The 144,179-nt window shown below is 30.9% G+C and overlaps 1 protein-coding gene, 1 long non-coding RNA gene and 3 pseudogenes across 5 annotated transcripts; 2 read left to right on the top strand and 3 right to left on the bottom strand.

The window, feature by feature from the left end:
- Positions 1–23,412: 23,412 nt before the first annotated feature.
- LOC111308121 (GDSL esterase/lipase At5g08460-like) lies at positions 23,413–33,816 on the top strand (annotated as a pseudogene).
- Positions 33,817–48,589: 14,773 nt separating this feature from the next.
- LOC111308120 (pentatricopeptide repeat-containing protein At4g16835, mitochondrial-like) lies at positions 48,590–50,898 on the bottom strand (annotated as a pseudogene).
- A 2,369-nt stretch (positions 50,899–53,267) lies between these two features.
- LOC149519980 (pentatricopeptide repeat-containing protein At3g22690-like) lies at positions 53,268–53,810 on the bottom strand (annotated as a pseudogene).
- Positions 53,811–60,791: 6,981 nt separating this feature from the next.
- LOC111309257 (transcription factor MYB41-like) lies at positions 60,792–62,369 on the top strand. The gene is made up of 3 exons (XM_089742730.1): positions 60,792–61,127; positions 61,227–61,356; positions 61,464–62,369. The coding sequence occupies exons 1-3, from the start codon at positions 60,995–60,997 to the stop codon at positions 62,260–62,262; spliced, it is 1,062 nt and encodes a 353-aa protein (XP_089598856.1). The 5' UTR covers positions 60,792–60,994; the 3' UTR covers positions 62,263–62,369.
- A 12,362-nt stretch (positions 62,370–74,731) lies between these two features.
- LOC111309258 (uncharacterized) lies at positions 74,732–87,026 on the bottom strand. Of its 4 annotated transcripts, none has more exons than XR_016331050.1 (6): positions 86,346–87,025; positions 86,200–86,250; positions 85,978–86,042; positions 85,224–85,560; positions 84,472–84,677; positions 74,732–74,921 (listed from the first exon to the last, which is right to left on the bottom strand). It is a non-coding gene; the product is annotated as an uncharacterized LOC111309258 (long non-coding RNA). The 4 variants fall into 4 exon arrangements; XR_016331053.1 differs by lacking the exon at positions 74,732–74,921 and adding an exon at positions 75,503–75,779 and having other exon boundaries at positions 86,346–87,026; XR_016331049.1 differs by lacking the exon at positions 74,732–74,921 and having other exon boundaries at positions 84,337–84,677.
- Between the last annotated feature and the right edge of the window lie 57,153 nt (positions 87,027–144,179).

Here is a 144,179-nt window from a genome sequence, read left to right as displayed (position 1 = left end):
ATTTTCAAAGGAAATTATTAAAGGCCTTTTTCCTTAAAAAATGCCTTTGATAATTTTGAACAAATATTATTGAAGGCATTTCAATAAAAAATCGGTTTCAATAATTATGTACAAAAATTAAAAAGAATTAGTAAAGGAGTTTTTCAAAAATAAATGCCCTTACTAACTATCTTAGAATTTGAGTAGTGGATTACTGAAGGTGTTTTTATTAGAAGATGCCTTTAATAATCTCAAATTTTTAAAAAAAATTATTGAATGTGTTTTTTCTCAAAAAACACATTCAATAATTTTGTACGTAAATTAAAAGAAATTAGTGAAGGCATTTTTCTAGAATAAATGCCTCACTAACTATCTTAAAATCTAAGTATTAGAATATTTAAGGCATTTTTTCACTGAAAGATGTCTTTAATAATCTAAAAAATTTTAAGAGAAAATTATTGAAGATGTTTTCTCTCAAAAAATACCTTCAATAATTTTGTACATAAATTAAAAGAAATTAGTGAAGGTGTTTTTCTAGAATAAATGCCTTAACTAACTATATTAAAATCTGAGTACTAGAATATTAAAGGTATTTTTTCGTTGGAAGATGCTTTAATAATCTAAAAAATTTTAAGAAAAAATTATTGAAGGTATTTTCTCCCAAAAAAACCTAGAATAATTACGTAAAAAATTATTGAAGGTGTATTATGCAAAAAAAAAAAAAAGAACACCTTTAATAAATACACCATAAAAATTAGATGAAAGTTTTAAATATGTTTTTAAGACATAACCGTCATTAATAATTCAAAACAATTCTACTACGACTCTGTTGATGGTACCTATATATATTCAAAAAATATTTATGAGAAAATTATTGAAAGTGTTTTTCTTAGTAAACGCCTTCAATAATTTTGTATGTAAATTAAAAGGAATTAGTGAAGGAGTTTTTCTAAAATAAATGCCTTCACTAACCATCTTAAAATATGAGTACTAAAATATTAAAGGCATTTTTTCACTAGAATACATTTTTAATAATCTTAAAAAATTTAAGAGGAAATTATTGAAGGCATTTTCTCTCAAATTAGGTTCATAAATGATTAATGACATCATTAAGTTAGATTATTATGGCAAGTGAAAAGTTGTCTTATTTTGGTGTGATTAGGCTAATGTGAATAGTACGAAGGGTATTAAAAAAGATCAGTATGGATTTACACTTGTGAATTCTTTTCGATTAATTCACACTGGACAATAACTCATCGATGAACCTTATGTTTTTCATCTCAAGTTAAACAAGTTTTTTATTTTAAAGATCCTAAAGAATTAGGTTGATTTGTTGTTATTCGAAACACATCTAGAGATTTATTTGATATAGGGTTAGATACAAGAGATGATGTTGAACTGAAACTGAATGTTATCTTTTTACTGAATAAAATGTAGATGAAAATATCTCCAATACCTATGCTCAGTGGGTCTGTGAAGATATTAATGAAGACATTTATGAACCATGATGGATCATCTATATTTTGTAATTCGAGTGTTTAAGACATAATGTGGTAAATGATTGTATGTAATTAATGTCGATCACTATTGTATATTTATTGTACACTAAATCATACATTATCTTTTGATTTAATTAAATTGATATATGCTTTTTGTATCATAGGTTATGATATCTTAATGTTTTTATATATGTTCTAAACTAATATCTTTTATATATTCACTTTTATGATACAGATAAGCTATAATACGGAGGAGTAGATTGAAAAGAGTATATATAAGAGATATTAGTTCAGAACCGTCTGTGGCACCTGTTGATATTGACGATAGACTGAATCATTTAGAGGGAAATGAACATACTATCAAATCTAACTCAGTCACTTTTAACCCTTCAACTGATATTGGATCTAGTAATACGAGAGGTCTAAGTTTAGATAGTATCCTATCAATTGATTATGCTTTAAATTTGAATGCAGGTATCATGTACCCCATATTTAGAAATCGATTATAATGATAAAAGTATTACCATCTTACAAATTTATTTTTTAATTTTTTTAGTTGGTAACAATGGTCAATGGAGGACCAGAGGCCAGACAACTTTGAAGAAATTATTTGCACTACCTCTGAATGAGTGTATTGTAGTGTCTATAACCTCTGATAGGCAACCAATTGGTGAAAAGGCTTAACTATTGGCTGAATTTCTAGGCATACTTGCCCGTAATGGAATAAAATTGCTTATTCATTATGAAACATGGCATAAAGTTCCAACATAAGTAAAAGCTGATGCTTTAAAGTTTATTGAGGTATTAGTATAATTAATTACATATAAAAAATTGATTACTTTAAATTTGGTTTATTGATTAAAACTTTTTTTTTGTATTATAACAGTCAAGATTTGTACTTGAAATACCAACTTCATTTGTACTTAAGTCATTGGGAAAGAAATGGAAAGATTATAAGCATAATTTAAAGAAAAAGTATTTTGATAAAATACAACTGTAAAGGTGACAATGCAAAATCTATCTCGTAATGTGATTAGGTGGTAATATGAACAATTAATTAGATTTTGATTCTCAAGAAAATGAGAGGTACTAATTTATACCTTTGTATAGTATAACGAAATAATGAAAGTGTTTTATGCTTTAAGTTGGTAATATTTATATTTCTACGATATATTCAATTATTTTTTATGACAGGAAAGAGAACAAATTGGGATTGGTAGAAAAAAGCAATAGAAATATAGCCACACAAGTGGATCAAAAAGTTTTGAAAGAATGCAAAAAAAAAAAAAAATAGTAAGTTTATGATTTTAAACTTATTCCAATGAATAAACTTTTCTGTACGATTAAAAGGTAAATATGCAAATTAATAGTTATTGTACTGTTTTAATAGTTTTGATAGTTTCAACACATGATATTAAACTTATCGAAAGTTTTAAACTTAGTTGAGATGGATGATATGTATGAAAAAGTTACTGTTTTCATCTATTTAGGTAAAATTACAAATTTTTTCTTATTGTTCTATTTAAATAGTTTGAATAGCTTTAATACTTAATATTAAACTTGTTTGATTGACTGAACTTGGTTTTTATGGTTGATATGGGTGAAAAAGTTATCATTTATATCTATTTAGGACTATTTTTGCTTTTAAAAGGCAAAAATATAAATTAAACTTTTGGATGGCTTTCAATAGTTTGAATGGCTTCAATCCATGATATTAAACTTGTCCAAATAATTGAATTTAGTTGCCATGATCGATATGTATTAAAGGCCAAAATATTTTTATTGTTTGTGTTTGTTTAAAACTATTATATTGTTAAGGGGTCAAAATATAAATACATGATATTAATATTATTTGAAACTTTTTAAATTGATTGACAGGCTTGATATGCATGAATAAGTTACAATTGATATGTATCCTATCAAATAACATATGTTTTTGTATAAGAGATTGAGATGGATAGTAAAATTGAACATGTGGAACTTTTTTGCTTAACACACAAAAAAATATGGATCTTACATAAATGTCAAAATACAAGAAATTATGATAATTTGTATCATCTATTTTAACAGAAAGTAAATATTTACTCTTTTTAATATATTATCAATTAATCATTAAACTTTATAGTTGTATATGACTATTTTACAAGAGAAAGCAAAAGAAAAAATGGCTATTGAGATTGAAGTAGCATCCATTGGTTCTTTTAACTTACAAGAATTAAAAAATCAGATATTCATAGAAGTTGTTAGAATAGAAAGGCATAGACGGGTTTGAGGCTTTGGATTGGGTCTAATACCATCTACCTACTATGGATGTAGCTCTCAGCAATTTACATTTTCAGCAAGTTAGTCTTCGAGAGACATTTCGATATTGAGAGAGGAGTTACAAATTATGCAATAATGTTTCCAGCAAATGGAAGCAAAAAGAGAATAAGAGCATGCCAAAATTAATGAAGAATGCGCTAGAATGGAGCAAAAGCATGCAAAATTTTAGCAGTTACATGATCGATTCGATCATCTTATGAATTTTGTGCAACAATAATTTTTAGGAACTGATCTTGATGGTTTTTCAACTCAGGTATTATATTTAATAAATATTTATATTTTTTAATATAAAAAATGTACAATGAAGTGTTAATATTTATTTGCCATTATCCAGTAAGTTCTTGATCACGCTAGTGACAAAGGTGAAAAAATTCTTTCATCAATTGGCAACTTTCAAAATGTATGCAGTTATCAATTTCATACATTTTAATGTTTATTTTGTTAATATATTAAAAAAATTTGAATGTTATTATACTAATTATTAAACTTTGTATTAATTAGATGCATATTTGAATGTGAATTAAGTTTATATTAATTTCAGTTTTTAAATTTAAGCTCGTTTATCAAAATAATAAATATTAATAGAAATGTTTTATTTAAAAAAATACATTTCTTAATTTCGCGGTGTTTACATTTAAGAATGTTGCTAAAAGTAACGGTGCTCTTTTCTAGAAAAGGCACTAAATTAGTGATATTTTTCTGACATAAATGCCACCAAAGTAACGATGTTTTTTTGATAAAAATGTCACTAAACTAGCGACGTGTCAAAGATACAAATACCGCTAATATAGCGACATTTTTTCAGGTACAAACGTTGTTACTATAGCGGCGTTTTCCTTATTCAAACACCGCTAATATCGTGGTGTTTGAATGATGCAAACGCCACTAATATAGCGGTGTTATATAAAAAACGTCGCTATTTTTTGCGACGTGTGTATAGTCGATACTCTAACTGAAGTTTTTCGTAAACACCGCAAATCTTTTAGTGACGTTTATAAACGTCGCTAAACGTCAAAAAAAAAATACCACTAAAAACCAAAACCCTGTAATAAATTATGGCAAAGAAATTGAGTGTAGTAAAAAAAGAAAATGACAATTAAAGATATTAGATTAAATTTTATATATAATAAAATTTATACTATTATTTGATATTTATGTTAATAATAAATAATTAAAAAATTAAAATTATTTTATTTCAAATAACATTTTTGTTAATAAATTAAAATTATTGAATTATTTATTCAATTATTTATTAACTTTTTTATGTATTAAATTATTTAATAATTTATTTAATTATACTAGCTATTATTAATTTATGTGTTTATTTAATCATTAATTATTTCATTATTATTAGATAATTATATAAATATATTTATTATATTAAATTAATAAAATTTTTTAAAAATTTTTTAAAAATTATAACAAAAAAAATAGGGAAAGAAAAGGCTTAAGTTAGAGGGACATTTTTGTCTTTGGAACAAATACGACAAAAGGCTTAAATTATGAGCATTTTTACTATGTGGACTTAAACATTTTCAATAAGTAATCGGTTAATTAATATAATATTAAATTTAAACTTTACATAGCTCGAATTTGATATTTAAAATTTGATTCAAATTCGATTAAATTTTAATTTTTTAGTTTAACTTTGATTTAAAATAAAAATTGAATTTATTTAAATTTTATTAAATTTAATTAACATGTAAAAATAAATTTAATTTTTATATTTAATAAAAATTTTATTATTTGTATTTGATTTTAAAATCGAGCTCAAAATATTTTATTAATTAAAATAATAAAAATATATTAAAAATAAAAATTCGATTAAGCTTTTAAACATTTAAATTAGATATAAAAATATATAAATTTAATTTAATCAATAAATCAAATTATTCAAATTTAAACTCATCTTCAATAACAATTAAATTAAATTTAAATTTTATTTAAATTAAATTTAAATAATTTACTAATATTCTATCGGATCTCGTGCAATGCAGTTGGTAAGTATCATCTACACTGTCACACACTGTTATCAAAACAGCAAGTTGGTACGATTGGACCTAAAAAGTGGGTCAACCGCACCGACCTGTGACATGAAGTAAACCGGAAGCCAAATATTGAAAATGCTTTACAAAGCAGCAAGCCAACTCCTTGGAGATTACAATTTCGATTTCTTGTCAAAGTAACAACATGACATTTATTGTACATTGCATGTGCCTTATGCAAGTGGCATTGATCAGGTTACATGCATGGAGTGCTTACACTCTTGTAAATAAAATTTAAGAATTAAAGAATAAAAAGGAGATTTAAGATTGAAATTTCGTTAGGTAACTTGTAACTTTTATAAAATTATACTATTAGTATTAAGTTTTAAATTTCATGTGTTGTTACTGTATATATATATATATATATGATATACATACATAATTAATAATATATAAAGTATAAATTATCATGTCATATATATATATATTTGATGTACGCTTAAAAATATATTTTTTACACAATCGCATATTATCATTTGATTCATGAGAAATTTTCAAATTTTGAAAGTTTTTAACAATAAATATCTTTATATTTTAGCTATTTATAATTTGAAAAAACTAATTAAGCAGTTTTTTTTTTCTATACAAAAACTTAATCATAACTCAATCATCTTTTAAAATTTTTTTTGGTCAACTCATCTTTTAAATTGACAACCAAAATATCTCTACGAACGTGGATAGATTCTTTAAACTATTTTGAATTAAATAAAAATTAAGATTTCGTTTATTCTTAGATCGATCCAAACACATGGGCTATCACTTCTATTTCGGTGAATATTAGATACAAATAAGAAACTATGATGTTATCATCCAATTGTGGAAATGATGAAATTAGGTTGAAAGGTAAAACGACCTAATATGAAGGAAACTGCTAACATAATGGAAATGAAGTCACAATAGAAAGAAGCAAAGGATATTGATAAGCTATTACGAGCCAAGATTAAAGCTTCAAGCTCACGTGGCTTCAAGATACAAGTATAGACTTTTTCATATCTTAGATTAGTCTAACACAAGAAACAATGCATAGACATTCTTGATTGCAGGGCTTGATTGTCAGTACACTACAAAACAAAAAGGCACAGCAAGTGCTTGAAGGCTAACAAAAGAACAACAAAAAGTTTAAGGCAAGAGTAGGAATGTTATTACTCAATGGTTCTGGTCTATGTGTACATGAGGGTGGGAGACTCTTTATTTATAACTGAATCTCTGTTACATTTAGTGCCTGAGATATATTCCTAAAATCTACATATTACAATCCTTTAATTCTAAAAGCTAAGTTACAATCCCTGATTTTAGGGGCTTTGGTGCTGCTACACAATTTATGACATGGTAAAATCATGCTAAGCACCAGGCCTTTTATAAGCCCCCAAATCTAACCCTCACAGGACTGTGTTTAAGTGTGCTCGCATCTGGGCCTAACCATGGACTTGTACCTCTATCATTAGTACTCCTACCTGGGCCTAACTGGGTGCCCGCATATCATTCACCAACGTCTGCCCTTGGGCTTGGCTAAATCTTGTAGAACTTAAACACCTTCTTTGAGCCTCTAGAGTCTTGATCACTGCTTGCACCATTGTTCTGGAGTAGTTTCCCACGACTTGGATCTCCAATGTGCCTCAAGGCCTGATCCTTTTGGCTGTTAGACTTTGTCCCGCTAGAACTTAAAGTACTACTTGACTCAAAGAGAACTCCTAGGCTTGGATCAACTTATGGACTGTGACATTCTTTCACACTCATTCCAACAACACCTTTGTTGCTCAGGGATGATACGCCCACCTTGTACGTCGATTCTAGCTCCTACCCAATGAACTAGTTTTCCAACATTTTGGTCTCATACCTGAACATGCACTCTGCTAGCTTTCATTGGTCTCAATTTTAAGTTTCTCAGCACTATGCTACAACTCCTTATTAGCTTCTCGAGAGGTTCCAACGCCTCGGTAATTTTTACTAGCACTTGGCCACTCTTGTTTGGGCTCCTTTTGGTGTTGTTTAGCCTGCCACTTATGCCTTTAGATAGCCCCTTTGCTCACTTGATGGTTGAAAGCTTCAAGCACTCATTGACCCAATGTGGACCAGCATAAAAATAGCAATTCAAAGGCTATTGCCCCTGCTATTGACTTTGTCAGCCTTGTGAAATCTAGGCTTCTTCATAGCCTTTTCCTCCCTTAAGGAACAAACACTGATGTCTTGCCCGCTTTGGCCTTTTCTTTTTTACCTTTAAAACTTGGTGCACTCATCCTGAGTTAGTGATTTCATAGCAACTCTGGCTTAACTCGACTCTTACACGTCTCTTTATTGTGGCTCGACCTTTACCCATGGCTTTACTTTATCAAAAAAATGCTTAGGTACCTTCATTCTCGATCTTAAGCACGCATCAATAGCCATAATAACTCGTAATATAGTATGGTCAACCTTGAGCCTAGCTAGCTTTTCTCGCAAAGTTGTCACCATAGATCCCAACGCCTCATTATGCTGTATGAGCCTCTCCATTACCTTATTTGAAGATCCCTTAACATCCTTGAACCAATCTATTATTTGAAAAAAAATTATCCTTCACTTGTTTGTAGGTGGGCGCTCCTCAAACACCTCACTTTGGCCCTCTGTTTGGTTTTTCCTAACTATGCCATAATCCAAAACACATAAACTATTAGACCATGAATGCACAAACCAAAAGATTACCTCAACTTTAGTAGGCATTTAAGTGATCTGGTTCTAGTTCTTACAAATTAGCATAATAGCATGGCACACCAGTATAGCACACACTGTTGGGCACTAGTTTGCACACTGGTTCAGCATACTAGCCTCTTTGTTAAGCACCAGTTTGCACACATGTACACCCGTATAGCATGCCCAGCACACCCATAGCACATAACAACAATTTATCAAGCACTTGTCTTGCACTTTAGCATGCCTGCACCTAGCACACCAAGAGTGTTTCACTAGTATACGAGCATAGTAGCCCTTTTAGAATGCCTGCACCAAGTAGCAAACTACCTGCACCATATAGTTGAATATTTGCACATATAGTAGGATGCCTACACAACTCACCACAATGCTCAAACACCACACCAGGATGCTAGCATGTATGTCCCTAACCTGCATTGACACAAACTCTGGCTCCATAGCCAACTCTGGGATCTATTGCACACTTTGAATCAAGACTTTGATCATCACCTCTAGTCTGATCTAGACTTTGATACCCCATAGTATTTGGTTCTATTACCTACTCCCAATTCCTTTGAGCCAAACTTTGATACCACTTAATATCAAACTCTATGGCCTAATCCTAGCTCTCCCGAACTTGGCCTAATACCACTTGTCATGGGTCGAGACTTAAGCATTAGGCTCGTGCGGCTTCAAGACACGAAAATGGACTCTTTCACATCCTAGATTAGCCTAATACAAGAAATGCTGCATGAACACTTTAACTGCAAGTCTTGATTGTCCAGTATGCTGAAAGGGCATAATAAGTGCTTGAAGAAAGGCTAACAAAAGAACAACAAAAAGTTCAAAGCAAGAGTAAATATGTTATTACTCAATGATTGTGGTCTATGTATATATGAAGGTAGGGGACTCTCTATTTATAGCTGAGCCTTCCTTACATTTAGTGCTTGAGATACATTGCTAAACTCTAAAGATTACAGTCCATTGATTCTAAAAGCTAAGTTACAATCCCTTATTCTAAGTGATTTAATGCTACTGTATAATTTATGACTTGCTAAAATCATGCTAAGCACCAGGCCTTTTAAAAGCCTTCAAATTTGATCCTCCTAGGATTGTGTTTAGATGGGTCCACACTTGGGCTCGATCGTGCACCCATATCTCAATTATCAATGCTTCTGTCTGAGCCTGATTATGTGTCCACACATTGTTCACTAGCACCCACCCTTTGGCTTAGCTTAATCTTGTCGAATCTAAACACCTTTCTTAACTTCTGAAGTCTTGATCACTATCTGTACCATTGTTCTAGGCTGGTTTCTTGTGATCTAGAAGTGCTCTTCAAGGTTTAGTCTTTTTGGTTGTCAGACTCTGTCTCACTAAAACTTAAACTGCTACTTGACTCAGAGGGAACCTTTGGGCTTAGACCAACTTACGGACCGTGACATTCATGATCAAATTCAAGCATTACAAGAAAAAATAAAAGCACTGCAAGATATTATTCCAAGATTGTGGGAGTTACAAAATAAAAGCATTGAAAAAATGTTAGTTAAGAATTAAAAGGCCTTACTAGATGAAAATAAGAAGTACGTGCAATAAGTTATGAATTTATTAAATCTAAAGGGAACATCACAAGCTTAATTGAAGCCAAAAGGTGCCCCCGACGACAACAACAACCAACCTACCACCTTTTTGCTTGGAAAAGATAGTAAGTCTCTTATTATAACCATTATGATTTATGACCAAGGCAAACATGTTTGTAAAACCAATGAATTGGAGTTGTTAGGTAATACTTAGCTTGAGTCTAGTAATAGTATTCTTTAAGGTAGAACATAGTAGTGTAAGAACCATGAATTTATTAAAGGTAGTAACCTTTATACTGCTATGAATGCATAAGGCCTAAGACCTAAGATTGAATTAGCCAATTTTGATGGACATAACACTAGAGGGTGGATCAAGAAATGTCAATAGTACTTTTTTATTTTTTTTCATTTTAGAGCATAAAAATAAAAAATGGCAGTAATCTATTTGTCAAGAAAGGTAGAAACTTGGTTCGACAGTTACATTATGGAAAAAAATATAGTGACTTTGTTAGAGTTTGCTCAGGATTTGTGCAACAAGTTCTGTAATAGGACTTACTCGGATGTGATAAACAATTTTAATAAGCTAGTTCAAAAAGGTATAGTTAAGGACTACTAAGAAAATTATGAAGAATTAAAGCCATACATGCTACAGTTTAACCTTGATTTAAACGAAGAATACATTATTTTCAACTTTGTGAATGGACTCAAGGAGAACTTAAAACCTAGGGTCAAAGCTAATGTACCTACTAGTTTAATGGATGCCTACAGACAAGCTAAGCTACATGAACTCTCCCTTAACCTTGAAACTAAAAGATACAAGCTATTTACCAAAATGGCCATATCCTCAAATATAGGACCTTATCCAAAACTAGTAAATATTTAACCAAATACATCAAGCAAGCCAATACAACCCTCACTGCCTATTCTTAATAGGCAATTGCTTAACAAAAGGAGGGCTTACAACTTATGTTTCAAACATAGTGAGAAGTATGTTCTAGGACATATTTGCAAAGCTAAACAACTCAATGCCCTTACTATTGATATGAGGTTGAAAATGAACTCATTAATGGGTGAGACAATAATGATAAACAAAAACTTTATAAGGACCAAGATGAATTGGCAACCCATGCCCTTACTGGTAATGTAGGATATAGGACTATAAAGATTAAAAGCTTTATTAAAGGAAAACCATTCAACATTCTTATTGATAGTGGTAGTAAGCTTTGTTACACCAAGGTGGGCTAAAAATGGTGTTGAATTTGAATAGACAAATCCCTTGGCCATCATAATGGCTAATGGTAAGAAACTATATAGCACTACTAAATGTAAAGAGTTGACTTTGATAATGCAAGGAAATGTATTTTCTCACAATTTGATAGTTTTACCTATAAGATGTAGTAATATGATTTTAGGTGTAGATTGGATGAAAGCATGAGTCCTGTACTATTTGACTTCAATGAGCTTACAATTAAATTCTAGAAAGATGGTCAATAAGTCATTCTTAAGGGCAAATAGAATCCAATAAATGTTAAACTCATTTATGGTAAAAAGTTACAAAATATGGTGGGTAAAGATCCAAATATAATGGGTGAGCTGTACATGATCAATATGGATTATATAAGAGTAAAATTCCACTATAGATACATGTATTAATTAAAGCATACTCCGATGTCTTTAAAAAACCATCAAGGTTGCCAACCTCGAGATTTCATGACCATGAGATACTCCTCAAGCCTAGTTCTCAGCTAGTTAATCTTAGTCCTTATAGGTTCCTACACTATTAGAAAGCTGAAATGGAAAAGCAGGTTATTAAATGCTATCATCCTCTATCATTCAAATCAACAATAGCCTTTTTGCATCACTTTTTGTATTATTAAAAAAGAAAGATAGATCCTCAAGAATGTGTATTACCTATATATAGCTCAATGCTATGAGTATCAAGGATACATTTCTAATCTCTATGGTTAAGGACCTCTTGGATGAGCTCAAAAGTGCCAATTACTTCTCCAAAATTGATTTGAAGTCTAGTTATTGGTAGATCAGAGTCAACCCTAAAGGTATTTATAAAACAACTTTTAGAACTCACCATGGCCATTATGAATTCAAGGTGATGCCATTTAGGTTGACAAATGCACCTGTAACATTTCAATCACTGATAAACGAGGTGCTTTCTTCCTGCTTGAGAAAATTTGTTTTACTTTTTTTTAATGATATTCTTGTTTATAGTTCCACTTTAGATAATTATGTTGTACACTTATAACTTGTGTTTGAAATGTTAAGAGTTAACCGGTTATTTGCCAAGAAAAGTAAGTTTTTTTAGCTAGAAGTAGGTGGAATATTTGAGGTATATAATATCAACAAATGGAGTATCAACTGATCCTAAAAGGTAGAAGCAATGAGGGCATGGCCATTTTTAAAAAATTTGAAGTCATTGAGGGGGTTTTTAGGACTTATTGGTTATTACAGGAAGTTCATAAAATTGTATAGAGTGATAAGTAAGCCATTGACTAACATGCTTAAAAAGGATAACTTCTTTTGGACTTCACAAGCAATTATAGCTTTCCAACAACTCAAAGAAGCCATGAGTACAGCTCTTGTCCTCATGTTCCCAAATTTTTTTAAGCCTTTTTATTTGGAGACCGATGCTTGTGCAATTAGTATAGGAGCAGTCTTATCTCAAGAAGGAAGAACTGTAACTTAAGTAAAGCTTTAAGACCAAGACATGTTGATTTATCCATTTATGAAAAGGAATACTTAGCCATTTTGATGGCATTTACAAAATGAAGGCATTATTTTGAAAATGGACCTTTTGTTATAAAAATTGATCATGAGGCTCTGAAATATTTGTTCGAATAAAAGCTTACTACAGCTATTCAAAACAAAAAGGTTGACTAAGCTATTTAGATTGAATTATTCAATCCAATATAGGAAGGGTAGACTTAATATAGTAGCAGATGCTTTGTACAAGTAGCATGAAGAGGAAAGTAGATTATAGGTACTCATTTTAACCATCTTGGTTCCTAAATAGGTGACTGATATTAAACTGAATTATAAGAGAGATGTTGTGGCTCAAGAGAAAATTACAATGCTCTTAGTATGCTCCATAATGTTTCTCATTATTCATTTGCTAATGGAATATTGAGATTTTAAGTGGGAAGTCATGGAAGTCTAAAAACACAGGTGTTACAATTACTACATGACTCTTTATAAAGGGGACACTATAGAATTCAAGCAACTTACTATAGACTTAAGCTCTCCTTTTATTGGCCTAGTATGATGAAATATATGTAGGATTACATATAGCAATGTGATGTGTGTTAAAGAAATAAAAATGAACATATTGCTTACCTAGGCTTATTGCAACTTATTCCCATACCCAACCAGACTTGGAAAGTGATAACCATGGATTTTAGTAAAGGTTTGCCCCAATCCCAAAGGTTTAACTGTGTTATGCTAGTCATTGATAAGTTTACCAAGTATGGACATTTCCTGACTTTATCCCATCCTTTCTCTATGTTAAAGGTAGCAAGTTATATTTAGGCCACATCTACAAACTTCGTGGTGCACAAAAAACAATCATATTCGATAAGGATAAGGTTTTCACCAAGTCAATATGGCAAGATGTAATGAAGCTATTAGGAACCAATATATAGCCTAACACAACTTATCAACCAAAGACTGATGGTCAAACAAAGAGGTTAAACCAATGTCTTAAATAGTATTTGAGATGCACATGTTTCTTCAAACCAAAGTCATAGTCATTATGGTTGTCCCTAGTTGAATGGTGGTATAATACCATTCACCGCACTACTTTGAAAATGACGCTCTTCAAGGCTTTTTATGCTTATACACCTTCAGTATTCCCATGGAACGCTAGTAGTCATGTAAAAGTATTCATTGTTGAGGACTTACTCAAAGAAAAAGAGAAGCAGAGCTAGTTATTGGTTGACCAACTTGATAAGGCTCAGTAATGAATGAAGTTTTATACTGATAATAACAAAATGAAAAGAGAATTTCATGTTGGTGATGAAGTTTACTTAAATTTTCAACCATATAGATAGACTTTATTGAAGTTCGGGAAGAATTTAAAGCTTGCTTCAAGGTATTATAGAGCTTATCCAATTATTTTAAAGATTTGTAAGGTGGCTTATAGATTATATTTACCTTTTTTTCCAAAATTTCACATTGTGTTTGATGTTAGTCTCATAAAGAAGAAAATTAAGAATAAGGTCTATCAAGCATAGCTTCTCCTAAGGTGGGTGAAGAGGTTCAAACACTGGTTTATCCTGCTAGAGCACTTGATAAAAGAATGGTAAAGAGAAACAATAGAGCAATTTCTCAATTATTAGTTTAATGCTCTAATTTGGGTCTTGAAAATGCTATATGAGAGGATTATATGGTGCTTAAGTCCCAATTTCCTTGCTTTGATCCTTGAGGACAATGATCCCTTCAATAAGAAGGTAATGTGATGTTATCATCCAGTTGTAGGAATGATGAAATTGGGTTGAAAGTTTAAAAAGCCTACTATGAAAGAAACTACCAATAGAATGGAAATAAAGTCATAACAAGAAAAAGCAAAAGATACTGATAAGCTATCACATGAAGTATAATGACCTTACTAGATTGTCAATTAGTTATGTGATAGTGGCAATAGTGGAAATTTTCAATTGTTATGTGATAGTGGGAATAGTGGAATAGTCGTGTGATAGTCGCAATAATGGGAATAAGTTATAAACATTAAAACGATCATTTTAAGGTTGTGAATAAAAATTACCACTAAATTTTCTCTCAACTTCTTTTTCTTTTCTAGTCTCATACTTTTCTCTTTTTTGGTACAATCTTTTCTTTTCCATCACTATCCATTTTATCATAGAAACCATGCATTTTTTTTCCTATAAATCCATAATTAGGCAACTTGTGAAATCACACCATTATTCATCGATTTAGCAATTAGTTTGTTGTGTATTTTCCATTCATGGCTTTTGCATATTTTTCAATACTTTTAATCATATTTTTGTATTTTTCCTTAATTTTCATCTAAAATTTTCTTTTTCTTAGATGATATTTGGGTTCAATTGTAACTTTTTTTTAGTGTGATTAGACCACATTTTAGATTCAATCACATTGAAATGATGTAAGGATAACAATAGTATGGCTTGATTGAAATCGCCTTATCATGTTATACCCTCATTTAATCATTGACCTTTAGACCACATTTTGAATCTTATCGCATTAAAAATGATGTTTAGGTGACACTAATGTGGCATGATGGAGTCCATTCCATCATACTACAACTTATTTGATCATAGGACCTTTTAGGTTTAATGAAAATTCTTTCCTTCCATGCACCATTTTCTCCCATTTATGTTGATTTTTTTCCCCTCAAAGTTATAGTGATCCAACAAACAAAAATATCGTAGCACTTAAATCTTTCCATCTTCATTTTTTATTTTATTTTCATTTAAAAATTTGAAGTAATTTTGTTTAATATAATAAATTAATTTTACTGTTATATAATAAACTACTGTAATAAAATAAATCTTATTATTATATAATAAACTAATTAATAAATAAATTTTATAATTCGATGATAAACTAATAAATAAATAAATATAATTATGATATAATTAATATGAGTTAACTAAAATATATTAACTATATAAAGAAAATTAAAATAAATTTATTTGATATAATACTATCATTTTTAGTAATTTTCAATTATTAAAATATTATTTGATATAAAAATAATTTTAGTAATGTTTTTAATAATTATTTTTATATTCTTAGTACAATTCATCTAACCACTACTACTTTTACATTTAAACATATAACTTATTACTTATTTTAATCTCTCGTTACAATAATTAATCTTATCGTTATAGTAATTAATCATACTTTCACTTCTGTTTTTAATTTAATCCAAACTGGTCTAATCATCTATCCAAATTAACCTTTCGTTAATGATTAGAAAATGCTTTAATTAATGAATGAAAAATGTTGGTGTAGTTGAGTTTAAAATCAAGATCATAATTGTGATTGGCAACAGAAAGTGCTTCAGTTTTAAAACCCAAAGACTAATAAAAAACCAAAAATGTTTTTGTAGCCATTGATTTGCGTTTAATCTTGTGATTGATACATATTATGATTTAAACATAAATACTATTTCCTTATTACTAAAATGGAATCTCTTTTTCTCTTCCAAGACTAATTATTTGTTTTCAACTTTGCTTCTTTAATTTTTCTTTGTTTCCACTTAATTTTGTTTTCTATAAAAAATGATAAACACCTACTTTATTATTCATTCATTTATAAGTTCTTAAAAAATTTCTAAAGTTTATTTTTGCTAATTTAAATGAATTTTATTGATAGAGGCAATATTTTGGTAGAAGTAAACTTCATTACCATACAAAACTAAAAAAAAAAATCTCCAAAACTACAACCAACCAATAAGCATGCAGAAAGCAACTATCAAAAGACCATCATAAAATTGATCAATTACCACCAAGCAAAAAACATATTGGCCGGTCTCTCCTATCTCCCAATTGCTTCATGGATAATATTAACCAATTCCACATGAACTAATTTAGAAATCAGGGAATCATGACAAGGAAAAAAATGATGATAATTTTTATTGTAATAACGTGAGTTTTACAATAAGGCTTAAAGCTTATTTATATAGAGAGAAAATGTTACAAAATAGGAAATACAAAAATTAAAAATAATGACTAAATCAATTCCTATAATAAACTAAATCAATATCTAATATTCTCTAAATCAATATCAAATCAATTTAGAATTTTACTGGAATATTACTAGAATAATATCATTGAAATCAATGTAGAATATTACCACAATATTACTAAAATATCGTTGACATCTCCCACAAACTCAAGATGTTAATATAGAGTCCAACTTGAATTTGGAAACTTCAACAAGAAATTAACCAGGTAGATGTGATTTGGTGAAGATATTTACTTTTTGATTAGCATTGGTAACTAGAATAAGTTGAAGAGTTTCAACGAGCAGATGATGATGATAAAGTGGTAGTCAGTTTCGATATGCTCATTAAAAACATTATTGTGAGCTATCTTAATGGTACTTTGATTATCACAAATTATAAGAGTACCAGAGCGATGATAAACACCTATATTCTGAAGTAGCTATCGTAACCATAGAAGTTTTGATATAGCATCTACAAGAGCTCGATACTCAGCTTCAATGCTAGAGTAGGACACCAAAGTTTGTTTCTTACTTTGCCAACAAATAAGAGAATAATTAAGAAAAAAACAATAGCCTGTGATGAAATGATGATTAGTAGAATCTTTAACCCAATCAGGATCATAATAACAATGCAAATCTAAAGAGGAACTAGAGGAAAAATGAAAAATATGGAACATAGTACCCTTAATATATCATAGGATTTGAAAGACAACAGTAAAATGAATAGATCACAAGCAAACAAAAATTGACTAACCAAAAGAATAGCATAGGTAATGTCTAGATAAGCAACTCTCAAGTATACTAGACAACCCATCAGAGTTTGATATAAAGAAGGGTTTGGAAGTGGTGTACCATAAGAAAAAGAAAACTTTAAATTATGTTTAAGTGATGATGATGCAATCTTGTTATCAGTCAAACTTATTTGAGCAATAAGATCATAAGTATATTTTAAGACAAATAAAAGCGGATAGAATCACTAGTGACTTCAAAGCCCAAAAAATAACTTAAATAACCAAGATCTTTTCATCTTAAACTTAGAATGAAGAGAAATCTTCAGATCTTGAATACCATTTACATTATTACTTGTAATGGTCATGTCATCCACATAAAATAAAAGAAGAGTAGTACCTTTTTAGTAGTTTGAGTAAAAAAACTAAATCATAATTACTAGATGTAAAACCAAGTTGTGCAATAATGTACTAAACTTTAAGAATTAAGCTCTAGGGCTTGCTTAAGACCATATAGAACACATCAAAGATGACAGACCATATTGAAAGGTATAGATGAACCAGAAAATGGCTTCATATAGACTTTATCAGCAAGATCACCATTTAAGAAAGTGTTTTAACATCCATTTAATAGGTTGGCGACTTTTTAGCTACAGCAATAGCTAATAGTGAATGAGCAGATGTGAGACATGCAATTAAGGCAAATCTTTTCATAGTTAATACTATATTTTTGTCTAAATCCTTGAGTAACAAGATGAGCCTTATAACATTCCACTGACTTATCAGATCAAGTTTTGATCTTGTAGACCCACTTATAATCAATCGTTGACATATCAGAAGGTTATTTAATATTATCCCAAGTACAAGTTTTCTCAAAAGCCTGAAGCTTTTTTGCAATTATTTGCTGTCACATAGGACTAGAGACAGCTTCACAAAAATTGTTAGGCTTATGAAACATAGCTAAAGCATAATAACAGTGAAAATCATGAAGTTGAGTGTTGGGTTCCCTTACCTAGTTGGAACGATGAAGTAAAGACGATAGGTATAGTGGAAGGATAACTATATTAATAGAAACCTCAATCAGATCAAACATAGTAGGAAAAAGTATAAGAAAATGGATCATTGTTTGAGTTTAAAATACCTATAATAGTCTCTTCATTTAAAGAAAACTCAAAGGATGAATCTATAAAAATACATGAAGAAGAACATAACAAATGTAATGAGAACACATTAGTGAAATTTTTGTGTTCCTAAAAAACTACATGTCTTGAGATGTGAAGATGTTTAGACATTGGATCATAACACCTATACTCATTCAGTTCTATACCATAACCCAAAAAATAATATAATCTAGCTTTAGGTTCAAGTTTAGTCCTTTCATGAGTAGGAAATAGAACAAAGCAAGCATATTCAAAAACTTTGAAAGAATGGTAATCAGGTACCTTATCGTATAAACACTTATAGGGAGACCCTGTGCCGAATACTAATGTAGGAACACATAATTCATAGTGTAATCGTATGGATAGAAAGGGTGATCTACCCCTACTTTTATTATTCTTGTAAAAATCATAGCAACAGTGGAACGAAGATATGACATTTGATCAAATTTTGTCAAAATAAAAAGTTATGATGAACATAGCTCATCCCTCATCTAAAACACTAACCTGATATTATGCTTTAGCTATGTTACATGAACCTTATCAATTTTCATGAAGCTGTCTCTAGGCCTATATGATAGCAAACAATGGTAAGAGAGCTTTAGGCTCTTGAGAAAACTCATACTTGGGATATTGTTAGATGACCTTCTAATAAGTTAGTGATTGATTGTAAGTGGGTCTACAAGATTAAGACTTGATCTAATAGGTCAATGGAACGTTACAAAACTCATCATGTTGTGTAAGGATTTAGACAAAAATATGACATTAACTATGAAGAGATTTGCCCCAATTGCACGTCTTACGTTTGCTCATTCACCATTAGCTGTTATTGTAGCTAGAAAGTGGCTAACCTATTAAATGGATATTAAAATGCCTTCTTGAATGATGATCAAATACCAATTAAACATCCAAACCAGCAAAAGTAAAATCAAATAATCTACCAGTCACATGAGAAATAATAATTTATTGTGGTTTAACCTAACCAGCCTAAGTTCACAAATGAGAAAAGATCCACTAGTTCTAGAGAATTACAAACATATAAATCATATCAATCAACACTTACAATCCATACCCATGGATTCTCTTATTCTCCTTTAGTTCTATGGAATATTTTTAATCCAAACAAATACATATCCATATGCACCAATGCATTATACTTATATAAACCCTTTCATTTTTCTCATTTTCCTCTAATTCACTTAAACATACACACGACTTTCTAAATTTCCTTTAATCTTATAGGATGCCTATCATATAAAATCATACAACTCTCTTACATCATTTTTTCATACATAACCTTATAGGGACTTTCATTATTTATAAGCATTCTAACTTACTTGTCAAGAATTCATTTTCTCTTAAAATTTTTCTTTTGCAAGTTTTCTTATCCATCAAGTAATATCTAAATCAATTCCATCTTTAATAAATCTCTATCCAAATCTCTTATGGTATTTGTGTCAACACCAACAATCTCCACCTTGACTAAAATTTCATCAAATTATCATTCTTCATGCTAAACATGCTTAGCTCCATTCATAATGGAAGTCTTGTAACAATATTCTTTTAAGTGTCTTCTTCACTTCACGTAAGCCAATATTTAAAACATGAACTATAATTCCTCAATTGAATCAAGCTCTTTCAAACTTTGCTCTTCACATATCTATAACTTTCGCTCTAATGCCAGTTGTTAAGATCCTATCCACTTTTGATTTGAACATGGTTTTGATACCAATTGTTAGGCTAAAAAGCTCTAATCCAATTAAACAATCAAACTAATGGAAATATAATCAAATAATTAATCAACCACATAAGAGACAATAATTTAATGTAGTTCAACCCAATCGACCTACATCCATCGATGAAAAAAAATCCACTAGTTGTAGAGAATTACAAATATATAAATTATATCAATCAACACTCATAATCAATACCCATAGAGCCTCTCATTCTCCTCTAGTCCTATGGAGTATTTTCAATCTAAATAAATACAAATTCATGTGCACCTATGCACCATACCTATGAGAATCCTCTCATTTTTCTCTAGTCTACCTAAACATAAGGTGTCTATCTTATAAAATCCTATAACTCTCTTACATTTTTTTTCATATATAATCTTATAGAGACTTTTACTATTTATAAGTATACTAACTTACCTATCAAGAATCAATTTCCTCTTAAAGTTCATCTTTTGCAAGTTTTTTTATCCATTAAGTATTATCTAGCTAATTCCATCTCAAATAAATCTTTATCCAAATCTCTTATAGTGTTTGAATCAATTCCAACACAAAGCATGTCAACCCCGTGGTTTTGAATCTATGTTTTAAATTCTTAGACTAGTGAACAATTTTTGTGAACCACTTTTTCAATCATGACCAGCCAAGCTTTTCCATTGTAGTCATAGTTTTTTCATTTTCAAATGTTATTAAAAGTTGCCTTCCTAAAATTTTTTTAACTAAAAAATATAGAAGACTCCTTATATTTTGAAATTTTCAACAAAATTTTAGCTTCATAGTAGCCTTGGGCAATCCCAATCACACATCTTTCCAACATATGTATGGATTCCTCATCTACCACTCCCACGTAAGATTGCATCTCATTTTTATCAAACACCATAATGTTTCTTTATATCAAGGGAAATTGCATTTCCATATTCAACCTTAGTTAATAAAGCTTGCACCTGACCATTTACCTCTTTTTTTTTTTTTATGTTACTAGAAGCCATCTTACTTTTTTCTTGAGGATGAGTGGTTTTTACCAATGATTCCTTTTGAGCCTAAAATTTCTAGCCACTCTATTCACCATTAACATCCATTTTTTTCTAAAAAGTTGATCTTTAAAACTAGCTAGTTAACCTCAGTTTTGTAATCCATTAGCCAATAACCATTTTGGTTTCTCACTACATTCCACTTTTCCCATGACTTTTCATAATGAACAAAGCATTGCTTTCTCCTTCTAACACTTCTTTTTTATGGGACAAAAACTTTAATGGCTTTGTCATAATTTTGATAAATCTGAAACAATCATCTCCAATGGACTTGTGGAGGAATGTTGTTTACAAACACTGTGATAACTACCATAGAAAGGGGAAAATTATTTTATGTAAGATCTAATCAAGATGGTCGTTTGTTTATTGTTGACTTGAATAGCATATTTACACAAGAACAAAAAGAATAGCATATTTGCCTTTAGTTACCATTCTGGTATTCTAACTTTATTCCAACATTAAGTAATGGGAAACAACTTTTCTAGATTTAGATAACACCCTTTCTATTCATTTTTTTCTGTTATAGTTTATAATTTGCTCATCATTTCCTCCATTATGGATTTCTTTTCTACATATTTTTTTCTTTTTCTAAATCACACAAAATTGTGCAAAATTATTGAAGACTTTGTTAAAGATAATAAGTCAATGCCAAGGAGATAAGTCTATCTTATAAATGCCTAAGAGGCAAAAAAACAAAAAAACAAAAAATATATATACATATAACATATATACAAATAATTATAATGAGCCCGCATATATATATATATATCTTATGTTACGTCAATTTCAATTTATATCTCAAAATATTTTATTTCACAAATTAAATAAAAGCAATTTAAAATTAAATACTCAATTATTTTTATTTTTATTAATTTATCGAATTAGTTATAATATCGAATACAATGATGTAAATTAGTCCATAGGCCAACAACCTGCAACGAAGCTCATAGGCTTGACCTAACCCGTTCCCATTACTTTATAATTGTATAAGTAAAATATTTTTATATAAATAAAATTTACTTTATTTATTTTTAATTTACAATTATTTTATTTTTTTTTAATTATAAAAACTCAATCGTAGGAACTATGCTTGTCTTCTATGACTCGAGCCTAACTCAGATCTAACTTAAATCTAACCTATGAACACTTTTAAAATTATGGGTACAATAGCACAAGTATTCAGCCACAAGAAATACAAAACAATAATAGTTATAGTTCAGCTTTAAACAAATTCTACAATTTTATGACATGTTTGGACTTGCATTTTTTATATTACGTAAGTATGAATATTTATATGTTATAATCCTTTTTTTCGTTTGGCATGTATAAGTGACATAAATCTTATTCTTTAATATATGTAGGCTCAATTTCTATGCTTATAACTCATAATTGCTCAACTTGATGTTTACCAATGCCAAACCTTACTAAACCACATTACCATATACCAATCTCCTTAATTTGGGTTTAAATTCTTTCAAAAATCCTAGCATTTCCCACTTGGCATAACTTAACAAATGTTTGTTGTAGGAGCAAAAGAAAAAAAAGCAAAGTTTTTACTTTACAACTATTGTTAATGTTTTTCTCTAACCACCTTAATAGTTAGAAATAAGATATTTAAAAGATTTAGAATTAATTAATATAATTTGTTAAAAAGAAACAACATTATTGTCCAATAATAAAGTCACCACAACAAAAGCAGAGAATCATTTATAACAAACTGTATTTTTATCAAAAACAAAATGTGCACACCACTTGTTAAAATCATGATAATTTTAACTTGTTAAAATCATATATAGCTAATGCTTATAAAAGATAGTTGAATTTATAATAAAATACTAGAAAAACTTAATATTAATATCCATTATAAAATACAAAAGTCTACTCAAACCCAAACTTTCCATTTCAATATCAAAGTGGAAATAAAGTTCTTTAATTTCATATACTTTAAGCTATAATCATGGTTAAGTTTCATTACTCCATCAATGTTTTCATCAATATCTTACATTTATTACAATTTGGTTCCAGAGATGTTCTTGAAGTACCACCATTTGACATTAACTGATGAACACTCTTTCTTGTCATTGGGAGATGTCAAATTTGATTTAACTATAAGCATAATCTTAAATCTTAATATTATCCATTAATATTAGAATACTAAATTCATTCAATTGCATATCTATTTGAGTAGACATAATTGATAAATGGAAGTATTTAGTCTTTTTCTTTGTTTCTTTCTTATTAGCACCTCCAGGACGTAGATAGATATTGTTACTTAAAAATAAAAAGGAGATCTTAGCCAATTTTATTAAAACCATAGAAGCTTCCCATCAAAGATTTACTGGCTAATAGTCTACACAACTATCAAACCACACTGACTTAATAAGATATGCAAAGCCCATATGTAAATAATCACTTTAAATATTTTGGTCTCTTATGCTTATCTCATATTATGACTAAATTTATCAACCGTTTTATTAAACTATAAAATCACCAATTAATGGTAGCCCATTTCTCCAAAAATTCTAACATTCTCTCACTTAGACAATATTTATTTGGTTGTTTAATTTTAAGAAAACATAATTTAAAAACAAAACTCCAGGTTGATTACATTACTTTGATGTGGTCAAAGTTTAAAAACAATTTAGCCCTTAAGATAGCATATTAAGTGATTATATCTAAGAAAACCATATAATATTGAATTATGGCAGTCATTATGCCCTTTGTTGAGATAAGACCGATTCATGGTTATAAGTACAAGTGACTATCAACAATGGATATTAGTGTGATTGGATAGTAAGGAAATAACGTCTAAATGTGATCTCAATGTGTTATTTTTATTATTATTTCTCTTGTCGATTTTTCTAAACTCATTAAGCAATCTCCATGGTATCTAGATGTGCCTGTATGTCTCTTCCTAATCCTTGAGGTTACTTGCTAGTATCACTTTTGAGACATATCCAAGTGACAACATAGTCATACTTAAGACAGCTACCAAATCTTAATATTTTAAATATGAGATGTCAAAATAGAGTGTACACATACAATTGGATATATACATAAATAACAGCTATGATGAAAATATAAAATGATTATTTCCACTTAACTTGATGGTACCTGATGGAATTATTGATCCTAAGCTATACCTTATATGTAATTAGCAATCACATGCAATATATTTAATAAAGCAAATAAACTTAAAACAATAACGATTTCAAAATCAAAATTCCCAATGCATTTATTACCATAATCAACCCAAAACCTTAATAGATTCTATTTTTCATACCAACAGATATCCATATTATAAATTGGTAATATTATATTCCTCATATTGAGAAAATATATTATCATACAATCAAATCAAAGTGACTTTCATTGATCCAGTGAATCGTAAATATGCTCCAGTCAAACTTTGAATAATAAATAAAGAGTGCAACAATAAATGGAGTCATAATAAAATTATATATTATCTGCCTTATATATTATTTGTATTTATGCCAAATGTGATAACTACTACTATTCTTGGACGTCAATGATGTCACTTTAATAAATTATGTACAAAATTATTAACATATTATGAATGAAATTTTCATATTCATATGTTCATGCAATTCAAAATTCTTAATATCCAGCATGAGATCATTTTCAATAAATTTGAAAATCATTTAATTATCAAACTTTTTATATCTAAAATGTGCTCAAACCAATAGCCTATGAACTCCTACTGACCTTTATACATATGATATCTCCAAAATAATAACTTTAGGACATTTATGAGTTTTTGCCACTTTGAAAAACATACGCAAAATAACTACTATTGATTTGAACTTCCTTTAAAAAATAGTGTTTGTCTTAACAAAGTTTAACAAAGTTAAAACCTTTACACTATTCTTTTTGGTAACTTTCAAATTTGAACTCAATGTATTGTTCAAAACTAGAGAAGTGAAATTAGAGAAAATTGTAATATTTTTGTTCTTTGTCAAAACTAAGTTAACAAAATTCGAAGAAGATTATCAAGGAGTTGAAATAATAAAAATAAAACAAATAGTTCACTTATTTATACAAAATTCATTCCTCAGAACTTTCATAAGTGTAATAAGTGTAAAATATTATTCTCTCACTCACGCGTGAATTCTTCAAAAGAAAATATTAAATTTTATTTAGAAAACATATTACTAACAAACAACAATGATATACCCTTTAAAAAAAGATAACTGCTTGATTTGATAATATTAGCTATGATAATCAAACCAAAATCTTAATTGAGAGTTAAAAAAACAAAATAAATATTTGTCAAAATGAAATTATATTTAAACAACTCTCAATTTTACTTAAAACAAATTAAGATATCATAACATTTTTAAAACTTTCTTGTGTGAAATTCAATAATTTTGGTTATCATAAAATACTATACAGCAAATGTATATCCTTAAATGTGATAAATTAAAGTTATTAACAATTTATGTATTTACTATGTTGTACAAAACATCTAAGAACTTATCACTAATGGTAGATATTAACTTATGATGACAATTATCCAATCATAGTGAAATAAAAAAACCAAAGGTCAACCATGATTTAAACATTTATGACTTTTATCAATTCAATATATTTACTAGTCTTATCAATAATAACCAAGGTGCCTTATTACAAGTTTAATCTTAGTCATTTTAAAAAAAATCATACATTTACGTGATCACACCTCAAAAGAAAAAAATGCAAAGAGTTTTAAAACTACATAGATAAATTCCTAAGATCTATGTACCTTTTCACTTTACAAAAATAATTTACAATTATCTCTAAATTAAAAAACACACAATCACCCCTTTTAGGCAGGTAATCACATGTGGTAACTTAGAGACAATCCCATAACAATATAAGAACTTTCATAATCATTATGGTTCTATTGATTTTCTTGCGTTTATTTATACATGTGATCACTCCAAGTAAGATACTAATCTAAACTTACTTCTTTGGATCACTAAAAATTAAAACATAGAAAGCCCAGTACCATTTTAAGCACCTCAAAAATTTTAAGTCATACTTTAAAATCATGCTATCAATCAAAAAAAACATTTAGAATGCCATATTACCAAGTAAATTGTCTAAAAAATTAGTAATGCTTTTATTATGGAATCTCAATTTAAGCATGACTACAAAGATTTTAAAATTAAAAAACTAACTAACAACAAAGAACATCTATCAATGTAAATACTTTATACTTACATGAGATTTTTAAAAAAATCTATAATATTCATACCATAAATCTCAACATAATTGCATATGATGAATGTCAATAATACAGTTCTTTTTTAGACAAACATATACACATAATGACTATTGAAGACACCCATTTTGTTTTATTTTATTTTTTCTTCTTTTTCTTTTTTTTTTCTTTTTCTTTTGCTTTTTTTTTGGCAACTTTTCTAGTAGTTGCCTGATAGCCACCGGCAACCATTCTAATAGCCACCAGCCACAATCCCACAAATCCCAAATTTTTTGGGATTTTAATCTTGTTTTTTCTCTATAAATAGAGCCACGAAAACTCATAACAAAAAAAAAAAAACCTTTGCAAAAAAAAAATCACTAAAAACAAAATTCTAGTTCAAAAAAAAAAACTTTGTTAAAAAGCCAAGAAAACCAAACCAAAAAAACAACACAATCCCAAAAAAAAAAAAAAAAAAGCAACCTCTGGTAGTGGGGATCTTAGTGCCAAAAGCACAAAAGAAAAAATTTTTTTTTTCATTCTGACCAAAACTTTGGGCCTTGATCTACGTCATTCGAAGCTATTTCTCATGAAACGGAGGTTAGATTTGAGTTCAGGGGATCGAAAATAATTTTTTAGGTATTTTTTGAGAATTTTTTCGACAAACTCAACCGTGGCCGACAATGGCACGGTGACCGACGGTGGCACCGGTGATCGACAGTGGCAACAGGATTGCCGAAAACTGGGAAGGAGAAAAAAGAAGAATTTTAGAAGACAGAGAAAGAAAAAAGAAAGAAGGAGAAAAAAAGAAAAATTGAATGAGTGGGGGTGTTTTTGGGGCTATTTATAGTGAAATCAAAATGACGTCGTTTTGATTAAGTGGTAGCCAAGCCACCCAGCCGGGCCAAGAACAAAGCCGAGCCATATACCTAAGTCAAGCTGACTAAGCCGTTGTCTATAGGTCCAAGTCGATTGATCGAGCCAACTGAGCCGTTTCGAATCTTTGATCGGTGTTGACTAGGGGCATTTTAGGTATTTTACCGTAACTTTTTTATTTTTTTATTTTTTTTCTCAATTTTTTTTATATATTTCCATTATTTAATTTATGATTTTTTTGTTATTTTTATTTTATTTTTGTATAAATGTTTCACATAAAATAAAATAAATGGTAGAAAATATAAAATAGTTTTAATTTAATTAATTTAAAATAAGTACTAAACATAAACTTATCAAAATTTTAATGAAAAATAATAAATAAAACTATACAATAATTGATAAAAATTAATTAATAAAAATTAATAATTTAAAATGTAAAAAAAAAAAATTTATCCGACGACGAGATTCAAAAGTACTTTGAGTAACGATACTTACAAAATCTCTAGATGAGAAGATTTTTTTTAAATACTATCAATGTATTAGAGTATTTATAAAAAGTTTTCAATACAATAAAAATTTTTCTTTTTTATTAATACTAGATAAAATTAACTAATTTATAAAAAAAACTAAAATAAAGCAATAAAAAATGAGACAAAAAAGATATTTTATCCAATGATGGGATTCTAAAAGTATTCCGAGTAGCGATGGTTTATGAAATCCCTAGGTGAGAATATTTTTTTAAAATACTACCAGTATATTGGAATATTTATAAAAAAACTTCAATAAAATAAAAATTCCTTTTTTTCTTCAAAAATTTAACTAAAAAGGAAATCAATTAATAAAATTTTTAAACAAAATAAAATGTTTGTATTAACATATTATCATTTGTATTACATCTATTGCATAGTTCTTTTACCAAAAATAAATTTGAGCCTCCGAAGATGAGATTCTAAGGTATTCCGAAAAGCGATGCCTAAGAAATCTCTAGGTAAGAAAGAGTTCTTCTAATATTACCAACGTACTAGAACATTTTAAGAATTATTTCAACAAAAAAGTTTTAATTTATTTTTCTCGAATAATATTTGAATATAAAAACCAATTCCCAATAAATGAAAAATTCAAGAAAATTATTTTTCAAACACCGAAAATAAGAATATTTTTTTATCAAAATCAAAGGATAACACGTAGTTAAGTGGTACCATTTTTAAACGGGCACTGTAGAGGTGCTAATCCTTCCCCGCACATATTCGACTCCCAAACCCAGACTGTTATACAGACCTTAAAATTATCTTCTTAATAAATTTTAATTAATTTTAAGATTTTATTAAAAAGATATGTTTTAATAGGTGACCAATCTACCTAACCAAAAAAGATTGGTGGCGACTCCATTATTTTTTATTTCATTTCCAAATTTGTCGGGCGGACACAAATCCATTATGACAACTATAATATAAATCATATTCATCTGAAGAATATAATATCTTCAATATTACCAAATACGAGTTGTAACAAAAAATATTAAGACTAATTAACCTAGTAAGTTTTAACAACATTACATTTTAGTCAAAACCTTTAATATTTTGGAATTTGCAAAACTAATTTTGTTTACTCTTATAGACTAAAACTTTTTCTCATATCTACTTTTAACTTTCACAACTTGTCATTATCTATTACCTAGTATCTTGATGGTAATATTTATCATGTTTCATAATACCAAAGAAATGCTCCAAATACTTATTAAAAAATAAAATTTTACCTGTTGCTCTAAAAATATCATAATTAGAAATAATCAATATCTTATAAAAACATATTTGATTTAGTAAGTACTTTGTAAAAGTAAAAAATTGTAAAAGTTAGTATAACAATTTAAGTAAAACAAATTTACTATGCAATTATTTTACACATGTTATTTCTTATCACATAATTGCATAACTTTAACAATACAAAACTCTCCCACTATTTCAATTGACTAGTATAAAATCAAAATATTTTTCAAGAATTATTATAGCTGTTATTTCATATGTCCATGAAATATGAGCTTCTAAAATATTTATCACATTATGCACTTATTAAGCTCACTAGGCCAAAAGGCTACACATAAAGGTTTATTGAGTCAAAAGCCTAACAACTATCAAACCACACTGATCCAATAATATATGCAAAACACACACATTAACGATCACCTTAAATTATTTGAACTCTCATACTTGTCTAGTAGTAAAACTAAATTTATTATCATGTTTTATTAAATTATGATATCATGAATTAATAGTAGTCACTTACTAAAAAATTCTAACATTGCTAGCTCATTATACATTTGGAGACTTCTTTGTTAACAATGGAAACAATAAAGTTTTGAACAATGGTAGAGTAGCTTCTTTACCATTTGGAATTGATTTTGATAGAAAACCTACTGGTTGAGCCACCAATGGTAAAATTGCTATAGATTTCATTTGTATAACAAAAAAAGTTTAAGTCACTATATAATTTAAAATTCATAATATCTACAATCCTTAAACTTTGATCTAAATTCTATTTTGGTCCTTAATCTTTAAAAAGTTTTAATTGGAACCCTAATTATCCAAAGTTGCCATATTTTGATCCTTTTATCTATGAAACTGTCTAAATTAAAGGCAAATATTAGTTAACAGCACGTGATGACATTATCTAATATTGCATGTAGCAAATGTGGGACCAAAATAGAAATTTTTTCCAAATTTAAGAACCAAAGATGAAACTATCTCAAAATTTTATATATTTTATATATATTTTATAAAATATAAAATATAAAATTATATTTTTAAATTTTTTGTTATAATGTAATTTATTAGTTATATTTTTTGTTTTTAATAGAAAATAGTTTTTTAAATTTTAAAATAAGTTCAAAATTCAAATTCCTTTTTCAAAAATTCGATATCATTTCAAAAACGAAAAATTATTTTCTACTAAAAATATTATCTTACTCATAAATCATAATAAAAATATTATTTTCTACCTATAAAATATATATTTTAAAATATTAAATATCTTTTATTTTCTTTTTTCAAATATATTTTATAGAAAATAAATTAAGGAAATGATAAAAAAAATGATTCAAGAAAAAATTGATTTTTATATATTTCAAATATATTTTATAAATTTTTTTTTAATTTTTTTTATGGTATCATTTATCAATAAAATAATATTTTTAATAGAAATTAAAATTTTAAATAATTAAAATTAAGTTGAAATTTTCAAAATAATTTTGTTAAAATTACATATCATTTTTAAAAATTAAGTAAAAATTTTTATATCAATTTAAGAAATTAAATAAAAACTCCATATTGTTTTAAAATATTATGAAAAAAAAAATTTTTTTGTGCTTAAAATGTACTAAATTTTTAAAAAGGATTTTGAAAATTTTAGGCTTTGTTTGGCTTGAGAAAATATTTTTTATTTTTATTTTTTAGAAAATAGTTTTTGTTTTTTGTTTTTTAAAAAATGTATTTGATAAACGAAAATAAAAATTATTTTCTAAAAATAAAAAGTAAAGAAATAAATAAAATATTCAATGATATTACTATTAATGGTATCTAATTATAAACATAATATATATTCATTAATTAGTGACATCAAACAATGTTTAAATGTGGTTACTTGCAAAACATAACGAAAAAAGTAATGTACATCCTTAGTTTCGCAATTGAAAATATTTTTTTTTTTCATATTTTAACCTATTTTCATTTTTGTTTTCTAAATTTATTTTTATTTTCAATTACAAAACATGTTTTTTCTCTTATTTTTCATTTTTCAAGAAAATGAAAATAGCAAATGACTTTGTTTTCTGAAACCAAACATTACCTTAAGTTTTGAATATTTATTTTCTATTTAAAATAAAATTCTCTCTAATAACTTATATTATAATAGAAAATATGCAAATATGATTTTAAATTTAATATTTTTATAAGACATGTATGAGACGAATAAAATTTTATGATAGTTCCATCTTTAGTCCCTAAATTTTGAGAAAATTTTATTTTAGTCTCTCCTCTATCATGTGAAATATTAATTGATATTATCATATGATGTCAATTGACATTTACTATCAATTTAGATGTTTTCATAGACGAAAAGATCAAAATAGGATAATTTTAGGCAATTAAGGATTTGATCAGAAATTTTTAAAGATTAGAGACCAAAATAAAATTTAGATCAAATTTATGAATTACGAATGCTATTAATCCTTTAAAATTATATCATACTATTTGATTCCTTATAAATTGATTTTTTGGACCGAATACTGCTTTTACTAACAAAATTTTTCGTCAGTGTAAAAGCCTTATTTCTTGTAGTAACCTAGCTGATTAACATTTTGACAAAAGATATTACTTTTGATCATTTTAATTTTCTTGTACATGTACCCTAGCTTAGAGAATCCTTTACTCCTTCTCACTGATAATGCATTTTCCAATAAGTTATTTTCTATATTTGATGATGCAGCTACAGTGGCTGGTTTGCAATGCCCACCTCCAATTATGGATATGTCCGAAACAGATAGGAAAATAATTCGAACTGGTGTGAATTATGGACATGCTTCCGCAGGGATTCTCCCTGAAAATGGACGCTTTTTGGTAAAACACCTCAAATCATCCCATATATACGTAAAATCTTCAATTTGATTAAGTTCACTAACTATATATATTATTTGAAAATTTCCTATACTTTTGTAGCACATGATTGTCATCAACTTCTTCCAACAAGTTGACTTGTTTGAGAACACAACAATGAAGGATTTGAAGAGTTTGTTTACTGGCACCGAGAGCTTCAATCAATAGTACTTGCGGAAGTCAGTCTTTTTATCCATATAGCCCGCAATGACTTAGGGCTTAAATATGAAACTGAAATGGTGAAAAAGTACTCTCCCAATATATATGCTGAACTTCTCATTGAAAAGCTCTCCAAGCTGTTGCAAGTAAATCTTTACGGTGGATGTGTTTATGTGGTGGGTTATCCGTCCGATTTGTGAGTCTAATCTGACTTAGGTCAAGTTCTTGACATGAGTTTTAGAGTTCGTGTTGGGTTCTGCTTGAAATTTTATTTTATCAATAAATTTTATTTTTATTTAACTTTGATTTTAAAACATATTTAGAAATAATTTTTATTTTAATATCATTTCAATATTTTAATATTTAAAAAAAATGAAACTCAATTAACAAGTCTAATCCAATCCGAGTTGGATCCTAAACATGAGTTTTGAAACTCAACTTGATCTAAATTTTATCTTCTTACAAAAAATTATTATGAATGATTAATCAAACATTTCCAATATAGATTTCAAACATTTTAGTATTTATTTTTATTTTTATTTTTAAAATATCCCTAATGATAATAATTAAATTCATTACGTCAAGTGGTAAATGTTGTTGAGTTTTGCTTTGAATGCAGAAGCTATGTACACTTGCTGCACCCAAATTTATGGTGGGCAACGTAGCCCCTTTCCAGCCAATTACTATTTAACAAAAAAATGAAAAAGCCCAATGGACCATGTGTCGAAGAAGTGAACGGTCGTATATTAGTATAGAACAAGCTCCTTCCTAATTTGTTGAAAAAGTTGCAATCCACTCTTTCGGATATGAATCCGTTATTGGAGATAATTACAAGGCTTTTCAAGATGTCTTTGCATCCCTCGCATCATTTGGTGAGTAACGGATATTCAAAGTGATAAAAAGTGTAACTGAATCAAGTTATTTATGAGTTATTTAGATTTAATATTGATTAATATTTAAAATTGACTCGTTTACAACCGAACTGAATTCGAATAATGAGTTGAGTTCAAATTATTGTTCAAGTCAAACTGAAAAACAAGAAGATAAATCCTTATCAAGCTCAAGCTCTCCCGAACCCCTAAAATTGATCTCATTGAAAAACGTTGTATAATTTGTTTGATATAACTGGAAACTCTAGGATATTCACTCGCTAGGTTTGACATTTGTATGTCTATACGGACAATATGTGCAATGTTCTATGGTCATTGAAAGTACTAGAAGAAATATATATATTTCTTGTATGCAGGATTTACAGATGTAAAAACTTCTTGCTGCACCGATAAGGATGGGACTAGAACTCAAACATGCGCTCCAAACGTTGCACCATGCGAAGATAGAAAGACTCGTATATTCTTTGCCACCTTCCACCCAAGTGAAAGCATGCACTTCCTTTTGATCAGGCGTTTTTTGGAAAGATTCCTCCGTTTGTTCCCCCATGAATTTGACTCAGTTGATGCCACTTAATTATCTATCATAGGTGGAGAATGGAATTTAGAGCATCAAATCATCAATGTGAATGATTATAAATAAAAGTTATTCTTTTTATTCAGGACGTTTCTTGTCCATATCAAGAAAAAGCACAGAAAATAAATACTAAATCTTGAAAGATGATACATGTTTCATGGTTGATATATTAGCATCTTCCGGTCGTATCTAACTTACAGGCAAGATGCTTAAATGCACAATCACAACATAATTTGAATCTATAACAAGAGACAAGAAAATTTTAATGCAAATATCCATGAAAATCACAACATCATTATATAAAGACAAGGGATAATGAACAGAAATCAACACACACTGCTTTCATATGAATTACAGTACACATAAATATACTGATTTCTAGTATTGTGATGATAGATAAGTTTGATCTTATCTCCAGTTATAGATTCATTCCTAATTTATAAAATTACAACAACTTAAGTTGAATTAAATTTAGATAAATGATGTTACTGAGTCAACTATGGGATAAGATATTATTACTGCTGAGTCAATCCTTAAACTGATATTGCTGGTGCTAGGGTTGATCCTTTGTAGAGGATCGACTTTGGTGTTCCGGTTTAGCTGCTGGTTTTGCTGTTGTGTTCTTACAGCTGCTATCACAAGTAATGTGGTTGCCTTAGGCAATTGGTGTGAGATATTAGTTGCAGTTGTAACCGTAGTAGCAGCTAATGTGCTGCTGCAGTTCATACAGCTACTGTTGTTGCACTTGTTGAGCTTTTGCTTTTGTTGGGCAATTGATGTAGTTGCTGGTTAGTCTTAATATGCCCCCGCAAGACTGTGGAGCCATTAGATACACCAGTCTTGGATCGAAGAAGCAAGAAACATTGTCGAGCTAGTGGTTTTGTGAGTCCATAAAAAAATTGGTCTTTTAAGCAGAAGTGTGAAATTTGCAAATTACCATACTGGAAAATGATAGTCAGATGCTTCATTCTGGAACGAATGACAGGGTTAGCACTAAGTTGGCAGCCCCAATGTTATCACATTGTAACTTGGGTTTGTGTTTAACTGGAAAAGGAAGTTCTAGCAACAGGTTCTTAAGTCAAAGAATCTCAGCAACTGTGTTAGCAAGAGCTCTATATTTAGCTTTTGTTGAGGACTTAGCAACTAGTTTTTATTTAATTGACTTCCAAGAGATTGTATTTCTGCCAAGAAACAAAATGTAACATGAGGTGGAGATTCTATCATCCAAGATCTCTACCAAATCAGAATCACGAATGGCTATAAGATTGAGAGATGATCTTTTATTGAGAATTAAACCATGTTTAATAGTCACTTTCAAGTATATAATTATCCTTGAAAGATTTTAAAAGAAATTGGAGATGCAGGTCCACCCATAATGGGTGGCCCGATCCCCTTGATGAAGTAACTTCCATTAGGCAGTTTACTTTTTTATGTAAAAACTGCCTTAGGCAGTTTACAAACTTTGAAGAAAACAAAAACTTCTGCCATCCCTAAGCACTAATTGTGGCATTCGGCCATTAAGCAAGAGAAGGGAGAAAATTTTCTAGAAAAAAGGTTTCTCACGAAAAGAATTTAAGAAAAGGAGAAAGAGTAATCGAGTAGGAATTGTACAACTTTCAAGAAGAATTTTCACTTTGGTGTGTTAAAGGACTTACACTGTGGAAACAAACAATTTTCAAATTGTGATCTTATTCAATGACCAATAATTCAATTTTTATTTTCACTTTCATTTGCGCTAAGCAAGTAAGTGTATATGATTATATTCGTAGATATATCATGCGTGAATTTATCTTTTATTGGTATTAGAGTTTGGTTGACTTGTGTTCTGGTTTGTTGGTATGTTCTTCATAACTAAAAACATGATATGTTCTTAGATTCTTGTGAACATCAATAAAAGTTGACATATTTTTTGTGTTCTTGATATAATTAATGTTGTTGTAATAACTCTTGCAATAAAAAAAAAAATAAGGAAATGCCATTGATATTTTGTCATTTTTGGATCTTTTTTTTTTTTTTCAATTTTTAGTTAGGGCCATCTGAATGCCTTAGGTAAAATTTAAAAAATATATATATATATTTTTAATAAAAAGCAAGTATTAAAATGCCTTGTCTAGGGCATTTGAATTCTTTTTTTTAATTTTTTTTAAAAATTTATTTTTATCCTTGATTGAATTTGGGATGTTAGATCACATAAGAATAATTGAAATGAGTCTTAAGCATTTTTTTTACTTTTGTTGACTCATGAACTCATGATTTTTTTTCTCTTATTTTATTATAAAACATCATGATTGTTTTTATGAGGACTCCCATCATTATAAGGATACAAATTTAATTTTTAAAAGTCATAAGGTTGATGATGGAATTGACGCAATATAGAATAGATTCAAATGATGATATTGAGAAGCATACCATCAAAGTCAATGATATGATCCAAGAATTCATTTGGCGTGGTTACATGCACATTAGGAATGACTAGATCAAATATTAAATACTAATGTGTACACTTTTAACTCCTAGACAAAAGAATCTTCTTCAAGATATCTGGATGTTTTTAGAAAGTGATTCAAAGTATGAAACATTAACGAAGGATTTTGTAAAGGAATACATGAAAATGGGGGCAAAAAAAAGTGTAACTTTTTTAATATGCACAAATTTTCGTAATATGAAACACAAAATTCTTGATGGATGGGTAATGTGAATGTAGAAGTATCGAAGGAGTTTTTAGAATCTATCTCTATTCTTAGATAAGTCATTCAAAATGATCAGGAATGTGTTTAATCAACATTCAATATGTATATATATTTTTTATTATGAACATGTTTATGGATTCAAATTTTGTTTTGTAAAACTTGCTTGTGTGAAATCAATATATATCTTATTGATTATATGTTGGTAACCTTATGGTTAATGGGAGTTCTATGATAATTGATTTTCGAATGATTGATTTTGTACAATAAAATAAATTAGTAATAATCAAACACATTAAAAAATGGAATTTGATTGCGAACATAGTGATCTTTGGTTTCATTTTTATGTGAATTGTCATTATTTTATTTATAACATTATCACAAAATGAGATGTACGCAATGCTAGGTATTAATTAGTGTATATATCTCTTGAATGTAGATTTATATTTTGAAATGGCTTCTGCTTTTAAAAACATTATTGCTAAGTTAAACAAGGGTGAGAAGTTGAATGGAGACAATTAAAAGATGTAGCATGCCCTGAAAGTAAAATTTAGTGCAATTTTGGTTACCAAATTAAGGTAGCTCATTATCAAGTTTGACATATAGAAGAAGCGGCCTAATCATAATATGAGACATGTGAGAGAGATGTCAAACATGATAAGCTAGTTAAATGAGGCTAGACACACTCTAACAAATGAACAACAAGTTCAAGCTATTATCCATTTTTTACCATATAATTGGGAGCACATAAAAGTGCACCTAAGCTATAAAGACTCTTGATGATGTTTTCCATCATTTTCAACTAGAAGAAGATCATATGGAAGCATCCAAGCCTAATACTAATGCTTATATGGCATCATCTAGTTTAAAAAAAGCTTTAGGCTTCAAGTACAAGTCATATAGTATGAACAATGAGAAAGCTCCTAAGAGGCCAAAAAATGGCTAAATTGACAAAAAAAAAAAGTCTTAAGACTTATCCTAAGAAGAACAAACAGAGAGTCAAGTACTTTAACTATGGTAAAAAAGCTCACTTTACTTGTGAATGTAACGAGTCAAAGAAGTTACAAACCCTTAAAGCATTTTTACGTAATGCTAAAAATATTGTAGTTGTTTCTAATACTATTATGATAACTAAATCACATCCTTTATGGATTGTAGACTCAGAGGCTAAGACCATGTAGCTTACATTCATGGATTTTCATTAGATTTCACGTGGAACAAAATGGATCTATGTAAGAAACAATTCATGGATTGAAGTAATGGGAATTGGCACCTACAAGCTATACATGCATAGTGAAAAAACCCTTATCTTACATGATGTACTTTTTGCTCCTAACATTCGATAAAATTTAGTTTCTGCCATTGTTTTTCTTAGTCTAGGATTTATTTTGGATTTCAATAGTACTGATTTGAGTATGTATTTGGATACAACTTCTTATACATCTGAATATTTGTTAGATGGTTTTATTATGTTAGATATTATTTCATATAATAATCTAAACTTTTTTCTTATGATTGATTTTAATGCGAATATTGATGTGAATATTTGGCATACTAGACTTGGCCATATAGGTCAATAAAAAATGGATAGATTAGCAAAAGATGGATTACTAAGCCCTATTAAGAATGTTAATTTATCATTATGTGAAAATTATCTAGCAAGAAAAATGATAAGAAAACCATTTGGTAAAGTAATTATAGTTAAAGTTTCATTACAGTTGATATATTTCAACATTTGTGGCCTGATGAATGTAAGGTCATGAAAAAAAGGTTAGTATTTTATCACATTCACTGATGATTTTAAGCGCTTTAGGTTCGTCTATTTGATTTATCACAAGTTTGAAGCATAAAAGTGCTTTAGAAAATAAGTGACCTTGGTAGGAAATCAATTAGGTAGAAACATTAAGGCGTTAAGAACATATCACGGACAAGAGTATTTGTCTGATTAGTTTAAACAATTATATGATGAAAAAGATATTAATAGGCTACTGATCATTCCAAGGATTCCATAACAAAATGCTGTTGTAAAGAGAACAAAAAGAACTTTTCTAAAAATGGTGAGGTCTATGATGGTCTAAGCGAATTTGTCAATCACCTTTTAGGGTGATACGTTATTAACTACTGCCTTTATGCTCAATAAAATACCTTTCAAGTTAATTACGTCCACCTTAATAAATTTGGATTGAGAGAAAACCTAATCTCAATAATTTTAAACCTTGGGGTTATGCTACCTATGTACATGAGACCGCTTATCTACATGAAAACCTAGGTCCTCAAGTTAAAAAAATTTTATGTGTAAGATACTCTAAGCATTCAAAGGGATACGTGTTCATAGTTAAACAGTCAAATGAGAGTGTAATTGAATTTAAATCTCAGAATGCCATTTTTTTGAAAAGTAAGTTTTTAAAAAAAGGTGAGATAGATTAGGAAATGTCTTTTTTTAGATTAAAGAAACAAATGATTTGCTAGTTCCAAATCATGCATGTTTCTGATTAAGGACCAATAGTATCTCCTTCAAATTGGAGTATGACAAAAGATGATAGATTTAATAAATTAGTTTCTCAAGAATTATAAGTCAGGCGAAGTAATCATGAAAATATACCTTGATGTCATTTTGACATAGAAAGGGAGGCGTTCTTTATTACCCTACAAGATAAAAAAGAGCCAAGAAATGCTAAAGAAGCTTTTTCATCTTTTACAAAAGAAAAGTGGATAAAAGCAATGGAATAAGAAATAAAGTCTATAAAATCAATCAATGTTTATGAATTGGTTGATATTCCCAAAGGATATAAAACAATTGGGAACAAATAGGTTCTCAAGATTAAGCATAAGTTAGATGGGACAATTAAAAGATATAAAACTTGTTTAATAATAAGAGGCTATACTCAATAAAAAGAAATTGATTATGAAAAGACTCTCTTATTATGAGATTTTTTTAGATACGCTTAATTCTAGCCACTATAGCCAATTTAGATTTGGAGTTACATCAAATGGATATAAAAATTACCTCTCTAAAATAAGGACTAAAAGAAGAAATCTATATGGAACAACCTATAGGTTTCATAAACAAAAGTCAAGAGCACAAAGTGTGCAAACTATTAAAATTGATTTACGAGTTTAAACAATTTTTTAGGCAGTGGTATATTAGATTTTATTAAGCAATAATTTCATATGATTTTATCATAATTGATAAGGACCACTTTATGTATGTCAAAAGAGACAAAGATAAATTTGTGATCTTATCACTTTATGTAGATGACATATTATTGGCCAACAATTACAAGTAGTATATAACTGAGGTAAAAATCTGTTGTCCTCAAATTTTGAAATGAAAGATATGGGTAAAACAACTTACATATTTGGTGTAAAAAACATAAAAGATCATTCAAAGAAATTGTTAGCTTTTTCACTAGAGTAATACATTAAAAAAATTCTGGAATGATTCAATATGTAAGATTGCAAACTGATAGATATTCCTACGATAAAAAGTGAAAGCTCTAGCCAGAAAATCTATCCTAAGACTCCATAAAAAAAGGAACAAATGGCAAAAGTTCCTTACTTTAGAACTATTGGAAGCCTTATGAAGACATTTATTATACAATAGGACATGGTAAGCAGATATCAATCTAATCTAGGTTAACTCCATTTGAAAGTTGTTAAAAGAATATTAAGATATCTAAAAGGCACTTTAGATTATTCATTGTGCTATCAAAGAAAAGATCTATATTTAATTGACTATACAGATGCCAATTAGAGAGGAGATTTAGATGAAGAAAATCTACCTTTGGTTACCTTTTCTTACTAAATAGTGGGGTTTTTTTGTGGAATAGTAAAAAATAAACTTATATAGCACTATCCACAATGGAAGTTAAATTTGTGACATTTTTAGTGGTAGTGAAAAAGGCTATTTGGCTTAAGAGATTTTTTAATTATTTGAGATTTGACAAAGATGAGTCTAACTCAGTATTGGTGAATTGCAATAATCAAGTTGCAACCGCATTCACAAAAGATCTCAAATATCATTCTAAGACCAAACATATAGATATCAAATATAACTATATAAGAGACATAGTTTTACAAAAGAAAGTAAGCATGTAGTACATTTCTATGCATAAGACGATTATAGATCCATTTACTAAGCACATACCTAAAGTGTATTTAATAGTTATATGAGATCTCTAGGATTGCTTAAATGTTAATGTACATGTATTGATTGAATAGTTATATATGAACAATTTATGATATTTTTTTCATTTGAGTTGACTTATATTTAATACAATTAATACTAATAAAGTGTAGTATTTGTGCATGCACACATGTCTATGTACATATACGATATGATCAGAAAGGTGTGTCAAACAGATGATTGACCTTTTCGCACAAGCAATCGCCTTAATGGTTTGGCACTATAGACATGAAACTAGTTTAAAGCTATAGATTGAAAGCCTAAGCTTAAAATAAAATCACCTCAATAAGATATCAAAATGAGGTTACTCGATATTGAGATTTATGATCGAAAGTGAATAAACTCACAATTCACTTTACTTGTCTTAATATGCCAATGGAAATCATGTTGATTATATGAAATCAAGTAGAGTTGTGGACTCAAGTTAGATACTAGGAGCATCTAAACTATCACTTTATGATATTGATATATAAATGATGAAAGACATACGTTTTCTAAGAAAAATAGAGTAATATTATAACATGTGTTTCATACCATATTATTTGACAAACAAAGGTAATAAAAGAATAGACTTCTGCTTCTTGTTGTGTGAGACCTTTAAGATCAAAAAATCTTATATTTAATACCCTTAAGGATTTTTGACTATTTCTTAAAATTTCAGTTTAATGTTAGCTATCTTGAATTATTGCCAATGGCCATGGATAATTCAATCTAATGGGACATATATGGATAGTTGTTGAACTAAAATTAAGAGATTCTAGAAAAAAATGAAGATCAGTATGATGTCACATTTGGTTTCATTCATAGGTTAACTAATTAAGCTTGAAACATCAAACATAATTATGAATATACAAGTATATCATGCAATATAATAAAAAAAAGATCATGAAAAACTTGAAATGTGATTGAATGAATCTAGAGTGCTACATACTTACTCTACTTATGCTTGAGAGTTACTATACATACCTAACAGTTGTATAGGTAACTAGATGTGATTATGAGTTACGGTATACACCAAACAATCATATAGCAATTGAACTCTCGAAGTATGTTGGTTGCACGATATATTTCCTTATATAACCCCAATACAAAGAATAGAAAAAAAATAGTCAAGAGATCATAAAATTTTGATACCCATTTTGTGTAAGCAAGAGATGAAAGAAATTAAAGATGTAGATCTACCTATAATGGGTGGCCCAATCCTTATGATGAAGTAATTGGCATTAGGCAATTTACTTCTTTATATAAAAACTATCTTAGGCAGTTTACAATCTCTGAAGAAAAAAAAAACTTTCATTGCCTCTAAACACTAATTATGGCATTTGGCCATTAAACAAGAGAAGGGAGAAAATTACTCAAAAAAGGTTTTTCACAAAAAGAAATTAAGAAAAGTAGAGAAGCAATCGAATAGGCATTATACAACTCTTAAGAGAAATTCTTGCTTCAGTGTATTAAAGGACTTATGCTGTAAAAATGAACAATTTTAGTATTGTGATCTTCTTCAATGACTACTAAGTCAAGTCTAGTTTTTGCTTTCATTTTCGTTAAATAAGTATGTATATATGATTATGTTCATATATATATCATGCATGAATTTATCTTTTAAATTTGTCTAATGAAATGCTGTTAGTATGTGCATGTATTGTGACATCTTATTGATTAAGAATGCAATACTAGGTATTGTTAAATAGAGATATTAAGGAGATCCTACTAGTTGTTGAAAAATAGTGGCATTAACAAAACCATTTCCATCTTAAAGCTTTAGGTGATTACTAAAAGTCAACATTGTCATTGTTTTTTTGACATTTGACATCTCAAATATGTCAAAAGTCCTCAAATGTACTTGAGTTAAGAGAAAAACAAACTAGTTGAGACAAAAATTACTTCAATTCCTAAGCAAAAATGTAGATCACCTAGGTCCTTGAGAGAGAATATGTTAGAAAACGAAGTGACAAACCTATCAATGATACATTAGTTGTTAACTATGATGATAAAATCATCCATATAAACTAGAAAGTGGATAAGGTTTGAGTCCTGAACATATATAAATAAGGAAGCATCTAAAATAGAGTTAATGAAACTAAATTGAATGAAAAAGCTACTCATTTCTTGATACCAGGCCCTTAAGGCTTGTTTTAAACCATAGATGGCTTTATGCAATCTGCAGACATGATTGAGATAGGCTTTATCAACAAAACTAGTTGGTTGAGCCATATAGGCCTTATCCACTAAATTTCCTTATAGAAAAGCATTATTCACATTAAGTTGTTTCAATGGCCAAACAAAGTGTATGGCACTACATAAAACTATTCGAATGGTTAGTGGTTTTATCACTAGACTAAATTTTTTCTTAAAACCTAATCCAAGCCTTTAATGAAAATCTTTTGCTACTAATCTAGCCCTAAACTTGTCAATCATACTATTAGCCTTCCTTTTGACTTGAAACACCCATTTGTTGCCTATGACATTTTGTGATGATTTGGGTGCAACTAGTGTCCATGTACCATTAGCAACAAGTACATTGGACTTATCTACCATAACTGCACTTCATTCTAGTAGTTCAATGGCTTGAATTGTAGAAGTAGGCTCAAAGGTTAAGCGAAGGGTGTATTTAGAAATAAGGTAGATCTTTTTGGGTTTAAAGATATTATTTTGTAAATGAATGGTTATTAAGTGTGTTCTTATGGGTAGTGGGTTTGTGTCTGAGCTAGTTTGTTGTGAAGGTGATGTAGGGTCTAGTGATGAAGATGACAAGATAGTTTGTGGACTTATAAGTTATATGTTACTAGTGTGAGTTTGAGGATCAGTACTTGATGATGGATTAATTGCTAGAGTTCTACTGATAAAAGGGGATGGCATAACAATATCATTTGAACTATTAGTGGAAAAATACAAAATAGTTGTAATGATCAAATTAAAAATATATAGTGGATTATGGATAGTGTCAATAATTGGTGATGAGTAAAGAACATTATTAACTTTCTCATATAGAAAAACAAATTTAATAAATCTGACCTGCCTATATATGAACGAATTATTGTTAGATAATCCATGCATTTGTAAGTACTCTGATTAGGTGAGTAACTAAGAAACACACAAAGTCTTAACTTAGGTTAGAGTTTACTCTCAATATATGGTTTAAGCCACAGATAACAAAGGTAGCCAAAAACCATTGGTTTAGAATAATTTGGTGAGATTTTATATGGAGATATGTTTTGTAAATTTAGTATAGGCATCCTATTAATGAGGTACACAATAGTTTGAAAAGCATAAGGCCAATAATTTGATGGCATAGAGGCTTAATGAAGAATTGTGAGGCCAATTTCAACTATGTGCCTATTTTTTTTTCAGCAATTCCATTACTCTTAGGTGTATAAGGTGGTGTGTTTAGATGTTTGATGCCATTGGATAATAGGATACAAGTAGAGATAATAATACTTTATACTCTTTATCATTGTTAGAGAAAATAGAGAGGATTAAGGTATTAAATTGTTTCTCAACACATGCTTTAAATGCTGAAAATATGGGCACAACATTAGACTTATGTGTAATTGGAAATAGCCATGTAAACTTAGAGAAATTATCTACAAAAATGACATAGTAATGATAGTTAGCATTTGAGTTAATGTAAAGACCACCCCAAACATCAATAAATAGCAATAATAGTGGTTTGGTGCTAAAAAAAACTCTAATTATTAAATGGTAGTTTATGACTTTTGTTACAAAGATAGGAATTATAATCAAAAACTTTCCTAATAGAGTCATTATTCAAGCCAACGCTTTTTAGCATAAAATGTAAGATCCTTGATGATAGATGTTTTAGTCTCTTATCTTCATAAGATTTAAGACTGTAAACTTATTGTAAAACATAAGAATCACCACAAATATTTTTTTATATAAGTGTGATTAGTCACCTAATATACTTATTGTTTTATAGATATCCTAAGCTTAACTAAAGCTCCTAAAAGAATGGGTTTTCGTCTGTATTTCAGAACTTAGTTTAGGAGTTTAATTACGTATTAGGAAGGTTATCGCACCCCACACACCTATCCAAACGACAATACCAACTAATTCAAATTATCATAAGGATCCTAGTTTTAATGGTCTCTTATTAAAATTTAATAATTAAATATTGGACACAACTTCTAAGATTTTTTTATCAATTTGGTAAAATACCTAAAAAATATTTTCTCACCTAAAGAGAATTCAAGAATTTTATTTATTTTTTTCAAAAGGTTTCGTCGTCAAAAAAAAGATTCAATCATTTATGTTTTTTTATTATGATTTTGTTAATGAAAATATATTTAATTTTTTCACCATTTAGATCAAATTTAAAAATATTTTCTCACCTAAAAATTTTTTAAAAGATTATCCATTTGCGATTACTAAGAATTTCATCCTTGAACTTATTTTTATTTACATTTTTAATTTTTAGAATGAAAAATGCCAATTATCTTTATTGAAATCTTATCTAAACTCTTCCACCATTTTGGTTAAATTTAGAAAAATTCCTCATTTAGAAAATTCCTAGAAATTCAACAATTTGTTATTTTCTAAAATTTTTAACCTTGTATAATTGCCATATACTTTTTAAAAAATTTATAAGTTCTATTCTTCGCTTTGATTTAAAAATGAATGCAATTACTTTTTTTGAAATTTTATCAAAATTATTTTGGGTTAAATTTTAAAAAATTCGTTATCTAAAATTTTTTTTAGAAAATTAACCATTTGATTTCTTAAAATCTCATCATTGGATAATTATTATTTATTCTTAAAATTTTATAAAGTTTATTATTATTATTATTATTATTATTATTATTATTATTATTATTATTATTATTATTATTATTATTATTATTATTATTATTATTATTATTATTATTATACTTTGAAAATAAACACTAATTATTGTTGTTGAAATTTTATTAAAATTTTCCTTCATTTACCTTCAATTTAGAAAAAATCTCTCACTTAGAAATTTTTAAAAAAAATTATTCATTTGTAATTTTTAAAAATCTCATTTTTGAATAATTAACATTTATTTTTCAAGATTTTGTTAAAGTTTTACTTTTAAGTTTAATCTATTTATTTATTTATTTTTATTAATCAAATTAATAACTTTACTAAATCCTAAAAATTCCTACCTTAAGTAAAATATGATAAAAACAATATTAAATAAACCAACTAAAATGAAATAAATAAATATAAAAAAAAATGCGAAACTTGCGGTATGAGTCGGATCAGGTTGATGCTTGAAAAACTAGAAATAATCATTGGAATCCCTATCAAAAACTTCAACACTCGATAGAAAATTACAATGCAAACCGGAAATTTTATTGGAGTCCAGGAATCCCATTGGAAAATCGTCAAGAATTTGAAAAAGCCTAAAATTTGGACTTAAATTTTCTAAAACTTTTTCCTTTCAAATTTTCTTTTGTAATTATTGTTTGTTAGTTATATAAACTTATAAGGTATTTATAGGAGTTTAGTCCCAACTTGATAAGAACTCTAGGTTGATTGGAGATTAAAATTATTTATTATCCAAGAACAAAAACTTTGAATTAATCTCTAAAAAACCAATCAAAACCTTTTAAAAATTCATATGAATTATCAATCAAAAAATATTTTCCAACAAACATTTTGATTTCCATTTTTTTTATAAAGATAAACAATAAAATTAAGATAAATAAGTTAAAATAAAATAAAGATAAAATAAATATAAATATAAATATAAATATAAATATAAAGATAAAATAAATATAAATATAAATATAAAATAATGATAAATATGAATAAAATATAAAAAATTGGACATTCGATCTTTAAACCAAATTGAGCCTAATTGATTTAGATCTTGGACTAAATGAGGACTAAATAAGATGTCTACACCTTTGCGAAATATCAACTCTTGATTTAGAGCTAAAAATTGTTGTTTTTTATTTATTTGGAGCAAACAAATATGAGAAACTACTAGGTGCAAAAAGTTCCAGATTTTGTTTCTACCGTGTTCTTTCATCAATGTTGCCTCTGTGGCTAGATCCTTTACAAAAAAAAAAAAAAAATTACAAGGAAAAAATTCCAAAGAAACTTGATTAGTTTTACAAATTTTTGAGATAAAGATCAAATTTGTTTGCATTTAAGGAACAAGTAATACATTGGAGAGAACTAAAGGTCTATTTGAGGTGGTGATTTGTGTAAAATCAATATGTGTGATGTTTAAATCTAAGCCATTTCCTACCAAAATTTCATCATGACCTCCATATTAAGAATAAGGAGATAGGTTGTTGAGATAATTGGCCACATGATGCGATGTTCCTTAGTCTATCACCCAATTCTTATTGTTTGTTTTTCTTGTAATTTGAGCAAAATGTGCAACTGGTTCTAGTATAGATTAAACCTTATAGTTCCTATAGACCTTTGCATTGTAAGAAAAATCTTCATATAATTTATAGGTCGGCTTGTTACTGCTACTATTGATATTAAATTGGTTGAATTTTCTTCTGGCTAAGTTATAGTTATTGCATAAACTGTTTGAACTGTTACTATTGAAATTGTTGCCTCTTCTTTGTTAACCTTCAAATTCTTTCCTTTTTCTCCCTATATTGGCTATCATAACTGGTGTAGTTATAAGTTCCTCTTGTTTGATTACTACTTCAAAGTCTATCAACTTGTCATGTAGTTCTTCAAAAGAGATAGCACTTTTTCTTGCTTTAATTGCTATTGAAACTTTTTTAGATTCTATTCCAAGACTATTGAGAATGAAAATTATTAAATTATCCTTAGCTTAGGTGCTTGAGCCAAGGCTAGCTTATTTGCAAAGCTTTTCATTGATTGCATAAACTCTACTATAGATTTTTTTCCCCTGTATAGATAGGGATAACTTTTTCTTGAGAGACATAACTATCAATTTGGTTTTGCTAGCAAACAAGTTTGTGAGCTTTGTCATTACTTCAAGAGATGACTTTGATGTGACAATCATAGGTATCATTGTTTTAGTGATGGATGCAACAATCGCATGTAGGATTAGCTTATCTGGCCTAATCAATTTTGACTGTTCTAGATTTGGAGTTGTTTTCTTTTGGATAATGATGGTTAGGGCAAGGCAAGGATATGTCCCATTGACATAGCTAATGGGATTAAGGCCGATTAGAAGTGTGTCAAGCTGTAAATACAAGAAAGGGCAATTACTATTGTTAAGTTTGAATGGAAGTTGAGTATTGTTGATTTGAATAATCTCAAGGCAAGGGTTGTTGAGTTTGTAGTTGGGATGATTGATGCCATTCAAAAAAAGAGTTGTTAAGCCTAAAGAAGCTCTAACATCATATAAAGATAAGGGATAATGAATAGAAATCAACACACATTGCTTTCATATGAATTACAGTACATGTATATATACTAACTTTTAGTATAGTGAAGGTAGATAAGTTTGATCTTATCTTCAGTTACTGACTCAATCCCAATCTATAAAATTACAACAACTTGAGTTGAATTACATTTAGATAACTGATGTCACTGAGTTAATTATGGGATAAGATATTGTTATTGCTGAGTCAATCTTTAAACTGATATTGTTGCTACTGAGGCTGATTTTTTGTAAATGATCGACTTTGGTGTTCTTAGTTTAGTTGCTGGTTCTTTTTTTTTTTTTTTTTTGTTCTTATAGGTGCTATCATAAGTAACGTGGTTGCCTTAGGTAATTGGTGTGAGGCAACAGCTATAGTAGCAGCCAATATGCTGGTGTAGTTGATACAGCTACTATTGTTGCACCTATTGCAACTTTTGCTTTTGTTAGGCAGTTGTAGTTTGTTTAATTGCTATATAGTCTTAATAAATTGCAAATATCATTTCAATATTGAACAGGGAAGTACATTTTCCTTTTGTGATTCTAGCTAACCATTAATAAGTTTCTTTATTTATTTTTGTGTTTCAATCTTCTTTTGTTTCATTATGAGATGTGCTTGTATTATCTCCATAAACATTAGCAGAAGTCCCAATAACAATAAAATGCCTATTGTAACCTTGGAGGTAAACTTTAAAAAACACTAACAATCATCACAAGTTTAGAGGTTTCTTTTATGATTGTAAGAGTGGTTCTTGGATCAATACTGATAAGTCCCTAAGCAACAGTCAATCTCTCACTATGAACATTAAAAGACTTCTCTTTTTCTTTATTTTCCAAGTCATGAACCACAGTATCTATTTCAATGATATAGCTAGCTTCTTTAAGTTTATTATTAAGCTCATCCAACTTTTTATAAATATTAGCAGACTGATGATGTGATCTATCTCTAGCAATAAAAACATGTATATAACCATTGATCCCAACCTGGCTCCAAGTAGGTTGTTTAACCAATCATCTATTCCTCATCATGCTTCTTATTACAATGGCTTCCTTCCACTTAGTTTCGGATGTATGTATATGCAGGGACGAATCCAGGATTTTTCTTTAGTAGGGCAAAATTTATTATATAATATATTTACTTAAAATTTTTTATTTAATATAAAGGTAATGTTTTCTAAATGTAAAACAGAGTTTTAATAAAAGAACTTGAAATATCTTTTGTAATATTAAATATATAAAAAGTTTTAAATAGAAATTAACACAAATATAAAAAAAACTTATAATACTAAATGCATCAAAAATTTAAATATCAAATAAACACAAACACATAATATTCTTATTTTTCAAATGATAATAGTACTATTACATAGTTTTCATAAGTAAAAAATTTAGGATTTTTTTTCATTATCAATATTAAAAGATATATAATTTTATTCAATTTCAGATATTTCTTTTAAAATTCACTTTCTCTTACAAATGATATTTGTTTTAAATAAGTTAAATCAAATACTAATTTAATTTTTCTATAGTTTTTAAGACATAAGATAAGACATGAAAATACAAAATAGGATCAACAACAAGCTACTTTTATATATTTTTTTTAACTTTTTTAATAATTTTTAAATTGATACTAGTTTTTTTTTCTAAATTTTAGATTTGGATAGATTACATCTCTACAACATTATTTTACATCATATACATATTATTATAAATTCTAAATAATGTTAAAAAAAAACACCTTATCACTTTATCAATATAAAAGGAAAACAAGAGCATAAAGTACTTTGATATGTTAAAAATAAATTTTTATGTCATGAGTGTCTTGTCGTAGTTTCATTTTACTTATTATCTATATTTTACTATACAAGATTAGTTTATCTTTAATTTGCGCTTTTTTTTTTTCTTTTATAAATATTTTATTATTTTATGCTTGACTTGGGCACTTTTACAATGATATAATGATATTTCACATAAATAAATAAAAAAATGAAGTTTGTAAGTTAGCTAGAATGAGACTTACATGAAATAATTATTTATAAGCCAAAATTTATTAATATTTTCATATAATACTTTATTTTCTTTTGAAATGAGTCAATTTTTTTTTTTACTAAAGTATATCTATACTTTATAGTATTTTCAAATCCTTACCTTTTATATTTTTTTTTCTTTTTCAATTTAGTGAGGGCAAAATGTAAAAATATTAAAACTTTTGTCTAATATCATAATATATTTAAAAAGGTTATAGGATTTTAATGGGGTAGCCCCATTGTAAATCCATTACTGTGTATATGTATATGTATATGTATATGTATATATAGACATGAGAACATAATTACTAGTATTTCTAGGACTTAAATCTAACAACTTCCTTGCTACATATTCTTTAAGAGCAATTTTGTCATATTTCTTGCACACACGAAGCAATAGAGCAAAAACTTGAGCTTGTACTTGCACAGGCACCTTTTGGATGGTTTTCAAAGCCAAATCAAAATGACCAGCTATAGTAAAAAGATCAACTAAGCAAGTATAATGCTCGATATATACCAGGTTCTATTCAATAATCATTTCTCAAGCTTTTGAAGCAATTTAATCCATCCTCTACCATTCTTGAATGATTGTAAGCCAATAATATGCTTGTGAAAACAACATGATCTAGGTGAAAAACTTCAATTATCTACATTTGATGAAATAATTTCAGACCTAGATTATCCATTCCATGAATTGTATAACCATTTACCATAGATCTGCAAACAGATAAATCTTAATGTACCATGACCGCAAATACTTTTTCTACCCTTTTTATACTCTGCCTGGAGAGTGGTATTGGAGAGCTCATGATGGCAACATCAATTTTGTAACCATGGATTTAGTGTGATTAAGCTCTTGTCCGAATATAGATCAATTTTTATTTTTGCTAAATTATGTTAGTGTCCCTATAAGATTCCAAGCTAAAACCAACAATTATCCATGAAAGGATCGATCTTTCATCCATAGTATCAAAAGTAGAATGAGCTCCATCAATTAAAATCAAATTTAACATACTTATTCATAATTGAATTCGTTAAAGGTAACACAACAGTGCATAGAAAAGCATTGACAAACTGTTCTTGGAATTAGTTTATTTGAGATTTTTTTTTTAGTCAAAAAAATTAAATTGGATCTCACATCAAAATTATTATTTGTTAATTTATTTTTTTATCTTTAACTTAATTTTATGCATTGTAATTTAAGAGAAATTAAAATTATATTATTATTTATCTATTTATTATATCGAAAATCATTATTTACAAACCTTTAAAAGTAATAAATTTGTCATAAATATTAAATTGCAATCATATATACTTTGAAAAAAATTTATTTTTCTAGCTTTCTCAACAAGGTTCCAAATCTTCAACCAAGTACCAATGGTGTATTTTATTTTATTTTTAGTCCTACACTTATCTTATTGGCTAAAAGGTCAAAATGCCCTTAAATTATAATTCAATAATCTTTTAAGCCCTTAACATTTTATTGCAATCAATCAAGCCCTTAATCTTTTATTTCGACTCAATTGGACCCTTAATTAGACAAAATCTAATCACATAAAAAAATGAGTCAAGCAATTTTCAAACTACAGTCAATTGAACCCTTAGAGGGATCTTAAAAGAAAAGTAAAAATGAGAATAGAAAAGAAAAAGAAAAAGGAAAAAAAAGTCTTATTTTATTTAAATTTTACATATATTAATTGCATAATGAAGTAAATTATTATCTATCTTATTTATGTCACAAGGAATTTTATCTTAGTTGGAAAAAATTGATGGTGTTAACTTTTTCATCCAAATAAGGGTTTAATTGGATACAAATAAATATTAGAGGGGTTGATTAATTGCAATAAAAAATAAGTGCTTGGATGATTTTTTTAATTATAGTTCAATGACTTTTTATACCTTTTAGCCTATCTTTCTATATCTTTGTGACTATTTTAATTTTTTATATTTTATATAACCTCAAAGAACTATGTTAATCGCGATAAATGTGAATTTGAGATAGAACAATCCAAAGATATGGAAAAACTTTTAAAAAATGAGTATATCCCAAGATTGTTAATCTCATTTCAATACCAACCATAGTGATTAGTACACTTCAATTATACCAAAACACAGTACACTTAAGGATGCTTTTTGTACTAGAGTTGATACCAAGTAATACTCGTTGTTTTCGTTGATCTCAACTAGTTTTGATAAATTTCATTGGATTTGTTATTTTTGGTTAGTACATGGCTGTGAAATATAATTTACAATTTTGTGACTTAGCTTTTATTTTTTTTATTGTTTTTAACCTAATAAAAATCAAAGAACAAAATAAAACCCTTGAAAGTTGAAACTTGAACTTTATCTCTCTATTTTTTAAAGCAACTCGTTTTGTTTACACCTTGTTTTTTTTCAAACCCAAGGTCTATATCTATTTCAATCTCTTTAAAAATATATTTGTGTTCTCTCTCTAAGATTTCAAACTCCTAAAACCAAGGTTATTCTTTTTTTCATATCTTTGTTTTTATGTTAATTTATGTTATTTTCTTTTTCATTTCTTTGTTTTTATCTTAATATATTTTTATATAAAAGAGTATTAAAATATTATCTGACCAAATAAAATGTTAAAAAATATTATAATAGATTAATATATTATTTTTTATACTTTAAAACTTATTTATTTGATATATGAAGATATTGCATATTTATTTTAGGCATAAGGGTAAAAATAACCTTCAAACAAAAATTCAATAATCATGTAAGTCTTAATTTTTTTTTTTTGCAATCAATCAAACTGAATCCTCTATTTCAAAACCCTTAAATATTTATTTTTATCCAATTAAACCTTTGATTGGACAAAAATTGTTAACCAATTTTCTTCTAACAATGGCTCAAACGATGAAAATAAATGTTTGAAAAGCTCGAATGATCATTAAATTTTCATTTAAGAGCTTTCTTGACCTTTTCATCTTTATTTTGCATATTGTTTGGAATATTATTACATACAAGTTTAAGTATATTTATCAATATATTTGTATTAAACAAAAAAAAATAAAATACTATATCAAAATAATTAATACTAACATATATAGTTTTTTTTTAAAAAAAATAAAAACGTTATCCGATTCAATGTTAATAATCTTAGTATATTCATGTTAGAGGCATACTCATATTTGATATTTACTCTTAAATTTGAGTAACATAACATATAAAAATAAATATTATTTTAATTTAATCTCTTCAAAATCAAATGTTGATGTGCGTCACTGTAGCAAAGCCTTGGTACACGCGACCACAACACTTACAAAAGTGGAAGCACTTAGTTCAAAACCAAGAATCCACACTTCTTTCAAATTGTTTGCTTCCATTACACGGAAACCACGGCAATAAGAAAAAATCATAGTGCCCCAAAAAGTAACATTTCTCGTAAGCATTTTGTCGAACACGTTGCGAGCAGAGGTCTAAATCAGAGAATTTAGAGTACATGTTGAGAATAGATGTTCGTACGAAGACGTCTTGTTTGAAACCAAGTTGAAACACGTTGGCGTGGAGCCTTGCACCACCATAACGAGAAGTAAGTGCAGCAGAGGCTTTGAAGAGTAATGGGAAAGTAAAGCTGTAGCCATGAATGTGAGTGTTTTGTAACATAAATCAAGAGTAGATTTTGAGGGTGTCACTGTTTGTTCAGTCACTGGCCACTGTTTGTTCAGTTCAGGTCCTTAACTCGAAGAGATAAAGCAGGCACTTCTTTGAAGTTGTTGAAGTCAAAGGAGGGTGTCGCATTAACAAATTACAACATTTTCTCCTTCTTTGGTTTATAAGGCATTAAAAAAAATTATATTTGATGTACTATATGAATTTTATATATTATTAATAAATTAAATAATATCGAAATAAATTAAATAATATTATTTTATTAATGAATAAATTTTTTTAAAGATATTAATTTCTTATATTTATTTTAAAAATTAATATTTATTCATTAACAATATATGAAATGTATCAAATATAAGTTCAAAAAAAATAAATAAACCTCCATTTATCATATATCCATGTTCTGTAGAATATTTAAAATTGGTGCAATTATCTTGTATTTTATATGAAAATGGTGTTTTATAATTTTTGTTGACATAAAAAATATGAAATATATTTTATATTTTATTCAATTTATATATGATTTTTATTAAAATTTTAAATAGTATCACTTTCATTTTTTTATCATTTTCACTATAATCCAATATATAATATACAATAAACTTTTTACTTGAAATTACCGTTGATCAATTTTTTAAGTTCATAAATTTTTTTAATTGATGATATTAGCATTTGAATTTCACCATTAAAATTAAACTTTTAATATTTTATTTGGACATAATTAAAAATTTAATATTTTGTTGATATATCTAGAGTCTATAAACAAACCCTTGAAATTTTTATAAAGAAAAAACAATTCATACAAGTTAATACCAAAAACTAAAGAGAAATTGTTTTTATACGCCACCTTTAAACAATACAAAAAAAAAAAAAAAAAAAACAAACCCTAACGGCTCATTAATGGCTCTTCTCATTAGAAGGACAATGGCCGGTGTTTGAAAGCTTAATGGCAGCATTAGTTTTATCTTCACTAGTTACATCAGGGGAAAAAATGTTAATTCCTTCTTCAGTTTGCTCTTTTACTTAGTAAATAGGAAGGTCTTCATTGAATGGGCCTAGCTGTAAAAGCTTATCAATGGCAGGTAAGTTTCTCAGTAGGCAAACTAAATTATAGTTTCTTAAGCATCGGTGATTTTGGTACTTTTTTTATAAGAATTATTTTTTTTTTAATATTTGATTTTTCGATTCTATTTTTTTTTTTTAATATAATCGAGTTGAAGTGCATCTTCGTGGATCTAAAATTGTAGAAACATGTAATTTGCATGTCACCTTTTTCCTTTTCTTTTTTTTTTTGTTTTTTTTCCAGTAGTTAGAAATATTTGTTTTCTACTGGCTTGTTTGGTTGCGGTGGAAATATAGTTTACTGTATTGATGTTGAATAGATTAATAGTTTGCATCTAAATATGTAAAGTAGCCAAAAGTTGTTACGTGTGACATCTGCCTTCCCCACCCTTGTATCCCACACCTTCAGTTCCAGTGTTTAAACTTGAGAGTTGGTGTCTCAAGTTTTTATTTAATTCTTGTCTGTACTGAAATTAATTCATTAAATAATTTATGTATTTGATGTTGTGTGGAAATATGACATGACAACTTGGTGGCTTGATGGGGGTGCCTCTCTAGCCATAAAGTTATATGGATTTAACATTTTGCAGAATTTGTCAGTTTAGTTAATAGGCAAATTAATTGCTTTCAATTTGGAGGCTATGATTTGCTACATGAAAATGACCACTTAAGTTATTTTGAATGTTCAACTTTGCTAACATTTATTTGAGTTTCAAAACACTCCACTGCCAACGCAACAATTAATGTAGTTATGCAGAAATTCTTATCAATTTTTTCCCCAAACCTGAAAACTGGACATGAATTTGATCATTGTACACATTTTGCTTAGGTGAAAAGTACATCATTTTGTTCCGCAGCGGATGCATGTGTTTTAGTGGAATGTCCATGGACCCTAACAACAGTTTATTATTTTGAATTTTTGTCTAGAATTTTTTCTTTTATCTTCCAATCAATTTGAATCCGTCACTAATTTTACCATGTATATGCATTCTTGAAGATATTAACTCAATGGTCATACATATCAATGTGCATCACATAAATATTACATTGACGCCAGCATCCATCTAATTCAACCACTCCCAATAATCCTCTACGTGTAATGCTCTCACTGTCTCTCTCTACACCTGCACCATGAACCTTAACCACGTGTCCTCAATTCCAATTACTGGAAATGATCGAGCTAACTTAGGGAGGTTTTATCAGATTAACTTAGTGTCTCAATTTATACTTTCATTTAAAAAAAAAAAAACCCCAAATATTAATGTACCAATACCATACATAAAATATGTGCATGAAGTCTATGGGTTTCGTACTCTCATGTACCATTTACAACAACTTTAGCTAACATATTTTTATCTAACCTCTGCATATATAGATGTGAACTCTTAAAAATGTTGCCTATGAAGATTGAACAAAAACTACATTGATATTCAAAGTTTGTTGGAAATCTTGGACACCTTCCAACAATAATTTAACAAACAAAATTTGTATATATAACTACCATATATACTTATATTTGTAAATAAATATATATTTATATTTTGTCAACTTTAGAGATGTGGATGCATATGAAAATTCCATGTACAAGGAAACCTTAGATTTGCGACAAGCAATTACCTTTGCTAGTAACAAACATGCAAGCATCGATTAAAACTATGAACCAATGCTTAAAAAAAGAAATCAATGTGACGAACTAATGCATGAAGCTTCCCCGACCAAGGTCCAGAGGTGACATTGCAGCCACATTTATAGAAAATGAGGATCAAGATCTATGAACCGAAATCGCAATTTTATTTATTTATTTATTTAGGAGTTTGAAATTATATATGGAGAGAACGCATGTGTCATCATGATATACACGTTTCTTAAGCTTATTTTTAGTCTTTGTTTATATGCAAAATGAGATGTTTCTAGACAAGCAACGGGGGGACTAGAGATTACTTAAAAGATTTAAGACCTTGTTTTACAAATTTTTCTTAATAATAATTATGTCATTAGCGAACAACTATTGAAAAATACATTGGTAATATTATTCTTCATTGACAATCGTCACTCCTATTTCAAGTAGATTAGAATGGAAAGTACGTAATTATATGTTCATGCACCACAGAACCATAAAAAAAGAAAGATGTAAATGCAAAGGCAAGGAAGCAAGCAACAGGGTTTTGACCTTTGCACAAAATTATGCGGATAATATAAAAGCATTTGACCAATTCCTGTAATGTTAGATAGGGGTGGATGAAATTATGCACCCGATTGTCAATGACTTTGAATTGAGTTTCCTAGTTGCAGTGCTGGCGTTAAAGCTATCTTCTGCATGAAAAGCAGCTTAGGCCTTCCACCCTTCTAGAGTAACAATTGTCAAAATTAATCAAGACCACAAATTTTGAGAAGGAAGGCTGTACTCGAACAAAAATAAAATGAGAGGAAAGGGGATGGTTGACTTTGTAGTTGGTAGCAGACAGCACACTTGGCTCTGCCTGCTACGTGCTCAAAATATAGTGGTTTGTTCCAAAGGCTAGGAAATTTTGGCACCTTTGTTAAAGAAAAACTTATGCTAAAATAGGTGCTGACGCGCCATCATGTATAAACATCTGTTCACTGAAATTCAATTAGGCTTGACACTTCCAAAAAAAATAGGTTCTAGTTGTTGACAAGTGCAAAAAGATTGAAATTGCTGATGCTTATATCGAAAGTTTTCGGTAGTGATTAGACCAAATCGCTGATGAAAGCCGACGTATATAGAAGGAAACTTTTATGTGGAACTGATTCAAATTTGGGGGATATGGACAATGAAACGGTGTCAAATTTTCTTCTATTGTCAATAGCGTACTTTAACTACCATACCGTCCAATAATTATCAACTTTCAGATGCACCAACAGTGTCAAATTCCAATCTACGGGGAATTAGTTAGCAAGATTCCTTTTTAAACTCAACGTAATTACTTTCTCGGTTCAAAGGACCTGCAATAAATATTCAATCAATCAACTTAAGAACGAAATGGTAACAAAAGCAATTGTCAAAATGTTTAGATAGGGAAGTTGTAGATACTATAACAAATCATCATAAGAAAAAATATCTTAAGAAATAATCTATGAACTGATATTTCAAGTTAAAATTTCAAAGGAGATCCAACATTTAAATTCAATCATAATTGCTTCCTCTTTTAGTATTCATATTGCGCAATTATGATCAAATATATAAGGGAAAGATTATAATTTGACAGTGCAAAAATTAAATTGAAAAAAAAAATTCAAAGAAAAAAATAGTGCATGTGCGTATAATTTATGTGTATGTAGCGTTGTCCAACATATATTTATAGCTTTATATCAAACCACTATTTATTTCCATCTCAAACAAAAACCATATTTCATAATTCTTGCTAATTATTTAAAAAAATTACCAATAAAATTTCTAGTAGAAAATTAATCTCAACCAAATTGAAACTGAAATTTTATGTAATTGAATTGAGTAATTGAATTGAGTGCTTGATGAGTGTAACAAACTCTTGAGCATATATGGTGTTTGCAAGTAAAATGTTCATGTGGTGGATGGAGAGAGATATATGCATACCATATTACAAAATAAAATTATTTTTATATTTTAGTATATTTATGGACCTACTATCAAGCCATAATTAATTTTATGTTTAATTTCATGTGCATTTATACATGTCATAATGTCTAGGTTAGGAAACTTACCCATTATATACAAAAATCATGGAGTCACCATCAATATTTTTTAGCTAGTTGTAATTGGTCATCTATGTGAATTTATCATTTTTAAGGTTATCTTAAGCTTAAGTTGATGATTTTTAAAAAGAATAAGTTTTAGTCTATATCATCAAAACTAAAGTTTGCGAATTGGTTACATATAGGAAAGATATTAGCATCCCTTTATGCCCAAAATTGGTACCAAATTAATTATATGTTACCTTATCTAAGCCTTATCAAAAATAATTTTATTATATAAATAAATCAATTACAATCCTTTTATATATTTACAAAACATAGTAATACAAAAATATTTATAAAAATATCAAGCAATCACGTAATAAATATTAAATCATACAATGCAAAAATTATCATGCAAATATATTATAAATCATATCAAATATCATGTAATAATATCATGCCTGAATCATGCTAAAATATTCATGCAAGAACCTCATGCAAATACATTAATTATCATGCAATAATAATAATCATGTAAATATATAATATCATGCAAATATAAAATACCATACAAATATATTAATAACCATTCATTCAAATATATAATCATGCAACCAAATATAATCACACAAATATAATCACGCAATTATACACACAATAAATATAGAAACATACAATTAAATATTATTCAAATATAATATTAATCATGCAATAACATATAATATATAATATTAATCATGTAATAACATATAATATCATATCATACAATAAATATAAAATTATGCAATAATAATAATAAATAACTATGCAAATAAAGATATTAATAATCATACAATCACACAAATAAATAAATTAATAATCATGCAATTAAATATATAATCATACAATTAATAATGTAAATCATGCAAATAACATGCAATTAAATATATAGTCATGCAAAAATATATATATACAAACCATGCAAATAAATATGCAATTAAAATATAATCATACAAATAGTAATATATAAATCATGCAATTAAATATATAATCATGCAAATAAATTAATAATCATGCAGATAAACTAATAATCATGTAAACATATTAATAGTCATGCAAATTCATGTAAAAATAAATACCATGCAATAGATATAAAAATAAGAGTAAACAATTAAATATTATAAAAGTTATGCAAAAATCACAAAAAAAAATGAAAGCAAACATTACCTCAATGGGTTTCAACAATTTTTCATCTTTTAAAAACTAATGTTTCTTATTATAAGTCTTAGCCTTCCATCCAAAAACTCCAAATAGATCTTCTTGCAAAACTTTTTTACTTGATTGTTTTTTCCTTATTAGTTCAAAACGTTGTCCAAATTTTATATCTTTTCAAAGATCTCTGTTTGATCTTAAAGTGAATTGCTGTTGAGGCCTCCCTTTTGATTTTAGATTGAAAGTTCTTATATAAGAATTGAATTCCTTTCGATTTAGAAAAAATTAATTCAATCGAATCTAGAATTTTTTTCCAAAATTTATTCTCTGTGCAATCTTTCTTTTTTCAATTGATTAAACCCCAAGTCTTTCTAAAATTATTCAACCATTAAAGTTAAAATCTGAGATAAAATCCAATAATTAAATTGAATCCAAGATTTTTTTATGCAAAATCTCACTTTTTTCTTTTCTTTTTTTCTTTTTACCTCTTTTTTATTTTTTTACCAATTGACTCTTATTCTTTTGACTTCAAAAAAAAAAAGAAAAAACAAAAACAAAAATTAAACCACAAAGTAAATTAAAAAATTAAAATACAAATAAAATTTAAAGCTTAATCTTTGGGTCTAAAATTTACTTTTTCAATTAAGACCCAATTGCATAATTAAAATCAAAATTCGAAGCCCAATAAATTTTGAAATATCTCTGAACAAAATAAGATATCTACAATACAATATAAAGTAATGGATAAGTAATTTTTCTTTTAAAGGAGGTCATTGCCTAAAATAGATGAAAAGATTGTAAATATTATGATTCGAATTTCAAATACGTTGAATGTTATTTTTTTAAAAAAATTATATTTTATATATTATCATTGTATATATTTTATATACTATTAGTGAATAAAATTATGAGAATTCATTAATAAGTAAATATCAATTTTTAAATAAATATATAAAAAATTAACCTTTTTAAAAAATATTTACTTAAAATAATATTATTTGATTCATCTCATTAATAAAATGTTATCATTTAATTCAAAAACAATATATAAAATACACTATAATACATCACATAAAAACTATTTAAAAAATAACTGCATAAATCATCTCAAATAATTCTCGAATTCTGACGAATAGGTAATGTTATGTACGTAGACATGCAATACTTGGAGAAAAAGGCATGTGTCAGAAGGCCGGCGCCAATTCCATTGACTTCAATCTTGGTAACCCTTGTTGTTTCCAACTATATAAATATGTACGTCATCGTTCCTTTGAGATCCACCAGTTACACTTTTCCCCATCTTCTCTTCGAGGCCTCGCACTCCTTCACGTAAACCTCACCATCTGCGCGTTTCATACTTTGTATTTGTTTTCCAGGGAAAATCAATGGGGAGAGCACCTTGCTGTGACAAAAATGGCCTGAAGAAAGGCCCCTGGACTTCCGAGGAAGATCTTAAGCTTTCCAATTATATTCAGATTCATGGTCCCGGAAACTGGCGCACCCTCCCTAAGAATGCTGGTATAGAACTATTGTTTCTCTCGTATCTGCATAGTACTTATCACCTGAATATTTTTATAGTGTTTCAGGCTCTGATGATGCTTTTATATTGACTGTTAGGGCTCCAAAGATGTGGAAAGAGTTGCCGTCTCAGATGGACAAACTACCTCAGACCTGATATCAAGAGAGGAAGGTTTTCGTTTGAAGAAGAAGAGACTATAATTCAACTACACAGTTTTCTTGGAAACAAGTACGGTTACAGCTTTTCTTCATTTGGTCAATATCATATTGTTCAGTAATCATTTTCATATAACGATCTTGGACCTTACAAAGTTTCCTTTTTCTTCTCAATATCAGGTGGTCGGCTATTGCCGCTCGCTTGCCAGGCAGGACCGACAACGAAATCAAGAATTACTGGAATACTCATATCAGGAAAAGGCTTCTAAGAAATGGAATTGATCCTGTGACACATGCTCCACGCCTTGATTTTCTTGACCTTTCCTCCATTCTCAGCTCAACTTTGTGCAACCGTTCTCTTCTCAATGTGTCAAACTTGTTAGGTGCACAAGCTCTCCTTAATCCTGAACTTTTAAGGCTAGCTAACACCCTTTTACCATTGAAACAAGAAAACCCCGAATTACTGCTACAATATCGCCAGCAAAACCATCTTTGCAATTCTCAGCAAAATCTAGCTCCCTCCTTACAACCATGTCAGCTTCAAGTTCCCATTCAAAATGCTTCAACATGCATCACATCTACTGTTCCTTGTACTTCGTTGCTAAGCCAAACAGAACTCATGCAAGCCACTGGAGAAGGGTTTTCTTCCATAATGACAAACTTCAGCTACCCAAATTCCCAAGAAATATTGACGGCTTCTACTTTAACTGATGCATTTGTTTCGCAACCAGATTATGTGAACTGTAGCCCAAATCCAACAGTTCCCCTTCTATCTGAAAATTCGAACTTCCAATCAGTCGATGGCAGCCAGAATTTTAGCTTTGATTCTGTGAGGTCAACGCCGATATCAAGTCCAGCTCCTTTGAATTCATCATCTGCATTCAATAACAGCAGCAGTACCGATGACGAGAGAGAAAGTTTCAGTAGCTTGCTCAAGTTTGAAATTCCAGAGAGTTTGGATATCAATGATTTTATGTAAATGTATACATTATTTATGGCTTTGAGCATATTTAGAGTTTGGACATTTAAAACTGAATGAACTATCCTTATCTGTGATTTTGGTTTTTGGCTTGTTTATATTTAGTAGTGGCTTTTGCGTTTGTAGTGCTTTCTTTTTTTAATTTACTACTATATTAGTGAAATATTATTTCCTATTTTTTCCCAATGTTTTAGTAGTCATCCTTAATTTCCGGGGATACATTATGTCAATTATCTACCACTATCTGTGAAAAAATAAAAAAAAACGACAACAACGTATGCTTATTAAATAAGAATTCATTAATACAAAAAGTTTATCATCGACATGAAGTAATACGTAAAATTAATAATTGTTAATTTTATTTATTTAATATGTAAATTAAAAATTTATTACATCTTAAAATTGTAATATTTTATATTTTATATTTTTATATTTTTAAATTAATATTCATTATAATAAGTTCAAAATAATTTGCGTTTTTTTTTATTTTTTAAATATTTTATAAATAATATATTTTTTATTTTTTATTAAAAATTTAATAAATTGGTTACATTTTTAATTCAAATTTTTTTACATAATCTATATTATAAAAATAAATTTAACTATCAATAAAGATATTTAATAATTTAATTAGATTTTATTATAAAAATAAATAAATATATTAATATTTTACAAATTATTATTTTTAAACAACCATAAAATTATTGATTTGTGTAACTATTGCAATATGTATAATTATTGTCATACTATTAAACAAAATAATATTTAATTTTTAGTAATATTAAATACAATAATCTTTAATTCTTAAGAATTAATTATTGTTAACAAACAAAATAATTTTAAATCACGAGTGTTAAAATCACTTTGATAATAAAATTATTCGATAATTATATTATCTTGATAATCTTACAAAAGATATCAAGCACAACCTAAATGTAAAACTACAACAAACAATTCAAAACTTAACATATGTGAAATAACAGTAAATTAAAAATTTATTGGCTTTTATTTTTTTATGAATTGTGACGCTAAACCTCTTTTCCTAAACGAAATGTAAAAGAGAAAGAGAAAAAATTAAATGAAAGTAAAATGAAGATAAATTTATTGGCAAATGGATGCATTTACGATAACATGAAAATTGAAGGTTCTACCAGCTCATAAAGAAAAGCTAGAACCTAATAATGCATGGTTCGATTAGGTGCAACAAATTTCAACAAAAATTAAGCATTAATTAGAGAAAACCAAAGGGAAAAATCAACGAAAGTGATGGCACTTATTTTCTTCTAATTAATCAACAAGCCTGAGAAGTTTACAAGAAGAGAGTCCAAAGAATTGAATATATATTGAGTAAAATGGCGTTCATAATTATATATTAAATTCATGTGTCTTCTACTCACTACATAAAATTTCATCTTTAGAAATAAAATTTTTGGATTCATTTGCATAAATGTTGTAAAACGCGATATAAAGGGTATTCATTATGTTGCAATAAACTAGTATAAATTATATTTTACAAAATATATATAATTATTGTTAATACTTTTTACACATCATGGTTTAATTAATTTTATATGACACTGGATTATTATGAGACTATATATATTAAATTAGTTTGTTGTTATTGTATATATATTGGTGTTTGGAATTCATGTTAATCGCAAATCCACCTTTGTTTATAATTGGAAAACTAAAACAAAGAAGATGGCTCACCAAACCAATTACCCCAAGTAATACTTTCTAGCCAAATTATAGTAATTAATCAAATATATATATGAATTCCATATATGTAATTCTAAGTTTATGGTACCCTTTATATTTTATTATGATGTCAAGCACATTCTAGAACTCTAGGATTACTTCCTTTGAATTTCCCTTCTTCTCCACAAGCATCACTGTCATTATTATTATTTTCTTTTTCTTCTTCTTCTTCTTCTTGTTCATCTTCTTCATCTTCAAGCAAAGACAAAGCGCAATTCCTTCTCCTCCCACCGAAACTTCATTAGCTTTGAATTCAAAAGCCATTTGTAAAAAGTGCAATCTTGTCTTTACATGCACATGCCTCTTTTTTTTTCTCCATAGATTTATAATTGTCATCATTTTCATGGATGAAATTAAAACTACATGAGACATTAATAAAAAGTGTACAAGAGAAATGGGAATGAACCTTTCATGATTGCTGCTTGTTTTCCATGTTTCAATTTGAAAATGTAGACGATTTTGTTGACTGACCATTGGTCATCCTAACTGCCTAGCTTTGCCCCCTTTTTCATGACTTTTTCCTGGGGAAATATTATATATTCCTCTTCTCCCTACGCCTTTTTGTGTTTTCAGGGATAAAAGTGCATCGCTAAGTGTCCCACAAATGGAAACGGAAAACACTTTTGTTATATGCGCTCATTAATTAGTTATTGCTGTTACGATTACAAACAAAAGGTTACCAAAGGCCACTGGGGTTAGAAATTGCACCAGCAAAGACTTTAATTAAATTCCGATACATTATTCATGTCGAAAATCGAAAACTATAAATACTATCAAATTGTAAACGAAATGCAAGCCTAATAAAATTAAATCAACAAAATAAAATAAAATAAAAACTCAAGCTCAAGCTCAAGTTTGAATTCATCCGCATTAGTTGACCTTACTCTCAATCTGAATTAATTTAATTATCATCAATAAATATAATATATACAAGTATCAAACATAATTACTCAAAAATTAAGATATTTCTGTCGAAGTAGCTCGCATAAATAATTTCACTCACTCCTAAATCTAGTCAGGTCCTGAGAGAGAGAGAGAGAGAGATTAGATCAGAATATGTGTGTGGGTGACGAAATTGCTTTATTTGGATAATTTACCACCTAACATTAACATTTTCCTCATGTTGTTTATCTGGTAGCGGGAAAGCGCGCGCAAGACAGATTAGCCCCATCTGGACGGGGAAAAGAAGGATCGGTGATGTATGAGTACACCGCCAAGCTTCACCTAGCTGACGCTTGTCTATTTCCTTGGGTGAAAATTTGAGGGATTTGACAAATATAGAGATATGGATGGAGACAAAGGGTACTGTGGAAATTTGAGTTTATAAAAGGATGATGGTAAATGCTAGATGGGGGCTAAATCTTGCAACTGAAAATGGATGATGATAATCACATTTGGGTACAAATATGTATTGATAGTCATGTTCATGGCTGCCGACCATCTTTTTCTAACCATTCACTTTGCTTATCAGTTTACGTAGTCAATAAGAATTAAAGTCGGAAATGGATTCCTCACCATAATTTAAATTGTAAAGGCAAAGGAAATTAGTATCATCCTCCATAGGTCGGCAAGATTTTGAGGTTTCACCCTCTTTTTTATTTTTTCACTCTTATGATTAAATACTTGTGATTTTTAGCTTTCATTAATATTAAATAAATTTTTTATTGATTGGATTACTGAAATTAATAAAAATAGAATATTTCACTTATAAAATTTAAATTCGAATCCTATTACTAATAATCACTTTTGATAGATGATTTATATAAATCTAACGTAATTTTTCACAAAAAACTATGACACTCAATTTAATTCTAAAATGAAATAACCTCTTTTATTTTAAATTTTTTATTAAAAATTTCAATAAATTTTGGTACAATAATTTCTTAAAGGTACTCTTATTTTGAGATAGAAATGAATTTCTACAAAAGATATTCAAACAAATAAGAACTGAACATTTCCTCCTATTAATCAACACCTAAGTATGTGTTTTTATAGCTAGGTAGTAACTGCATAGAAGGAAGTTAATTTCTAATGTATATGGTACTTCTTTTAACCCGTAACCTCATTATATGGATGTAAAATATCTTTAATTCCACCTAATTTGGACTTTTTTGTTATTAATTACCAACGGATTCTGATAATTAGGCGTTAACTATCATTAAAATTAAAGACAAAAAGAAAAATCGGCCGGGCCAATACATGGTCCAACAGTAAGCTACTATCATAAGGTCCAAAGTAACATGGGTACCTCCTGATCAACTGGTCCTTTTTTTTTTTTTTTTGAAAATTTTAATTTACTTTTAAATTCTCTTATCTTTAATATTTATATTCTTTAATAAGTGGAGAGAAGTTAATTTATCTAAAGGCTGGCCATTTCACTTCATAAAACAAACGCAATTAATTTTTTATTCTGATTCGGCTATTTTTGTTTCCCTTGCTAATGATCGTCTTTCAACCATCTTATTGGGAATTGATGCGAGTATCAAGACATTGATTAAGTACATGTACAATTCTTTATTCAAAATTTGTAGTGTTCGTTGTGAAGAAAATTGAGTTATGATTTGAATATAAATCTTCACCTTATTTATTTGATTGGATTTCTTAATTTTTTTTCATAAAATCTTATTATTCAATTTTATTCTTAATTTTTATTGTTCAATTTATATTATAATTTGTAAAAAAAAAAAAATAGAGAAAAAACTAAAAAAAATCTCCTAAAGAGAATAATTGACTACTTAGCCAAAGAAACAGGCTCTGGCAAGTGGCAGCCAATTGCCCTTTGCGGGACAATTTTTATCTATTGTATGTACTAGTACAGCACCCGCACTATGTTGCGGAAATTATTAAATAATAAAGACAAAATGTATAACTATAGATAACAGAATAATAGAGATTAAAGTGCAAAAAATATTATATTCTAATAAAGAGTTAAGGTTAAGGTGATTATATATTCAGAGTCAAGTCTACCGGATTCATCCAATATTTGATTCCAACTCAAAAATGTAGTTGACTTGACAAAAGTCGAATGCAACTTGCTTTCAAAGCTTGCAAATTGCACTTTTTTGGTGAATTGATAGAGTAAGCAGACTGAAACAGCAAAAAGTTCAAGAAGGGAATTTATCCTTAAATTATTTTATTTGCATTAAACTTATCACTTCCAAATGTGACTCTATTAATAGAATCTACTTCCTAAAAGATAAGAAAGATAAAGATTACTCCAATATTACTGTTAAAACCTAGATAAAAAAAAAAAAAATCTATTGATCAAGCTAATCCAATCCGTCTACTGAGAGAATGTCCACATACTGCTTCAAACGCTAGGCCATCATCAAGATTTGGTTCATTAAGCAATAGCTTGGTCCAATGATTTTTGTCATGATCCTTGCATGGATGAAATTCAAACTCATCTTGTCATGTCATATAAAAGATGCATTAATAAAATAAAAGTTTGTTGTAACGGTTTTGTGTTCGTTCGACAAATTTAAAAACAAAATAAAAAATAATAAAATCGTCACTAATCTTTTTTGATTAAGTGCGATTGACTACCTATTAAAACATATCTTAAAATTAATTAAAATTTATTAAAAGAATAATTTTAAGGTCTGTGAAATAATCTGAGTTCGAGAGTCGATTACATGTAGAGAAAGTTTTAACACCTCCACAACGTCCGTTTAAAATGATACAATTAATTACGTGTTATCCATTAATTTTGATAAAAATAATCTTATTTTCGATGTTTGAAAAATAATTTCCTTAATTTCCTTTTATTGAAATTTTGATTTTTTTCTTTTATTATTGTTCCATATTTACTATTCAAATTTTATTTGAGAAAAACAAATTAGAACCCTTTTATTGAAATAATTTTTAAAATGTTTCAGGACGTTGGTCACATTAGAAGAATTCTTTCTCACTTCTTAGGCATCGCTTTTCGAAATACCTTAGAATCTCATCATCGAAAACTCGAATTTACTTTTCGCAAGAACTTTATTATGCATGCAATGCAAAATACTAATATATTGATACATGTATTCTATTTTCCTTTTTAAAAATTTTATTAATTTTTTTATTTAAATTTTCGAAGAAAAAAATTTATTATATTGAAGTTTTTCTATAAATATTCCAATACACTGATAATATTTAAAAAAAATCTTCTTACCTAGAGATTTCATAAAATATCATTACTTGAAAATCTTTTAGAATCTTACAATTGGATAAAATTTTCTTTTTCTACATTTATATTATTATTATTTTTTATTAATTAGTTATTTTTTTATTAACAAAAAGGAAAATTTTATTGTATTGAAAATTTTATATAAATACTCCAATACACTGGTAGCATTTTAAAAAAATCTTCTTACTTAGAGATTTCGAAGATATCACTACTTGGAATACCTTTGAATCTCCTCGTCGAATAAAATTTTATTTTCTTACATTTTTAATTAATTTTGTATTATTTTGTAAGGCTTATTTTAAAATTGATAAAATTATCACAAATTTTCACTATACATTTCATTATTTATTTTTATTAATTATTATTATAAAACAACAAAAATTTATTCTAGTAAATTTGAACATTTTAACATGCATAAATATTAATAATAAAAATTCAAAATAACAAAAATAACATATCAAAAAGAAATATAAAAAAATTCAAAAAATTTTTTTTACCTGAACCGAATCAATCAACGGTTTAGTCAACGCACAGTATAGTCTGATTAGTTCGAATTCAATGGTTTAAGGAGAGTCCAGCTCAGTCTGGATCAGTTCAACTGGACTGATTAGAGGCTGAAGAGAAAGCAGGTAGTCGAGTCGGATGTGCGAACCCTGGGTCAGGACAGAAGCAACACGCAAATCGTAGGCTCAAAATGACGTCATTTTGGTCCTGATTGAAAACGGGTTGTTTTGGTCCTGCTGGTTTATATAAAAGCCCAAAAAAAAAATTATCTCATTTATTCCTTTCTTCACCAAAAAAGACCAAAATCCTCTCTCAAAAAAACTTAGGCTGATCAGTTTCAGGAATCGACGACTGCTCCATCAGTCAACCGTCGCACCATTGATCGCCAGCCGTCATCATCAATGATTAAAAAATCTCAAAAAAAAAAATCAAAATGTTCCCCTCAACCTCCAGAGTCCAAATCTGAGCCTTGTTTTACGAAAATAGGCTCCAAACGAGGTAGATAGATTTGGTCTAGAAGGGTCAGCCAAAAAATTTTTTTGTGGTTGTGTTGTTTTTTTTTTTTTTGTTTTTTTGTTTGGCGCTAAGGGCCTTGTTTCTAGAGGCTAAGTTTTTTTGCTTGATTTGTGTTTGTCTGGCTTGTTTTGTCTTAGATTTTTTGTTTGATAGCAAGTTTTTTTTTAATCTAGCAGATTTTTTTTTTGTAAGGCTTCTGGGTTTGTTAATCGATGGCTTTTTTTTTGTGTGCAGGCAATAAGCTTTATTTATAGAGCTTTCTGGGATTCAAATCCCAGATTTTTTAGGATTCAAATCCTACATTTTCAACCAACCTGGACTTTTGGTGATTGAAATTCACGCTGCCAGGTTGACAGGGTGTTAGGCAGCTACCGACAACTAGCAATGACGGTATTTTTAGACTTTCAAGAAGGGTGCATTTAATGCATTCATATTTTGATCAAACCAATCAGAACAGAAAAGAAGAAAAAAAAAGAAAAAAAATAATAATAATAAAATACAAAATGATGTTTACAGTTGACTCATTTTGCCTATTTTTAAGAATCAGGAATAAGACAAAGACAAATAAATAATCATTTTATTCGGAAAGAAGAATCATTGAGCATAAAATCTTTTTTTTAAAGGGCTCCTCTAAATAGAAGTTCAATGATATTTTTGAAAATTTAAAGAGGCTCCTCTAAATAGAGGCTCAACGACTTTTGAAAATTTAAAGAAGTTCCTTTAAACAAAAGCTCAACAACTTTTGAAAATTTAAAAAGGCTCAATAGCTTTAAAATTCATCTGAAAAAATCTCCTTTAAACAGAAGCTTAATAACTTTAAAATTCATCTTAGAAAAGTTTCTCTTAGCAGAGGTTTAACAACTTTAAAAATTTATCTTGAAAAAGCTCCTTTAAATAGGGCTCAACGACTTTAAAAATCTCATCTTTAAAATGCTCCTCTAAGCAGAAGTTCAATAACTTAAAAATTCATCATCTTGAAAAAGTTTTTCTAAATAAAGACTCTACAACTTTAAAAATCCCATTTGTTCTCGAAATCGAGTTCTCTTCTTTGAACAAGTAAATTTATCTCTTTTGAAATCTTTTATTTTATTATTATCTTCATCCGAATATCAAAATCTTGTTTTTTATTAGGAAATAGAAAGTCTCTGTCCTTATTATAACTATTAATGGATGCATGTACTAAGTGCTCTAAATGCAATGCATGTAATGCAATCAAAATTATTCATTTCCAATTATGGTAAAAGGCTCTCAAAATCTCTCGTTTTTTGCTTCTTTTATCAAAATTCTCAACAATTGCTATATGACTAATCTGTTCTTAGCATTTAACTATTGTATTCTTCTTCAACAATAATTTTTTCTTCAAAAGTCTACAACATCAATGTCTTACCATGCTTTTTTCATCTGTTTTTATCAACTTTTAAAAAGTAACGTTGTGATCTTTTATCATTTTAAGTTCAAGACAAACAAAATACAATCACACATTTCTCCTATTCATTTATAAGGTGAATAAAGATATCGAATGAGATAAAAAAATGGATAAGCATTATTTCCAAGGAAAAGATAGCATATTTCATTAGATTGATAATAATTGCATGGCAACAAAAGTGTTTGGGCCAAAACAAAAATGCTCAAATAATGATCATAAGATAATCATGAATAAAATATTCTCAGATTCTTTTTTTTAAAACTAAATCAAATGACTTCCTTGATTCTTCAGAGTTCGTCAAACTACACTTATCTCTGTGTTGTGGGATCTTCTCTTGATGATGCTTTTCCTTCGTATCCAACCCATCTTTTTCAGATTTTCAACTTAGATATGTTTTTTTTTCTCACTTTTTGTTTTTGCTTTTTTTTTATTTTTTTTATCTTTTTTCTTTTTTTTTAAGTAAAATATTTCTTTACAACATCTAAATTTACCGTAGTAAGAAAATCACCTCCATCCATCTCTTTCAAAATCAATGCCACACCAAAAAAGGTATTTTTCACCAAATATGGGTCCTTCCAATTTAGTGTCCATTTTTTTCGATTGTCATGTTGATTTAAAATGATCCTTTTCAACACTAAGTCTTCTTTCTTAGAGCGATGGGGATGGATTTTCTTATCATGTGCTTTCATCATCCTCTTTTGATATAATTGACCATAACAAAGTGCTATAAGTTTTTTCTCTTCAATAAGATTCAATTGCTCGTAGCGATTCTGAACCCATTCAGCTTCCTCTAATTCTACCTCCATTACGACTCACAGCGAAAGAATTTTTATTTTGATCGGTAGCATAACTTCCATTTCATATACCAATGAGAACATGATGGTCCCAGTAGATGTTCAGACTAATGTTCTATAAGTATGCAAAGCAAAAGGCAACTTCTCATGCCAATTTTTGTAAGTATCAATCATTTTCTCTAAGATTCTTTTGATATTATTATTTGTAACATTCACTACCCCATTCATCTTTGGATGATATGATGCCGAATTACGATGATGGATCTTGAATTAAGTGCACACTTTATTCATCATTTTACTATTCAAGTTTTTGGCATTATAAAAAATAATTGTTTCTAGTAGCCCATATTTGCATATTATCTTTTTTTTTATGAACTTACATATCACAGATCAGGTCACACTAGCATATGATGTAACTTTTACCCATTTTGTGAAGTAATCAATCATTACAAAGATGAATCTATGCCATTCGAAGCTTTTAGAGTAATGGGCCCAATGACATCCATGCCCTACATAGAGAATGACCATGAAAAAGCCAACACGTGTAATGCTATTGAAGGAACATGGATTTTATCAGTATAGATCTGACACTTATGATATTTTTTAATAATTAAATAACTAATACAGTCACTCTTTATTGTTAACCAATAGTAACCGACCCTTATAATTTGCTTAGCCATTATATTACCGTTCGCATGTGCCCCATAAACCCCATCATGCACTTCTTCAATAATCCTTTTCACTTCAACTGCATTCACACATCTTAAGAGCATTTGATCTCGACTCTTTTTATAAATGACATCTCCATCTAGGAAAAAACTCATAACCAACCTTCTGATAGTCAATTTATCATTTTTTATTTCATGTTCTGAGTATTGCTAACTTTTGATGTATTGTATAAAGTCATGATACCATGACTTCACATCAACTTCTTTTTTGACACTTGAACAATGTGCTAGTTCATCCTTTACATCCAGCTTGATGAGTTGAATTTCAGTATTTACATTGATTTTAATCATTGCAGCTAGAATAGCCAGTGCATTAACAATTTAGTTCTCCTCTCTAGGCAAATGCTCAACTGAACTTTTTTGAATTGTTTAACCAATTCAAAGATATATTTATGATACTGGATCAATTTAGAATCTCTTATTTCCCATTCTTCTCACAATTGATAAATAACCAATGCTAAATCTCCAAACACATACACTACTTTGATCTTCCTTTCAATTGCTACTTGCAAACCCATAACACAATCCTCATATTTAGCCACATTATTTGTACAGTTGAAATTCAATCTAACTTTGACGGGATAATAATGTTCATTGAGGGATTAAAATTGCCCCAATATCATGGCCTAAAACATTAACGGCTTCATCAAAATACCTTTTTCAAGAGTCCTCGACAGGTTCATTTTCTTTAATGGCCATCGCATCTTCATTAAAAAAATCCAATTTCATTGGCTCATAATCTTCGACTGCACGATCGACAAAAAACTCGACTATTGCACTTCTTTTAATAGCCTTTTGAGTCACATAAACAATATCATATTCTGAAAGCATAGCTTGCCATTGCGTTATTTTTTCTGTCAATGACAGCTTCTCAAAAATATATTTAATGGGATCCAACTTTGCTATAAGCCAAGTAGTATGATAAAGCATGTATTATCAGAACCTTTGAGATGTCTAGGTCAATGCATAACACATCTTCTCTAATAGTGAATACTTGAACTCGTAATCAGTGAATTTCTTGCTCAAATAGTAAATTGCTCATTTTTTTCTGTTAGTTTTATCTCTTTACCCTAACACACATCCCATTGAATTTTCATACACTGTTAAGTACAAAATCAAAAGTTTTCTCGGGATTAACGGCACCAACACAAGTGGATTTGACAAGTATTTTTTGACCTTATCAAAAGCTTCTTGACATTCGCTATTCCATTCTTCTAGATCATGTTTTCTAAGAAGCTTGAAAATAAGATTGCACTTATAAGTAAGTTGAGAGATAAAACGAGTAATATAGTTCAATCTCCTTAAGAGACCTCGCACTTCTTTTGAGGTATGAGGAGGAGATAAGTTTTGGATAGCTTGTATCTTATCCAGGTCCACTTCGATTCCTATTTCACTGACCACAAAACCCAATAATTTTTCTAATTTAGCACCGAATGTACATTTGACAAGATTCAACTTCAGCTAAAATTTTTTCAACCTGTCAAACTATTTTTTGAGATTGACTACATGATCCTCTTTTTCATAAGATTTTACAATCATGTCATCCATATACACTTCTATCTTTTTATACATCATGTCATAAAAAAGAGTTATAATTGCTCTTTGATAAGTAACACTAGTATTTTTCAACCCAAAAGGTATGACTTTGTAACAGAACGTCCCTCAAATAGTCATAAATGTGTTTTTCTCCATATCATTTCAAACCATTTTGATTTGATTATAGCTTGAGAAGTCATCCATAAAGAAAAATATGAAGTGCCTAACAGTATTATCTGCAAAAGTATCGATATAGGGTAAAAAAAAGTTATCTTTGGGACTCACTTTATTCAGGTCTCGATAATCAACACACATTCTCACTTTTCAATCCATTTTGGGAACTGACACTATGTTGACTATCCATTCATGATATTTTACCACCTCTAAAAATCTAGCATCGAATTGCTTTTTCACTTTTTTTAATTTTTAGCAACATCTCTAACTTCATGCGCTTTAACTTTTGCTGCACCAGCTTGCATTTTGATTTCAAACGTAACTTATGCTATATCATATCAGTGCTGAGTCTGGACATATCCTAGTAAAATCACGTGAACACATTTATATATTCTCAAAGTAACTCTTCTAGCTTTTGCCTTTCAGCTAGTAAAAAAGATTTACCAACTTTAACCTCTCTTCTGTTTTCATCATCTCCTAAATTCATTAATTTGATAATTTTCTAGTGCGATTCAATTGGCTTATCTTCATGTTCTATTAATTTTAACAAATCAAGAGGTAATGTAATTATCTGAATCTTTCTCATTATCAAGTTCGTCAACATGAATTAAGTTTTAAAAATTAAATATGAGATTATTGCCATGATTATCTTCGTGTTCATTATTTGAGACCCTGCAAAAAGTAAGATGAAGAGTATATTGACACACAAAAATGGAATGAGCAAAAAATGATGAAAAGAGAAAATGAAAAACAAAATGAAGATGAAAACAATTGAAGAAATGTAGATGCATCTTCTAAGTCTTTTATTAAAACAAAAACATAAAGACACCACAAAAGATCACCTAATACTCATAGAAAGCAATTAGGGATTTAAAGTTCTACAATACATTACTTTTCAAAAGTTTTAAAGATAACAGGCAGTTCTATGGCTCTTCGATTGTTTAGCTTAAAATATAAAAGACAAAAGTGCACGAACAACTCTTCATCTTGACTCTTCTTTTCTTCGTCATCTACTATTTGAATGACCAACTCTGAAAGCTCTTCCACGAATCCTGCATTTTGGGTTTCAGATAAATCTGAGTAAATATATCCTTCCGAACGAAAAGAATCATATAGGTATAGAATGACCATAAGCTCTGACTCCGACTCATATCCCTCAAGATTAGCCATTCTTTTATTTTTTTCTCATTCACTATTTTCATTCTATCCCTTCTTATTGGCTTATATCCTAAGCCAAATCTATCTTTCTTGTCATATACTACTAATGGCTTTATGATTCCTTGCAAGTTTTTTCTTAGTCTAATTTCAAGTTGCCATCCCATTCCAGTGAGCTATTTAACGACCATTTTAGTAGTCGTAGACAGGTATGACGAATGTAATTTAGATCCTTCAGCCATATACGTTGAGTTAGCAATCTCGAAAGATCTATATAAACACTATGGCTTCATCTAAGACTTTTACATAAAGAGTATTTACCGATTGAGTGATCAATAAATCCTCTTTTCCTACCAAACATGTCAATTTTTCATTAATAATGAATTTAACTTTTTGATGCAATAAAGATAGAACAGCACCTACCATATGAATCCACGACCTATCCAACAAGTAACTATATAGAAGAGAGATATTCATAACTTGAAATTTCACGTTGAAAGTGCACGGACCAATATACAATGGCATTTCTATGTGTCCCAACACCTCTCTTTGGGTTTCATCAAAAGCTCGAACTATCATATGATTAGGCTTCATATAAGATCCATCAACAAGGAGTTTTGTCAGAGTAGTCATAAGCATAACATTGATGGATGAGCCATTATCGATCAAAACTTTAGCCATTATAACTCTTGCATTTTATAATAATGTGAAGAGCCTCGGTACTTTATCGATCTTCAGGAGGAATTTTTTCATCACTAAAAGAGATATAGTTTGTAATTGTCAAATTACCAACAAGCTGTTCCACGTATTCAACAGAGATATTATGAAACACATGTTTGATTTAACACTTTTAGCAAAGCATTAAGATGTGACTAAACTAAGCAATAATGATAACAACAAAATTTTAACTAACATCTTGTTCAACTGTTCTACCACACTGTACTCGTTATGTTTTATAAGCTTTAAAAATTCACAAGCTTCACTTTTAGAGTCCGACTTCTGACATTCTTTATTTGGAACTACAACAGGATTATTTCAACTTTCCTCTTCTTTTCTCATTTTTGGTTTTTGTTTTTTAGCTTTCTCTAACACTTCTTTAGTATAACACCTTCAATTTTGAGTTATACCTCCTACGCCCATTATGATTGCAGTAACTGGATTAACTACAACATCGCAATTGAACTTTCATGATACTGCTTTATCATTTTTGTATTAAAAAGGGCCAAGAATTTAATTGTCACTATTGGTTGGGAGATGGACTTTTTTAGCTTTGGTGTTGACTTCTCATCATAATAAATTGTTACTAGTCTACACACAAACTTATTCTTTGAATCAATGGTAAACACTTCATCTTTTATCAACTCTTCTCTTTCTTCATAAAATTTTATCCCACCCATATCCATCAACTTCTGCACCTCTTGACGAAATTGATGACAACTCTCGATAGAATGTCCCAAAGCACCTTTGTGATAATTATAGCTCTCAGTTGAGTTAATTGCTTCAGAGCAATTTTGAGATTATATTGACTACAATATATTAGCCTTGACCAAAGCTTCAAACACCTTAGCCATCGGAGTTTGAACTTCATCTATCTTTTTCTTCACGTGGCTTGTTTGCCCATCAATTAAGGCGTTTATTGATGGTCTGGTATGATTTGGTAAAAGATTCCTATTAACATTTGGAGTTACTCGTTGGTTAGTTTCAAAATTTAACACCCCTTCATTGATTAACCCTTGCACTTTACGTTTCAAAATAGTATAATTTTCAATAGAGTGACATGATAATGATAATCACAATGCGCATTAGGATCATACCATTTAAGAAACAAAGGTTTCAAGGGTTCAACAATAACAAGAGCCAGTAAATGTTTTTCAATAAATCGATGATACAAATCTGTGTATGTCATGGGAATAGGGTCAAAAATAGATTTTCTTAAATTTTTTTAAGGCTCTCACACCATTATTTAGACTAGGCCTCCATTCTGATCTTATAGGAGCAGCAAGCCAGTTATAGGAATAGGTGGGTGTTCGAAAAGATAGATGAAACTAAGGTGGATAAGCTGATGGTTATAGTGGCTGGTATAGCTGATATAAATGAGAGATAGAGGTAACATTATTTATGGAAAGGTAATGGGATTGGTACATTTGAGTGAGGTATAGAGTGAAACCTTTAAATTGTTGCCCCACGTAGTTAACCACTTGGGTTTCATTTTTTTTTTTTTCAATGCTACACCTTTCTTTGCACTACTTGTTTCTCTTGTATCAAGCTTATCATTCTTTATAGTATTTTCAATAATCTCACCCGATATCATCATATCCGTAAAATTCTTGATTGTATTGCCTATTAATCTTTTATAGTACGATACTTTCAGAGTGTTCACAAATAAGACAATTGTCTCTTTCTCGATGAGAAGAGATTGGACTTGTGCAACCACATCTCTCCATCTTTTTACATATTCTTTAAAACTTTCTGTTGCCTTTTTTTTTCATACTCTATAAAGAGAGACTGTCTGAAATCATATCCATGACATGTCGATATTGTGTAAAGAATGTCCTAGTGAACTCTTGCCAAGAATGAATACGAGTCCTATCCACTTGCACATACCATCTAGCTACAGATTCCGTAAGGCTAAATTTGAAATACGTGCATCAACAGCTTCTCATCACGAGCATATGCTACCATCTTACGATAATACATGGTGATATGGGTCATCGGATATTTTCTACGATCATATTTTTCAAATTTCGGGATCTTGAATTTATGTGAAATGACCACGTCTGGGACCAAACATAGCTTGGCTGCATTCATGGAGCCATAAAAATTCATTCCTTTTATGGCCCTAAGTCTTTATTCTAATACTTTCATCTTTTGTTGGGCACTGATATTTTTTACTTTCTCGAATGTCTTTATCCCTAGCTTTTCTCTTTCTTTGGGCTCATCCAAATCATGAACCAAGATTAGCTTGGGTGATTTTTCGGGATTAATAAAATTTTAAAATTATCTTGAAACAAGTGTGGATATCATTCTTGGATAAGGATTGAAATATCTATCAGAAATAAGAATTTATACTCTAGTTCCTTGAAAAAGTTGGATCAGTCATAGCTCAAACCTTAAAAGGTAAACAGGATTTACCATACTGATAATTGCTCTTGAAAGCTAAGATTTCCTTCCACTGCTTTTCCCTTGTCAAGTTTCTTGAGCATATCCATTATTACACTAAGATTTCCTCTTAGTTCTTGAACTTTCTCGATTCTCTTAAATCAACTGAGCTGTTTTTACTTCATGATTCTTGTTTAAGTTCTAGTATTGTATGAATGATAAGTAAGTTAAGTCAAAAATTTTTATGGGTGAGCTATTTTTGAACCTTTATTACCATAAAATTATTTTTAAAAAATTAAAATACCATGTGTCAAAAATTTTATTTTTTATTTTTATTTTTCGAAAGAAAACAAAAATGGTGCAAATGTGCATGAATGCAAGTGAAAAATATTTGCTCTTGGACAAATTTCAACACTAAAAATATTCATTAATTCCATACAACTTTTATTACATGAGATTTATCATCCTAGAATTATATTCATAAAAATATTTGACTTGTTCATAATGGTCTTTCGCGTCGTCTAGAAAGTTCACTAGGTCCTGTCTATATTCTCTTATGGGATTGACCTTTCTTTTTAATGCTTCTATCTTTTCAATCATCTCTTATGCCTTCTTCACTGCCTTGCAAACTTGATTGGTCAAGTGCTTTATGTACTGTTACCTCCCCAAGCTTTCTGCTTTCTATCTCATACGTGCATTTCTTTCCAAATCACATATGAAGATCTAATCTTTTTTCTCTTTATGTCACTCATCTATTATTGCTAAAATATGGTGCTTATGATCTTGCAGTTGTAACTCCAACCCTTGAATTATCTAGTGAAGTGATTCTTTTTTATTCAGTATTTCAAGGTACTTTCTTTTCTTTTTTGCGAGCATGACTTTCAACCTTTCCTTCTCTTTTTGACATTCCACCAATCTTACTGAAGCTGTAGAGTATAACCTCTTATAATTCTGACATTCTTGAAAAATTTTAATAATCTCCTCTTACTTTTCTTGAGCTTTGCTTTTTTATTAGTTCATTTTCTTTCAGAGCTCATCCATTTCACGTTGTCAACTAAGGTAAGACTTAGTGACTTTTTCGATTTTGAATTGAACTTATAATCTCTTATTTTCTTGGTGCAGATTTTTTAAATTATTATTGGCCACATCTCGTTCTCTTATGATCTTTTTCAATCTACTCTCTTATATTTCTGTTTCATATTTCAACTATCCCACCTTCTCATGAAGTCTCAAATTTTTTCTTCTTATTTTTTCTTTTTCAATTTGTAATTCTTTCTTGACAAGCTCAACTTCTGATAATTGCACTTCTGTCGAAAAATTAGTCAATTGGTGTGAGTTATCATCAGGAGAGAGTATTACATCTCTTGGCTACTTTGCTTTTCAAATCTGATAATCATGAGTGACTTTGTCGATAAAAGGCCCTAATCTCATTCTTCGCGTTTTCTTCCATGCTTGGATTAATTATTTCGAGGTTCTTAGTGGATTCGGTTCCCCGTAAGTGAATTCTACTTGGACCAAGACATTAATGGCAGGAACAAACTGCTTTGCATTAGAGCACTATCAACAGAGCGTAACTCACAACACCTCATAACCCTAACAACAGTATCCATGACTCGTTTCTTCCATAATACAATAAGGGCACACAAGGCATCTAATGCGTCATCCATTCAATTTCATCCCCAATAAGCCTTTATAAGAATAGAACCCATTATTCCTTTGTCTTCAATGTCGGCCATTAACTTTTGTAAAACTCTTCGATTGGTACCTTGTATTGAAGATACGATTTTGAGAATTCACTTTTCTCACATTTAAAATGACTTCTGACTCACACATACAATAGTGATACACATCTTATGAGCCGTCTCTTTCTATTTCGTCAACAAAAATTCAATGACCAGATGATTTCTGCTAAGATTGCTAGTGCAAGATTAATTGCTTGGGTTTCAATTTGTTCAAAAAAATCCACCACAATTATCTCAATATAACCCAAAATTTTCGAGAAGATTCTCATACCATACAATGATAAAACAAACACAACCATCCCTCGATCATCATTTAAATGCGCTTGAATAAAATCTTGAAAAAAATCTCAACGGATACCAAAATGTTCACCTTTAGGCTTTGCAAAAGAATCTATGGTTTCTACTTTTACCTTCATAAGCTTGGCCAACTTTTTACAATAATATGATTTCAACTTTTGAGTAAATACTTTATCTAGACACTGTAGTTTTATCCCAAGCAAAATCAAATACTCCACAATAATTGACACCAAATCCTCTCAATTAAATATGAAACCTCTATAAGATGAATCCCAAAATTGTATAACTACCCTGACCAACTGTTCATCAATCACTACTGAAATGAGAGATGCAATTTGTCCATACTTCTTGTAAAAGCTTTCTTTTCTTTCTTCATTTAACTAGCCCCAGATGGTGGCTAAGTCTTCTAAATCATTTTGTGTGAGATCTAAATACACTTTTTCAGATAACTCAGACACAACCGATAGGCAAGTAATCCTCACTATTTTGTTGGGCTTCTTTTGACCAAATATATATTTCATTATATGGCTCATAGGATATTGACTGAAAATGAGCAAATCTATAGTTCTACGGAATCCATAAAAATTTCTTGAGAGAAAGATGTCCTAAAATAAATATCTTGATGTAAAACTTTATGATATGATTAATGTAAAAAGAAAACAAAACAAATTTGAGTTAGTGAGAATGTGATTTGCTATTTAAAAAAATATTTTTTTTAGATTTTTTTGTTTCGTTTTGTTTTCATTTTTTGTTTATGTTTTTTGTTATACAACCTTTATTCCGACATTTTTGGGCTTAGGTATTTTCTACAAAAGGGTGGGCAAAGCTCTACCTAAGGTTAGTTTCCTAGGCTTATTATATGCTTGGTTCGGATTGACATTGTCTAAAGGTCCCCAAATTGTTCTTTACTGTCATCCATGTTAGGCTAGTAAGGCACTTCAATTTTTACTTATTATAGGCTACAAACAAAAATAATTCAATTTCAATGAAAGTATTTCGCTTGTCATTGCAGAGGTTATCACCTGCGATGGCATAAGTACTTTATTTCCTCCTATAAGAGAAAGAACTTAGGTATAAAGCTCATGCATGAGATGCAATATGTCATTGTGTCTATATATTTTTTAATTTATTAAGAATAACACATACAAAAAAAAATGCATAAAGAGGAATAGTAAAAAAAAATGTGATTTTCTTTTGTGTTTTATTTTCGATTTTTTTTTGTTTTTGTATTTGTATTTTTTTATTTTTTGGTTGCTTGAATAAAAATCTAAGAAATCAAAAATTAAACACCAATTAAGACTGTTTAAATCAAAATTTGAGAATAACACGCAATTAATTTTGACCTAACTCTCGAAAACAAATGACATCTTTGATGAAGTCGTCAAGCTGTCGTAACGATTTTGTGTTCGTCTGACGAATTTGAAAATGAAATAAAAAATAACAATCACCACCAATTTTTTTTGGCTAAGTGCGATTAGTTATCTATTAAAACATATCCTTTTAATGAAATCTTAAAATTAATTAAAATTTATAAAATGGATAATTTTAAAGTCTATGATAAGTCTAGATTCAAGAGTCGGTTATGTGTAAAGAATGATTAGCACCCCCATAATATCCGTTTAAAATAATACCAATTAATTACGTATTATCCATTGATTTTGATAAAAACAATCTTATTTTCGATGTTTGAAAAATAATTTCCTTGATTTCTTTTATTTTTTGAAATTTTGACTTGTTTCTTTTACTATTGATCCATATTTATTGTTCAAATTTTATTTGAAAAAAATAAATTATAACTCTTTTATTGAAATAATTCTTAAAATGTTTCAATACATGGATAACATTAGAAAAACTCATTCTCACTTAGAGATTTCTTAGGCATCGCTTCTCGAAATACCTTAAAATCTTATCATAAATTCTCGAATTTACTTTTCGCAAAAGCTTTATTATGCATACAATGCAAAATGTCGATACATTGATACATGTATTCTATTCTCTTTTATAAAAATTTTATTGATTTTTTTATTTAAATTTTTAAAGAAAAAATTTTTTTTATTATATTGAAATTTTTTTATAAATATTTCAATACACTGGTAATATTTACAAAAAATATTCTCATCTAAAGATTTCGTAAAACATCACCACTCAGAATACTTTTAGAATCTCATCCTTATATAAAATTTTCTTTTTCTACATTTATATTATTTTTTTAATTAATTAGTTATTTTTTATTTTTTATTAACAAAAAAAATTTTTATTGTATTGAAAACTTTATATAAATACTCTAATACACTGATAATATTTAAAAAAAATCTTTTCACCTAGAGATTTCGTAGGTATCACTACTTGAAGTACCTTTAAATCTCATCATCAGATAAAAATTTTTTTTTCTTACATTTTTAATTAACTTTTGTATTTTTTTATAAGATTTATTTTAAAATTGACAAAATTATCATAAATTTTCACTATACATTTCATTATTTATTTCTATTAATTATTATTATAAAACAACAAAAATTTATTTTAGTAAATTTGAACATTTTAACATGCATAAATATTAATAATAAAAATTCAAAATAACAAAAATAATATATCAAAAAAAATATTAAAAAACTTCAAAAAAAAATTTTTTTACTTAAATCGCATAGGTAACTATCCAATCAACACACAGTCTGGTCTAATTGATTCGGATTCAGCAATTTGGGGACAGTCCAATTCTATTTGGATCAGTTTAGCTGGACCGATCAGAGATTGAAAAAGTAGGTCGTCAGGTCGGGTGCGCAGACCCTGGGTCGGCTCAAAGGCAACACACAGATCTTAGGCTCAAAATGACGTCGTTTTAGTCCTACCGGTTTATATAAAAGCCCAAAAAAATTTTTAACTCATTTCTCCTTTTCTTCAGCAAAAAAAAACCAAAATCCTCTCTCCAAAAAACTTAGGCCGATCAGTTCCAGGAATCGACAATTGCTCCGTCGATCAACCACCTCACCACTGATCATCAACTGCCGTCGTCGATGATCGAAAAATGTTCCTCTCAACCCCTAGAGTCCTAAGTCTTGTTTTGCAAAAATAAACTCCAAACAGCACAAATCTAGCTTAAAATGTTATGCCGAAAATTTTTTTTTGTGTTTATGTTTTTTTTTTTTTTTTGGGGCTGAGGTCCTTATTTCTAAAGGTTGATTTTTTTTGCTTGATTTGTGTTTGTTTAGCTTATTTTGTCTTGAATTTTTTGTTTGTCAGAAAGTTGTTTTTGGAATTTGGCAATTTTTTTTTTACAAGGTTTTTGGGTTTTTTAATCGATGGCTCCCCTTTTTTGTGTAGACAATGGGCTCTATTTATAAAGCTTTCTGAGATTCAAATTCTAGATTTTCAACCGACCTGAATTTTTGTTGGTCAAAACTCACACTGCTAGGTTAGACAAGCCATCAAGCGACTGTCGACAGCTAACGGTGGCGGTGTTTTTGGACTTTCAAGAAAGGTGCATTTAATGCATTTATATTTTAGTCAAATCGATCAGAACAAAAAAGAAGAAGAAAAAAGGAAAAGAAAAAAAGAAAGAAGAAAAAATATAGAAAAAGAAAAAAAAAGAAAAAATATAATAATAATAATAATAATAACAACAAAATAGAAAATGGTGTTTACAAAGTCACAGACAAATGATTAAAAAAAAAAGAATCCATGAGGTAAATATGGTTTTTTAGGATAAATTTAACATTTTTTAATGACTAAAATGACATAAAAAGCTCATAGTATTCATGTTTAATGCATCCTTCATCCATTTTTGTAAGAAACGTTTATCTGGTAACTAAACAATACAATAACATATAGATAAATATGGAAGGCCAAGGCTTCATAAAAAATTTGATTTTTAACTTCAAATTTAACAATCAACATGCAAGCTTCATAGAAATGTAATAAACAAAATATAAGAGTTTGAAAGGAGGAAAAGAAGTGAAAACATACTGCAAGCAAAATATTCAGCAAGTGAATGAACTCCAAATTGAAATTCAAGCAAAATTGAATAAATCAATATTTCAATTAAGAAATACATGTCATTGGATGTTAGTTATTGTCTAACTTTGCCAACACTTTTATTTTGGTTGGAACCATGGAATAAACAAAACAAAAAAAGTAAATTAAAACTTGAAAAGTTTACTCCCAAATAATAGATCCATTTATGAATAAAGTCATACTTTATTTCATTGGCCAAAAATTTATAACTGATATATCTATAAATTTGTTTTTTTAACAAAAAGGAGACAATAACAAAACAAAATAAGTTAATTTTAGGCATAGGATTTAAGCTTACCATATAAGGAAGATGATCCAAATGATGTGGTGCTACATCATAATCTTCAGCACGTGTAGTAGGATTATTCTTTGTCAAATCATTTTAAAACACCATAAATGATGGAAATTCTCCTTGCATGGAGTCTATATCGTTTTGTAGCTTCTCCACCTTTTGCTTAGATGTCATTGCTTCCCACTGTGTCTTTTCCAAGGCAGCCTGCTTGTCTACAAGGTTAATAGAAGGAAAGGCATATTTATCAATAATGATAAGGGAATAAGCAGTTTCGCAATGAATACATTTAATATACACATCTCTGCTCAGTAGTCAAATGACTTAGGTACACAGAAATCACAAAATGGAAAATGAGAACCAGATATCCTGCAACCTTATATAATGGATCATACTCATATTTTTAAATCAGACTAAACATTTTTAATGATACATTTTAACAAACAATTAAACAGACATTAATGACAAAATCATTCAAAATCTTCTAGCAATACAGTTAATTCCTGTAGTTGTAACTGCTTTTGATATGTCAATTATGGAATAATTTCTCATTCAAACATTATCGAACAAAATATAAATCTTACACAAATAATATCAACCCACATAAGCTCCAAGTTTATTCATCTACAAATGTTGCTGCCTCCATCAAAGTTTCAAAGATAAATATTGAGAACGTAATTATGATACACTAAAATATTATATGAAATGATTTTTTTTAAAAAGAAAAACATTTCTAGCAGAAAGACATAAAAGACATACACCTTGGCATCAGAGAGGTGCTCGTGAATAGACTTGACTAAAGAGTCCTTTTCTGCTGCATATGTCCTTTCAATTTATCAAGTTCTGCATGAAGATCATTAATCAAGTTCTTCGAAATCTCTCTGCTGATTTGAGAAGCTCATCTTTCTCCAGTAACTTTCTTTGTAGATCCTCCAGTTGTTCCCCCAATTGAATTAACTCTTCATTTTCTTTTTCGACTAACAATGCCCTCGAGGAAAAGATTGCGTAGTTGTCACCATCTTAGTTACTACCTACTTGGTCGTTTTTCTTTCTCACAGGAATGGATTGAGCTGCATTCCTCCTTTTTACGTCAGTAGCCTTCATGAATGGAAAGAATAGAATTATAGCCCATTCATATAAAGAAAATAAAAAAAAAAAAAAAAAATCACCTCACAGAAGAAAAGCTATTAAATTAAAATCTAGAAATATGAGCTAAAATTGATAGTAAAAATAATTTCATATTAAAAGTCATGAAACATTGTAATTGAAAATCAAACTCCGGATATGGAGTGTCAAATGGAGTATACATACATATACTCCATCTGGTTCATATAATTTCAAAACTATCAAACATTGTAATTGAAAATTATACATATAATTTGATACTCTATCCGAGAATTTCATGATTTTCAATTACAATGTTTCATGGAACATCAATGGAGTATCAAATTATACATACAATTTTAAAAATTTCATAAAACCATGAAAATTTCCACAAAAAACACATGCAATTACCTCTTGAATTCAACAGAGAACATCTCTCTTTACAACTTCCTCTTTCCTCTTATAAAACCCAACTTCTGTAAAAAAAAAAAAAATCAGCAATTTTCAAAATATAAATAAATCAACAATACCCAAAAAAAAAAAATTTAAGCTGTAAAACCCTAAAACAAAAAACAAAAAAAAAAAAAAAAAACTTCGATCGAGCAAATCAAAGAATGAGCAAAAAGACCATACCAGAAAAATGACCATCTTCTGTCTGCACTTTTATGTCCTCTTTGTTGTATCCTATTATTTATATGCGATTGTATATTCCAACAATAAAAAAAAAAAAGAAAAAAAATACCATGAAATTAAAGAGATGAGAGGAATTAAGAAATTACCAGGGACGTTGATCTTGAAGATGTGGGCAGTTGGGGATTCGAGCCAATCCGTGAGAGCTGTTAATCTAGACCATTCATGAAAGATGGGAGGGCTCCATAAAAGGTGCCTCAAAGGGTAACCGAATATACCATTAGCCATGCCTTGCCTGTCTCAATTCTCAAATTTTATTGAATAGATGGGAAGAAAGAAGCGTTAAGTTGTTAAATATGAGGGCACAAAATCACAAGAAAAGAAACCAGCCAGATAGAAAGACAAAATCGGAAAACAGGAAAAGTTCAAAACAGGAAAATAAAAAACAAAAAAAAAATTAAGGAAGGAGGAGGGGTAAGAAGAGATTGAGATTTTAGAAAAGATCTATAGGCAGTAGCGGTCGAAGGGTTGGTCCATCCACAGCCCTTTTCCCTTCTCCCCTTCAAATGTTCCCTTCCTTTTCTCTATTGCTCTCTTCTCCTTCCCCTTCCTCTTTGTTTTCTTTTCTTCTCCATGTCTGTGTCTGAAAAATCTAGAACCTTCAACTTTTACCCATCAATCCAAAACCTTCAACTATTTTAAAGACATTACTGATGTGAATAGTGAATCAGAAAACAAAGAGTCTGGGGGAATAGCTTTAATGTTAAGTTATAGATGCGTAAGATTAAGCTAGTAGGAGTTGGTAGTAACCAAAGCAATTTTCAAATGAGCAGTTGTGGCCTAAGGGCTGATTTATAAATTGCTGTCTGTCAATTATCCCTACATTTTGCTAATGCCACGTGGGAGGAGTTAAATGATACTGGCGGATGTTCTAATTTCTTTCTATGTATGGAGGCCCATTGGCCTCAATCCATTTTTTCTGAGTTTCTGACCAGGATCGGGTATCCCTGATGAAGAACACAGCGCACTAACTTACTAGTCTTTATTTTTTCCTTTTTGTTAGCAAAACATACCATGATACTTAAAATAAAATAAAAAAAATCAATGGCTTCGATTGCATTGATAAAGATTCAATATTTCACTTATAAAATTTAAGTTTAGATCATTCTGTCAATAATCTCTTTTGGTGATTAGATTTGTAAATTTAATGTAAAATTTCTTTAAAACTTGTGATTTGTTTTAATCTTAGAATGAGAAGTTTTTTCTTATCTTAATTTTTTTTTAAATTATTAAAAAATTATAAATACTTTTTTTTTTTATAAAAACGTATAAAAAATTTCAAACACAGAATCCAATAGTTATTTTCTAGAGTGGGGCCTGCTCTGCTTGTTTGCTAGAAAATTCTATATAAAAGTAATAGACAGCTGTTTTTGTTTCTTTACTAATTGCTTTGAAAGTTAAAAGGTTCGAGGAAGTCTATCATGCATTTTTTTTCTCCTTCCCCACTTGCTTTGTATATAATTTCAAAGTCATTTTGCTTTTAGGACCAGTTGATGCTGTTAAAAATGTTAAAAGACAGCTGTATATATCTGTATTTAAGCCAAAGTCAGCATGCAATGTAGACATCTTTGCTTTACTATTCTTTTAGCAAATAATCTTACTGTGCTTTTAGCAGATGTTAAACCTCTAATGTGACAGTCCCATGCACAAACTTATTACTGTTTTTTGCATCAAATTATTGACATGCTTTTTTATGCTGATGTTAACTTAATTTCTTTTTTAAAAATAAGACAATGTTTAACGGCAGTCCAAAGTCATCATGAGTTTGAACCTCCATTGTCTTCTTTTTTAACTCAGTTCAGTGTCTTTTTCCTTTTTTTTTTTTTTTTTGAGAAATAAGAATGTTCATTCATTACTCAAATACTGAATACAATCATCATGTAAAGTCTCAGCTATAACAGCAAGGAACTCTTCTACCCAAAACTCATCATTTTCTAGTAGTATACTATGGCGGGCAAGTTTATGAGCTACCCTATTCCCTGAGCGTAAAACATGCGGAACATTACAAGAGTGGAACATTCTTTTTCTGGCTTCCTCAATAATCACTCCTATGGGTGAAAGATCCATTGTTGTCATCTTCAGACTCCTTACAACTGTAAGACAGTCACCTTCAAGATCAATGTTTGTAAAGCCCATTTCATGTGCAAATTGCAATGATAGGACAACTGCTCTAGATTCAACTTGGAACGGATCATTGACAGCATGAATTTGGATTGCTGCAGCACCTAGAACGTGTCCGTTATGGTCCCTGATAACTACCCCAGCTCCACCCTTCCTGTCTTGTTTGGCAAATGCACCATCAAAGTTCACCTTCACTCTCCCTTCAGTTGGCCTTAACCAGTGTCTGGACGACGTAGATTGGCTGACGCGTGGGACTTGTGCGTTGTTGAACTCAGCATTGTACTGTTTAATAAAAGCAGCGGTAGCCTGGGTGGTCTTTGTTTGTTCACCATATAGCTCATTGTTCCGTTCCCTCCATATGCCCCAAGTGGCTGTCATAAACAACCCCACTTATTCTTCATTCAATTGTTCACTTACATGCTGAAACCATGTCCCTCTGTTGTTGAAGTTCCTCCAAGATTCTTGGAACAAATTTAAGTGCCGCCACGCACTCTCAGCATGTACCACAGTCTCGTCCATTTCCCCACATTTTGGACATGTGGTGTTGACTTCAACCTTCCTTCTATTTAAGTTGACATTAGTTGGTAGTATCTCTTTGCATGCACGCTGCACAAGCATTTTAACTTTCAGTTGGACTGTAGCTCCCCAAAGTTTCTTCTACATTTTCCATCGCCCCTGGTCATTCCTAGGTCCCTCGTCCTGTTCTGCCTGCATCAACATTTTGTACCCACTTTTAACAGAATAGGTGCCCTTATTGTCGTAGTGCCATACTAAAACATCCGGCCTTCCAATGGAGCTGATTGGTATTGCACATATGACTATCGTTTTTGTGTCCTGTGAACAAATGACTAATTAGCTATCGGTTCCAGCGTGCTTCTTGTTGGTCCAACAAATCAGCCACTAGTTACAATTCGCTTAAATACTCCCGTTAAGATTGGACTTTAAACGGCCAAGTTGTAGGTATCCAAATGTCCTCTCAAATTCAAATGTTGAGTCCATTACCGACCCTCCACCTTAACCCCTTCTCCAACACGCTCTTCACCCCCCATATACTCCTCCATGTTAGTGATGGATTTGTCCCCAAATTTGCCTCCATGAAAGATGTTGTGGGAAAGTACCGTGCTTTCAAAATTTGTTTCACCAAAGTAATGTTCATTGAAATGATTCGCCAACATTGCTTGGCTATCATTGTTTTGTTGAAGGCCTCCATATCTCTAAATCCAAGTCCTCCCCTATATATATATATATTTTTTGGAAGACAAAGCTCCCTCCATTTCAGCCAATGTATTCCATAATGCTTGTTCGTTTTCTTCCACCAATACCTGCCAATGATGCTATTTGTTTCCATACATAGACTCTTTGGCAAAATGAAGCAGTTCATAGCAAAGGATGGCATGGACTGTATTATCGCCTCAATGAAGATCTCCTTGCCCCCTTGTGATAGGCACCTGTTACTCCACCCTTTCATCTTTGCCTTGATTCTTTCTTTTATATCTTGGAATGCTTTTGATTTGTTCGTCTCCATGATTGAGGGCAAGCCAAGATACTTCTCTGGGTTTACAGTCTCTTATACACAAAACGTTTCTTTTAGCTCTTCTCTATGTTGTTCTCTTGGTACTTTTGCTAAAATATAGTGCTGACTTGTCAAAGTTTATTAGTTGTCCAGAGCCTCCTTGATATTTCTGTAACATGCTCTTCACCCTCTCGCCTTCGTTTGATGTCCTTGGCGAACAATAAGCTATGGTTTGAAAAGAAAAGGAGAATGACCCTGGGGCCATTTCGGCTTGCTTGGACTCCTTTCACCGAGCCTTTTCTCTGAGCTTGAGCTAATATCGATGACAGGCCTTCACTGCATAATAAGAATAAGTACGGAGATAATGGATCACCTCGTCTGAGATCCTTTCTTGGCCAGAACTTGTCAATGGTACATCCATTGACAATAAGAGAAAAGGAGACAGTTGTTACACAATTCATTATAAGATCAACCCATATCTTTGCCTAAAACCCAATCTCTCCATCATCTCCTTTAAGAAAAACCATTCTACCCTATCGTATATACTTTACTGATATAATTTTATAGCAAAGTAATCGATTTTTCCATTTCTCCTTTTTTCAAAGAATGGAGGAGCTCATAAGCTACTAGCATATTATCAATTATAAGGCGACCCGGGACAAACGCACTATGGTTTTCGCTGATGCAATGTGGTAAAACAGTCTTAAGCTTATTAGCATACACCTTTGCAATAATTTTACACACTAAATTACAAAGGCTAATGGGTCTAAATTGAGTGATCTTACGAGGGTCTTTTAGCTTGGGTATTAATACGATATTGGTGTGACTAACACCCATATATTCCATCCCCGTTAAGCATAGAAAGATAAAACTGAATTACATCACTACCAATAACATGCCAATATTTTTGAAAAAAATAATGCCGACGTACCATTTGGTCCAAGAGCTTTTAGAGGGCGCATGTGTTTAATTGCTGTTTGAACCTCCTCAGCTGTGAACTCCACAACTAGAAGATCGTTCATATCATTAGCCACTTGGTTTTCCACTGCTTGTATAATATCTTCCATGTTACCGTGTTCTAAAGATTGAAATAGTTAGTGACAATCTCTAAAATCCCACCCTCTTCTTCGCACCAGTCCCCTCTTTAATCCTCAAACCCCCTTATGGTGCTACATCTTCTGCACTAACTCATTTTGCATGAAAGAAGGCTGTGTTCCGGTCCTTTTCTCATGGCCAATCAAGACGTAAACGTTAAGCCCAAAACGCGTCTTCCATTTCAATTGCTTTGTTCAATTCGTTTCTTAAGGTGCCTAGTCTTTCATGATTGGACTGGGCCAGCGTGGTGTTGCTTAATACCTGAAGCTCCTTGGTAAGTGCGCTGATTTTCTCATGCATGCCCATAAAGAAATCTTTATGCCACTTTGCAAGTTGCAATCCTGTGAAGCCCAATTTGTTTGTCAAAGATCCTTCCATGCAATCCTCCTAATTGCCTCTTACTATTTCTTCACACTCATGTTCTTTAACCCAAAAACTTAAAAACAGAAATCTTTTTTTCTTCTTTGGCCATCTGTGGCGTCTCCCTGTGGTTTCGGTAATGACTGAAATAGGATTGTGGTCCGAGACAGCCACTACTAGCTGGTTCACTACATGTGCTGGAAATCTTTCCTCTCAAGCTTGGGTAGCAACACATTTATCAAGTCTCTCCCGTACGTTGTTTGTGGGGCTATTCCTTTGCTTCCACGTGAACCACTATCCCTGGAACCCCAAATCCTCTAGCCCGGCTGGCCTCTTGTAGAGCTGAACAAAAGTCCTCCATTCGTCTTTCTCTTCTTTGTCATCGACCTGTCGTCTCATGTGACCACATAATCTCATTGAAATCCCCCATACACATCTATGGTTTAGTATTTTGTGTTGTCAAATTCCTTAAAATATTTCATGTTTGCCCCTTTCATCTAGTTTCGGGTTCTCCACAAAAGCTCATCAGCTTCCATTCTTGTGCATCGCCATCTTCCCTAACGTCCATGTCAATATGGTTTTTCAAAAAACTCAATAGTTGTACTTGTATCGCATCTTTCCAAAGCATCGTTACGCCCCCTTTAGTTCCCTCTGCATCAACACTAAAACATGATTTCATCACACATTTTCTTTTGATTTATTCCATCCTCCACGCATGTACTTTTATTTCCATAAAAAAAACCACATGAGGATTTTCCGTCTTCAGCAAAATGTCGAAGTGTTTGAACTACCCGTGGGTTCCCAAGCCCACGGCAGTTCCAGGACAAGCATTTCATGGCTCTCAATGGGGTTAGCACCCAGCCTCCATCCTTTGTATTGGTAGTCCCTCTTGAGAATGCTCTTCTATCCTTGACTTTTTGACCTAGTTGTCATCCGCCTCTGGTTCACTAGCCAAGTCCATAGCCATATCAATCGTTCTTCTTGTTGCGCCTGAAGCAATAATCACAACAATACAGAAGCAATAGACAACAATCAATAATCAAATGCGCAGGAAAAATAAAGCACACCAAGATTTACGTGGAAAACCCTCCAGTGTAGAGGGAAAAACCACGGGTCACCAGAAAAATCTTCACTATCAAATAATAGTTATACAAAGTTCTTCTCTAGCTAAAACTAGAGCTAATCAACAACTAGAGAAACAATTGGAGAAATCTCACCAAATAAGTGACTCAATAAATACACCTTGGATTTGTTCCTAGAGAGCTTCAAACCCGATCTTCACCGTTCAGAATGTATAACTCTGAATCATAAACCTCCTGACAAGGTTCCAACTCAATCGGACCACGGATCGACTTCCGTTTAACCAACTCTCCCTTCTCTTTTTTCTCTCTCTACTTTTCCTGGCTTTTCTTCTTTCTCTGCTTGGTTGTCGACTCACACCTTAAACAACCCCACCTCTTTTTTATTAAGTAGCTAGGGCTCTGTGTAAAATAAAAGATCAAGGCCCATGGCCTTTACTTGGTCCAAAACCACTTACATGGGACTGGACCCCATTTTCCTAACAATCTCCCCCTCCAGTCCCATTAGAAGGAGATTCATCACCATAGCAATTTCATTTGGAACTTACCTTGGCCAGGGAACTCATTCCGGCCAAGTTACTGCAAAGCTCAAGATTTTCCCTGGGAAGTATCTTAGTCAACATATCTGTCACATTTTTATCAGTATGGACTTTCTTCAATAGCATCTGCTGTTCTTCAATCACTGAACGTAACCAATGATATCTAACATCAATGTGCTTTGTTCTAGCATGGTACATGATATTCTTACTCAAATCTAAAGCACTCTGGCTATCACAAAATACCACATACTCTTTCTGATTCAACCCCAATTCAAAAAGAAAACGTTTCATCCAAAGCATTTCTTTACATGCTTCAGTTGCTGTAATATACTCAGCTTCTGTAATATACTCAGCTTCTGTAGTTGACAAAGCAACACACTTCTGCAACTTAGACTGTCAAGATACAGCTCCTCCTGCAAAAGTGAACAAATACCCTGAAGTAGATTTCCTACCATCAAGATCGCCTGCCATGTCAGCGTCAGTAAACCCTTCTAGAATTGGTTGTGAAACTCCATAAGTCAAACACATTTTTGAGGTACCCCTCAAATATCTAAAAATCCATTTTACTGCTTCCCAGTGAACCTTCCCTGGATTAGAAAGAAATCTGCTCACTACACCAACTGCATGAGCAATGTCAGGCCTTGTACAAACCATAAGATACATTAAAGAACCGACTGCAGAAGAATAAGGAATACTAGACATAGTTAGTTGCTCTTCCTTAGACACTGGACAAGATTTCTTACTTAGATGAAAATGGTTGACAAGTGAACTGCTAACTGATTTAGCATGTTGCATGTTGAATCTACCAAGCACTCGTTCAACATACTTTTCCTGTGACAACCATAACTTTCCAGCTCTCCTATCTCGGATAATGTCCATACCAAGAATCTGCTTTGCTGGACCTAAATCCTTCATAGCAAAGGACTTAGACAATTATTCTTTCAACCTGCAAACCATACTAGCATCTTGTCCTACAATCAACATATCATCAACATATAATAATAGGATAATGAAGTTACCATTAGGGAATTGTTTAATATACACACAAGAATCCGCTGCTGTTCTTTTATAGCTATGACTCACCATAAAAGAATCAAACTTCTTGTACCACTGTCGCGGAGCTTGTTTCAAGCCATACAAGCTTTTCTTCAATTTGTAAACTAAGTGCTATTTCCCTTTCACTTCAAAACCCTCAGGCTGATTCATATAAATGTCCTCCTGCAAATCACCATGCAAAAATGCAGTTTTAACATCAAGTTGCTCAAGCTCAAGATTCAAACTAGCTGCCAATCCCAGTACCACTCGAATAGAACTCATTTTTACAACTAGAGCAAAAATCTCATCAAAATCGATGCCTGGTTTCTGAGAAAAACCTTTTACTACCAATCGAGCTTTGTACCTCACTAGTTTGTCACCATCTTTTTTTAACTTGAACACCCATTTATTCTTTAATGGCCTCTTCCCTGTTAGAAGTTTAACAAGATCATAAGTACCATTCTTTCACAATGACTCCATCTCTTCTTTCATTACTTTTAACCAGTGCTCTCTATCCGGAGTAGCCTGCACATCTTGAAAGCTTTCTGGCTCCCCTTCACTGGTAACTAAAATAAAATCTGAACTTGGATACCTGGTAGATGGCTTGCGCTCTCTAGTAGATCTCCTGAGCAGAGACTCTACATCACTTGATGCTGAAGGTAGCTCCCCCTGCTCAACACTCTCAGGTAGAGAGGATTGCTCCCCCTGCTCAAAACTAATAGCATCTGGCTCATCACCAACTATGGCTGGCTCATTCATATCCCCAAGTTCTGTTTCTGGCTCATTTTCACCATCTGTGGCTCTTTCTTGTGAAATCCCTGTCGGTGTTGAAACATCACATTCAATAGTAACTCGTGTAGTCTTCTTATTTTTCTCAAGGTCTGCTATGGTTTCTTTTTCATGAAAGACCACATCTCTGCTTCTGACTGTCTTTCTCTTTACTGGATCCCATACCCTGTAACCAAATTCCTCATCACCATATCCTACAAACACACACTGTGTAGCTTTACTATCAAGCTTTGACCTCTGCTCTTTTGGTACATGCATGAATGCTTTACATTCAAAAACTTTCAAGTGAGAGTATGAAGCATCTTTTCCTGTCCACACTCTTTCTGGAATGTCAAAGCCCAAAGGAATTGATGGTGACCTGTTAAGTAAATAACAAGCTGTGTTGACTGCTTCACCCCAGAATGGCTTTGGTAATTTTGTCATCCTCAACATACATCTGACTTTTTCCATAATGGTGCGATTCATTCTTTCAGCTATACCATTATGCTGCGGTGTTCCAGGTTCTGTCCTCTCATGCCTGATCCCATGCTTTGAGCAATACTCTTCAAAGCTTTTAGATGTGTATTCCCCACCATTATCAGTTCGAATACACTTCAAGGGTAACCCTGTCATCCTTTCAACCATGGCATGAAATTTTTAAAAATACTGCAGTACCTGACTTTTGTATTTCAACATATACACCCAAGTCTTACGTGAAGCATCATCAATAAAAGTAACAAAATATCTGCTACCACCTAATGACTCAACCTCAATAGGACCACATACGTCAGAATAAATTAATTCCAATCTATTTTCTTTTCTCTAAGAACTTTTACGAAAAGAAACTCTATGATGCTTACCAAACAAATAATAATCACATGAATCGAGAGATATACCTTTGGTCAAGGGAATGAGAGAGTGCCTTGCCAAAACCTGTAACCCTTTTTCACTCATGTGTGCCAGCCTCTTGTGCCACAAGTTTACTGAAGCATCATTTTCAACGGTATTTACCTGGTTACCGTTCAATTGCATCCATGTCTTATACATTGTGCAGCATAGTTTTCCCCTTGCAACTACCATAGATCCTTTGAGAAGCTTTCACTGTCCATTCTTTTGTCGGCTTTCATATCCCTCCTTATCAAGGACATTAATAGCAAGCAAGTTTATTCTCATATCTGGAATGTGTCTGACATCCCTTAAAGTCAACATGCAGCCTGTACTAGTTTGTACACCAATATCACCAATCCCAACAATCTGCGACACACTCTTGTTTTCCATCTTGGTACAACCAAAGTCTCCTGCTTTGTAAGTTGTAAACAACTCTCTCTTAGGAACACAATGATATGCCACTCCTGTGTCAACTATCCACTCAATGCCGAGATCACTAACATGATTACAATCACCATGTGTACAAATCAAAGTAACTGAATCACTATCTGAATTCACTGCTGCAACATTGCCATCATCTGAACTCTTGCCTTTCTCATCTTTTCGCTCTTGCTTCAAGATTCTACAGTTTCGTTTTATATGACCCGCCTTACCACAATGGAAACACTTCACTTTACCTCTAGATTTGGATCTATGTTTAGACTTACCACGGCCTTTTGAGTCCTGACCTCTGTCGATGTTTCTACCCCTGTTCTCTGTGACCAGAGCTTGATTCCCAGGGTCTACATCTTTTCGTCTCGCTTTTTCATTAAGCATACTGTCCTTTACCATCTCCAATATCACCTTATAATCAGGAGCTGAATTAAGAACAGTCACAACTAGAGTATTCCAACTGTCTGGCAATGAACCCAAAAGAAATAATGCCTTCATTTCATCATCCATCTTAAGTTTCATAGTAGTCATCCGATTAAATATATCTTAAAAATCACTCAAGTGCTCTGTAACAGATCGTCCATCCCTGTACTGTAAAGTTGCAATCTTCTTAACAAGCATAACTTTATTCATACCTGTTTTTCTCTCATACAATGCTGCCAATTTTTCCCAAACAATGTGAGCATCTGACTCATGCGCTACATGATGAAACATGCTGATATCAACCCATTTTCTGATTGTAGCCAGCGTCTTTCTACCTAGCTTCTTCCAGCTTTCATCTTTCATATCTGCTGGTTTAGCCGAATCACCCAATACTGGCTCATACAAATCTTTGCAGTATAGATGATCCTTCATCATAGGCTTCCAAATTGAATAATTTGATGCTGTCAATTTTATCATGAAACCTGTATCACCCTCCATGATCTCAAACAAAATTTACTTCTATCCTGGGTTGCTTTTGTATCGATGTCTCAAAATAACCCTCGCTCTGATACCACTTGTTGCGCCTGAAGCAATAATCACAACAATACAGAAGCACTAGACAACAATCAATAATCAAATGCGCAGGAAAAATAAAGCACACCAAGATTTACGTGGAAAACCCTCCAGTGTAGAGGGAAAAACCACGGGCCACCAGAAAAATCTTCACTATCAAATAATAGTTATACAAAGTTCTTCTCTAGCTAAAACTAGAGCTAATCAACAACTAGAGAAACAATTGGAGAAATCTCACCAAATAAGTGACTCAACAAATACACCCTGGATTTGTTCCTAGAGAGCTTCAAACCCGATCTTCACCGTTCAGAATGTATAACTCTGAATCATAAACCTCCTGACAAGGTTCCAACTCAATCGAACCACGGATCGACTTCCGTTTAACCAACTCTCCCTTCTCCTTTTTCTCTCTCTGCTTTTCCTGGCTTTTCTTCTTTCTCTGCTTGGTTGTCGACTCACACCTTAAACAACCCCACCTCTTTTTTATTAAGTAGTTAGGGCTCTGTGTAAAATAAAAGATCAAGGCCCATGACCTTTACTTGATCCAAAACCACTTACATGGGACTGAACCCCATTTTCCTAACACTTCTTTCCCCAAGCTCATCTCCATTGTTCATGAACTCACAGTCTGGCCTCGAGCTTCCCAGCTAGACTTGCTTTGCCCTGGAACTCTATTGTTTACCGTGGGTTTGGTACTATGCTAGTAGTCCCCACCCTTTCCAAAAATGTTTCAATCCTTATTCCCTCACGTGTGGAATCTATCTTATCATTTTTTCCCACACCCACACCCACCTCCAACTTTCCTTCGATTAGATCAACGCTTGTCCATGCCCTTCCTTCCCCATTTCCATGTGGTATAGCATTATCACACATGATATCATCATACATAGTGCTGTTTGCGCCATAACTTTTGCATGGAATCTTCTCATTTGAATATTTCCCAAATATACTTGCTTCAGTTAATCCCTGAAATCTCGTCTTTGGACTCTCCACTGGTTTTGGTTGCACACGGCTCTGCCCTCCAACTGTCATGCCTCCCACTAAACCACTGTCATCTCCACCGACGCCACCTATATAACCGCCCAGTTTTATCCGTTTCCCCCAATTTCTTTTGTTTACTGGATCGACCTCCATCCTCATATACTTGTTTATGCCCTTTCTTCATTAGAGATGCATGCAGCAAGTCACCATACTAGTTCTTTTCCTCCGTTTCTGGGTTTTCCTCTTCACTATTTTTGCAATCACTTTCAGTATGATCCATCATCCAACAAACATAGCAAAATTCTGGCAGCCTTTCATACTTGAGTTTGCCTCATATGTTATCTTTTCCTCTTTGCGCCACCGAAGCTACGAACCGTCTAAGAGGCTTTGTCACATGTACATGAACTCTTATCCTCAAAAACTGACCCCATCCTTACCCTTCCTTATTATAATCTATACCAATAACAGATCCAATCTTCTGCCTAATTTTTTAAGCCACTTTAGTGTTGATCCACTTTAAAGGGATATCATACACTTTCACCCAGAAAATGGCTGTGTCAAACCTGTAATCCGAAGGTCTCAAATCCCCATTATAATCTTGCAGCATCATAATTTTTTTTCAAAAGACCATGGCGCTCTTTCCATAACCTGTGATTTATCTTTTCTCAATCCAAACTTAAAAAGGAAGAGATTGCTGTCCAACACACAGATATGGACTTCATGGATCAGCCTCCATATAACCCTAAAGGTACTAATCATCACATTTTTGTTAAAAGGTCGAGTGGTTAACGGCCTATTTGTTCCCATTTTAAGCTCAATTACCAAAGATTTTGCAGGGCCGCATATATCACATATAACTTTGAGTTTTTAATCTAATCTGTTTCTGGATAAAATTATGCATATTTGAGTCTTTATAAAGCTATCTCTGATCACCTCTTTTCATGTATAATAATTTCACTTAATCAACCTTAAATTTAATGCCAAAACGTTTTCAAGATATAACTTGTCATAACGTCTAGATCCGGGGATCTATCGCTAGACATTGACTTTTAGGGAGTTGCCACCAATCTTTTTTATCTAGGTGCGATTGGCCACCTAAGGAATCTGTCCTTTCAAGGAACACCTAAGCTTAAGGGTCCCTAAAAGAATAGGTTCAGGTCTACAAACCAGAACAGGGTTCGGGAGTTCGGTTACGTGTGAGGAAGGTTATAGCACCCTCACAACGCCCATCAAAAGATGGTACCAACTTAAATTTGTGTTATCCAAAAGCCTTAAAATTTTACCAAGTAATTAATTATTGGAAACTTTTCTCAATTGACTCTAATACTTTTAGCAAAAAATTGAGAAAATTCCCTCACCTCAAGAGTATGCAAGAAAAACTACTGTTTCACTTACAGAGGCTCCGTCGTCGGATTATTTAAAGAAAAATCAAGATCAACCAATTAATTAATTATCGAAAATTATTCTCAATTGACTCTAATACTTTTAGCAGAAAATTGAGAAAATTCCCTCACCTCAAGAGTATGCAAGAAAAACTACTGTTTCACTTGCAGAGGCTCCGTCGTCGGATTAATTAAAGAAAAATCAAGATCAACCAATTAATTAATTATCGAAAATTATTCTCAATTGACTCTAATACTTTTAGCAGAAAATTGAGAAAATTCCCTCACCTCAGGAGTATGCAAGAAAAACTACTGTTTCACTTGCAGAGGCTCCGTCGTCGGATTAATTAAAGAAAAAAAAATCAAAATCAGCCAAGTAATTAATTATCGGAAATTATTCTCAATTGACTCTAATACTTTTAGCAGAAAATTGAGAAAATTCCCTCACCTCAAGAGTATGCAAGAAAAACTACTGTTTTTACTTGTAGAGGCTCCGTCGTCGGATTAATTAAAGAATAAATCAAGATCAAAATCAAAGTCAAATAAAAAAAAATTCAAAAAAATCAAAAAAAAAAAAAAAAAAAAACCTGGAGCGGCTCGGATCGCGGCTCGGCTTGGTGCGGCTCGGCTCGGCTCGGAGGGGTTGAAACGCGCGGGTCAGAAAGCGGGTCGACGCTTCGGGTCGGGTCGGGTTCGGCAAAACGCGCGGATCCTCTTATTAACTTAAAGCCAAAACGACGTCGTTTTGGGAGGGTATAAAAGGCACCTTCCTCCGTTTTTCAGCAGACCGTTCCTCCCCTCTCTCTCTCTTCTTCCCTTCTTCTCTGCCTTCTCTCTAGAATTTGAAGAACGCCGGTGCCGGATTCTGGAAAATTCGCCGGAATCTGGGAATTTTGCCGAAAATTGGCCGGAAGTTGGCCGGATGGTCGTCGGTTTCTGGGATTCTCCGCCGGAAACTGGGTCTGTCGCCGGAAACTTCAAAGTTCGCCGAAATTGTCGCCGAAAAATTCAAAAGTCGCCGGAATTTTCGCCGGAATCTGGAAATTTCCCAGAAATTTCCAGAAAATTTTTTCGCCAAATTTTTCTAAAAAATTTTTCTCACTGCCAGAACACTCCTAAACTTTTCCTTAGCTCTCTAAACACCCCTATTCTCTCAATCAGTAGCTTTTGCTTCTGTTTTCTCTGTCTTCTTGACTGTTCCAGGGGGGTCCCTTTTATAGGGATTGATCAGGAGTTTCTGATCAATCCCAATTCCTCTTTGGACGGGAATTCAGTCTTTGAATCCAATTGGACTCTTCTGATTGAATTCCCCTTCAGAGTGGGAGTCTTCAACTTTGAATCCTAGCCCTCCAAAATAAAAATTAAAATAAAATTAAAAAAAAATCTAGATAATTGGAAAGATAAATCAAAAGATAAAAAATTTTCAAATAATATCTGAAAATCAGAAAAAAATCAGAACAGATAATTAAAAAAAAAAGATAAGAATAATAATATAATAATAATAAATATATAACTATATACATATAAATCTATTCTAATGAAAAAAAAAAAATAAAAATATATATATATACATATATTAATACATAATAATAAATAATAAAATACACAAGAGAGAAAAGAAAAAAAAATAAAAAATAAAAAATACGGGTAAAAATTCAATTGGGCCTTGCCCATTTGGGCCAGGCCCAAATGATCTGGGTCAGGCCCAATTGATCCGGGTCAGGCCCAATTGATCCGGGCCCGGACCTGATTGGGTGTCTACAGCTGCCCCTCTTTGCGTATTTTCTGTGAAACAGAAATTGCGCAAAGACGTAGACACCCAGTCAAGACCCGACTCGACATTTTCATTTTTTTTTTTTTTTTTTTTTTAGCTCCTCTTGACAGAGGCTCTACGACTTTGAAAAATAAATTGCTCCTCTAAACAGAGGCACCACGACTTTGGAAAGATAAATTGCTCCTCTAAACAGAGGCAACGAACTTTGGAAAGTAAATTGCTCCTCTCAACAGAGGTACCACGACTTTGGAAAAATAAATTGCTCCTCTAAACAGAGGTACCACGACTTTGAAAAAATAAATTGCTCCTCTAAACAGAGGTACCACGACTTTGAAAAGTAAATTGCTCCTCTCAACAGAGGTACCACGACTTTGGAAAAATAAATTGCTCCTCTAAACAGAGGCAACGGAACTTTGAAAAATAAATTGCTCCTCTAAACAGAGGCAACGAACTTTGAAAAGTAAATTGCTCCTCTAAACAGAGGCAACGAACTTTGGAAAGTAAATTGCTCCTCTCAACAGAGGTACCACGACTTTGGAAAAATAAATTGCTCCTCTAAACAGAGGTACCACGACTTTGGAAAAATAAATTGCTCCTCTAAACAGAGGCACCACGACTTTTGAAAAGTAAATTGCTCCTCTAAACAGAGGCAACACGACTTTGGAAAAATAAATTGCTCCTCTAAACAGAGGTACCACGACTTTGAAAAATAAATTGCTCCTCTAAACAGAGGCAACGGAACTTTGAAAAATAAATTGCTCCTAGTCAATCATGTCCGAAGGAGTTGAAAGTTGTGTTTGAAGGGATTTCAGGAGATTATGCCCAAAGGTCTTATAAATCAACCCTGATACCAAAAGACATCCTATTTCAAGGATTAGGAACTTACCTGACAAGTTTCTTCTCAAACTTGCAAAGTTTTTTTCATATCTGTCTTTTCCATGTGGGATGTTGGAACACCCCTGCTTCTTGAATTTGTACACTATACTTTCCTGAAAGTAGTGTATGCTATGCAATGTGCATGATTTTCAATGCATGCTATGCAAATGTTGGCCAATTAATTCCTGTTCAATGTATGGTACTCAAGTTTCTCAAGCTCTTTTTTTTCTTGGGTGTCAAGCCCTCTGATTCCTCAAGGATCCAATTGCACTGCTCTTCTAAGATCGAACCAGTGTAGCTCTTAATTGTCTCTTCCACTCAGATTCTTCCTTGTTCTGTTTTTCAATACTTTGGAATAAGCTTCATCAATCGATCATCACTTGACCATCATTCAATGAATTTCTCAGCAATAACAAATTTTCAAAACAAGTTTCATCCACCATCATTGGGTCATTACTCTGTCTCAGCATTAACCATTCAAAAACAAACTCTGTCCACTGATTGTCTTCATCATTCAATCATAACTTGCAAGTCATATCGATCAATTCATCACTTTTCCAGATTTGCCCTATCATCTCTTTTAGGTTTCTACCATTTCTTCATCATCTTAGATTTCTTTTCAAATGAATGTAAGATTCTTTTAAGTACATGTTCATTCATTCATTATCATTTCAAATTTTGACAAATACAATGCAATCAAGCATTTTCTCAATTCATTCTAAGGGTGTAACAATAAGAGGACAGAAAGTGAATTATGGTAAAGATAATCAATGGAGATCTATTTTGGTAGAAAATAAATGGGAAAGGAAATAAATTGGATGTCATTGAGGTAAATGGTATGTCCAAATGATGAATATTTAGACAATTTTCAACATTAATCTAGAATTCTTTTTCAAAAGCTCATTCATTTACTGTTGAAGTCATCTTGGGCTTGGCGAACTCTGCCCCAGTCTTTAAGGGATCTTCAGATGTCTTTGATCTTTCATTCATGTGAGCCATTTGACCTGAATCTTTTTTTTTTTTTTTTTTTGGGTACCAAAATCACCCTTTCAGGTTTTCAATTCGGATCTCTTTTTTCATTTTTTCATTTTTTCATTTTTTCATTTTCTCATTTTTTCTTCTTTCTTTCTTTTTTTTTTCATCATCTTTTTTTCATTCTTCACCTATTATTGACATCCTTCATACATCAAACTTTTAAGGTAATGTAGCATGATTCCATTGCTTCATCATGAGCATGCCTTCGCTCAACATATGATCATTCAAGTTGGGTATTCACACTTGATCCAAATAGACTTTCCAAGGTTGTAATGTAGGCTAAGGTGAAGGGTCATAAAAAAAATGGATATAATAGGCTTAAAACATGTATTAAAAAGGTTCAAGACCGAAGGATCATTTGATGCAGCTTGGCATTTTGCCCCACATCGTTTCACTATTTTTTCTTTCCTCACACAAAGGATTCTCATTACTTTGCCCCAAGTCATATGTGGCATTTATTTTTTCTTTTGCTTTTCTTTCTCTTTTCATCTTTGAGACCTTTTGTGGTTTTTTTTTTTTTTTTTTTTTTTTTTTCAAAAATTACCCTCCAGTGTAGAGGGTGATCCTTGGTTGGGGTTCTAAAAAAAAATGATAAGCTCAAGGGGGTAACAATAAATGGTTTTTCAAATGGTAAAAGAAAGATGGCCATCTTTCATCTCAATTGTGAATACCTTTCTTGAACATCATCTATTGAACAGAGCTCATGAACTTGTATAAAATATTGCACACCTTCAAGATATATCTCTTTCATCTCTGGTGATGGCTTACCCTCTTTATTTTCGCTCAAATCATCTCCTCTGTGAATGAGTTCTCAAAATTAAATTCCAGAATTATTGTTATCATTGTCTAAATATTCATCATCTGAAATTTAAGAATGGGAGTGTGAAGTTATGGAAGGTAACAAGGCATGGAATAATGGTAAAGTGAAAGAGAAAAATGTAATGAAATGCATTGACTTGCCTTTATTAAAATGATAACAAGTGAAGTCATATTAAAAAAAAAAATCTAACATTTTTGAAAAGAAATCCCAAAATGACAGAAGAAACCTTCAACCAGCCTTATCTCCATTGACATCTTGCCCCTCAATTCATTGTGAATCTCCGGATCCTTTCTGTTCTTGACTTTCGCTCAGTACACTAACATTAGGTGCTGTTGCTTTTCCTTGATCAAAACTTACCATTCCATCATTGATCAACCGTTGCACCTTATACTTTAAAGCAGTGCAATTTTCAGTAGAATGGCCAGTAATTCCATAATGATAGTCACAACGGGCTGTAGGATCATACCACTTTGGATAGGGTGGTTTAAGTGGTTCCACATGGCTGGGGGCAATCAAATGGCTATTATAAAGCTCTCGATATAACTCTGTATAAGTCATAGGGATTGGATCAAATACAGGTTTTTCTCGAGTAGTCCGTTGTTCTCGCGAGCCACTGGCTGGGTTAGTAGGGCGGATTTGGGTTCTTACAGGAGCTTGAATGTTAAGGCGATAAGTGGATGAATAAGATGGTTGGGGAGCTAGCTGGTATGGGTAGGATGAGGCATTATTCACAGCGGGATAGTATGGAGAGTAACCTTGAGATGGATAGGGTTGATAACCGCCGAATTGTTGTCTATCAGAGCTCACAGCTTGAGCTTCAGCTTCTTTCTTTTCTGATGTCTTCTTGGTTTCTCCTCCTCTCAACTTGCCATTTTTTATGGCACTTTCAATAATTTCTCCAGAGATTACCATGTCAGCAAAATTCTTTGTTGCATTCCCTATCATCTTTTCATAATAGGGAGGTTTTAAAGTGCTAACAAACAGCACTGTGGTCTCTTTCTCTGTCAGTGAAGGTTGTACCTGTGAAGCTATATCTCTCCATCTTTGGGCGTACTCTTTAAAAGACTCGTTTGACTTCTTCTCCAGATTCTGCAAAGACAAACGATCAGGAGCCAAATCGATAATGTGTCGATATTGACTGATGAAGTCATGTGCCATATCACTCCAAGAGCGAATACGAGTCCTATCCAACTGAACATACCATCTGGAGGCAGAGCCAGTAAGACTGTCCTGAAAAACATGCATCAAGAGTTTTTCATCATGTGCATGAGCTGCCATCTTTCTGCAATACATGGTGATGTGGGTTTTGGGACACTTTATACCGTCATATTTTTCAAACTTCGGTACTTTGAACTTATAGGGGATAACCACATCAGGAACTAGGCAGAGCCCCGCAGCATCAACTGACCCATAGAAGCTAAATCCTTCCACGGCCCTTAGCCTTTGTTCTAGCATGCTAATCTTGGAACTCTCCTCAGCTTCCACCCTCATCTTTTCCCTTTCCTTCTCTTTTAAATCATCTAAATCAGGAATTGGTTCTGCTGCCTTTTCATTGAAGACAGGATTTAGATAGCTATTATACTGCCCGGGGTTGAAAGTCGATGGCATTCCAGGATATGTTGGATATGCGAAGTGTTGTGGTGGGACCTCTTGGGCAGACTGAGCTTGAGGTGGGCCAAAACCTGGAGGGTACAGGGGGTCAGCTATTTCTTGTAATGGGGGAATTTGTTGGCTTGTACTTCCTTCAACTCTTTTTCCTTTATTCATTGTTATTAAGAGCCTCCAGAATCTTGCTTAGCTCGCCCTCAATCTTCTCCTGGGCTTTCTCTATCTTTTCAAATCTTTGGGAATTTTCCTGCTCCATTTGCCTTACTCTGAATCTTGTGTTGAATCGATGGGTTGGATTTTCGCTAGACGGAGCTATCCTGGAGCCTTGAGTACCATACTCATGATTAGAAATGTTATGCTGTGCCTTATGTATGATGCTTTGATACACAAATGAAATGTACATTTTTTTTTGAATGAAATCTAGCATGAAATGAATGCAAATGATTGTGTTGAAACATGATCATGAAAAGAATACCGATGCATACAATCAGACAAACAACATAGTTAGTTTCATGAATGAAATGAAAGTAATGCTGATGCATAACATTACAAAAAATAATACACAAAGTTAAGCAATCAAAATGATTAGATAAACACCTTTTTTGTGTCCTAATTTCAGGGTATATCTATCATTGGGTAGAAAGGACTCTATCCTAGGGTTAGGCACTCTTAAGGTTCACTACATGTGGTTTTAAAGTCAGAGTCTAAAGGTCCTCAAATTGTTCCTTACATCCTTGTCCATCACAGACTAGTAAGGCACCCTAATCCTCACCCATTACAGGCTACAAGCGGAAAATGTTCAATTTGAGTGGGAGTATTTCGCTAGCCACTACGGAGGCATTAGACCTCACGAAAGCAATAGGTACTTTACTCCCTCCTAGAGGGACGGAGCTCGGGTATAGAGCTCATGTTATGCACATGCACATGAATGACATAATTAACAAGGTAAATAAACATGAATGAATAATAACACACATATACAAAAATGGTTCAATTTTATTAGGCTTTTGGATAACACAAATTATTTGCTGGCCTGACTCTCAAAGTCCCCAGTGGAGTCGCCAAGCTGTCATAACGTCTAGATCCGGGGATCTATCGCTAGACATTGACTTTTAGGGAGTCGCCACCAATCTTTTTTATCTAGGTGCGATTGGCCACCTAAGGAATCTGTCCTTTCAAGGAACACCTAAGCTTAAGGGTCCCTAAAAGAATAGGTTCAGGTCTACAAACCAGAACAGGGTTCGGGAGTTCGGTTACGTGTGAAGAAGGTTATAGCACCCTCACAACGCCCATCAAAAGATGGTACCAGCTTAAATTTGTGTTATCCAAAAGCCTTAAAATTTTACCAAGTAATTAATTATTGGAAACTTTTCTCAATTGACTCTAATACTTTTAGCAGAAAATTGAGAAAATTCCCTCACCTCAAGAGTATGCAAGAAAAACTACTGTTTCACTTACAGAGGCTCCGTCGTCGGATTATTTAAAGAAAAATCAAGATCAACCAATTAATTAATTATAGAAAATTATTCTCAATTGACTCTAATACTTTTAGCAGAAAATTGAGAAAATTCCCTCACCTCAAGAGTATGCAAGAAAAACTACTGTTTCACTTGCAGAGGCTCCGTTGTCGGATTAATTAAAGAAAAATCAAGATCAACCAATTAATTAATTATCGAAAATTATTCTCAATTGACTCTAATACTTTTAGCAGAAAATTGAGAAAATTCCCTCACCTCAGGAGTATGCAAGAAAAACTACTGTTTCACTTGCAGAGGCTCCGTCGTCGGATTAATTAAAGAAAAAAAAATCAAAATCAGCCAAGTAATTAATTATCGGAAATTATTCTCAATTGACTCTAATACTTTTAGCAGAAAATTGAGAAAATTCCCTCATCTCAAGAGTATGCAAGAAAAACTACTGTTTTTACTTGTAGAGGCTCCGTCGTCGGATTAATTAAAGAATAAATCAAGATCAAAATCAAAGTCAAATAAAAAAAAATTCAAAAAAATCAAAAAAAAAAAAAAAAAAAAACCTGGAGCGGCTCGGATCGCGGCTCGGCTTGGTGCGGCTCGGCTCGGCTCGGAGGGGCTGAAACGCGCGGGTCAGAAAGCGGGTCGACGCTTCGGGTCGGGTCGGGTTCGGCAAAACGCGCGGATCCTCTTATTAACTTAAAGCCAAAACGACGTCGTTTTGGGAGGGTATAAAAGGCACCTTCCTCCGTTTTTCAGCAGACCGTTCCTCCCCTCTCTCTCTCTTCTTCCCTTCTTCTCTGCCTTCTCTCTAGAATTTGAAGAACGCCGGTGCCGGATTCTGGAAAATTCGCCGGAATCTGGGAATTTCGCCGGAAATTGGCCGGAAGTTGGCCGGATGGTCGCCGGTTTCTGGGATTCTCCGCCGGAAACTGGGTCTGTCGCCGGAAACTTCAAAGTTCGCCGAAATTGTCGCCGAAAAATTCAAAAGTCGCCGGAATTTTCGCCGGAATCTGGAAATTTCCCAGAAATTTCTAGAAAATTTTTTCGCCAAATTTTTCTAAAAAATTTTTCTCACTGCCAGAACACTCCTAAACTTTTCCTTAGCTCTCTAAACACCCCTATTCTCTCAATCAGTAGCTTTTGCTTCTGTTTTCTCTGTCTTCTTGACTGTTCCAGGGGGTCTCTTTTATAGGGATTGATCAGGAGTTTCTGATCAATCCCAATTCCTCTTTGGACGGGAATTCAGTCTTTGAATCCAATTGGACTCTTCTGATTGAATTCCCCTTCAGAGTGGGAGTCTTCAACTTTGAATCCTAGCCCTCCAAAATAAAAATTAAAATAAAATTAAAAAAAAAATCTAGATAATTGGAAAGATAAATCAAAAGATAAAAAATTTTCAAATAATATCTGAAAATCAGAAAAAAATCAGAACAGATAATTAAAAAAAAAAGATAAGAATAATAATATAATAATAATAAATATATAACTATATACATATAAATCTATTCTAATGAAAAAAAATATATATATATATATATACATATATTAATACATAATAATAAATAATAAAATACACAAGAGAGAAAAGAAAAAAAAAATAAAAAATAAAAAATACGGGTAAAAATTCAATTGGGCCTTGCCCATTTGGGCCAGGCCCAAATGATCTGGGTCAGGCCCAATTGATCCGGGTCAGGCCCAATTGATCCGGGCCCGGACCTGATTGGGTGTCTACATAACTCTTTCGTTAAAATTTTTAATTTATCATTTTTTATCTTAATATTTATTTGATTAAAAATATATTACATATATAATTTTTTTTTAAATACATTACATTGGAATTCTAATTTTTAAAACATGTCAATTTATTTAAAAATCAATTCACTTTTGAGCCAATTTTTATTTAAGCATAAAAGTCTAAATTTTTTCAAATCACACTTAGTTATTTTGTGGTTTACTCAAATAATTTTTTTTAATGGAGCATAGTATATATGAACCATTAACTTTTTTGATTGCATGATCAGCTGTTAAAACAAAGGTAAGAGTTAAAAAAATAAAAAAAAAAATTTAGCAGCTGATTCATAAAATAAAATAAATAAAAAATTTTAATTCTTCTATTTTCATTTTCTTCTTCATCTTCTCTCTATCACTAGGGGTGTAATCGAACTGAATCGAGTTCATACAGTAGAAACTCGAGCTCGAACTCAACTCCCAACTCGTGGCTCAATACTCGGCTCGAATCAAGTTTTATTTTTTTAGTTCAAGCTCGATTCGTGATCAAAATCGAGCTACTCGAATTCACTTGATTAAGCTCGATTATTATATAAAAATAAGCTCGATTCTTATACTCGACAAGAACTCAATTATTTGTATTCAAGCTTAAACTCGAATTCGAAATATTTTTTTAATTAAAATAATAAAAAAATTAAATATAAAAGCTTAATTAGGCTCGCGAGCTATTCGAATCAGGTATAATAATACTTAAACTTGACTCGATCCATGAATCGAGCTAATCGAACTCGAACTCAATTCAATAATAATCGAATCAAGTTCAAATTTTATTCAAATCGAATCCAAATAATTTACGAGTATTAATATATCATTTACACCTTTATCTACCACCTCACTCTCTCTCTCTCTCTCTCTCTCTAATTCTTGAAATCCCCTCACAGTTATTATGACAACCCTAAAATCCGATGTCAGATTGTAGTCTACCGCCTCTGTTTCGCCTGTTGATATCTTTTTCATCTTAAAATTTCAATACTTCTTTTTCGAACACTTACCACATCTGGATTAAATTTCTCTTTAAGTTTCTAAATACTCCATCACCCAAACAAAGGCCCAATAACAGATGAATAGTTTCGAATCCCAAAGACAAGACCACTCTTTAAAAAGGAGATGACAAGACAGAAGATATCAACACCTCCAGATTTGTTGTTGTTGTTGCTGCTCCAAGCCCACATGCTACTGGAGTTGGGTTTTTTTTTAGGGCTATCGAAATGGCAGCGCCTGAAGGTGATGAGCTTAGGATTTGGATGGCCAGATTTGAGGAAATTGGATCTTCAGTTTACCAAAAATCTTTATATTAAAGTGGTTTGGATTGTATTACTTCTAGAAATAGTACTATATATCAATTTTTCCATAATGGAACAAGTTGAATATTGTTCGTTAGTACTTTTTTTTTTAGTAAGAAAAGAGCCAAAATTTTTTTTAAAGTAAGTAATTCCATTAATTCAATAAACAGCCTCTCGGGTTACAATGCTCATTAGTTCCACAGGGCAAACATTAAGCCATTGCCTGGTCTCCACATTTTCCACTACCATTTTTAGCCAACTTGTGCACCACCTTATTCGCTTCTCTCTGAACAAATATTGCCTTCCAGTTCTGGACCTTGGTTAGACTATATTGGACCTCCATTATCTAGTTTTCAATTAGAGACAAATTATGTTCTTGTTGGTATGTGATCTGGGCAATGATTCCTTGCACGTCTCCCTTCAACACCATGTTTGTCCATCCCATGGCAGAAGTAAACTCAGTTGCTTTTGAGACAGCAATTCCCTCTATTATTACTGCATCCCTAATTCATGGTACAAACATGCACACTGTTCTTAAGACCGTTCACTGATAGTTTCTAGCAATCAGTCCTATTCCTCTTATATTCTTCTCTGTATTTCAAACGCCATCAAAGTTGATTTTTACCTCATGTTCAATTGGTGCCTTTCACTTTGCCTCGTGTTGTATGGTTCAGGTCAAGTCTTTTGCATGGGCATATGCAACTCTGTGCAGATGTCTATCAATAAATAGAATTGTTCATCGGCTTCCCCTATTTCTTTCATTTTTTACTCTCATTTCGGTTAAACCATAGCGCCCAGCACATCAAAATAATACGGCAGAGCTGCTCCATATCTGTATCATTTATCAATGCTGCAAACTATTCAATTAGAGCTTTTCCTTGTGAATCTTGCCATTTTGTCCCATACCCAACTCCTATCCATATCTCATTTGAGCAAAAGCAATCTTATATTGCATGTATGACCATCTCATCATTCTCTTGACATCTTGGACAAATCCTACTTTCCATAATTCTCCTATGCTACGGCATTTCAAACGTGGGCAGTTCCTCATGTCCCATTCTTCATGATAAGATTATGATTTTACTTGGATGGGGGAGCTGCCATATTCTATTCCATTTTGGGTAGTTTCTGTTGTCTGTAGTTTCCTCAACCCTTCTTTCCCTTGAAGCCAGTAGGTGATACCTACTTCGAACACTGTAGTGCCCTGTCTTTATGTAGTGCCATGCCTGGACATCCTGTAGGCCACTGTGGCTTACTAGAATCGCCATAATATCTTGGACTGTCTCTGCTGTAAACCGATCATGATGTAGTCCAAGATATAAGATTGAGAAAAAAAAAGGGCAAGTGGGAGATGTTCCACGAGCTACTTGTTTAAAGTCTTTTTCCATTTCTAGATTAGAGAAAGAAAAGAGAAACTTTCCAAGCATGGGTGTTTAATCGATGGAATGCTTGCTGTCAACATCTGTTACTAGACATCTTGCTTGATACTCTGTTCCTAGCATCAAATCTTTAGCTTCTTTTGCTTTTCTTCTGTCCTTGACCCTATTGTATGCACCCTATTTTGTCTCGCTTTGAAGTTTTTGAGTTTTCAAATCGTTATTCAAGAAATGGGCTTTTAATTTCCTTTTTGACTTTTTTTGTTTTATTAAGCCTTAAATTTGATTTTGATTATAAACCTAATATTACTTTGGTTTGTTATATGTTCATTTTATTTTTTTACTTTCTCTTTATATTTTTATTTTTACTCTCTTTATTTATTTATGTATTGGTTGTTTGTTAATTTGGAATCAAAAGGGACATTAGAAGTTAGATAGAGATCAAACTTGTTAAAAGATATGAAATCAAGTTAGAATTGAGATAATAGAAACCCTCAAATGATAAGAATTTAGAAAATTTGGTAGTTTGGAGTTATATTCAAAGGAGGATTCATTTTCTATATCAGGGCGGCAATCATCAACCATCATCACAACAATTCATAGAAAACAAAATTCAAGCCAAAACCAATCTCTTCAAATCTTTGTTACAATTTCTTTCTACCTTATTCACTGCCACCACCGAAAGACCAGGCACTAATGGATGAAGCAAAAAAAATGAAAAATGTGAAAAAAGAAAAAAGAGATAAAAAGAACACTTAATTGAAAACCCAAAAGAGCGATTTGGGTAAAAAAAAAATTGAGCTGAGATTTGCATGAGTAGTTAATATGGAAGATCAATGCATCTGAAGATCCTCCAAAGTTAGGGCAAAGTTTGATAAGCCCAAAATGATTTTAAAAGTCAATGAATGAGTTTTTGAAAAAAAATTTTGATTTAATATTAAACAATATTTGAATATTCATTGTTTGGACATTGTTATACTATTCAAATACTTATCCTAATGACATACTTTGATTATTTGTTGATTACAATTTCTTTCAATTCACCCTGTCTTCTTTCATTTTTGCATCTTTAAAATAAATTGAAAAAATGTATGATTGCATCATATTTGTCATGAATTGAAATGATAATAAACGAATGATAATATTTATAAAAAAATTCCTACATTCATTTGAAAAGAAATCTAGTGGGCAAAAGGAAAATGAAAATACGGAAGAAACTTGAGATGAGAAGATGATGAATGTAATGATGGATTGGTCGACATAACCTGTGAGTTGTGATCAGATGATGGGAATAATGTGAATCAATTGACGAAATTTATTCTGAAATGGCTAATGCTAAGATGTTAAAAAGGAAATATGAGATGGTGGAGTCTTGAGAATTTTATTACCATAATTAATTAAAATTTCACGACATTGACATTTGCATTACATGCATTGCATTAGCATTGTTGCTTAAACAATACATGTATATAATTTGGCAAATATTTAAAAATTTGGTTTGGCCATTCATTTGCATCATGCATTGAATATTTGAATCATGGTTTAGAGTATGGCATCTGTATTATTGTAAGAATCTAGATTGTTGCATTAAGAAAATAATTGCATTATTATCATGACATGCTAAATTTGATGAAAGGTTGAGAATTTTCATTAAAAGAAATTTTAAACTTTTTGAGGAAAGCTTTTTAAGATAAGATTGTGAATCCTTATATGGAAAAATGTTTTATGAGGAAAACATTTAAAATTTTAAAGTGGTAGAGCTTTTTTAAAGAGCATTTTTTATGTTAAGAATAATTTGTAAAACTTCCGAGCATAACCCTTAAGAATTTTTAAATGAGAATTTTTAAAATTTTAGACGTGAATTTCTAAAGTTTTTCGAATGAAAATCTTAAAATTTTGTGTGAATCTCTAAAGTTTTTGAATCCAAATCTTTGAAATTTTGGATGAAACCCTTAAGTTTTTAAATGATGAATATCGGATGTGAGATACTAAAATTTTTCAATAAGAACTTTTAAAATCTTGGAAGTAAATCTCTAAAGTTTTTGAATAAGAATGTTTGAACTTTTAGGTGTGAATTTTCAGAATTTTAGAATGTGAATCTTTAATGTTGGACGTGAGCATTGCAATAGTGATGCGAATTCTTGAATTGAACTTTGGATGTGGATCTCTCAAATGTGAAACTAAAAATCTTACAAATCTGAGCTTTTGTAAATTTGAAAATCATGTGAATCTAAGTTCCTGAGAATCAAATTCTTACAAATCTAAAAATTTTTATGAATTTGAAAATTCTTACGAACATGAAATCCTTGATAATAAAGTTCTTGCAAAATTGAAAATTTTTGTGAATTTGAAAGCTTTGCGAATTTTTGAACCTTGCGAATATTTGAATTGCAAACCTTTGAATTTTGAAATAGTAATTCTGTGAACTCAAATTAATAATCTTTGAGTTTCAACTTGCATTGTGAATTATTTATTGTGAAGCTTTTGAATACTTCAAATTGTAAATCTTTGAAGTTTTAGGATTTTGTAATTATTGTTAAGCCATGGCTGGATGTAATAGGTTATCTATGTTTTTGCACAATTCTTGTTACATAAAAAATGCACAAAAAATGGTAACTGTAAACATCCTATTTTGTTCGAGGTCTTAAAGTTTTTGAGTTTTCAAATCATTATTCAAGAAATGGGCTTTTGATTTCCTTTTGGACTTTATTTTTTTATTGAGCTTTAAATTTGATTTGGATTATAAACCTAATATTACTTTGGTCTTTTATATGTTCATTTATTTTTTACTTTCTCTTTATGTTTTTATTTTTACTTTATTTATTTATTTATGTATTGGTTGTTTGTTAATTTGGAATCAAAGGGGAAATTAGAAGTTAGATAGAGATCAAACTTGTTAAGAGATATGAAATCAAGTTTGAATTGAGATAAAAGAAAAGACTCAAATGACAAGAATTCAAAAAATTTGGTAGCTTGGAGTTCTATTCAAAGGATGATTCATTTCCTATATCAGGGTGGCAATCATCACAATAATTCATAGAAAACAAAATTCAAGCCAAAACTAATCTCCTTAAATTTTTATTACAAGTTCCTTCTACCTTATTCATTGCCACCACTGAAAGACCAAGCACTAATAGATTCATCAACAAAACTAGCAAGCCATTCACATACTGCCATTGCCATAATCATCGACACAAACTAATAGAATCAATTTCATCAAGGGGAAAACAATCAAGGTTAAAGCGATTCCAAAAACAGAATACAACAATCCCAGAATAGAACCAATCACAATTTGAGAATCAATAGGGGCGACACAATCAGAAATTCAAAACCTAAGTCAGGAAGAAGCAATTATAAAAATGAGTCAGACACCATTAACAATCTCATAAAACACAAAAATTATAAAGTTTACAGAAATATTTGTCCCAACAGTGGTAGTGCCAGTGACAGTCCATGGTGGAGATGATGTTTGGAAATCGAAACAATAAAAAGGGAGAATAAAGGACGACGAGCAACATATCTAAAAATCAATTTGATTGGATGGTGGAAATGGGCTGAGACAGTGAAAAAAGTCATAGCTTATAGCTCTAGATCCAGGGCTTTTGAAAAAGATTCGTAAAAATCCAAGCCTAAATCTAACATGAGGAGATAAAGGTGAACTTGCTACTAAAGTTTGGAAGCCAATAAATGTAGTGAGTGGCACCGACGATGACCAGGTAAGTGGCAACAATAGTAGCATGGTGCCGTCGGATTTTGGAAATTTGAAGAACACGATGACCGTGTTCTTGGTTCTTGAATTTTTTTGGTAAACTCTTTATAGAGAGAGAAGAGTGAAGAAGTGTTTAGAGAGAGAGAGAGGAAAGAATCTAAAAAGTGAAAAAGTACGTAAAAGAGAGCTTTTATATTGCTATTAAAACAATGTCATTTTGACTGGGATAAAAAGACTAGATCCGTGTGTTACCTTCTTTCTGACTCGACTCAAGCGCTAAAAACCTATGATTCGTTTCCTTTTCCATTTGAGCCAAGCCAAGCCGTAAGTCACCAAGCTTAGTTGTAAGCCACTTCATGTGCCTGCAGCTAAGCCCTCTTCTATTCACCAAGCTGAGTTATGATTTTCTTTGTGGTAAATTTTTTTCATTTTATTTATTTTCTTTCTTTTTTTTTTTTTTTTGCGATACACTTTGCTTGATTAGTTTTATATATAAGGAAAATTGTTAGAAACTTTTTTTAAAATTATAAAAAAATCATTAAAAAATATAAAAATAATACTTTATTAAAATTTTAAAAATAAATTATAATTATCAGAAGATGAAATTTTTAGAAATTACAAATGATTAATTTATAGAAAAGTTTTAGGTGAAGAAATTTTTTAAATTTGACTCAAATGGAGAAAAATTTAGGTAAGTTCCAATAACAATAATTAATAGTTATTTTCAAATTATAAAAAAATACATAGATAATTTTAATAAAATTTTGGGATTGAATTGACAATTATCCAATGATGAGATTATTAAAATTTTTAAATAGTAAATTTTCTAATAAATCTCTATATGAGAAATTTCTTTAAATTTAATCTGAATGGCGGAATGATTTAGAGGAAACTTCAATAAAAGTAATTGCATTCATTTCCAAGCCAAAAAATAATAATAATAAATAAAACTTGTAAAATAAAAAATAAATTTTGAGAATAAAATTCTTAGTAATCACAAATTGATGATTATCTAAGACATTTCTAGGTGAGAAAATATTTTTAATTTTAGCCCAAATGGTGAAAGAATTAAATATATTTTCAATAAAATAAAAGTTTAACAAATAAATAAATAAATGATTATATTTTTTGACAACGAAGCCTCTTCAAGAAAACAAATATAATTCTTGAATGCTCTTGAGGTGAGAAAGTATTTTTAAGAATTTTATCAGATTGATGGAAAACCTTAAAAGTTATTCCTAATAGTAAATTTAAGACCATTAGAACTATAAAAATTTAGGATAATTTAAAATTAAATGGTACCATCTTTAGGATGGACATTTTAGGGGTGTTATAACCTTCCATACATCTAACTGAACTATCGAACCTAGTTTTGTTCAAAAGGTCAAAACCTATTCTTTAGGGACCCATAGTCAAGCTTAGGATCTCCTTAAAAGAATAGAGTCATTAGGTGACCAATCACACTTTAAAAAAGATTGGTGATGACTCTTTAAGTTGTGTCTAGCTATAGGTTTACGAATCTATACATTATGACACCTATCAGAATTAGTATCGGTTAATTCTTTCCAAAAGAAAAAGGTTTTTTTGTTCGCTTGCTTTGCTGGCAAGCTTTATACCAACCTTGGCTATTTGAGGCAATTTCTAAAGCATTTAGTCTTGCTAGTTATGCTAGTTTCTTTGGTATGGCTAACTTGTTTTTTGGTAAGGTATTGCCCTACTATCGCATTCTTCCTTTACGTTGTGCTCTCTCTTGTAAGTTCTCTATGACCTCTCTTTTTCTACTTTGAATTAGCTTTGTTAATTGGAATTGCCCCATGCAAACGATTATAGCTAGCATTTTCGTCATTGTTACCAATTTTTAAAGCTAATGTCATTGATAGCTTTACTTTTATTCCATTGGCTACTAGAAGGGATACGAACTATGTTTTGACCATGAGGCACCTCTACCCTATTACATTGGGGAACTCTATCCTTTTCTTTCAAAAATGTTGAGATGGTAAATATTGGTGAATGAGGAAAGTGCTTAGTGATGATAAAAAAGTGAATTCCAAAATGCTATATGGATTGGCTCTAGGGCAGCATTCAATGATAATTACTGACTTCACTACCAATCCCATGTTGAAATCTCTGCTGACTTATCCTCAGCAATTAGGCTAGCCAAGAAATTTACCTATATTGGTGCTATTAGTTGATGACAGATAGATATTGGTCTTCTCTTAGAGCGAAGAAGATGATGCCTCAAAGGTATCGAATAAGCTAGTCAGTGATATTAAAATGGCATTGGGATCTGGATGGAATATAAGGCAATAGAGCCACTTTGAGGTTTCTTATGAAATGAGGCATGAAAATGAACCACTACAAAAAAGTTTCGAGGTTACAAAGGAAACTTCAAGTTCATATTGGTTATAGGTTTGGAATGGGAATTGAACTTTGTGAGATCTAATCTTCCATTATTCCTTAGTAGCTCAATGATAGAATGATCAGCTATTAACTGACTGGTCGTAAGTTCAAATCTTGCTTGAGGAGATTTGATTCATTTCAAATTAAAGAATTCAGAATGTCAAAATGAAAAGGTTCACTTTGACCATTAACAGCAAGTAACCCATTCTCTGTGTCTTTGTTTCTATTGCATTTTATTTCATCGCATCACATTTGGTTCTATGATAATTAAGAATAACTACCAATACCTAGGTGTAGGTCCAAGATAATCCGTTGTTCCATAATCCTGGAGCTATTTACAACTAACTAATTAAGAATTCTTAGATGTATTAGTACTAGCAAATGCCTCAAAGATGCAGTCATCGATTCTCCTAAATGGCCAAAATTACCATGAGCAAACACATTAATTTAATAATGATGAGCATAATATTTCTATACTACTAATACTTATATTTGCTTTGCTATTCTATCCAAGCCTAGCCTAGCTAAAGAAAAGTTATGGGGTGCAAAACAAAAAAATGCTTATTTTATTTTGTTTTGGTCGGGAATACTATATATAGACTTTAATTTCATACACTAATCCAGTATTGATCCATTTGCTATAATTCGTTTTCCTCTATATCATATTTATGTATGCATAAGAGGAGCTTTTTCATTTATGTTGGGGGAAGCCGGATGTTATACAATATTCTATTAAATAGATATTTGTGGCATCTAAGTCGTAAAAAAAAAAAAAAATAGATAAGATTTGGTCTTGGCCTTAGTCCTATCAAATCTAAAAAATCTTAGTTTTTTTAACATATAAAGATAAAGAAGCCATTGCAATAGTAAAAAATACTAGACCTACTAAAGGCACAAAAATAGAGGGAATTGTCGTAAAATGCCTCATTTTAATATTGTACCTGTTATTGTTATATTGTTAGTTATAAATATATCTTATAATAATTATATTATATTTCGTATATTATATTAAGTATATCTAAGTGAGTACATATATCTAATAAGTGCAAGGAATGTAGAATTAAATAAAAGGATTTGCCCATCTTTCTAAATGATATAAAATAGGTGTATGATAAGATAATCCACTTTCTACTTTTCTTCTTATTATTATTCTATTGTTCTTGTCTTCTAATCTGAAGTTAATAAAGAAAGCGTTTATTACAAATCATCGGAAGCTTTGTTAAAAGTTTCCATGTTTCTGAATCCCATACCCTCCACCGTTCTAGCCATACGTATATGGTTCCAAGATTTCCATTGCATTACTCCCTTCTCCCCTGATTTCCCTCACCAAAATTTGCTGATTAACATGTTATTTCGTGGCATAGACCCTTCGGAAACTTGAAGCAATTCATTACATAAGAAGACATAGCCAGGCCTGTAAAATGGACTTAACAAAAACCGCATTTCCACTTAAAGTAAGCGATCTGTAGTTCCATTTTTTTTATTCTCCTTTCAATGTTCTCCAAAATTCCTTTGAAGGCCTGTTTCTTTCTTTCCCCAACAAACATTAGTATCCCCGAGTATTTCTCTGGGCTTATGGTGACTTGTATCCCAAAGCTACTCTTAACCAACTCCCTTGCATCATTTATGGTATTTGTGCTGAAGAAAAGACTAGATTTGTCGTAGTTTATCTACCGCCCTGAACCCTTCTTATACAACTTTAGCATGTCTCTCACTCTGTTGCTCTCTTGTTGGTTTGCTTTGAAAAAATGCAAACCGTTGTCAGCAAAAAATAAGTTAGTGATCCTTTTAGCAAGCCTCCCATTTACAGATCCGGCAGCAAAGCTGATAAACTTTCAATACATTCCAGAAATAAGTAAAGGGAGAATGGGTCCCCGTGTCTCAGTCCCCTCTTCGGGGTTATAGGTTTTGAAATCAAACCGTTGGTGACAACCTTGTAGGTGACTGTTTGAAAGCATTTCATCATGAGAGAAATCGATCTAATATCAAACCCCATTCGTTCCATCACTGCCCTAATGAAAGGCCATTCCACTTTATCATAAGCCTTGCATATGTCAAGTTTTAAAGCACACCGCCCCTCCTTTCCCTTTTTCTTTTGCGTCATTGTGTGAAGTAGCTCATAAACTATGACAACACTGTCAAATATGAAGCGACCTGGGAGAAAGGCGCTTTGGTTCTCACTTATACATCGTGGCAGAACCCATTTTAGTCTATTAGCAAGAGTCTTCGCAATTGTCTTGTATAAGAAATTACATAAACTGATAGGGCGGTAATGAGATATTTTCCTCAGTGTCTTAACTTTTGAAATGTGCACTATATGTGTATGATTTATACCATCTAGCCTTCCCCCTCCATTCAGGACATGCAAACAAAATTCAGTAATATCATGACCTATAATACCTTAGTATTTATGGAAGATTAAGGCACGCATACCATCAGGTCCTAGAGCCTTTGTCGGGTGCATCTGTTTTACAGCTTTGTAGACTTCTTCCGCTGTAAATTCAGAGACGAGCCTTTCATTCATGTCTCCCGTGATACTCGGTGATATTGACTTTATAATCTTGTCTAGATTTTTCGTACCCTGGGTTTTCAATAGATCTCTGAAATATTGCACTGTGTGTCTTGAGATCTATATTTCTTCATCATACCATGTTCCAGCATCATCATCCACTCCTATAATTCTGTTTATCCTTCTCATTTCTGTTGCCTGGGCATGGAATAAACTTATGTTTCTATCAGCCTTCCGTAACCAATCCGTGCAAGCACGTTGCTTCCAATATAGCTCCTCCTGTTCTAAAAGTGCATTTAGTTCCACTTTTAAGTTTAATTTCATTCTTTAAAGACAACTCACTTGTGGACCCCTTTTGCACGTCACTTAGAGCATTATACAGATTTTCAATTTGCATTGCCATTTTATGAAATTTCCACTTGCTCCAAGGTTTAAGCTTTTTTCAGTACGTGTTCAAAGCCGCTCTGTACGGTTTTGGCTCCTTCTTCCTCCCAGCTTTCTTCCACAACTTTAGTGCTTTCTGGCTCAACCACCCACATTGCCTCAAAGAAACTTCTTGTCTTCTTATTCCTACTGTGTCTATTTTGTTTCGCACCCATCGTATCCACCAAGATAGGATTATGGTCTGACACTGGCCTGGTTAAATGACTCACTAGGTGGTAAGGGAATACCTAGCACCATTCAATCGTGCTCACTACCCTGTCAAACCTTTCACGAATCCAATTGTTTTCCGTTCTTGCCTGCTGCCACCTAAAGCTTGGTCTTTTGCATCAGAGATCATTCAGGACGATCTCTTCTAGAGTTGTTTTGAAATCCAGCATTTGCCACTCAGGTCTTGATGCACCCCTTTCTTTTTCACAGTTCCACAAAATTTCATTGAAATCCCTCATTCACATCCATGTCCCATTGTTTTGTGATGCGAGCACTCGTAACAGATCCCATACGGCCTTTCTCTCCATTGTAGTAGGTTCTCCATAAACTCCTGTTAATCTTCATTCTTTTCCTTCTGCGTTTAATACATCTATATCAATATGATGTTTTGAGAAACTAAGGAGACTCAATGATATTCTTTCCTTCCACAGCATTACAAGCCCTTCACTCTTTCCTTCTGCATCCACACTAAACATCCCTTCCATTCTATATTGTCTCCTTACCTTGTCCATTCTTAAATTATTGGAGATGGTCTCCATTAAGAATATCACCTCAGGGCCTTATCTCCTTAGAATTTTCTGAGGAGCTCGAACTGTTGGGGGTTCCCAAGCGCACATTAGTTCCAGGCTAAACACCTCATTTGACTCAGTGGGACTGATAGTCAGTCACCACCGTTTCATTATTGTTCGCGTCATTGCCTAGTTCCTCATCCTTCTTCCATCATTTCCCATAAGAATCAACTTCCATATCCACGATACCATCATCCCCTTGTTTCCTTTTCCCTAGTTCCACACGTTCACTAACCCGTCTCTTTTACTTCACGTGCCAACTTCTTCCATCTCGACCGTTGGTGCTTACTATTTCTTGGAGTGGTTATCTGAGTCATCTTTTTTTATACTTCATTCTTATGCAAAACACCTCCTACTACGTCCCTACTCCAATCTATTTCAATCATACTTTTGTTATTTCCTGTTTGGGCCATTTTTACTACATGGATTGCCACGCTTGATGGCATGTTTACAATTGTATTCAACACACTCTCTTCATGGCCCATAAAATTTCGTGGTTTCTGCACATCTTTCTCCGCTCCATCTGTGGGCCCAAGTACATCGTTGTCTAGTTGGATTTCAATCACCTGGCCCATTTTGTCACCCATTCTCCCTTTCCTTATTGGATTCAAATTTTCCTCCCGAGGATCCCATAGTGCTTTATGATTTTCGCCTGCTAAAGTCTGATATCCTCCCCAGTGTGTCACCTATTGTGCTATGCGCTTTATCCTTCCTATCATATCCCAAAAATTTTGCAACTGATTATTATCCTCCCCCCTTACCATATCCAATTTCCTTGCTATTCTGTTGCCAGTCCCCGTCGTTCCCTCCGGCTATTGTTGTCTAGTCTCTGCCGTTTCTTTCTCCCACCGTGTTGGCTTGTTCGTCACTGGTGAAGCTCGGAGCCAATTGTTATATTGTTTGGTCTTTTGGGTAGCCTTCCCCTATTTCTTTCCTTCCTGTTCACAGTCATCTTCAACATGCCCTATCTTTCCACAGATGTAGCAGAAGCTAGGCAGCATCTTATAGCTTAAATATCCCTATATTCCTTTAATTCCTTGCCCTGTATTGATAAGCACTGCCCTCCTCAATGGCTTTGTTATGTCCGTTTCCACTCTCATCCTTAGAAACCTTGCCCAGGCTTGCGTCTATTGCCTTTAAAAGGCCTACCTTACTCCCAATGCATCTTGTCGTAGCTTGTTTTCTCATACCCAGGGGAAGGCCATAAACCCTTATCCAGAATAGAGTGTGTGAGAAAACATAATCTTCAGGCTTCCAGTCACCATTGTAATCTCTCAATAATATCAGATTTTTATCAAAGCTGCAGGGTGAACCTTCCGTAACCCTCCTCTTATCTACTACTGACAAGAATTTGAATAGGAACAGATTTTCTTCCAGATCTGTGATATCAACTTCCCTTGTTATTCTCCATATCAACTTTAGGGTAGTTTTCATTACTTCTTTATTAAAAGGCCGTTGAGTTAGCAACTTTCCTATCATCCATGCCTCCCTCACCTTTACTCGATTCCTGTGTCCACCACTGGTATCTCAATCCCCTCCTTCTTCTCTTCTGTAAGTCTGAGACCTTGCCAGAGTGCATCCAGGTCCTCGTCCGCATTCATGCTAGACCCTGATTTAATTGACTCACCTGTTTCATTATACTATCACTACTCCTCAAAAATACTCTAAAAATAACCCTAAGATAACTTACTTGTATAGGACAAGACTAACTCACTTTTACAGAGCGAAAGCTCTCAAAAGACTCGTTATTGTTTGTCAGTACCTAGTATTGAAATAAAGGAATTTTTATTTACAACCTATTTTTATTCTTCGCCACCATTTATTAAATACAATCAAAATTTAAACTCTAATTTCAAAAATTTACTTTTCACATCAAAAAATAAATCACACCCATTTGCCTTAACACCCTTATCTTTTGATCATATAATTTTTATATAATTTCATGACTTACAAAAATAAGTTTCCATTTGGTATGGTAAAATTTACGAATATGCATTTTTATGAGCATTTAAAAATTTATGAATAAAAAAATATTTTTTCATAAATTGTTAAATGTGTGCAAATATTCCTAAGCTTTTAAAAATGACAAGTTCGTAAATTTTAAAAATTTATAGATATTTATTTTTGTGAATATTTAAATATTTATGAATATGCATTTTTGTGAATTTTTAAAATTTTACAGTTATGTATATCCATAAGTCTTTGAAAAGTAAATGAGAAAATGAATAAAAAGTAATTTGCCAAAAGTTAATTATATAATTTTAAATAAGAATATTTTTGTAATAAAAAAATATGATTGTATTGAGCATTTTTTAAGTTGCATTTAAAAGCTTGCGTGAAAGAATCCAAATTCAAACATAAATCAAATAGGTAGAGAGAAAAGTTGAAAGAAAACAATAAAAATATTTTTTATTTAAAAATAACAAAATAAAATAAGTCAGTTTACTTTTTTTTTTTTCTAAGAAGCATTAACAGTATGTGTTATTTACTCACATTAAAAAAAATTTTTATTTGAATTAATCAAAAAATATTTAATTTAAATTTGAATCAAATTAAGGATTATAATTTTATTCGATCCAAACATTAGATTTTGAATTAAAAGATTTAGTCTAAATTTAAAGTGAGATATAAAAGTTACAACTTACAAAATGCACAATGAGTAATACTAACTAAAGAAAAAAGGTTAAATAGATGCTAAAAATTCAAAAAATTTTAAAACAAATTCTGAAAATTCTAAAAATTTAAAAAAAATTTTAAAAAATTAAAAATAATCTGAAATAATTTAAAAATTATAATAACCTCAAATATTTTTTAAAAATTATAAAAATTTTTGAAAAATTATGAAAATTAAAAAATCTCAAAATTTTAATAAAAATCCAAAAAATTCAAAAAATAAAATATAAAACTTTTTCTAAAAATTAAAACTTTTCTGAAATTAAAAAAAAAAAAAAACAATCTAAAGATTGTAATAAATTTGTTTTTTGAAATTTTGAAAAATAAAACATTTCAATTTTTTATTTTTAAACTTTTTAAAGTTTTTAAAATTTTTTAATTTCAAAAAAAATTATATTTATTAAAATTTTTTAATTTTTTGGATTTTATTAAAATTTTGAGATTTTTTAATTTTTAAAATTTATAATAATTTTTTTATAATTTCTTTAAAATATTTTAAATTTTTTTATTTTTTATATTTTCAAAATATTTAAGACTTTTAAGTTATTTTTAGATTTTTATTGAATTTTTAGATTTTTTTGAAATTTCTTTAAAATATTTTAAATTTTTTTATTTTTTATATTTTCAAAATATTTAAGACTTTTAAGTTATTTTTAGATTTTTATTGAATTTTTAGATTTTTTTGAAATTTCTTTTAAAACTAGTGAGAAAATTAATGATGTGATATTGATTAAATTTTTTAAAAATATTATAATTTTATTTTATATTAACATCACGTAGCAAGTTGATTATTAATGTTACGTATTAAAATAGATAACAAAATAAAAATTTAAATATTAAAGTGATAATTTTTATTTTTTAAATCAAATTGATAAAAAAATTTATAATATAAAATCAAATGTGTATTTATTTTTTAAAAAAATAGCCCATCGGGAAACGAGATTATTAGAAGCTTTTTAGAAAAGGGAACATTATGGTGGAATTATTTTTGAGTCTTTGATTCTTTATGTTTGTCTTTGGATTAGTACATCTCTTCTTAGTTGACAGGATTCGTTTATATTCATTGTTATTAGCTCGTCCACATGAATCATGCATTGCTGTGGGTGTTTCAAGGTTGTATTTTAAAATTTTCTTTCTTTTTTTAATTGATTTGTCCTTTATGGACACACGGTATAAAAAAGCAAGATTAATTTGGTAGGTATTTGTCTGGGGACACTTATTTGGACATTTGTGTTATGTCCATTGTGGATACTCCACATGAATTTATTTAAATTTCAAAATTGTTGTACGAGTTTATTACCTTATATTATCTTATATCTTTATATAAAATACAAAAATATATCATTTATAATTATTATATAAAATTGTATGAAATCAATTGAAATTTTTTATACTTTCCCATTTTCTTTATTCAATTTCTTTTAGATATTTTAAAATTATATTTTTTTTTAAACATCTAAAATTTTTTTATATATTTTAAAATTATTTTTTATAATTTTTTACTTTTTGATATTAAAAATCATGAAATTTTTATTTTAAAATTAAATATGTTAAAATTAAAATTTTTTTCTTAAATTTCGTAAAAATTAATACATTTTAAATATTTTGAGATAAAAAATAAATTTTATTTACAAATTATGAAATTTTTTTTATAAAATTTACATTTACAAAAGATGAACCTATAATATTTTATTGTAATGAAATAATTGTAAATTATAATGAAAATTTTAAATAAAATGTATTCACAGAATAATATAGTAGTTTTTGGAAAAAGAGGGATTAAAAAAGGGAGGGAAAAGTTGATGTGTCTGGCTGTAAAGCACAAGGGCCATTGTAATATTGGAGTAGGCCAATTAGGGGTAAGGAGGGAGGCTCGTTAGCGGCTTAAGTCACGCAGATCAGGCTGCCTAAAACTAGTTCAACAGAGAGACGTCAAAATCTATACGATGCTTTTGCCTCTTTTTAAAGTGCCTTTGTCTTTTCTGTTTTCCCTATCTGTTGCTGACACTTTCTTTTTTTCTTCTTTTCTCTTTCTCGTGAATTTTCAATTTTGTCCCTCTGTTTTTTTCTCTTGACCCAAAAAAAAGCGTTTATCAGGTTTTTCATTTTTTTTTTTTTACCATTATTTACCAAGCGAAGATCTTTCATCGTTATTTAAGATGGCTTGAATTTTTTTATTTTTATATTTATATTTTATTTTTAAAAAATTTTAAAACAAATATAAAATATAAATCACATAATAGTATCAATTGATCTATAAATTAAGAGTTGGCTGAAGCTTTTATTTGTGGTAAATATAAATTGTTTCTCTTCCTTAAAAAGTCTAAGGATCACCAAAAGTTGGCTCGTTAAAAATATATAATACAAATTATTACTTTATTAAAATTTGAAGAAGAAAATTATATTTGGTTAATACGTTATTTATTTACGGGATACAGGTAAATTTTGTCATTGCATTATTGCATTAAGAGTGAAAGCTTTGCCAACTGTGTTTCCCATTGAAAGAAGAATCCTCTCATCGTAATACTATTGGGAGGCCTAAGAAACTGAAACCACGCAACAGTTGAATCTATCGATGCAAAACTTGGATGAAAATTTGGTTGCCATCTCCATTGATATTGTTAAGTGATGTCCAAAGATAATCAAAGTGCCTCCTCTAGTGCAAACTGAGGATAAAAAATGGAGGACAATTTCACTAAAAAGAAACTTTCTCTTAAATAAATCAACTCATAGTCACTCATAAGTTTCAATAGTCATTTGATTCTTTCATTCAAAACTTTAAATGGAACGCCCTAACAACTTAATGATCAGACAGTCCTCAATTTCATAGTTTTTAGAATGATCAAGTAACTTATCGGAGGTCGAAATACAAGGCCAACAATCCAATATGGGGACCGAAATCAGACCCTCAGTCATTAGCAATCAAAGGACCCAAGTCATCAATCTCATGTCTTGCACTCCTGCAACCATGTCTTAATTTGAAACAAGGCTTGATGGGACATTTGGCTTGCAAAATATGAAATTTTAAAAAGAAAAGTGATTTTTTAAAAATTATCAATTCTTGATAAGAGGTGATTTTTTTTATTATAAGAATATTAAATTTTTATGTTTGGTTAGCGAAATCTCATATTACATAATAAAAGTTTTTTTTATTATAATAACCTTCGTTACATATAAATGGCATATGATAAACATTACAATTCTCGATTTTATTATTAAAAATAATATGTGACAATCATTAAAAAATAAAAATAAAAAAAGTTTTCATTTTTCATTCTGTTAAAAATAAAGTGTCGTAACGATTTTATGTCCGTCTAACGAATTTAGAAAGAAAATAAAAAAAAATAATAGAGTCACCACAAATCTATTTTTGACTAGATGTGATTGGTCACCTATTAAAATATATCATTTTAATAAAATTAATTAAAATTTATTAAAATGACAATTTTATTATTTGCGTAACAATTCGAGTTCGAAAGTCGATTACGTGTGGAGAAGGATTAGCACCTCCACAATGCCCGTTTAAAACGGTACCAATTAACTATATGTTATCATTTGATTTTGATAAAAAATAGTCTCATTTTCGATATTTAAAAAATAATTTTCTTGATTTTTTATTTATTATTTTTTTATTGTTCAAATTTTATTCCAGAAAGATAAATTAGAACATTTTTTATTGAAATAATTCTTAAAATATTTCAGTACGTTGGTAACATCAGAAGAACTTTTTATCACCTAGAGATTTATTATGCATTATTTTTTAGAATACCTTAGAATCACATCTTTGGAGGCTCAAATTTACTTTTTGTAAAAAAATTATGTCATACATGCAATGCAAAATATTACCATGTTAATGCACATATTTTATTCTTTTTTTGGTAATTTTATTTATTGTTTTATTTGATTTTTTTATTTTCAATTGAAATTTTGAAGAAAAAGGAAATTTATTATATTGAAGATTTTTTATAAATATTTCAATACACTGGTAATATTTAAAAAATTCTTCTCACCTAGGGATTTCGTAAAGCATCACTATTCGAAATACTTTTAGAATCTCATCATTGGATAAAATGTCATTTTCTCTTATTTTTTATTACTTATTCTTAATTTATTAGTTAATTTTATTATTATCATTTTATAACAAAAAAAAAAGAAAATTTTTATTTTATTGAAAATTTTTTTATAAATACTCCAATACACTGGTAGTATTTAAAAAAAAATCTTTTTACCTAGAGATTTCGTAGGTATTACTACTCATAGTACCTTTGAATCTCATCGTTCGATAATAATTTCCTTTTTCTACATTTTTTATTAGTTTTATATTATTATTAAATTTATTTTTATTTTATTTTGTTTTTAAAGTTTATTTTAAAAAATTAACAAAATTAAAAATTTTATCATTTAATCTAATAAATATAAATATTTTAATATGCATAAATATCAATAAAATAATATATAAAAATTCAAAAAAAATTTTTTTACTTGAACCGAACCGATCAACGGTTCAATCAATGTGGGTTCGATTTGACGGTTCGGGGCTGTCCGATTTAGTTTCAACGGTTCAGACGGACCGATCAGGGGCTGAAAGTGACGCGATCGTGGGTCGGGTCACGGGTTGACGCACAGATCCTCAGGGGTTAAAATGACGTCGTTTTAGACGTTTAATGAAACGACGTCGTTTTAGCTTTTAACTTTCTATAAAAGTAAAAAAAAAAAAATTTCTCTCATTTTCTTATCCCCCTCTCTCTCTCTACACTCTTCAGAGCTCCTCTTTCTAATCGATCGTAGATCGGTCAAGCCGCAGTCGTTGTCGCTCTGACCACCGTCGGCAGTCACCGATCGATCACCGAAAAAAGCTCAAAAACACCAAAATGTTTCCCTCTGCCTCCTGAGTACAAATCTGAGCTTGGGTTCACCTGAAAGTATCCCAAATTCCTTAGATCTACTCTCGAAGGTTCAATGAAACTTTTTTTTTGGGTATTCTGACTTTTTTTTTTTAAACTGACTTTGCTTTCTTTTTTATAAAAACTCTTGGCGTTAGGTTCCTCGTTCCAAGGGACTGTGGCTTTTGTTATTTTTTTTTTTAGAGAAAAATTCTATATTTTTTTTAGTAGGGTCCCCTCATCTCTTTTTCGTTTCCCTCCGTTCCAATGTTTGGCTAAGAGCTCTATTTATAGAGCTCTGGTTATGCGTAACACAGGGCTCGACATGAGGTGCAAGCACGAGCCCCATGCCTTTTTTATTATTTTTGTTTGATCTAATAGTGACAGTAGTAAAATAGGGTATGGGTAGTAGAGTAAGAGGGCAGCGATATGGGTGATTAGGGGGTGGGGTAAGGTGGCTAGCGGTGTCGTGCCAGGCACCACTGCCACTAGCCCTTTTTTATTTTTTTGTTTTTATTTTTTATTTTATTTTGTATTTTTGTTTAATTTTTATTATTGTTTTTAATAATATTATTATTTTATTTATTATTTTTCTGTGATCGAACAAATTTGATGTCTACAGCTGTCCCTCTTTGCACATTGTTGATAATCAGTAATAAGATAATGACAAATATAATAATTTTGTCCGAAATCCAAATGGATTTTTTTTCTTTTTTTTCTCTTTTTTTTTGAACATAAACTACTCAAAAAGTCTTCTTGTCAAATTGAAAATGCTCATTTCACTTGAGGCTCGACAATTTTTGAAAATTTAAAATCTGAAAAATGCTCTTTTCAGCAGAAGCTCAATAATTTTTAAAATCTTATCTTGAAAAAGCTCATCTCAGCAGAGGCTCAACAACGTTAAATTTTATTTAAAAAAGTTGCTCTCAGTAAAGGCTCAACAACTTTAAAAATTTTATCTTGAAAAAGGCTCATCTCAGTAAAGGCTCAACAACTTTAAAAATCTCATCTTGAAAAGAGCTCCTATTTAAAAATCTCATTTTAAAAGGGCTCCTCTCAGTAGAGGCTTAACAACTTTAAAAATTCTCATCTTGAAAAAGGTTCCTCTCAGCAGAGGCTTAACAACTTTAAAATCTCATTTGAAAAGCTCATCTCAGCAAAAGCTCAATAACTTTAAAATCTCATTTGAAAAAACTCCTCTCAGCAAAGGCTCAACAACTTTAAAAATCTCATCTTGAAAAAGTTTCTCTTAACAAAAGCTCAATAACTTTAAAATCTCATTTGAAAAAGCTCCTCTCAACAGAGGCTCATCAACTTTAAAATCTTATTTAAAAAAGCTATTTTCAGCAGAGGTTCAACAACTTTAAAAATCTCATCTTGAAAAGGCTCCTCTTAGCAGAAGCTCAACAACTTTAAAATCTCATTTGGAAAAACTTCTCTCAACAGAAGCTTAACAACTTTAAAAATCTCATCTTGAAAAGGCTCCTCTTAGCAGAAGCTCAACAACTTTAAAATCTCATTTGGAAAAACTTCTCTCAACAGAAGCTTAACAACTTTAAAAATTATCATCTTAAAAATGGCTCTTTTTAGCAGAAGCTCAACAACTTTAAAAATTTTCATCTTGAAAAAGGCTCTTTTCAGCAGAGGCTCAATAACTTTAAAAATTTATTTGAAAAATTTCCTCTCAACAGAGGCTCAACAACTTTAAAAATCATCTTGAAAAAGCTCCTCTCAGTAGAGGCTCAACAACTTTAAAAATCTCATCCGTTCTTCAAATCGAGTTTTCATCTTTGAAAAAGTAAATTTCTCTCTTTTAAAATATTTTGTTTGATCTTGTTTTTCATTAGAAAATGGAAAGTCTTGCCTTATTAAAACTGTTCACGGATGTATGTACTAAATACTCTAAATGCAATGCATGTAATGCAATCAAAATTATTCATTGTAGTAAAAAGGTTCTCGAAATCTCTCACTTTTTGACTTTTTTTATCAGAATTCTCATATGACCAATCTGTTCTTAACATCTGATCATAATATTTTTCTTCTTCAAAACTCAGCAACATCAATGTCTTGTCATGCTTTTCTCATCCTTTTTCATCTACCTTTGTTAACTTTTTTTTTAAAAAAAAGTAATGTTGAGATCTTTTGTGTTTGTGTTTGTTTTCATCATTTTAAGTTCAAGACAAACAAAATGCAATCACACATTTTTTTATTTGTACAGTGAACAAAAATATCAAATGAAAATAAAGGAATTGATAGGCATTATTTCCAAAGAAAAGATAGCATATTTCATTAGACTAATAATAAGTGCATGGCAACAAAAGTGTTTGAGTTAAAACAAAGGTGCCCAAGTAATGACAAAAGATAATCACATGCAAAATATTCTCAGATTCTTTTTCTAAAACTAAATCAGATGATTTTCTTGATTCTTCAGAGTTCGTCAAACTACATTTACCCCGGTGTTGTGGGATCTTTTTTTGATGATGCTTCTCATTTATATCCAAGTCATTTTTTTTAGGTTTTCAGCTTAGATAAGTCATCATTTTTTTACAGCATCTGAATTTATTGGAGTAGGTAAATCACCTCCGTCCATCTCTGCCAAAATTAATGTCCCATAAGAAAAGGTTTTTTTTACCACATACAGGCTTTCCCAATTTGGTATCCATTTTCTTCAATTATCATGTTGATTTGGAAGGATCTTTTTCAGCACTAAATTTTCTTCCCTAAAGCAACGGGTATGAATTTTCTTGTCATGTGCTCTCATAATCCTCTTTTGATATAATTGATTATGACAAAGTGCTGTAAGTCTTTTCTCTTCAATGAGGTTCAAGTGCTCGTAGCGATTTTGAACTTATTTTTCTTCTTCTAACTCTACCTCCATCAGGACTCTCAGCGAGAGAATTTTCACTTCGACCGGTAACACAGCTTCTATTCCATATACCAAAGAGAACGAAGTAACCCCAGTAGATGTTTGGATTGATATTCTATAAGCATGCAAAGCAAAAGGTAACTTCTCATGCCAATTTTTATAAGTATCAGTAATTTTTTTCAGGATTCTTTTGATATTTTTGTTTACAGCCTTTATTGCCCGATTCATGTTTGGACGATATGGAGCTTAATTACGATGATGGATCTTGAATTGAGTACACACTTCATTCATCATTTTACTGTTCAAGTTTTTAGCGTTATTAGAAATAATCACTTCTGGAAGTCTATATCTGCATATTATCTCTTTTTTTATGAACTTGTATATCATAGATCGGGTTACACTAACATATGATGCAGCTTCTAACCACTTTGTGAAGTAATCAATAATCATAAAGATGAATCTATGCCCATTCGAAACTTTTGAAGTAATAAGATCGATGATATCCATGCCCCACATAGAGAATGACCATGAAAGAGCCAAAACATGCAATGTTGTTGGAAGAGCATGAATCTTGTCAACATAAATCTGACACTTATAGTATTTTCTAGATAATTAATACAGTCACTCTCCATTATCAATCAATAGTAACCAGCCCTTATAATTTGTCTAACCATCATATGTCCATTTACATGTGCCCCACAAACTTCATCATGCACTTCTTTAATAATCTTCTTCACTTCAACTGCATTCACACACCTTAAAAGTACTTGATCTCGACCTCTTTTATAGAAGACATCTTTATCAAGAAAAAAACTCATAGCCAATCTTTTAATAGTCTTCTTATCATTTTCTGTTGTATGTTTTGGGAATTATTGAGTTTTAATGTATTACATAATGTCACGATACCATGGCTTCCCATAAACTTCTCCTTCAATACCTAAACAATATGCTGGTTCATTTTTCACATCTAGCTTGATGGGTTAGATTTCAGTATTTACATCTATTTTAATCATTGCAGCTAAAGTAGTCAGTGCATTAGTAATTTGGTTCTTCTCTCTAGGTAGATGCTCAAACTGAACTTCTTCAAATTACTTGGATAATTTAAAGATGTACTTATGGTACCGTATCAACTTAGAATCTTTTATTTCTCATTCTTCTCGTAATTGATAGATGACTAGAGCTAAATCTCCAAATACATCTAACGCTTTGATTTTCTTCTCAATCGCTACTTGTACACCCATAACACAAGCCTCATATTCAGTCACATTATTTGTGCAATTAAAATTCAACCTACCTCTGATGGGATAATAATGTTTATCGGGAGATATTAAAATTGCCCCAATACCATGGCCTAAAGCATTTACAGTTCCATCAAAATACATCATCCAACACTTTTTAAAAGGTTCATTTTCTTCAATGGTCATCACATTTTCATCAAAAAAATCTAGTTTTATTGGCTCATAATCTTCGATTGCATGATCGACAAGAAACTCGATTATCGTACTTCTTTTAATAACCTTTTAAGTCACATAAATAATATCATATTTTGAAAGCATAACTTACCACCGTGCTATCCTTCTTGTCAATGAGGGCTTATCGAAGATGTACTTAATAGGATCCAACTTTACTATGAGCCAAGTAGTGTGATAAATCATGTATTGTTTGAGTCTTCTAGCTGTCCAGGCCAATGCACAACACATCTTCTCTAATGATGAATACTTGGACTCATAATCAGTGAATTTCTTGCTCAAGTGGTAAATCGCTCATTTTTTCCTATCAGTTTCATCTTTTTACCCCAGCACACATCTCATTGAATTTTCATGCACTATTAAGTATAAAATCAAAGGTTTTCCCGAGATTGGTGGCACAAACACAAGTGGATTTGACAAGTATTCTTTAATCTTATCAAAAGCCTTTTGACATTCATCATTCCATTCTCTTGGATCATATTTTCTAAGAAGCTTAAAAATAGGATCGTACTTATAGGTGAATTGAGAGATGAAGCGAGCAATGTAATTTAATCTCCCTAATAAGCCTCACATTTTTTTAGGGTATAAGAGGGAGATAAGTTTTGGATGGCTTGTATCTTATTCGGGTCTACCTCGATTCCTTTTTCACTGACCACAAAGCCTAATAGCTTTTTTGATTTGACATTAAATGTACATTTAGCAAGATTCAACTTCAATTGAAATCTTCTCAACTTGTCAAATAACTTTTTGAGATTGATTATATGATCTTCTACTTCACAAGATTTTGCAATCATATCATCCACATATACCTCTATTTCTTTATGTATCAAGTCATGAAATAAAGTCACCATTACTCTTTGATAAGTGGTACCAGTATTTTTCAACCTAAAAGGCATGACTTTGTAACAGAATGTTCCCCACATAGTTACAAATGTAGTTTTTTCCATATCATCTCGAGCCATCTTAATTTGATTGTAGCCTGAAAAGCCATCCATAAAATAAAATATGGAATGCCTAGCAGTATTATCCACTAGACTATCAATGTGAGGTAAAAGAAATTTATCATTAGGACTCGTCCTATTTAAGTTTCAATAATTGACACACATTCTCATTTTTCCATCTTTCTTAAGAACTGGCACTATATTGGCTACCCATTCAAGATATTTTACCACCTCAAAAATTTTAGCATCAAATTGCTTCTTCATTTTTTCTTTAATTTTCAGCATCATATTTGGTTTCATACGCCTTAGCTTTTGCTACATCGACTTACATTCTGGTTTTAAAGGTAACTTGTGCTCTATAATATCAGTGTTGAGTCCTGGCATATCTTGATAAGTTCATGCGAACACATTTACATATTTTTGAAGTAGCTCTTCTAGCTTCTATCTTTTAATTGGTAAAAAAGATATACCAACTTTAACCTCTTTTTTATTTTCAGCATCTTTCAAATTCACTAATTTAGTAATTTTCTGGTGGGGTTCAATTGGCTTATCTTCATGTTCTATTAATTTTAACAAATCAAGAGACAGTGTGTAATTATTTGAATTTTTCTCATTATCAAGTTCATTAACATGAATTAAGTTTTCGAAATCAAATCGAAGATTATTGCCATGATTATCTTCGTATTCATTGTTTGGGACCCTATAAAAGGGTAAGATGAAGAGAATAGTGGCACATAAAAATGAAATGGTAAGAAAATGATGGAAAGAGAAGAATGGAAAACAAAATGAAGACGAAAATAATAAAAAAAAATGTGAATGCATCTTCTAAGTCTTTTATTAAAATGATAAACATAAACACACCATAAAAGATCTCCTAATGCTCGTAGAAAGTAATTAGAGATTTAAAGTTTCACAGTACATTACTTTTCTAAAGTTTTAAAGACAACAGGCAGCTCTATAACTTTTCAATTGTCCAACTCAAAATCTAAAGGATAAGGGCCACGAACATCTCTTCACTTCGACTCTTCTTTTTTCTATCATCCACTATTTGAATGGCCAGCTCTAAAAATTCTTTCATGAATCCTGCACTTAGAGCTCTCGATAAATCTGGATAAATATATCCTCTCGAGTGAAAAGAATCATAGAGGTATGAAATGACTATAGACTTTGACTCCGGCTCATATCCCCTAAGATTAGCTATCTTTTTATCTATTTTCTCATTCACCATTCTAATTATGTTCCATCTTGTTGGCTTATATCCCAAGCCAAATCTATCTCTCTTTTTATATATGGTAGATAGCTTCATGATTTTTTACAGGTTCTTTCCAAGTCTGACTTTAGGTCGTTATCTCATTTTGGTAAGCTGTTTGACTACCATTTTAGTTATCGTAGATAAGTGTGACGAATAAAATTTAGATCCTTCAGCTATATATGTTGCATTACCAATCTCAAAGAATCTATAAGAGCATTCTAGAGCTTCATCTGTTGATTTCACATAAAGAGTATTTATCGGTTAAGTTACCAATAAATCTTATTCTCCTGCCACACATGTTAGCTTTTCTTCAATAATGAATTTGACTTTTTGATGTAATGAGGATGGAACAGGTGTGGATCCATGGCTTACCCAATAAATAATTGTATGAAAGAGAGATGTTCATAACTTGGAATTTCATATTGAAAGTGCATGAGCCTATTTGTAATGGCATTTCTATGTCCCCCAGCACCTCTTTTTAAGTTCTATCAAAGGTTTTTACTATCATATGACTAGGTTTCATATAAGATCCATCAACAGGAAGTTTTACTAGAGTAGTCACAGGTATAACATTGATAGATGAGCCATTATCAATCAAAATCTTAGCCATTATATGACCTTTATATTTTACAGTAATGTAAAGAGTCTTAGTACTTTTTTTACCTTTAGGAGAAATCTTTTCATCACTAAAAGAGATATAATTTAAAATTGTTAGATTGCTAACAAGCTATTCCACATACTTAATAGATACATTAAAAGACACATATGCTTGATTGAGCACTTTCAGTAGAGCATTACGGTGTAACTCTGAGCTTAGCAATAATGATAATAGTGAAATTCTAGCTGGCATCTTGTTAAGTTGTTCTACCACGTTATATTCGTTATGTTTTATTAACTTTAGAAATTCATAAGCTTCGCTCTCAAAGATCGACTTTTGACATTTTTTTCCTAGGGCTATGACAGGATTATTATGACTTTTCACTTCTTCTTCTACCTTTGCTTTCTCTTTTTTAGCCTTCTCTAAAGCTTCTGAAGTATAACATTTTTCACTTCGAGTTATACCTCTTATGCCTATTATATTTACAGTTTTTGGATTGACTACGACATCACATCATACTTTTATGATACTGCTTTATCATTCTGGTATGAAAAAGGGTTAGAAACTTTAATTGTCACCACTGGTCGAGAGACGGGCTTTTCTAGCTTCAATGTCTACTTCTCATCATAATAGATAGTTATCAATCTACACATAAACTTATTCTTTGAATCAATAGTAGACACTTCAGCTTTCACCAACTCTTCACTTTCTTCGTAAAACTCTATCTAACCCATATCTATCAAATTTTACACCTCTTGACGAAATTGACGATAATTCTCAATAGAATACCCCAAAGCACTTCTGTGATATTTACAGCTCTCAATTGAGTTAATCGTTTTAGAGTAATTCTAAGGTTCTATTGACTTCAACATGTCAGCTTCGATCATGACTTCAAACACTTTAGTCATTAGAGTTTTAACTTCATCTATTCTTTCCTTTATGTGGCTTTTTTGCCCACCAATTAAGGCATTTATTGATGGTCTAGTATGGTTCGATAGAGGGTTTCTATTAACATTTGGAGTCTTTTATTGGTTGGTATCAAAGTTTAATACCCCTTCATTGATTAACCTCAGCACTTTATGCTTTAAAGCAGTACAGTTCTTAGTGGAATGACTTAGATTCCCATAATGATAATTACAATGCACATTGGGATCATACCATTTAAGAAACGGAGGTTTTAAAGGTTCAATAATAACAGGAGCAAGTAAATATTTCTCAACAAGTTAGGGATACAAATCTGTGTATGTCATAGGAATTGGATCAAAGATAGGTTTTGCTTGGGTATTTTAAAGCTCTCAGACCAATATTAGGACTAGGTCTTCATTCTGGTCTTATAGGTACAATAGGACGATTATAGGTGGGTGTCCAAAAGGATGGCTAAAAACAGGAAAGATAAGCTAGTTATGGTAATAATTGGTATGGTTGATATGGATGAGGAATAGATGTAACATGATTTACGAAAGGGTAATGGGTCTGATAGACTGGTGCAAAATAGAGTGTGAAACCTCTGAACTATTACCCCACATAGTTCACTGCTTGAGCTTCATTATCTTTCTTTTTAGGAGCTCCGTCTTTCTTTACTCCACTTATCTTTCTTGTATCGAGCTTACCATTTTTATGATATTTTCAATAATCTTACTTGATATCACCATATCTATAAAGTTCTTGGTTGCATTACCTATCAATCTATCATAGTACGGTGCTTTTAGGGTGTTCACAAATAAAACAATTATTTCTTTATCAGTGAGAGGAGGTTAAACTTGTGCAACCATCTCTCTCCATCTTTGTGCATATTCTTTGAAGCTCTCAATTGCTTTCTTTTTCATACTTTGTAAAGATAGACGATTTAGAGCTAAATCCCTAACATGTTGATATTGTGTAAGAAATGCCCTTGTGATATCTTGCCAGAAATGAATACGAGTGCTGTCTAGTTAGACATACTATCTAGCTACAGATATCGTAAGGTTATCTTGAAATATGTGCATCAATAACTTCTTATCACGAGTATGTACTGCCATCTTATGACAATATATGATGATATGAGTCATTGAACATTTCATGCCATCGTATTTTTTAAATTCAGGGACCTTAAATTTTGGTGGAATGATTATATCTGAAACTAAACAAAGGTCAGTCGCATCTGTCGAGCCATAAAAATTCATTCCCTCTACAGCCCTAAGCCTTTCTTCCAATAACTTCATCTTCTTTCGGGCACTGGTATCTTTCACTTTCTCAAGTGTCTGTATCTCTAGCTTTTTTCTTTCCTTGAGATCATCCAAATCATGAACTAAGATTAGTTCAGGTGATTTTTCCATCATAACGAGATTAACAAATTTTTGAAATTATCCTGGAATAGGTGTGGATGTCATTCTTGGATAAGGATTAGGATATCCATCGAGAGTAAAAATTGGCACTCTAGTTCTCTGAGAAGGTTGGATCGATCGTGGCTCAAATCTTTAAGGGTAGACAGGATCTACCATATCTGATGATTGCTCTTAAAAGCTAGAATTTTCTTCCATTACTTTTTCCTTGTCAAGTTTTTTGAGCATATCCATTATTGTACTGAGATCCCTTCTTCGTTCTTCTTGAACGTTTTTTATTCTTTCAAATCGATTGACCTATTCTTGCTTCATAATTCTTGTTTGAGTCTTAGTATTATATGAATAACGAGTAGGTTGGGTCAAAATTTTTGATGGGCAAGCTATGCTTGAACCTTTATTATCACAAAGTTTTTTTTAAAAAAAATAAAAAAAATCAGAATACTATGTGTTGAAATTGTATTTTTCATTTATTTTATGAAAAATGATGTACATGATACATGAATGCAAGTGAGAAATATTTGCTCTAAGATAAATTTCAACATTAGAAATTTATTGATTCCATACAACTTTTATTACATGGGATTTACCATCCTAGAATTATATCTATAGAAGCATTTGACTTGTTTATAATGGTCATTTACCTCATCTAAAAAGTTCACTAGGCACTATCCATATTCTCTTATGGGATTAACTTCTCTTCTTGATGCCTCTACCTTTTCAATCATCTCTTATGCTTTTTTCATTACCTTGCATACTTGATTAGTCAGGTGCTCTATATACTATTGCCTTTCTAAGCTTTTAGCTTTCCACTTCATGCGAGCATCCCTTTCTGAATCGCATGCGAAGATCCAATCTTTTTTTTTCTATGCCACTCATATATTATTGCTGAAATATGACTCTTGTCGTCTTACAGGTGCATGTCTAACCCTTGGATCACTTGGTGAAGTGATTCTTTTTCATTTAGTACTTCAAAGTGTTTTCTTCTTTTTTTACGAGCATGACTTTCAACCTTTTGTTTTCTTTTTGGCATTCCACCAATCTTGTTGAGGTTGTAGAGTATAATCCCTTCCAATTCTGACATTCTTGAGAAATTCTGGAAGTATCCTCTTGCTTTTCTTGAGCTTTGCCCTTTCATTGGTTTATTTCCTCTCAAAATTCATCCATTTCATGTTATCAACTAAGGTAAGACTTGGTGACTTTTTCAATTTTGAATTAAACTCGTAACCTGTTATTTTCTTGGTGTAGATCTTTCAAATCATATTGGTCACATCTCGTTCTTTTATGATTTTTTTTAATCTGCTTTATTGTATCTCAGCTTTATATTTCAATTGTCTTACTTTCTCGTGAAGTCTCAAATTTTCTCTTCTTATTTCTTTTTTTTCAGCTTTTAATTATTTTTTTACAAGCTCAACTTCTGATAATTGCACCTCTTTCGAAAGATTAACCAATTGATATGAGCTATCAACAGGAAGGAGTATTATGTCTCTAAGCCACTTTGCCTTCCAAATTTGATAATTAGGGGTGACTTTATCAATGAAAGGCCCTAGCCTCATTCTTCATGTTCTTTTCCATGCTTGGATCAACTGCACTAAGGTTCTTGATGGATTTGGTTCCTTATAAATGAATTCTACTTGGACCAAGCCATAAGTGATAGGAACAAACTACTTTGCACCAAATTACCTAAGCACCATTAATAGAGCATAACTTGTAACACACCATAGCCCTAATAACGGTATCCATGGCTCATTTCCACCATGATACAACAAGGGCACCCGAGGCATCCAAGGCACCATCCATTCAATTTCATCCTCGGTAAGCTTTCGTAAGAAAATGATCCACTCTTTCTTAGTCTTCAATGTTGGCCATTGACTTGTGTAAAACTCTTCAATTGGTGCTTTATTTCGTAGATACGATTTTAAGAAAGCACTATTCTCACCCTTGAAATGACTTTTGATCCATACATATAATAGCGATGCATATCCTATGAATCGTCATTTTTCATTTTGTCGACAGAAATTCAATGACATGATGGTTTCAGCTAGGACTGCTAGAGCGAGATTAATTGTTTGAGTTTTAATTTGCTTGAAAAAGTCTACCACAGTTATCTCAATGTAACCAAAAGTCTTCGGATAAATTACCATACCATACAATGCTAAAGTAAACACAACCATACCTTGATCATCATTTAAATGCTCCTGAATGAAGTTTCAGAGAAAGTCCCAATGAATGTCGAGATGTTCGCCTTTAGACTTCGCGAAGAAATCAGTGGTTTCCACTTTAACCCTCATAAGCTTAGCTAACTTTTTACGATAACCTGATTTTGGCTTTCGGGTGAATACTTTATCTGGACACTGTAGTTCTATATCGAGCAAAATTGAATACTCTTCGATAGTTGGCACTAAATCTTTTTGATTAAAAGTGAAGCATCTATAGGATGGATCTCAAAATTGTATAACTGCTCTAATCAACTGTTCATCAATCACTACCGAAATGAGGGATGCAATATGCTCGTACTTCTTGTAAAAGCTTTTTTTTCTTTTTTCATTTAACTGACCCCAGATTGTGGCTAAGTCTTCTAAATCAATCTGTGTAAAATCTAAATGCACTTTTTTAGGTAATTCAAACACATAACCAGTAAGCAAACAATCTCCACTCTTTTGTTGGACTTCTTTTGACCAAATATGTACTTCATTAGACGACTCACATAGGACACTAATTGAGAATGAGCAAATTTGTAATTCTATAGGATCCATGAAAACTTCTTGAGAGAAATATGTCCTAGAACAAATATCTCGATACAGAACTGTATAATATGATTAATGCAAGAAAAAAAAGAAAATGAAACAAAATTGAGTTAGTGGTTTGAAAAAATATATATTTTTTAGTTTTGAGATTTTTTGTTTTGTTTTGTTTTGTATTACGCACAACTTTTATTCTTAGGTATTTTCGTATTTCCTACAAAAAAATGGATGAAGCTCTACATAAGGCTGGTTTCCTAGGCTTATTATATGCTGAGTTTGGATTGACAATGTCTAAAAGTTCCCAAATTATTTCTCACTGCCGTCCAGGTTGGACTAGTAAGGCACCCCGATCCTTTCCCATTACAGGCGACGAACAAAAAAAGTTCAATTTGAGTGGAAGTATTTTGGTTGCCGTTACAGAGGTTATCACCTTACGAGGGCATAGGTACTTTACTTTCTCCTATAAAGGATGAAGCCCGGGTATAGAGCTCATGCGTAAAATGCACCGTGTCATTGTGTGTGCAAATATATCCTAATTTATTGAGAGTAATATATACAGAAAAATAAAGCATAAGAGGCATAGTAAAAAAATGTGAGGGAATTTTTCTTTCGATTTCGATTTGTTGTTTTTTTTCTTTTTTATTAAAAAAAATAAAAAAAACAATTAAGACTATTTGAAACAAAATTTAGGGATAACACATAGTTAATTTTGGCTTGACTCTCGAAAATAAAAAGCAGTCCCAACGGAGTCACCAAGCATTATGTGTTCGCCTGATGAATTTGAAAATGAAATAAATAAAAAAAAATAATGGAGTCGCCACTAATCCTTTTTTGGCTATGTGTGATTGGTCACCTATTAAAACATATCATTTTAATGAAATTAATTAAAATTTATTAAAAGGTTAATTTTAAGATTTGCGAAACAGTCTGGGTTCGGGAGTCGATTACGTGTGGGGAAGGATTAGCACCCCCACAATACCCGTTTAAAACAGTATCAATTAACTACGTGTTATCATTTGATTTTGATAAAAAATACTCTTATTTTCGGTATTTGAAAAATAATTTTTTTTATTTTTTTTATTGTTCAAATTTTATTCGAGAAAGATAAATTATAACATTTTTTATCGAAATAATTCTTAAAATGTTCTAGTACGTTAGTAACATCAAAAGAAGTTTTTCTCACCTAGAGATTTATTAGGCATTACTTCTTAGAATACCTTAGAATTTCATCCTTGAAGACTCAAATTTACTTTTCGTAAAAAATTATGCCATGCATGCAATGCAGAATATTACCATGTTAATGCACACATTTTATTCTTTTTTTGGTAATTTTATTAATTTTTTTATTTAAATTTTTTTATTTTCAATTGAAATTTTGAAGAAAAAGAAATTTTATTATATTGAAGATTTTCTATAAATATTCCAATATACTGGTAATATTAAAAAAAATCTTTTCACTTAGAGATTTCGTAAAGCATCACTACTTGGAATACTTTTGAAATCCCATCATTAGATAAAATTTCTTTTTCTCTCATTTTTTATTATTTATTCTTATTTTATTAGTTAATTTTATTATTATCATTTTATAACCCAAAAAAAGGAAAATTTTTATTTTATTAAAAAATTTTTTATAAATACTCTAATACACTAGTAGTATATTTTCACCTAGAGATTTCGTAGCTATCACTATTCGGAATACTTTTGAATCTCATCATCGGATAAGAATTTCATTTTCCTACATTTTTTATTAGTTTTGTATTATTATTAAATTTATTTATTTTTATTTTGTTTTTAAAGTTTATTTTAAAAAATTAAAAAAATTAAAAATTTTATCATTTAATCTAACAAATATAAATATTTTAATATGCATAAATATCAATAAAATAATATATAAAAATAAGAAAAAATTCAAAAAAAAAATTTTTTTACCTGAATCGGACCGTTGACATCGCGGGTTTGGTCCGGCGATTTGGTCTGGCATCAGCGGTTTGAGGTGGTCCGATTCGGTTTCAACAGTTCGGACAGATAGGTTAGGGGCTGAAGGAGACGCAGGTCATGGGTTGGGTGCACAGATCTCAGGTTGGATCTCGGGTCGAATCTCGAGTTGGATCACGGGTTGACGCATAGATTTTCAAGGGTTAAAACGACGTCATTTTGGACATTTAATGAAACGACGTCGTTTTAGCTTTCAGTTTTCTATAAAAGTTAAAAAAAAATTTCTCTCATTTTCTCCTTCCTTTTTCTCTCTCTACACTCTTCAGAGCTTCGATCGATTGGCCAATCAAGCCACCGTCGTCACCACTTCGACCACCATAGGTAGTTGCCGGATGATCACCAAAAAAAGCCCAAAAATACCAAAATGTTCCCCTCTACCTCTTGAGCACAAATCTGAGCTTGGGTTTACCTGAAAGTGTCCTAAATTCCTTAGATCTATTCTCGAAGTTTCGGTGAAACTTTTTTGTTTTTGGTATTCTAACTTCCTTCTTTTTGAAACTGACTTTGCTTTCTCTTTTGTAGGGACTCTTGGAGCTAAGTTCCCCGTTCCAGGGGACTGTGACTTTTGTTGTTGTTTTTTTTTTTTTACAAAAAAATTCTATATTTTTTTTAGCAGGGTCCCCTCATCTTTTTTCCGTTCCCTTCATTTCAGGGTTTGTCTAGGAATTCTATTTATAAAGTTTCGGGCGTGCATGGCACAGAGCTCGACATGGGGTGCAAGCATGAACTCTATGCCTTTTTTATTGTTTTTGTTTATCTGACAGTGAGGGTAGTAAATAGGGTAAGGGTAGTAGAGTAAGGGTACAGTGATATGAGTGATCAGAGGGGTAGGGTAAGATGGCCAGCGGTGCCGTGCCAGGCACCACTACTGCCAGCCCCTTTTTTATTTTTTTTGTTTTTTTGTTTTTATTATATTTTTTATTTTTTTATATTTTGTATTTTTGTATTATGTATTTTTATTTAATTTTTATTATTGTATTTAATAATATTATTATTTTATTTATTATTTTTTCTGTGATTGGACAAATTTAATGTCCACATAAGGTCATATATTATAAATAACAAATACAAAACATAATAAAGAGTATATGATGTTTTGGTTATTATAAACATAGTTTTTGACAA

This window comes from Durio zibethinus, chromosome 2 (genome assembly GCF_047325235.1).
Source record: "Durio zibethinus cultivar Kanyao isolate XHJ-2024 chromosome 2, ASM4732523v1, whole genome shotgun sequence".
In the NCBI taxonomy this organism is placed as follows: Eukaryota; Viridiplantae; Streptophyta; class Magnoliopsida; order Malvales; family Malvaceae; genus Durio; species Durio zibethinus.
The sequence above is the reverse complement of the archived record's forward strand: the minus strand, read 5'-3'. Positions and strand labels throughout refer to the sequence as shown.

Coding starts and splice junctions, on each gene's coding strand:
- LOC111309257 (XM_089742730.1), top strand. CDS start 60,995: ATGGGGAGAGCACCTTGCTGTGACAAAAATGGCCTGAAGAAAGGCCCC. Junction 61,128..61,226: donor CACCCTCCCTAAGAATGCTG/GTATAGAACTAT, acceptor ATTGACTGTTAG/GGCTCCAAAGATGTGGAAAG. Junction 61,357..61,463: donor CACAGTTTTCTTGGAAACAA/GTACGGTTACAG, acceptor TCTCAATATCAG/GTGGTCGGCTATTGCCGCTC.